The 143492-nt window shown below is 39.4% G+C and overlaps 9 protein-coding genes and 7 long non-coding RNA genes across 16 annotated transcripts in view; all 16 read right to left on the bottom strand.

Moving 5' to 3' along the window:
- Positions 1-31508: 31508 nt before the first annotated feature.
- Positions 31509-32511, bottom strand: LOC146745864 (uncharacterized). Its single transcript, XR_014929537.1, has 2 exons — positions 32373-32511; positions 31509-31891 (listed from the first exon to the last, which is right to left on the bottom strand). It is a non-coding gene; the product is annotated as an uncharacterized LOC146745864 (long non-coding RNA).
- Positions 32512-33338: 827 nt separating this feature from the next.
- On the bottom strand, positions 33339-38079 carry LOC146745863 (uncharacterized). Its single transcript, XR_014929536.1, has 2 exons — positions 38016-38079; positions 33339-33738 (listed from the first exon to the last, which is right to left on the bottom strand). It is a non-coding gene; the product is annotated as an uncharacterized LOC146745863 (long non-coding RNA).
- A 2578-nt stretch (positions 38080-40657) lies between these two features.
- Positions 40658-43193, bottom strand: LOC100377790 (uncharacterized). Its single transcript, XM_085499600.1, has 4 exons — positions 43054-43193; positions 42319-42480; positions 41859-41996; positions 40658-41377 (listed from the first exon to the last, which is right to left on the bottom strand). Exons 1-4 carry the CDS (start codon positions 43112-43114, stop codon positions 41193-41195), a joined length of 546 nt encoding a protein of 181 aa, XP_085355726.1. The 5' UTR covers positions 43115-43193; the 3' UTR covers positions 40658-41192.
- A 10302-nt stretch (positions 43194-53495) lies between these two features.
- Positions 53496-61419, bottom strand: LOC100372857 (uncharacterized). The gene is made up of 6 exons (XM_085499599.1): positions 61390-61419; positions 58671-58735; positions 55560-55730; positions 54825-54986; positions 54365-54502; positions 53496-53877 (listed from the first exon to the last, which is right to left on the bottom strand). Exons 2-6 carry the CDS (start codon positions 58714-58716, stop codon positions 53693-53695), a joined length of 702 nt encoding a protein of 233 aa, XP_085355725.1. The 5' UTR covers positions 58717-58735; positions 61390-61419; the 3' UTR covers positions 53496-53692.
- A 2372-nt stretch (positions 61420-63791) lies between these two features.
- On the bottom strand, positions 63792-72804 carry LOC100373096 (uncharacterized). The gene is made up of 6 exons (XM_085499598.1): positions 72715-72804; positions 70006-70070; positions 65857-66027; positions 65122-65283; positions 64662-64799; positions 63792-64173 (listed from the first exon to the last, which is right to left on the bottom strand). Exons 2-6 carry the CDS (start codon positions 70049-70051, stop codon positions 63989-63991), a joined length of 702 nt encoding a protein of 233 aa, XP_085355724.1. The 5' UTR covers positions 70052-70070; positions 72715-72804; the 3' UTR covers positions 63792-63988.
- A 419-nt stretch (positions 72805-73223) lies between these two features.
- LOC146745862 (uncharacterized) lies at positions 73224-74538 on the bottom strand. Its single transcript, XR_014929535.1, has 2 exons — positions 74425-74538; positions 73224-73943 (listed from the first exon to the last, which is right to left on the bottom strand). It is a non-coding gene; the product is annotated as an uncharacterized LOC146745862 (long non-coding RNA).
- A 1080-nt stretch (positions 74539-75618) lies between these two features.
- On the bottom strand, positions 75619-81451 carry LOC146745861 (uncharacterized). The gene is made up of 3 exons (XR_014929534.1): positions 81397-81451; positions 78712-78776; positions 75619-75789 (listed from the first exon to the last, which is right to left on the bottom strand). It is a non-coding gene; the product is annotated as an uncharacterized LOC146745861 (long non-coding RNA).
- Positions 81452-82090: 639 nt separating this feature from the next.
- Positions 82091-90256, bottom strand: LOC100370683 (uncharacterized). The gene is made up of 6 exons (XM_085499597.1): positions 90184-90256; positions 87401-87465; positions 84303-84473; positions 83568-83729; positions 83108-83245; positions 82091-82624 (listed from the first exon to the last, which is right to left on the bottom strand). The coding sequence occupies exons 2-6, from the start codon at positions 87444-87446 to the stop codon at positions 82440-82442; spliced, it is 702 nt and encodes a 233-aa protein (XP_085355723.1). The 5' UTR covers positions 87447-87465; positions 90184-90256; the 3' UTR covers positions 82091-82439.
- Positions 90257-91228: 972 nt separating this feature from the next.
- On the bottom strand, positions 91229-99500 carry LOC146745860 (uncharacterized). Its single transcript, XM_085498784.1, has 6 exons — positions 99428-99500; positions 96996-97060; positions 93087-93257; positions 92352-92513; positions 91892-92029; positions 91229-91413 (listed from the first exon to the last, which is right to left on the bottom strand). Exons 2-6 carry the CDS (start codon positions 97039-97041, stop codon positions 91229-91231), a joined length of 702 nt encoding a protein of 233 aa, XP_085354910.1. The 5' UTR covers positions 97042-97060; positions 99428-99500.
- Positions 99501-100274: 774 nt separating this feature from the next.
- Positions 100275-101275, bottom strand: LOC146745859 (uncharacterized). The gene is made up of 2 exons (XR_014929533.1): positions 101138-101275; positions 100275-100656 (listed from the first exon to the last, which is right to left on the bottom strand). It is a non-coding gene; the product is annotated as an uncharacterized LOC146745859 (long non-coding RNA).
- A 308-nt stretch (positions 101276-101583) lies between these two features.
- LOC146745858 (uncharacterized) lies at positions 101584-108233 on the bottom strand. Its single transcript, XM_085498783.1, has 4 exons — positions 108161-108233; positions 105480-105544; positions 102333-102503; positions 101584-101759 (listed from the first exon to the last, which is right to left on the bottom strand). The coding sequence occupies exons 2-4, from the start codon at positions 105523-105525 to the stop codon at positions 101584-101586; spliced, it is 393 nt and encodes a 130-aa protein (XP_085354909.1). The 5' UTR covers positions 105526-105544; positions 108161-108233.
- Positions 108234-109007: 774 nt separating this feature from the next.
- Positions 109008-110521, bottom strand: LOC100372457 (uncharacterized). Its single transcript, XR_014929532.1, has 3 exons — positions 110331-110521; positions 109871-110008; positions 109008-109389 (listed from the first exon to the last, which is right to left on the bottom strand). It is a non-coding gene; the product is annotated as an uncharacterized LOC100372457 (long non-coding RNA).
- Positions 110522-111065: 544 nt separating this feature from the next.
- LOC146745857 (uncharacterized) lies at positions 111066-116788 on the bottom strand. Its single transcript, XR_014929531.1, has 3 exons — positions 116716-116788; positions 114649-114713; positions 111066-111236 (listed from the first exon to the last, which is right to left on the bottom strand). It is a non-coding gene; the product is annotated as an uncharacterized LOC146745857 (long non-coding RNA).
- Positions 116789-120634: 3846 nt separating this feature from the next.
- On the bottom strand, positions 120635-128525 carry LOC100375097 (uncharacterized). The gene is made up of 6 exons (XM_085499596.1): positions 128453-128525; positions 125740-125804; positions 122847-123017; positions 122112-122273; positions 121652-121789; positions 120635-121168 (listed from the first exon to the last, which is right to left on the bottom strand). Exons 2-6 carry the CDS (start codon positions 125783-125785, stop codon positions 120984-120986), a joined length of 702 nt encoding a protein of 233 aa, XP_085355722.1. The 5' UTR covers positions 125786-125804; positions 128453-128525; the 3' UTR covers positions 120635-120983.
- Positions 128526-129417: 892 nt separating this feature from the next.
- LOC146745856 (uncharacterized) lies at positions 129418-137493 on the bottom strand. Its single transcript, XM_085499595.1, has 6 exons — positions 137407-137493; positions 134684-134748; positions 131359-131529; positions 130624-130785; positions 130164-130301; positions 129418-129680 (listed from the first exon to the last, which is right to left on the bottom strand). Exons 2-6 carry the CDS (start codon positions 134727-134729, stop codon positions 129496-129498), a joined length of 702 nt encoding a protein of 233 aa, XP_085355721.1. The 5' UTR covers positions 134730-134748; positions 137407-137493; the 3' UTR covers positions 129418-129495.
- Positions 137494-138253: 760 nt separating this feature from the next.
- The window catches only part of LOC100377086 (uncharacterized), a 6308-nt gene continuing 1069 nt past the window's right edge, over positions 138254-143492 (bottom strand). The window contains exons 2-5 of the mRNA XM_085499594.1: positions 140312-140482; positions 139577-139738; positions 139117-139254; positions 138254-138635 (exon numbers count right to left, since the gene is read on the bottom strand). Of these exons, the coding sequence (XP_085355720.1) occupies positions 138451-138635; positions 139117-139254; positions 139577-139738; positions 140312-140482 (656 nt within the window). The 3' untranslated portion in view covers positions 138254-138450. The remainder of the gene's footprint in view (positions 138636-139116; positions 139255-139576; positions 139739-140311; positions 140483-143492) is intronic.

Genomic DNA, 143492 nt, shown 5'->3' with positions numbered 1-143492 from the left:
TTCAGACCCTGTGTATTTTTCGGTGGGTACCGTTTAATTTCATTACCCTGGCTACGTGTTAAAATGGTTATGAATTCATTTTGGATAAGTACGTACATAACCGACCAATCTTGGACTTTATTTCAATATGTTGGTCAGGGTTCTGACCCTGTGTATTTTTCGGTGGGTACCGTTTAATTTCATTACCCTGGCTACGTGTTAAAATGGGTATGAATTCATTTTGGATAAGTACGTACATAACCGACCAATCTTGGACTTTATATTTCAATGTGTTGGTCAGGGTTCTGACCCTGTGTATTTTTCGGTGGGTACCGTTTAATTTCATTACCCTGGCTACGTGTTAAAATGGTTATGAATTCATTTTGGATAAGTACGTACATAACCGACCAATCTTGGACTTTATTTTGCATGCAGGTAAGGTACACCTACAGACATAACTGTGGACATTCAGTTCTTTTTATTTAGATCATGGCAATTTTTTGGTCAGAGCGCCCTCTAGTTTTGTGGAGAATCATGTTCATTTGGAATGCTCTGATTGGATGGAAGTTCAAGCCTAGCAAGGTGTGATAGAATTGGCCTGTTATGTTCAGATTCAAATAAGCATGAACCACTAATTTGACAGGGAAGTGATACTTATAATGCAGCAAGCTGTTCTAATTGCTGTTGTGGTAGAGTTTTTCTATTTTCCTGTCAAATGCATTTATTGGTCCACTGAAAAATGAAAATAATGTTCCCTGTAACTTAGACTCTTATTGATCAAGGCATTTTAAAAATCATGGGTGTTAACTCCCCTCAAGTTATGACCCGTTGTCCCCTACAGAATAATGGTTGCATCTAATATTAAAATAAAGATGGCGGAGTATAGCGTTGATTCATCTCGTTCTACTCTGGATTACTTGGAGTCAATAAAGATCCTAGAAAGTTAGTATTTATATGCCTGTGTGTTTTTTGTTTGTTTGTTTTTTCACTGTCTTTGACTTTCCCAGTATGTTTGTTGCTGTTGACAACAATTCAGTCCTCTGCCAGGCTTCAGTCAATGTTTTTCTTCACTACCTACCCAACTCCTCGTCGGGCACTATGTAGCTGGTGTGGTATATTTATCACAGACAGTAGGGCAATTGTCACATTTAGTGCTCCAAGAAAATATTCTCTGTCCATGTGTATTTATATAAATAGATGCAGTTTCTTTGGCTTGAATAACGATCACTGGCTTCGTACATACAGGTATACTGGTTTACCTGTTTCTAGTTGAAATATAGCCAATCTTATTAACCAAGACAGTTGGACATTTGCCACATGTCACAACACTCATTTCCAAGTGCCATAGCTTGAAACAAGTAGTCAAATCTGATATTGGCTGGAGCTTTAGTTTATATGGACATGGTAAATGGCAAACTAGATGGTCAGAAAGTAATAAAAATAATCACAGCTTTACTCCACCCACCCCACTATGAAGTAAAAGGCTGTTTATAAGGCCATGTATGATGGTTTCATTTTTCTTATGGAAAACAATTTTAATTAAAAACTTCTATGCTCCTGTACCCAACCGTGGGGGTTCATCACACTAAACAACAGGTGTCACTATTACTAAGATAAATGTACTTTTTTTTCATTAAAATTACTGAATGCTTATACATATGTACTAAAACGTTAGTTAACATTTAATATCAGGCAATGCATTGGTTCATTACCCTGGCTACGTGTTAAAATGGTTATGAATTCATTTTGGATAAGTACGTACATAACCGACCAATCTTGGACTTTATTTCAATATGTTGGTCAGGGTTCTGACCCTGTGTATTTTTCGGTGGGTACCGTTTAATTTCATTACCCTGGCTACGTGTTAAAATGGTTATGAATTCATTTTGGATAAGTACGTACATAACCGACCAATCTTGGACTTTATTTCAATATGTTGGTCAGGGTTCTGACCCTGTGTATTTTTCGGTGGGTACCGTTTAATTTCACCACCCTGGCTACGTGTTAAAATGGTTATGAATTCATTTTGGATAAGTACGTACATAACCGACCAATCTTGGACTTTATTTCAATATGTTGGTCAGGGTTCAGACCCTGTGTATTTTTCGGTGGGTACCGTTTAATTTCATTACCCTGGCTACGTGTTAAAATGGTTATGAATTCATTTTGGATAAGTACGTACATAACCGACCAATCTTGGACTTTATTTCAATATGTTGGTCAGGGTTCTGACCCTGTGTATTTTTCGGTGGGTACCGTTTAATTTCATTACCCTGGCTACGTGTTAAAATGGGTATGAATTCATTTTGGATAAGTACGTACATAACCGACCAATCTTGGACTTTATATTTCAATGTGTTGGTCAGGGTTCTGACCCTGTGTATTTTTCGGTGGGTACCGTTTAATTTCATTACCCTGGCTACGTGTTAAAATGGTTATGAATTCACTCTGGATAAGTACGTACATAACCGACCAATCTTGGACTTTATTTCAATATGTTGGTCAGGGTTCTGACCCTGTGTATTTTTCGGTGGGTACCGTTTAATTTCATTACCCTGGCTACGTGTTAAAATGGTTATGAATTCATTTTGGATAAGTACGTACATAACCGACCAATCTTGGACTTTATTTTGCATGCAGGTAAGGTACACCTACAGACATAACTGTGGACATTCAGTTCTTTTTATTTAGATCATGGCAATTTTTTGGTCAGAGCGCCCTCTAGTTTTGTGGAGAATCATGTTCATTTGGAATGCTCTGATTGGATGGAAGTTCAAGCCTAGCAAGGTGTGATAGAATTGGCCTGTTATGTTCAGATTCAAATAAGCATGAACCACTAATTTGACAGGGAAGTGATACTTATAATGCAGCAAGCTGTTCTAATTGCTGTTGTGGTAGAGTTTTTCTATTTTCCTGTCAAATGCATTTATTGGTCCACTGAAAAATGAAAATAATGTTCCCTGTAACTTAGACTCTTATTGATCAAGGCATTTTAAAAATCATGGGTGTTAACTCCCCTCAAGTTATGACCCGTTGTCCCCTACAGAATAATGGTTGCATCTAATATTAAAATAAAGATGGCGGAGTATAGCGTTGATTCATCTCGTTCTACTCTGGATTACTTGGAGTCAATAAAGATCCTAGAAAATTAGTATTTATATGCCTGTGTGTTTTTTGTTTGTTTGTTTTTTCACTGTCTTTGACTTTCCCAGTATGTTTGTTGCTGTTGACAACAATTCAGTCCTCTGCCAGGCTTCAGTCAATGTTTTTCTTCACTACCTACCCAACTCCTCGTCGGGCACTATGTAGCTGGTGTGGTATATTTATCACAGACAGTAGGGCAATTGTCACATTTAGTGCTCCAAGAAAATATTCTCTGTCCATGTGTATTTATATAAATAGATGCAGTTTCTTTGGCTTGAATAACGATCACTGGCTTCGTACATACAGGTATACTGGTTTACCTGTTTCTAGTTGAAATATAGCCAATCTTATTAACCAAGACAGTTGGACATTTGCCACATGTCACAACACTCATTTCCAAGTGCCATAGCTTGAAACAAGTAGTCAAATCTGATATTGGCTGGAGCTTTAGTTTATATGGACATGGTAAATGGCAAACTAGATGGTCAGAAAGTAATAAAAATAATCACAGCTTTACTCCACCCACCCCACTATGAAGTAAAAGGCTGTTTATAAGGCCATGTATGATGGTTTCATTTTTCTTATGGAAAACAATTTTAATTAAAAACTTCTATGCTCCTGTACCCAACCGTGGGGGTTCATCACACTAAACAACAGGTGTCACTATTACTAAGATAAATGTACTTTTTTTTCATTAAAATTACTGATATATATATATATATATATATATATATATATATATATATATATATATATATATATATATATATATATATAGGTCCATTATCCATTCATTAATAAATTAATAATACCACACATTTGCATCAATCAATGTGCCTTTACATTATAATCAGATTAGCATTAACTTATAAACATGTTAGTATTCAAATTAATACAACAATTTCTTCTATACAGAAAATATATAAATAAGTGCATGTACACATGTCAATTTAAAGATGTTTTCTCAACATGGAAGAGGTCTGTATATCCATGGCCCCTGGTAACCTTTATTAGTCCCCAAAAAATTATTTATAATCCCAAGGTTACAAGTTGTAATTGAACTGTATTTTTATCATAATGATGGTAATTAATAAAGATTGGAATCCTATGTGAAAATTTTCATTGTGTTATGATTTGTTTTTTACTTATACTAATATAATACAATGTTTGAGGCCACTTAAAGCTTATTCGTTGTAAAGTGCTCCAAATGTTTACAACTTTATTACTGAAAAAGTAAGATTTCTGACATCCAGACGTGACCAAATTTTCTTAATTTAAAGTCATGACCTCTAGTTATAGATGTTTTACCATAAATGCTCACTGACTGGACATGCATCAGTATTATAAAGCTACACAGGTGACTTTGTACAGTAACCGTATCTCTAATTTGTATAAAAGTGACATTGCAAGTATTACCAACCTATGGTTTGAAAAAAATGGTAAAACATGAGATATTGATAGTTATGAATATTGTACTTGTATCAGAATCACTAACATTTGAGAGTCCAGTTTTCAATCTTGACACGAGTAATGCCACTCTAGTTAGTAGGTCACATTTGTTGAATTTCTGAAATGGCGATGAATTAATTCCTTTCAATCCATTACATGATTGTCCAAGGGTTTTCATAAATATCCTCAACTTTTGTAGTATTTGTGTACCTCGAAGTAAAACTTCTTCCGGAACTACATACGTGTGTCTACTGGATTTACAGTGGATGAAGAGTGCTTCATTAAAATTGACACAGAACGACATACTGCATGTTTCACGACCCATGGCTTGTGTAAATGTATTTGGGCCTAGCCGGTGGATTAGCGTCTTGACATTACACACTCCATACTTCTGCCTCAAATCATGTAAAAATACGAACAACAAAGAAATTTAGTTTTTGACAATGCAACAAAAGTAATTATTAATTAAATTAAAAGTTTCACTGTTTTTACGAAAACCAACAAATTATCCGCAATCATGAGTTCAGAAATAACATTTCCTAATATTGCTCCACCGATTGCATAACAAAATACTATTAAAAACAAAATAAGGAAATCTTATCTAAGTACGATTCTAAGATGGTCGTTATGTTATCAGCTTCGGCTTTACGGCTTCCGAGCTTGATATAAAATGATAATCCAGCAGAAAACTAAAACAGTGAATGACGGTCGTGCCTCCGCTTGTTTGCATTTCTGTGTTTATGTAAATGTAGTTCAGGGTTCAGTGCGCGGAGGAAGATGCGCAGTGACTGTGCGCACAAGTTGTGGTTACAGAGGTCCGTGGGGCCGATGGTAGAGAATGATACTTTCGGTGATCTAACCGCAAGGAACTCTGGGAAGGAGAATGGCTGCCCAGGTCACCACCCCGGCCTCGGGAGGCAGAGGGTGTTACCTTCAAGCACATCAACAGAGAGGTGCAGCATGAACCCCTTAAACACTATGATTTGGGTTTTATAGGTCAGTTAATTCTGTTGTGCTTTGACCGGTTTTTTATACCTGTCCTTGCATCCTCGGGAGGCCGGGCGGGTCATAAGCTTTTCTCGGGCGGACATCCGGGCATTTTCACCGCATTGCAACCATCACGGTGAAAACAAAGGCCGAAAACTTCCAGAAAACGGTACTTTAGGATGGTTGTTGAGACTCCCCTGAACAGTGTAACAAGATTACCCCTGCGTGTGTAACGCATATAAATTTGATTGTTCAGGATTACTTCAAAGTTGAGTTCCTGTTTTTTTCTCGAATTTTCACCGGCTCTTCGCTCGGCGTTCCGCGTCCCTAAGTAGCGCGCGCAGAGCCCGTAGAAATACGGTACAGGTACAGTGGTGCGCGTCTCAGCAACGTGGAACGTCTTGTGACGTAGTCTAGCCACAGAGGATTGGGCCCGGGGTCATAGCAGACAGACAGTCTATTGACCCAAACCGTTCGAGGGCCCAGCAGTGACCCACTTCGCAAAGATTGTTTTGGATTGGTTCCAGCGTGTTTGAGTGGAAATTCCAAATCAATACCTGGTAAATAGATTGCAATGGTATATATAAGAGATTAGCCCGGTGTTGATCTATGGTCGTTGTGAACACAAAGCTATATTGATTCGTTTTTACGACTACTACAACAAAAACAATTCAAACACACACAATAGGGTGTGTCTCGTGTTATACTCGCCAGCAAATACAAATATCCCAGACCGTCGTGTTTTACATGTCAAAAACATGTATCTGTGAGGTTAACGTATCACTTGAATTATGATCCTACAATGCGATCCAAGGAATATACAGCGGTTTCTTTAACCGGGTTTCCAGTCCCCGGTGATTGCACATATAAAACCATCAGGAACCGTGAGGCAATCGAGGAACTTTCGCGTAATGGGTTGCCGAATAAATGCGTTATTAGTATTTTTGTTAATATTTAATTCGAGTTCCATAATCAAACAATATCTACTCTGTACTGTAAATAAATAAATAAAAACACCAGACTAAAACAAAATTGCTGATTATAGTAAGTGTCTAATGGCTGACAAATACGTGTCAAATTTCACAGACCGTAGACTCAAGTATACATATTTCAATAGAATTGTCCAGTATGACGTATGTACATTGTTCATATTTAGCTTTTCGTCGTTGTTTTGATCCTGCCCTACCCTACCCTACCCTTTCACGTAAACGCATCGTCTTCCGTTGTTTCAATTAATAATGGCTCTACCATTGAACGCATAAAACTATCCGTCTATTGTGGCCTGTGTCGAAGATTGATCAATAAAGTTTTTAGAAAGTCTTTGGAAACTGCTGATACTTTGTGAATAGTTTGCTTTTTGATATAAAATACAGACCAAATTGAAACCTATTTTCATTCAATAACAATAAAATAAAATAAAAAATAAAACGTTTTCCATTTTATGTATTTCGATATTTCAAGGCTAGTAAATCTTACGTTGGTGGTATATACGTAGGAAGGGTGTCCTATATCCAACAGTGACACAAAAAAACGCGGTCTCTTGTTTGGTAGATGTGATACGGCTATCGAATGTATATATATGAACAATGCATATACGTCAAGATGGACCTCCACACTGTCAGATTAAAACAACTGAGCGAGAAGAAAAAAAAAATTATTGTGAATATGTATACTTTAGTCAACGGTCTGTGAAATTCGACACGTAACCGTCAGCCATTTTCCACCGATACGAATGTAAATGGTAAAATATACCAATACAGACAGTAGCGTGATTTACTAGTATATATCAAACTAAAAAAAAACACTATTTTTTTTCTGTATTGCTTAGTTATTGAATGGAAAGGAAAAAAGAATGAACGCGATGTGCCACGGATTAAATAGTCGAAGTAAATATGATATTATTTATATATGATATATATGTATTATATTATTACGGAGTTATTACTTGAACTCCGCAGAGAAAAATAAAACATGCCCCGGTAAATTCGAACGTTTTTTCCCGTTTTAATTTTTAACTCGACACAACGAAAGAATGTGTCAAGCACTATATGTTTACACACTTTTTTGGTGTTTTTTTTGTTTTTTTTTTGGAAAAAAAAGTGTACGAATCTATTTGTGAGCCTGAGGACGCAGCAGTTTGAGTTGTTAGCCTTATGTTAACACATAGACGATAGAACGTGTTTTCACGTGAAATCTCCTGCACGTCACGCCCACTTCGATTCGGTGAAACTGTACTATTGATCCACTTTAACTGAACAACTGACATTCGAACAAACTCATACCAATAACGTCTTCTTTTATCACTTTTATAGTCCCTGGCTATACTATGTAGATTCAACTCCGTCCTCAATTGTTGTTAAGGCAAATGTAAAGCGAAGGAGGTATACAATCATTTAGTGTTGGAAACACCACGGGACAGAGGGGTGTTATGAGAGCGTAGTCCAAAACAACTCCCCAGTGTCCCCTGGTGTTAGCCACTTATCAATGTGCTTTTCTTATCAACAGATAAATCTCTAATTTTCACCACCTTTTGACACCGACCACTAAACAGCCATGACCACACCCGCTTTACGATACTGGAGTACACCAACTTAACAGTTTGCAGTGGGGAATTATAATTTTCAAAATCCAGTGTCACTGTCAAACATATCAGAAACACTTTTAAAAAGCTCTGAAATGTGTTTTGTGCCACTAGTACACGACCCTAACCCTCCGATGCATAGTGGCCTATATTTATTCTTATGTGTTCTTACAGTCACGGTATTGTTATTGTGTCACTACTTGACATGCGTTCAATCTCCGGAGAGTCAAACAAACATTCTCTTCAGTATGAACTACGCAGTCACTACAAACGCTTTCTGTGTCTTACTTTCCCTTGGTACAAGTGCGCCGAGTGCGCGAAGCAGTTATTCTAAAACCAACATTTATTGAATCCGAACCCTGGATTAACGAATCCGCCGTCAATTATTTCCAATATCATGGCATTACCAGAGTCAAACATTAACCAAAACCTTGGACCAGTAACCGTGAAGATTACCTATTCCCAGAGGCGGAGCAATGTGACGGAACGTTCTATGCTGCTAAGAAGCGTACTGTCATGATTTATATTTCAGTCAGTTTGACAGTGGTTGCCATGACATATACTGATAAAGGTTAATGACAAGACCAGATGGCGAGCTGGTCGAAATCAACCAAAAACATCTTATGACTCTGCAATTTTTAAGATACAATACAGTAGCTGTAATCCTAAACCAATTTTGTTTGCGATTCTAACTAAGGCGGTATCTTTGTGGAATGTTAGTGCAAGACTATTACCCCATAAATATTAGTTAGTGTTGACAATATATAGTAGTGTTTTTCTAGAAAGCTTGACGAGTAATTAATTGATTATGATGTGTAAAACTTTCATGTGATTGGTTGTTTGTTTGAAGGCAAGGCCTTGGAGTCTCTTATACTGATTGTAATTGGTTAAGGAGTGACAAGAAATAAAGAGTGATTTAATGCTGTCTCGGGTGAAAACCAGGGACTTGGCAGAGAATCGTTTGGGAACATGAACGAAGCTTGTGTGTGTCTTTTGTCAGCCTAGCGTGGAAACGACCGAATCCCGGTTACCTAAGTGAAAGGTTTTTAACCATCAAAAATACCTATCACAGTACCATGAATTTCATGAATTCCATGAATGGGCTTCTCGCGAGCTGCTGTGGAACGCTGGTCGAAGAGCCGGTGGGAATAGCTAAAGTCGAGAAAACAAATTTACTACAAATCATGGGTCAATTCAAACATTACATTTCTAAGCGATGTCATTGGTGACCATGGTAATATAAATACTATAAACGTACTGCGAAATTTTAAATGTAAAGCAAACTGGGTGAATGAAATGAATGTTAATCAATGCGTTATCGAAACAGTGGCTTAATATACGACTGGGAAACCGAATTTCAGATATTTCGAGACATACATCGGTTTCTGTAATGTTAAACAGTCACAACAATCTGAAAGATGTTCACCTCGTAACAACACGGGACTATTATTGGTCCCTTGTGAGCGTGGAATTTGTCACACCTTGGATAATAAATGAATGGGACAGGAATTTTGGTATCACAGAAAGTAATTGGTCAAAAATATGAACTATTAAAATTACTTCAGAAACTTACTAAGACAATTGTACAGCTTTATGTCTAAGTTTCTCCATGACACCCTACCTCATGGATTAAATTTATACAAGTGGAAAATAGCTAATTAAAAAGTATGTTCGTTATGTAATGTAAACAACGATAGTGAACATCTTTTCATCAATTGTGAAAAAAGTAACGAGTTTCTGGAAGCAAATAGAAACGTGTTTAGCTCAAATATACAATTGTACAGTGACTATAACTATGCCGACACTTATATCTGTGCTAAATGGTTACGGTCAGCGTGAACATCTGTTGATTGTAATAATTGCAATGTTCACGGTCATGGCTGCTCCACAAGAGTAGTGAAAATTTCAATACAGTCAAATGTTTTTCCCTGAGCTCAAATTGAGATCGTAACAAAAAACGAAAACTGTGAAATGCATTTTTTTTTACCTTATGTTTTTTTCTCAGTAATGTCAACACGTATGTGACAAAAAAAATATATAGAGGAAAAAAAATACTCTGTTGGAAGCAGAGTCTAAGGGAAGCCGGGTGTGCGTCAGTATATTTCGGAAATCCACGTATGACAAAATATATTTATGAATGCATACTGCTGCCACGTCTGTTATAGTGGTAATAAACGTTGTTGCTAGAAAAAATACACCACAAACTCAAGCTCCAAGTAGTCCTAAGCAACCAAATTCATATATGTGGCACGTAAATGGGTAATCTCGAGCTCATTACACAGTTCAGCAGAATCTCAACAACTATCCCAAAGTACAGTTTTCTAGGAATTTTCGGCCTTTGTTTTCACCGTGACAGTGGTTGCCAGGCGGTGAAAATGCCCGGATGTCCGCCCCGAGAATGGTCTTCTTTCTCTCAATCGCCAGAAAGAATGTCATACTTGGTTCACAACTTTCGTTAATAATACATTCCAAACTGATGCGCTTGAGTAACCATCATTATTGCTGCCTAATTGCCTATGTTTATGCGTCATAGTTTTATTGCGTTTGTATTACGGTTGCGATCGAAAATGTGATAATTCCCTTGCAAAAAGCTTTTGAAAACATGTTTGTTTAATTTGTTATTTGAGACATCTGACATCGCCATCATTATCGACCCAAAGAAAATTGAGAAACAGAAAACACCCAGGGCACGGCTTTTTACACTGACGTCAGCGACAGAAACGCGTTAACTGGAACATTATTGGGTGTCATTACATAAATAATGATTTAAATTAATTACATTTTTTCAAATATTATTTACTCCCGATTTGTCAACTATATTACTCTATTGTTCCGTCATTGATTTCCCACGCATTTATAACAATGTTCAACTCTCGACATTCATTTTTATTCGCTAACTAAACAATTAAGGGCAATACAACTAAACGAGAGATTTTTTTTCCATTGCAAAAATGTGGAGAAAAATATAATATGATATTTCCCACACTTATCATTGAAATAGTCATTACCTTTCTAATAAATGTATCATCAATGTGGAAGATAAATATATGCGAGAAGTATGATATGCGATGAGAATCTCGCACGAAATGAAGGATTCACGCGACATGCGAGATTATCACAAAATGTACTAGTATTTCGATGTTAGGAATTATTTTGTTTAGTTGTGCGCTTGATTATGTGAAAGTCTATCTCGTATGCTATTGTAACCATATATTTCACTGTTTGCCACATGACGAGCACTGTATCGTTCACATTTTTTTTCATAAGGCGGTAATATGATGTATTATCTCTTGACATTGTTACATTGTCTGTATTTAGTTTCCAAAACATAACAAACTAATGCAAACTAAATGCATTATATTATACACATTTCAACGACCTGGCATGGGATGGCATCATTATGATGCAAAAACTGGTTATTTTTTTCTATTTTTTATGTACTAAACTAAGCAAACTATGTTTTTAAAATATGTATTGTCATGCTTGCACACACTTCTGTGAAAAAGCAAAACTCCACGAATAACTGTTTATTTGCAGTAGTTTACAGTGAACATGGTTGTTTGGTGTGATGGAAAACTATGTTTTGATTATGATAAAATACCAAATGATTATATTATACTAAATCTGCCATGCTCTGTGCAGTGTTCATAAAATACAATAACAAAGCATTATTCCAATGATAAAAAATCCTGTCATTATAGTTTTACCTGTGCAACATTGTCAAAAAAATAACATGGTGAACACTATATATACCTTTGTTATATACGTTGTTATGCTTATATTATGCTAATACATTACATAACATAAAACAATATGAACTGAATTAATTTACTGAACATAACTGACTTCATGTTTGTAGTTCTAACAAAAGATGGCGTCTGAATTGGTATTGTAATTTCTGTTAGGCATATATTTTGTATTTCAAACTACCTTTTTTCCTAATCCCATCCATATTTTGCGGGTCGTCAACATTATATTCTACAGAAAACTATTCTGTTTTTGTTGAATTTATCCCAGAATATAGTGTTGCGCGCCGCACTACCTTTCATTTTTCATAGTTCGAGAGCCATGGTTGAATGAATGTTTTTTAAAACGACTTTCATTCTTTCCAAAATGTAGAGAGCGAATATAAATACTCTGAAGGCTGTACTGGAAACCTTGAATTATTGTAAAATATCCTTCTAAAAACAAGAACGTGGGAATTAGATCAATGTGTTCTTTCTTTTTCTTAACTTTAATTATTATATTATATATGTTTTGGCCATTTTACATGCACCTAAACAGACGACCTATATCAGCTGACATGATGCTTTTGTAAGTCTATGACCATTATAGAACAAGAATAACGTGTCTGGGAACTTAATGACTAAATTAATGTTCTGAACGAGACAACAGACAGAGAATGTTTTATTCGAAAACGTCACATCACAAAACCCTTCTCGCTACCTTAAGGAGGTTGCCCGTAGTTCGATTAACTGTAAAATACTTGGAATGTATTTTCGCTGACGCGGTGATTCAGTGAATTATTTTCAACATGAAATGCAGTGAATGTACCTTTTTTCCTATATTTTACATTGGACTCATCAAAAATCAGCGAAAATTAACTACATTAATTCTAGCTAAAACAAAAATGTTTCACACAAATTAATAGATAAGTTGGAGTTACTAAATGTGGACGTTCAACAATGAATACAAATCTTCGTTACCCGTGACTTGAAATTCGGTTAACTATTAATTGAACACCGAGCCATAATTTGTACGTGGTTTTACGAAAGTGGTCGTAGTTTCTAAAATATGAGTGTGGTCATATTTTTGTAAGTCGGTGTTTTGGTGAATCAGAATTCCCAACTCAAACACTTCATGCCTGAACGTTTGTATAATATACATTTTCAGAATCAACACTCGCTAATAAAAATTGGGCTTGTTCATTTCCACTCTGGGTCACCCCTTCGCCTCTTTAATGGGTGTTTTAAAATGAGACATTAAAGGTCGTCGCGCTGCGCATGTGCGACATTTATGTTGATAAACATTGATTTTCCCACAATACAATGCGCTCTTCTAATAGAAATCACAAATGCGAGTACTAGTTTTGACCTGGACGACTTTCTCTAATTACCGCCAGTGACTCCCTCGATACCTTCCATTCACGTCAAAAAATACCTAATTAAAGCTTGGTAACGTTGATCTGCGCAACAGTCAAAGTCTCCATCTTTGTTTATATGAGACTCATATACCTCGCGCATGCGTGGCGCGACGACTATCGCCCTTTAAAGTGAAATAACCACACGAATATAGTTCTTTATAATCAGATTAGCATTAACTTATAAACATGTTAGTATTCAAATTAATACAACAATTTCTTCTATACAGAATATATATAAATAAGTGCATGTACACATGTCAATTTAAAGATGTTTTCTCAACATGGAAGAGGTCTGTATATCCATGGCCCCTGGTAACCTTTATTAGTCCCCAAAAAATTATTTATAATCCCAAGTTTACAAGTTGTAATTGAACTGTATTTTTATCATAATGATGGTAATTAATAAAGATTGGAATCCTATGTGAAAATTTTCATTGTGTTATGATTTGTTTTTTACTTATACTAATATAATACAATGTTTGAGGCCACTTAAAGCTTATTCGTTGTAAAGTGCTCCAAATGTTTACAACTTTATTACTGAAAAAGTAAGATTTCTGACATCCAGACGTGACCAAATTTTCTTAATTTAAAGTCATGACCTCTAGTTATAGATGTTTTACCATAAATGCTCACTGACTAAACATGCATCAGGATTATAAAGCTACACAGGTGACTTTGTACAGTAACCGTATCTCTAAAAAAAACAATTTAGCACCCTAGCTTTAAATTTCATTATCATGCAGAGAAAGAAATAATTTGTATAAAAGTGACATTGCAAGTATTACCAACCTATGGTTTGAAAAAAATGGTAAAACATGAGATATTGATAGTTATGAATATTGTACTTGTATCAGAATCACTAACATTTGAGAGTCCAGTTTTCAATCTTGACACGAGTAATGCCACTCTAGTTAGTAGGTCACATTTGTTGAATTTCTGAAATGGCGATGAATTAATTCCTTTCAATCCATTACATGATTGTCCAAGGGTTTTCATAAATATCCTCCACTTTTGTAGTATTTGTGTACCTCGAAGTAAAACTTCTTCCGGAACTACATACGTGTGTCTACTGGATTTACAGTGGATGAAGAGTGCTTCATTAAAATTGACACAGAACGACATACTGCATGTTTCACGACCCATGGCTTGTGTAAATGTATTTGGGCCTAGCCGGTGGATTAGCGTCTTGACATTACACACTCCATACTTCTGCCTCAAATCATGTAAAAATACGAACAACAAAGAAATTTAGTTTTTGACAATGCAACAAAAGTAATTATTAATTAAATTAAAAGTTTCACTGTTTTTACGAAAACCAACAAATTATCCGCAATCATGAGTTCAGAAATAACATTTCCTAATATTGCTCCACCGATTGCATAACAAAATACTATTAAAAACAAAATAAGGAAATCTTATCTAAGTACGATTCTAAGATGGTCGTTATGTTATCAGCTTCGGCTTTACGGCTTCCGAGCTTGATATAAAATGATAATCCAGCAGAAAACTAAAACAGTGAATGACGGTCGTGCCTCCGCTTGTTTGCATTTCTGTGTTTATGTAAATGTAGTTCAGGGTTCAGTGCGCGGAGGAAGATGCGCAGTGACTGTGCGCACAAGTTGTGGTTACAGAGGTCCGTGGGGCCGATGGTAGAGAATGATACTTTCGGTGATCTAACCGCAAGGAACTCTGGGAAGGAGAATGGCTGCCCAGGTCACCACCCCGGCCTCGGGAGGCAGAGGGTGTTACCTTCAAGCACATCAACAGAGAGGTGCAGCATGAACCCCTTAAACACTATGATTTGGGTTTTATAGGTCAGTTAATTCTGTTGTGCTTTGACCGGTTTTTTATACCTGTCCTTGCATCCTCGGGAGGCCGGGCGGGTCATAAGCTTTTCTCGGGCGGACATCCGGGCATTTTCACCGCATTGCAACCATCACGGTGAAAACAAAGGCCGAAAACTTCCAGAAAACGGTACTTTGGGATGGTTGTTGAGACTCCCCTGAACAGTGTAACAAGATTACCCATGCGTGTGTAACGCATATAAATTTGATTGTTCAGGATTACTTCAAAGTTGAGTTCCTGTTGTTTTCTCGAATTTTCACCGGCTCTTCGCTCGGCGTTCCGCGTCCCTAAGTAGCGCGCGCAGAGCCCGTAGAAATACGGTACAGGTACAGTGGTGCGCGTCTCAGCAACGTGGAACGTCTTGTGACGTAGTCTAGCCACAGAGGATTGGGCCCGGGGTCATAGCAGACAGACAGTCTATTGACCCAAACCGTTCGAGGGCCCAGCAGTGACCCACTTCGCAAAGATTGTTTTGGATTGGTTCCAGCGTGTTTGAGTGGAAATTCCAAATCAATACCTGGTAAATAGATTGCAATGGTATATATAAGAGATCAGCCCGGTGTTGATCTATGGTCGTTGTGAACACAAAGCTATATTGATTCGTTTTTACGACTACTACAACAAAAACAATTCAAACACACACAATAGGGTGTGTCTCGTGTTATACTCGCCAGCAAATACAAATATCCCAGACCGTCGTGTTTTACATGTCAAAAACATGTATCTGTGAGGTTAACGTATCACTTGAATTATGATCCTACAATGCGATCCAAGGAATATACAGCGGTTTCTTTAACCGGGTTTCCAGTCCCCGGTGATTGCACATATAAAACCATCAGGAACCGTGAGGCAATCGAGGAACTTTCGCGTAATGGGTTGCCGAATAAATGCGTTATTAGTATTTTTGTTAATATTTAATTCGAGTTCCATAATCAAACAATATCTACTCTGTACTGTAAATAAATAAATAAAAACACCAGACTAAAACAAAATTGCTGATTATAGTAAGTGTCTAATGGCTGACGAATACGTGTCAAATTTCACAGACCGCAGACTCAAGTATACATATTTCAATAGAATTGTCTGTTTTCTCTCTTATCTGTGAAGGTCCAGTATGACGTATGTACATTGTTCATATTTAGCTTTTCGTCGTTGTTTTGATCCTGCCCTACCCTACCCTACCCTTTCACGTAAACGCATCGTCTTCCGTTGTTTCAATTAATAATGGCTCTACCATTGAACGCATAAAACTATCCGTCTATTGTGGCCTGTGTCGAAGATTGATCAATAAAGTTTTTAGAAAGTCTTTGGAAACTGCTGATACTTTGTGAATAGTTTGCTTTTTGATATAAAATACAGACCAAATTGAAACCTATTTTCATTCAATAACAATAAAATAAAATAAAAAATAAAACGTTTTCCATTTTATGTATTTCGATATTTCAAGGCTAGTAAATCTTACGTTGGTGGTATATACGTAGGAAGGGTGTCCTATATCCAACAGTGACACAAAAAAACGCGGTCTCTCGTTTGGTAGATGTGATACGGCTATCGAATGTATATATATGAACAATGCATATACGTCAAGATGGACCTCCACACTGTCAGATTAAAACAACTGAGCGAGAAGAAAAAAAAAATTATTGTGAATATGTATACTTTAGTCAACGGTCTGTGAAATTCGACACGTAACCGTCAGCCATTTTCCACCGATACGAATGTAAATGGTAAAATATACCAATACAGACAGTAGCGTGATTTACTAGTATATATCAAACTAAAAAAAACGCTATTTTTTTTCTGTATTGCTTAGTTATTGAATGGAAAGGAAAAAAGAATGAACGCGATGTGCCACGGATTAAATCGTCGAAGTAAATATGATATTATTTATATATGATATATATGTATTATATTATTACGGAGTTATTACTTGAACTCCGCAGAGAAAAATAAAACATGCCCCGGTAAATTCGAGCGTTTTTTCCCGTTTTAATTTTTAACTCGACACAACGAAAAAATGTGTCAAGCACTATATGTTTACACACTTTTTTGGTGTTTTTTTTGTGTTTTTTTTTTGGAAAAAAAAAGTGTACGAATCTATTTGTGAGCCTGAGGACGCAGCAGTTTGAGTTGTTAGCCTTATGTTAACACATAGACGATAGAACGTGTTTTCACGTGAAATCTCCTGCACGTCACGCCCACTTCGATTCGGTGAAACTGTACTATTGATCCACTTTAACTGAACAACTGACATTCGAACAAACTCATACCAATAACGTCTTCTTTTATCACTTTTATAGTCCCTGGCTATACTATGTAGATTCAACTCCGTCCTCAATTGTTGTTAAGGCAAATGTAAAGCGAAGGAGGTATACAATCATTTAGTGTTGGAAACACCACGGGACAGAGGGGTGTTATGAGAGCGTAGTCCAAAACAACTCCCCAGTGTCCCCTGGTGTTAGCCACTTATCAATGTGCTTTTCTTATCAACAGATAAATCTCTAATTTTCACCACCTTTTGACACCGACCACTAAACAGCCATGACCACACCCGCTTTACGATACTGGAGTACACCAACTTAACAGTTTGCAGTGGGGAATTATAATTTTCAAAATCCAGTGTCACTGTCAAACATATCAGAAACACTTTTAAAAAGCTCTGAAATGTGTTTTGTGCCACTAGTACACGACCCTAACCCTCCGATGCATAGTGGCCTATATTTATTCTTATGTGTTCTTACAGTCACGGTATTGTTATTGTGTCACTACTTGACATGCGTTCAATCTCCGGAGAGTCAAACAAACATTCTCTTCAGTATGAACTACGCAGTCACTACAAACGCTTTCTGTGTCTTACTTTCCCTTGGTACAAGTGCGCCGAGTGCGCGAAGCAGTTATTCTAAAACCAACATTTATTGAATCCGAACCCTGGATTAACGAATCCGCCGTCAATTATTTCCAATATCATGGCATTACCAGAGTCAAACATTAACCAAAACCTTGGACCAGTAACCGTGAAGATTACCTATTCCCAGAGGCGGAGCAATGTGACGGAACGTTCTATGCTGCTAAGAAGCGTACTGTCATGATTTATATTTCAGTCAGTTTGACAGTGGTTGCCATGACATATACTGATAAAGGTTAATGACAAGACCAGATGGCGAGCTGGTCGAAATCAACCAAAAACATCTTATGACTCTGCAATTTTTAAGATACAATACAGTAGCTGTAATCCTAAACCAATTTTGTTTGCGATTCTAACTAAGGCGGTATCTTTGTGGAATGTTAGTGCAAGACTATTACCCCATAAATATTAGTTAGTGTTGACAATATATAGTAGTGTTTTTCTAGAAAGCTTGACGAGTAATTAATTGATTATGATGTGTAAAACTTTCATGTGATTGGTTGTTTGTTTGAAGGCAAGGCCTTGGAGTCTCTTATACTGATTGTAATTGGTTAAGGAGTGACAAGAAATAAAGAGTGATTTAATGCTGTCTCGGGTGAAAACCAGGGACTTGGCAGAGAATCGTTTGGGAACATGAACGAAGCTTGTGTGTGTCTTTTGTCAGCCTAGCGTGGAAACGACCGAATCCCGGTTACCTAAGTGAAAGGTTTTTAACCATCAAAAATACCTATCACAGTACCATGAATTTCATGAATTCCATGAATGGGCTTCTCGCGAGCTGCTGTGGAACGCTGGTCGAAGAGCCGGTGAGAATAGCTAAAGTCAAGAAAACACATTTACTACAAATCATGGGTCAATTCAAACATTACATTTCTAAGCGATGTCATTGGTGACCATTGTAATATAAATACTATAAACGTACTGCGAAATTTTAAATGTAAAGCAAACTGGGTGAATGAAATGAATGTTAATCAATGCGTTATCGAAACAGTGGCTTAATATACGACTGGGAAACCGAATTTCAGATATTTCGAGACATACATCGGTTTCTGTAATGTTAAACAGTCACAACAATCTGAAAGATGTTCACCTCGTAACAACACGGGACTATTATTGGTCCCTTGTGAGCGTGGAATTTGTCACACCTTGGATAATAAATGAATGGGACAGGAATTTTGGTATCACAGAAAGTAATTGGTCAAAAATATGAACTATTAAAATTACTTCAGAAACTTACTAAGACAATTGTACAGCTTTATGTCTAAGTTTCTCCATGACACCCTACCTCATGGATTAAATTTATACAAGTGGAAAATAGCTAATTAAAAAGTATGTTCGTTATGTAATGTAAACAACGATAGTGAACATCTTTTCATCAATTGTGAAAAAAGTAACGAGTTTCTGGAAGCAAATAGAAACGTGTTTAGCTCAAATATACAATTGTACAGTGACTATAACTATGCCGACACTTATATCTGTGCTAAATGGTTACGGTCAGTGTGAACATCTGTTGATTGTAATAATTGCAATGTTCACGGTCATGGCTGCTCCACAAGAGTAGTGAAATGTCAATACAGTCAAATGTTTTTCCCTGAGCTCAAATTGAGATCGTAACAAGAAACGAAAACTGTGAAATGCATTTTTTTTACCTTATGTTTTTTTCTCAGTAATGTCAACACGTATGTGACAAAAAAAATATATAGAGGAAAAAAAATACTCTGTTGGAAGCAGAGTCTAAGGGAAGCCGGGTGTGCGTCAGTATATTTCGGAAATCCACGTATGACAAAATATATTTATAAATGCATTCTGCTGCCACGTCTGTTATAGTGGTAATAAACGTTGTTGCTAGAAAAAATACACCACAAACTCAAGCTCTAAGTAGTCCTAAGCAACCAAATTCATATATGTGGCACGTAAATGGGTAATCTCGAGCTCATTACACAGTTCAGCAGAATCTCAACAACTATCCCAAAGTACCGTTTTCTGAGAGTTTTCGGCCTTTGTTTTCACCGTGATGGTTGCCAGGCGGTGAAAATGCCCGGATGTCCGCCCCGAGAATGGTCTCCTTTCTCTCAATCGCCAGAAAGAATGTCATACTTGGTTCACATGAACATTTCCCCCCAACTTCGTTAATAATACATTCCAAACTGATGCGCTTGAGTAACCATCATTATTACTGCCTAATTGCCTATGTTTATGCGTCATAGTTTTATTGCGTTTGTATTACGGTTGCGATCGAAAATGTGATAATTCCCTTGCAAAAAGCTTTTGAAAACATGTTTGTTTAATTTGTTATTTGAGACATCTGACATCGCCATCATTATCGACCCAAAGAAAATTGAGAAACAGAAAACACCCAGGGCACGGCTTTTTACACTGACGTCAGCGACAGAAACGCGTTAACTGGAACATTATTGGGTGTCATTACATAAATAATGATTTAAATTAATTACATTTTTTCAAATATTATTTACTCCCGATTTGTCAACTATATTACTCTATTGTTCCGTCATTGATTTCCCACGCATTTATAACAATGTTCAACTCTCGACATTCATTTTTATTCGCTAACTAAACAATTAAGGGCAATACAACTAAACGAGAGATTTTTTTTCCATTGCAAAAATGTGGAGAAAAATATAATATGATATTTCCCACACTTATCATTGAAATAGTCATTACCTTTCTAATAAATGTATCATCAATGTGGAAGATAAATATATGCGAGAAGTATGATATGCGATGAACATCTCGCGCGAAATGAAGAATTCACGCGACTTGCGAGATTATCACAAAATGTACTCGTATTTCGATGTTAGGAATTATTTTGTTTAGTTGTGCGCTTGATTATGTGAAAGTCTATCTCGTATGCTATTGTAACCATATATTTCACTGTTTACCACATCACGAGCACTGTATCGTTCACATTTTTTTTTTCATAAGGAGTTAATATGATGTATTATCTCTTGACATTGTTATATTGTCTGTATTTAGTTTCCAAAACATAACAAACTAATGCAAACTAAATGTATTATATTATACACATTTCAACGACCTGGCGTGAGATGACATCATTATGATGCACAAACTGGTTATTTTTTTCTATTTTTTATGTACTAAGCATAAACTAAGCAAACTATGTTTTTAAAATATGTATTGTCATGCTTGCACACACGTCTGTGAAAAAGCAAAACTTCACGAATAACTGTTTGTTGGTAGTAGTTTACAGTGAACATGTTTGTTTTGTGTGATGGAAAATTGCGTTTTGAATATGATAAAATATCCAATTATTATATTATACTAAAACTGCCATGCTCTGTGCAGCGTTCATAAAATACAATAACAAAGCATTATTCCAATGATAAAAATTGCTGTCATTATAGTTTTACTTGTGCAACATTGTCAAAAAATAGCATGGTGATCACTACCTTTGTTTACGTTTTTATGTTTATATTATGCTAATACATTACATAACATAAAACAATATGAACTGAATTAATTTGCTGAACATAACTGACTTCATGTAGTTCTAACAAAAGATGGCGTCTGAATCATTGGTATTGTAATTTCTGTTAGGCAGATATTTTGTATTTCAAACTACCTTTTTTCCTAATCCCATCCATATTTTGCGGGTCCTCAACATTATATTCTACAGAAAACTATTCTGTTTTTGTTGAATTTATCCCAGAATATAGTGTTGTGCGCCGCACTGCCTTTCATTTTTCATAGTTCGAGAGCCATGGTTGATTGAATGTTTTTAAAAATGACTTTCATTCCTTCCAAAATGTAGAGAGCGAATATATATACTCTGAAGGCTGTACTGGAAACCTTGAATGATTGTAAAATATCCTTCTAAAAACAAGAACGTGGGAATTAGATCAATGTGTTCTTTCTTTTTCTTAACTTTAATTATTATATTATATATTTTTTGGCCATTTGACATGCACCTCAAACAGACGACCTATATCAGCTGACATGATGCTTTTGTAAGTCTATGACCATTATAGAACAAGAATAACGTGTCTGGGAACTTAATCACTAAATTAATGTTCTGAACGAGACAACAGACAGAGAATGTTTTATTCGAAAACGTCACAAAACCCTTCTCGCTACCTTAAGGAGGTTGCCCGTAGTTCGATTAACTGTAAAATACTTGGAATGTATTTTCGCTGACGCGGTGATTCAGTGAATTATTTTCAACATGAAATGCAGTGAATATACCTTTTTTCCTATATTGTACATTGGACTCATCAAAAATCAGCGAAAATTAACTACATTAATTCTAGCTAAAACAAAAATGTTTCACACAAATTAATAGATAAGTTGGAGTTACTAAATGTGGACGTTCAACAATGAATACAAATCTTCGTTGCCCGTGACTTGAAATTCGGCTAACTATTAATTGAACACCGAGCCACAATTTGTACATGGTTTTACAAAAGTGGTCGTAGTTTCTAAAATATGAGTGTGGTCATATTTTTGTAAGTCGGTGTTTTGGTAAATCAGAATTCCCAACTCAAACACTTCATGCCTGAACGTTTGTATAATATACATTTTCAGAATCAACACTCGCTAATAAAAATTGGGCTTGTTCATTTCCACTCTGGGTCACCCCTTCGCCTCTTTAATGGGTGTTTTAAAATGAGGCATTAAAGGTCGTCGCGCTGCGCATGTGCGACATTTATGTTGATAAACATTGATTTTCCCACAATACAATGCGCTCTTCTAATAGAAATCACAAATGCGAGTTTTGACCTGGACGACTTGCACTAATTACCGCCAGTGACTCCCTCGATACCTTCCATTCACGTCAAAAAATACCTAATTAAAGCTTGGTAACGTTGATCTGCGCAACAGTCAAAGTCTCCATCTTTGTTTATATGAGACTCATATATCTCGCGCATGCGTGGCGCGACGACTATCGCCCTTTAAAGTGAAATAGCCACACGAATATAGTTCTTTAATATTTAGCATAGTTATGATTTCCATCTAAATAAATTTATACAAATTTTCGGCGACGGCTTTATTTTTTTTTTATTTTTTTGACTTATTCTTTGTAATTTGGGTTGACTAAATTTGTTCATTTCAATAATTTCACTTATTTATTTTTAACGCTTATATGGGTTATTGTTTGGTAAAGAATAACATTGTAGACTCCCTCTTAAAAACTACCAGCCTTATTGCATTTATAAATTATGAATCTCTTTAATGTTAATGAATACTGTAAACCCTAAATGTTTCTGTTATTTTCGAAATCTGCTTGTTGGGAAAATGTATCTTCCAATTTAGTTTAAAATTATATTTTTAGCATTTCTACAGTATGTTTCTTATGTGTGTACAGAGAGTCGTCACCTGCGCATGCGTCAGATGGCCATAGCGTGTCATTGTTTATAAACAAGTGTCTACCCATGAGCCTTTGCGTTTCTAGCGTTTGTTGTTATCGTCGCTTAGGAGTCAATTCCCGCGCGTGCGCAGGTGACGACCCTCCCACTTCAATATTCAAATGAATTCTGTACATAAATTAGAAACATACTGTGGAAATGCTAAAAATATAATTTTAAACTAAATTGGAAGATACATCGGTCTGTCTGATTTGAGATTTTTCAAACCATTATTCAGAGGTCTCACCATTAGTCGTTGGAGGCATACATTGTATCGTTTCATTTTTTTTTATTTCATGATTTGGGTTTTGCCCTTGATAAAATAAATGAGAAATCGTATGATTTTCAATATTAGTCTCATTTGTAAAGAATACCAACAAGTGGCGAATTAACCAAAGTTTAACAATGTTCTATTCTGATTGTTTGTTTGTTATCGTTATATTGAACCAGAGTCATGATATTTGTTGACTCAAATGACAGCCGTAGTACCACGTTTTTACAAGCGCAACAACCTGGAAGAGCAATCAGGGAGCAACCCATGTGATTTGCAAGTTAAAAAAGTCCAGAAGGTAACATAAACTCTTTCCTACTTTCACACAAATCCTTCTTTACCAAATGAATCATGGGACAATTCTCTGTTACATTTGTTTGGGAACTATATGCCTTTAATGAAGTAAAATAAATCCTCAAATACCAACGTCCTGATTATACAAGCTACTGAGCTAAGGAATATGAACCATAGCGCGTTGTTTTGGTGTCGTCGTAGTACCATGAAAGAGGTCTCAATTGGGTAGGTTATTCAACTCGATGTGCTCTGTGGTTCTACCATTATAACATAATGTACATGTATATTTGAATAAGGCAAAGTTGCCAGACGTTTAGTACATAGGTCCCTTTGAACTGGTTTTCAATTATTTAAAACTGTTTTCTTATTCCCACCTCGCAGTCTCTTAGGAACGTGTCATTGTCGTTAAACTGACGCTTCTCTGCGACGTGACGAGAATAAATACGTGGACATTCTTCAGAATAATGTGTTAATTGTTGTTTCCTCCTGATTTGTAAGAGCAAATACAAGTGTATACACATGTACACATTATGCCAGTTTCATAGCAACTTTGTTTGGATTGAGTTGCATCATGGGATCAACCTTGCGGTATTTCCGACGGATTTCAGTGTCCACCACACCCAGCTGAACTCAACAGAAACACGATGGCCGCAATTAGGCTTCCCCTCAAAATCTCAATCCATGAGGGAAAATATGAGTTTATTCCTTGCCTCTATCAATGTATTACGGACACACACTCACTCATGATGTGTGTTGGCGGGTTAGTGTCAGGTGTGAATTCTGGAACTATCTGACAACGTGTTGTATGTTAAAGCGGAAGGGTCATCACCTGCGCACGCGCACAGCTTGTTTATTGCCATGTTTTTTCGGCGTATCAAATTCTGCCTTGTATATATGCTTGGACACAAATGTAAACCTGTACCGCATGTCGGACATGTTTGAACATTTATGGTATTTAAATTGAAAGGCCCCGGATGTACTAATAGACCATTTTTCGTTTACTGCGAGATCCTTCTTTATGCGTGAAATCGAAGGTAAAAATAACAAACGCAAAACTTTTTATATGGTATTTTCACGCTAAATAATATGAGGTCATTACGAAGATACCCCAAAGTATGCACGAAGACGGCGTACTGTCTGAGTGCATACTTTGAGATATCCTCTTAATAACCTTATCTTTTCCTTCCAATGATACATCATGGGAATGCCGAAATCCAAAAATTGTAGAACATAATCTTGTGTAGAGTCCAGTCGTACCCTGATAGCAGCCTGATGGCGTACGCGCGTAATCATTCCATATTTGGAATTCGCATTTCCTAATATGGTAGGATGAAAATACCCCGTAAATACCGCAAAATTACGGCACGTGTAACTTATGGCGTTACGGAGACATGCGTATAATATTAATATGCTATAAACATTTTGTGATGGTCAATTTTAATGAAGTAATGGTATCTAATTTTCTAAATTCCGCTTTGAAAGATTGGCATTTCCGCATTGATCTATAAAAAAAGTGACATTCATGTTCGAAATCAAATCATGCGTTTTTGTTTTGTTTTTGCGTCAGACGTTCGAGCCTCGTCTTTAACGCATTATGTGAGATCTCGCAGTAAACAGAAATCGCCTACTAGTTGGTAGACTACGTACAGCAGACGTCCGATGTTAATACTGAAACTTAGTTTCCGGGGGCAACCAAAAGTCTCCGCCGTGGCGTCAATGGATTTAAAATGAAATCCATGGACCTTAAGGGACAACATCAAAAGTTCAATGTAGGATAGAAAACTTAATTCCTTTAGTTTTTTCCCAAACCCCCCTACCCCCCACTGAAACTTAATTGATAAATATTGGTCATGGCGTCAGACTACATTCACCATTAAATATAAATTGATAATCGGACGGTAGTATGGCATAGCAGTTGGTTGTCGATTGGGTGTAAAATAACTTTACAAATGCACCTCATTTGACGGACATGTTTACACTCGGACCAAACCATTTTCTCGTCTTGGATGGTTTTTTTTTCATTTTCTGTTATTTCTGTCCATGATTGGATAGAAAAAAATGAACTACAAATACTCCAAGATTTTTTTGACTTCATTAAAAAATAAAATCGTTTTTGTAGGATGGAAACTTTTTGAGGTCAAAACATCCGACATCGATCTTTTGACGTCGTCCCTAAACCAATGCATAATAGAGTTATTTATGATTGTGTGAATATTTAGTATAAAAGTTGGAATCCCAGTTATTCGTTTACTATACCTACAGGATGAATAAAATGAAATAATCGTACAAATTTTGTTAGAAAGGAAGTGAAAATATCATATTTGGCTAGTTTTAGTGCATTTTACGTTAAACAGTACTTTCTAGCAACATGAAATTATTATGACCATGAATAATACCTTTTGGGGATACATTTTTTCTCAGACAACTAGTACTGATTGTATTAGTCGTCTGAGATTTTTCATAGCAAACGTTCCCATAGTGTCATGTGTCCACAAGAATAACTTACATGGTGTTTCGTTGTGATGTTACAAAAAATTGCGTTCTATGGACAGTATTGTAAATTTCCAATTACAGTCGTATTACGTATTATCTGATATTCTTTCTTAAAAACGACAGTAAAAGCAATATGTACACAAAACTGTCGATGATTGCTGCCGTGGTTAGCGCTGTGCAGTTCATGTGTGAGAAAACTTACACCTCTTTTAATAGCGTCGCCATCGCGATTAGCCTGACGAGTTCGCGTGAGTTGCGGTGCTCCAAACCGGTGCTCGGCCGGCGAGGGCGCCACTCACGTCTACGTGTCAGGTTACATCGCTATTAGAATATAGAAAGAATATCCAGGAGACGACGCTTCCTGGCGCTACTTCTATCTACGGCGTCTGAAATTTCACAACATTTACCACTCTGCGTGTTCCCAGCCCTACTGTTTGGAGGACTGATCATAGACCATGTGGCGGGTCACTGTCACGTGATGCTCATGTCCGTGTACGTAATCGGATCCGCCATTTTGATTATCCTCGTTTGTAGATGTGACGTAGTTATGTGGCCTGATGTGACAGCTAAATGTTTGATCCGACGTATTCAAAAATCTTTAATCTTGGTGGCCCAGCATAAATGAATTAATTTACATGATTGCGTCATTCACAGATCTTGTAAATGACAACAAATTTTGACAGGACGTGATAAGCATGATGTACTGGTAAGCAATTCTCATCTTGTAGCATAAACAGGTACTTTGAGCAGGTTATGAATACGTAATGAGGAATGAGAAAAGATTAATTAAAAGTACGTACGTTTTAGGGTCATTCAAAGTTTGTCTACGGCGCGTTCAGGTGATCCCAAAAAGTTTATAATCAGCCAGGAATAAATAATTAAAAAAAAAAAAAGAATTATTTCATCTATGTGCGTGTCTTGAAAATTGGATGAAAAGCGCATGCGCTATATTGTGAATACACGTAAAAATACTGTGTATCAATCAAGCAAGGAGCTTTGCCGATGTATCTGTGTGTTGAAACTTGTGAGATGTACCAGGGCTATCAAGAACACTCGTTCATTTTTAGGCGTATCAAGCACATGTGCGATATTTCTGTCAACCGTACAAATCAAGTGTTTAATGTTGACCCATATCTTTGAATGACGTTCTACACGTATACCGTATGTCTATAGATTTTGAGGAAAGTAGATGCGTTCATACTGCCCTCTAGCGTTCTTGATTATATTTCGCTTATTTTGTTTTCACGTTAGGGGTCGCTAATGTCTGCTTCCAATGTTCTGCCCGGTTGTAATGAGGTATGTTTACACGATTCCGAGTTGTATTATTTTAGTTGAAGTCTCCAGTTTGTTTTCTAACTTGACTGCATCTGCATTCTTCGGATATTCACATGCATCTGATAGTCAATTGTGAGAACATTTCTCTTTTATAAATCACACCTTCTTCAATCAGTTAAAATTGTATGTCTTTATTAAATTGATGGAGAAATAAATAAAATAAAAATTAAATAACACAAAAACTGAACACACCACTCGCGCATGTATGTAAAGATTCGGTGGACATTACTTTCAACCAATCATATAGGCCGTAGCAGTGTGACGTCAATTGTTTATATTTTTAGAGATCGAATACCAATATTACCAGACGGGAACTGTGCATTGCCAGCAGTAACAGCGAACAGCACTCTTATTTTATCTTCGAGTGCTAAAGACCAATTCTTACCAAAAGGTCACTATGCACGGGCACAGAATGTTAAAAAATAAATAACACCTAAACCTTTGTGTCTACATTTTGACACTGTATTCGGCCCGTATGGAATTGTTCAGTATCGTATCGTAAACTGACTGTATGCTATGGACTTTCAAGTTACTCAAACATCCGAACTACAACTATGAACTCCATACCTACTACATTTAACAACGTACATTGACGATGTATGAACAATATTTTGCAAATTCGGGTATAATAATATAAACATGGACGAATAATAGTATAAAACTTATATATATTATCATCACATTACTACATTATCACACATTTCGTGCATAAATGAAATAAACATGGCCAAAATAATTCCATTGTGAAAAAATGATTCCATCTTGAAAAAATAACGTGTTTTAATCAAAAGATATGACGTGTTCAGTACTTAGTGTGATTGGCTGTATGATTGAAAGTTACGCCCTAGAGTCTTTTTACTGCTTTGTAATTGGTTAGAGTTTTGAAAATGAATAAAGTTGTTTTTAGTTGGTCTTGGCGAGTACACGAAGAGAGGCAGTCTAGTCCTGGAGAGTCTAAGGCAGTCTAAGCACAGTCTTGGGCCAGCCTTGCGATAGTCTTGGGGACTTTTCCCCAGGGCCCTGTGTCTTATAGAGTGCTCGACTGACTGACTAAGACGAGAGTTGAAACTTATTTCCTTGTGTGTGTCTTATTTGACAATAAAGCTTAAGTGACTTTCCCGATCCCGTACCTCAAGGGGACGCGATAGAGAGACGAGACGATATTCCCCCCTGACAGTGTGGAGAACCCCCGAGAGAGAGAAGATTTACCCCCGTGATACGTGAGTGGAGATCCCGGGCAGGTGTTTAACACACATTGACATCCTGTGAAGAAAAGTGAAATGGCGAAGGTGTGTCTTTCTTGTGAACCGAACTAACAGCTCGATGGCAGAGACGACTCGGAAACCGCGCTTGACGACTAACGACTTTACCCGTATGGCATCGATGAACAACGCTGAAGACATGAAGATTTCAGAACCCCTTTGGAAGGACGAGTATCGAATAGGACTGAATAATCAAGAATTGAGCGACATTAAAGACAAGATGATGATAAAGAACGACCCGGACTAACGCGACGACAAGTGAAGAGACGCTATAGAGACTTTGAATTAGAACTTTAGCTAACTGTGTATTGCTTAGAGAACCGCAACTGCAACTGACACTGTGTAACTCAAGACGTTGAACTCTTTTCCAGAATCCCAACACCATTGTTCAGTATGTAATGTATTGCTTGCTTTTACTATCGTTTTTTTGAACGTTTTTTTTGTGATGTTGAATTGTATGTTATGTAAGCGCCCAGATCTTAGTTTTGAAATGATATTTAGTGACGTGCGAGGTCCTTTATAACGATTTAAGCGCGTTTCAGTGGACAAGTATTTGCAACACAGTGTTTTGAGTTTTGTGAAGTTTTATGAAGTTTTAATGAGTTTATGAGTACGGAATATGATGGGAGGAATGATGCCCCCACTAGTTTTTTAAAGAGTTTTGAGATTTGTCGATGTACAGAGATTTTAAGAGTTGTTTTTGTTTATGTGATTTTTTCGGAATACTTCTGACGCTATTTGAGTTGAGAGCCCTTTGTAACGTTTTTTGATGTCTTTTTGGAATGAGAGGTGCTGCGCTTATATACGTATTGTTTGATAACGCAAACTTTTGTTCATGATTTACAGGATTATATGTGACTTAGTAGTGTCTATCGTTTTAGCCTTTTCCCGTCTTAATTGCCAGAGGAGTAATGTGTTTATATAGCGGCTTTGTCTTTGCATTCTGTTTCCACGCCGCCGTTAGAACTTGTGTTTTGATTAACGACTTGTGAGTTCAGTTTGTGAAAATTATAAGCGTATATGACAGGAGTTTGATTAATAGCTTGTTTATTCATTGTTTATTATTTACGGCTTTGCAATGCTTTAACCGAAAGACGCATCCCTGGTAATCACGTGATCATGCTGTCGACTGCAGCGATTGGCTGATCGCATGGTTACACCGCCACGCCTTAGTTTTTTAAACTTTTGAAATAGAGTTTGTAACCTTAGTAACGAGAGACAGTGCAGCGAAGGATTACCTCAACGAACTGTTTGAGAAAAGTGAGTCGATTGGTAGCCTTTCCCCTGTTTTTGATTTATAACCATTGTATTTAGACTTATAATCAGTTTATTAATCAGTGTGTTTTACTCTTTTTTGATTTATACCTTTTTTTATTAGTATTGTATTTAACCCCTATGATAGAGTAGATGACGGTATCTTTGATTTATGAACGTGTTATGCCAGGAGGCATGGCTCAGTTTGAGTGAAGGGATGTATGATGAAATTGTTTTCGCGTATCTGTTGATCGACTTAATTAGTTGATTACGAGTGAACGGCTGTGTTATGTCTGGCATCATTTAGGCCTATGCGAGGTTCCGGACGGAACGAGATAACGAGATAACCGTCGCTATTCGGACTACTATTTCTGACAATTAGTATTCGTAGTTATTAATGTAGTGAACGATTAATCAAAAGATATGACGTGTTCAGTACTGAAAGTTACGCTCTAGAGTCCTTTTATTCCCCCCTGACAGTGTGGAGAACCCCAGAGGAGAAGAATTCCCCCCTGATATTACTACCACGTCCGAGCGAACATCGAACATTATTGCACCTCTATGGAACGCTATAACTGTCTTAAGTCATGCATCAGATAGACGTCTACTATACCTTCCATTATGCCATGGCGTTCCATACACCTCCCTAGAGTAGTTGTATTCAGCGCGCAGCCAAAGGACACTTCGAGAAACGCAATGCATGATGGGATTTATTGCAATGAAAACAATAACTAGGTCGATAAAACGCACAGTATGTCAGCTTTCGGTCCATATAACTAGCGAACACCCTAACTTTCAGATTCAGGGTTTTTTTTGGTCAAATTACTCGAAATTAAAAGCGCTTTCAGTCACGGTGTGCATACAATACAGCTTTATTGGAACAGTTACAGACATTATCTTCATTACAACATTCGTTTTGGTTTGAGCATGAAGTTCAGCACGAAAAACCTGACTATGAATAAAAAAAAGAATGTATCAAGTCTCAGGGAGAAATCCATTGCCAAATCCACAAAAGTGCGAAAGTATACAATAATGATTTGTATGTTAATGAGAGTATATAAATGTCGAACGCCGGGTTACTGCGAAATATACATTCATGATGTTTATGGTTATTTTGTTTATTTCTCGGTAAGCAGGCTTTCGCGGCGGTAACCCGGCTTTCGCCGTTTACACGCTCCCATAATATTTTATTTAAATGAAAAAAAATCACTAAGAATTAAAAAAGAGACTGTATACAAGTCGAACTAATTAACAAGTACAAAATAATCGGGGGGAAATAACCAGGCGACTTTTCTATGCTACTGTGTGTTGAGAGCGACTAAGGTTACTCGCTTATCGCTCAGGTTAGCAGTGGTTTCACCAGGGTACAAGGGATGCTATAATCGTGGTAAATATCAATGTGGTTGGGATAGTGGATCTACTGGCGATGTTTTCAATGTCATTGCATGCATTTCCGGAACAGTAGTAGAGACAGGTCTCAAATCCCGAATTATCGGTCGTGCAATCACCATCGGCGTCGGTAGTTTCTTCGTCAGTACAGTATCTTTCGGCATCATCGGTGAACAGCCCTATTACGAAAAAAGTTAAGACAAGAGTTGTTTTATGACGAAATTTGTTGAGGTTACTGATGTGGATTTTATCACAATGACACTATTTCCACTCCGTTTCTGTTGCGTGCTATATGAAAATGGTGTACCTGTATCGACTTTTATTTGCGACGTCATTTGGCGTCACACGTTTGTGTTACTCAAGTCTATGGGAGGAGCCATAGCTCCACTGTGTCAATTAAAATCATAAGGTCTGAAAATAGCAAATTTAATGATACCAAATGTATCAGAAATGATTGTAATACCATCACAAAGACTAAAAATCGACACAAGAAAAGCTATGGACCCACAGTACAGTAAATTGTTGACGTGAAATTCGAACACGAGCTGCGACATTGAACCCCTACATTGAACAAAGTGTTGGAAAGAGAGAGAACAACAAATCTAAATGCGACAGGTGGTTGGCGTGGGGAATTAGTAACAAAAAGTTGATGATACTCACATGTGTTGTAGGCTACAGTTCTAGTACCACATCCAGAATGTCCAGTGAGGCACGCTATTGGCTCGTGGTTATTTACTAAGTCGTTTTTACATGTGTAGTCGTTGACTTTCGTTTCACAGTAGTAGCACTGGTGATAATCTAGAATACAGGAGGAACGATTGAAATGACATACTATTTGCCAGATTCGTCACGAGATTTGAAAATAATAACGCGAGATCTCGAGATCTCGTGGTAATAAGTTTTGTAGAACGCGCGCGTAGGATGAAAACATTACATACTGACGTCACTGTGTCAAAGGGTTTTTTTTCTTTACTCAACAACTCTCGGTGCATTACCGTAGGGCGCCACTGTGCCCGAATATATGAGCCACATACCTTGAAGATTGTTTTTAAATGAATGGTAAATCTGTGAGCACTTTGTTTGATATTCATTTGCCATACCCAATTTTATTTCCACTTACCGGAGTCATCGGCATTACAGCTGTCCTCGTAATCACATGTACATACATAGGCGCTCTCCGAGGAATCTACGTCATCGTACTCGTCACATTGGTTAGCAGACCACGTGCTGTTCTGTTCCAAAGACGCACAGCCTCGTTCCACCTTCAAATCATACTGACCAACTAACGTATATAAAAAACAAACAATGAAAATAAAGTTGGACGAAAACAGAAGGACTTGCCAACTATAACACTGGCAGGGTTAAGGAATTTACGTTGGCGTGATAATAATACTAATTGAACAGCATATTTTGGGGAAAAAACACTCTTTATTGGAAACATATTAACGCGGAAGGGTCGTCACCTGCACATGCGCGGGAATTGAGCCCAAGCGACGATAACAACGCATGCTAAAAACGCACAAAGGCTCATGGGTAGAGGCTTGATCGTAAACAATGACACTCTATAACCATCTGACGCACGCGCAGGTGACGATTCCCCCGCTTTAAACTCAATAATTTAATATTTTTTCTGTCACCAGCTTGGTGTCAAATTTTGCACGTTTTCTGTATGTGGAGAGAGGTAATGTTGTAGCCAATAGATGGAATTGTTCGATACCTATAATTCTTGATCCAAATATTGCAATTGATGGCTTTGACGGTCAAGGAATTCAAAGTTAAATTTGAAAGTAACTGTGAGTGCAGTGCGCCACCTACGGCGGAACGAGGAGAAAACCACGCTGATTATCCTACTTACAGAGGTCTTCACTGTAGTATGCCCACGTATAGCACGTTGTAGAACAAGTGGCCGTCTCCATGGACCCCGGGTTAGTGACACAGTCGTAGTCTGAAAAAATACTAGCCCAAGACTCGTCGTATTCACATTTTATACATTCAAAATCGCCACTAGTACCATGAATCAGACATCCTGTAAAAGAGGAATAGCCAAGTTAATTGCAGGTTTATCCGATTGTCAACGCAATGACATCCCCACCGGTACATTGTCTTTGGGTGGGAGTGCTCCTCGGCCAGTTGAAAACTGGACTCAAGTAGATCGACGTTGAGGCCGCTTCGGTCAAAAAAAATTGACCCCCCCCCCACACACACACACAAACATACAAGTAGCACACTCACGCAACCTCGTGTATCCCGGGGGGAAGTTGCATGACACAATTGGTTGAAATAATCGTCTCATTTGCATAAATTAATATTCATGTGCAATGAAAAACTCGTCTTTTTAGTAAAATTGTGCCAAAATGCTTTCCGATAGCACATACATGTTAATTCTAAATTGACTGATTCGTTACGAGCCGAAAAAATAATCGGGAAAATGATGTAAAAGTATTTTTTTGAGACACGTTTTCGATCAGACTCCAGCTAACTGTTGAAAGTAAGTACAGGTTTTCTCTTTACCATGATCATAGCAAGTTATGAAATTCATGGCGAATGCAGAAGCACATTTATATTTCACTCTAGCGGCAAAGTACGGCAAAGTAGTGGCAAAGTACTGAAAAATAGTGGCAAAGTACGGCAAAGTAGTGGCAAAGTACTGCAAAGTAGTGGCAAAGTACTGCCAAGTAGTGGCAAAGAACTGAAAAGTACGGCAAAGTAGAGGCAAAGTACGGCAAAGTAGTGGCAAAGTACGGCAAAGTAGTGGCAAAGTACTGAAGAGTAGTGACAAAGTACGGCAAGGTAGTGGCAAAGTACGGCAAAGTAGTGGCAAAGTACGGCAAAGTAGTGGCAGTGTACTGCAAAGTAGTGGCAAAGTACTGTAAATCAGTGGCAAAGTTCTGAAATATAGTGTCAAAGTACGGCAAAGTAGTGGCAAAGTACTGAAAAGTAGTGGCAAAGTACGGCAAAGTAGTTGCAAAGTGTGGCAAAGTACTGCAAAGTAGTGGCAAAGTACGGCAAAGTAGTGGCAAAGTACGGCAAAGTAGTGGCAAAGTACTGAAAAGTAGTGGCAAAGTACTTCAACGTACGGCAAAGTAGTGGCAAAGTACTGCAAAGTAGTGGCAAAGTACGGCAAAGTAGTGGCAAAGTACTTCAAAGTAGTGGCAAAGTAGCGGCAAAGTACAGCAAAGTAGTGGCAAAGAACTTAAAAGTACGGCAAAATAGTGGCAAAGTACGGCAAAGTACTGAAAAGTAGTGGCAAAGTACGCCAAAGTACGGCAAAGTAGTGGCAAAGTAGGGCAAAGTAGGGCAAAGTAGTGGCAAAGTACGGCAAAGTAGAGGCAAAGTACTGCAAAGTAGTGGCAAAGAACTGAAAAGTACGGCAAAGTAGAGGCAAAGTACGGCAAAGTAGTGGCAAAGTACGGCAAAGTTGTGGCAATGTACTGCAAAGTAGTGGCAAAGTACTGTAAATTAGTGGCAAATTACTGAAAAGTAGTGGCAAAGTACGGCAAAGTAGTGGCAAAGTACGGCAAAGTAGTGGCAAAGTACTGCAAAGTAGTGGCAAAGTACTGCCAAGTAGTGGCAAAGAACTGAAAAGTACGGCAAAGTAGAGGCAAAGTACGGCAAAGTAGTGGCAAAGTACGGCAAAGTAGTGGCAAAGTACTGAAGAGTAGTGACAAAGTACGGCAAGGTAGTGGCAAAGTACGGCAAAGTAGTGGCAAAGTACGGCAAAGTAGTGGCAGTGTACTGCAAAGTAGTGGCAAAGTACTGTAAATCAGTGGCAAAGTTCTGAAATATAGTGTCAAAGTACGGCAAAGTAGTGGCAAAGTACTGAAAAGTAGTGGCAAAGTACGGCAAAGTAGTTGCAAAGTGTGGCAAAGTACTGCAAAGTTGTGGCAAAGTACGGCAAAGTAGTGGCAAAGTACGGCAAAGTAGTGGCAAAGTACTGAAAAGTAGTGGCAAAGTACTTCAACGTACGGCAAAGTAGTGGCAAAGTACTGCAAAGTAGTGGCAAAGTACGGCAAAGTAGTGGCAAAGTACTTCAAAGTAGTGGCAAAGTAGTGGCAAAGTAGCGGCAAAGTACGGCAAAGTAGTGGCAAAGAACTTAAAAGTACGGCAAAATAGTGGCAAAGTACGGCAAAGTATTGGCAAAGTACTGAAAAGTAGTGGCAAAGTACGCCAAAGTACGGCAAAGTAGTGGCAAAGTAGGGCAAAGTAGTGGCAAAGTAGGGCAAAGTAGTGGCAAAGTACGGCAAAGTAGTGGCAAAGTACTGCAAAGTAGTGGCAAAGAACTGAAAAGTACGGCAAAGTAGAGGCAAAGTACGGCAAAGTAGTGGCAAAGTACGGCAAAGTTGTGGCAATGTACTGCAAAGTAGTGGCAAAGTACTGTAAATTAGTGGCAAATTACTGAAAAGTAGTGGCAAAGTACGGCAAAGTAGTGGCAAAGTACGGCAAAGTAGTGGAAAAGTACGGCAAAGTAGTGGCAAAGTACTGAAAAGTAGTGGCAAAGTACTTCAACGTACGGCAAAGTAGTGGCAAAGTACTTCAAAGTAGTGGCAAAGTAGTGGCAAAGTAGCGGCAAAGTACGGCAAAGTAGTGGCAAAGAACTTAAAAGTACGGCAAAATAGTGGCAAAGTACGGCAAAGTATTGGCAAAGTACTGAAAAGTAGTGGCAAAGTACGGCAAAGTACGGCAAAGTACTGCCAAGTAGTGGCAAAGAACTGAAAAGTACGGCAAAGTACGGCAAAGTAGTGGCAAAGTACGGCAAAGTAGTGGCAAAGTACGGCAAAGTAGTGGCAAAGTACTGAAGAGTAGTGGCAAAGTACGGCAAAGTAGTGGCAAAGTACGGCAAAGTTGTGGCAATGTACTGCAAAGTAGTGGCAAAGTACTGTAAATTAGTGGCAAAGTACTGAAAAGTAGTGGCAAAGTACGGCAAAGTAGTGGCAAAGTACAGCAAAGTATTGCAAAATAGTATCAAAGTACGGCAACATAGTAGCAAAGTACAGCAAAGTAGTTGCAAAGTGTGGCAAAGTACTTCAAAGTAGTGGCAAAGTACTGCAAAGTAATGGCAAAGTACGGCAAAGTAGTGGCAAAGTACGGCAAAGAAGTGGCAAAGTACTGAAAAGTAGTGGCAAAGTACTGAAAAGTAGTGGCAAAGTACTGAAAAGTAGTGGCAAAGTACGGCAAAGTAGTGGCAAAGTACTGCAATGTAGTGGCAAAGTACGGCAAAGTAGAAACAAAGTACTGAAAAGTATTGGCAAAGTACGGCAAAGTAGTGGCAAAGTACGGCAAAGTAGTGGCAAAGTAGTGGCAAAGTACTGAAAAGTACGGCAAAGTAGAGGCAAAGTACTAAAAAGTTGCTCAAAATGTTTTCGGTGACTTTTATCAGTGACAAGTTGCCTATGTATGCATTTCGATAAACCACATTGTGTGCATGCGCAGTCTGAAATGGAACAGTTTTGAACGCAATAAAATCACCACGCGTAGAATTCGGGCTCAAGCTAGAAATTGTGGCGTCAAACTGGTTGTCGGTTGAATTGTTTTGCAATAGACATAATTTTGGAGCCTGTCTATTTTGTCTATGAAATGTTTCTAAGTTTTGTTGAGGATTATTCTGTCAAGAAATTACTGAAATTATTTCATCTTTTCGTAAACGGGACGTTGTTGCTTAGACGATGGGCTACGGCGACTGACGTCGATACATTCCATTCAGATCGGATGGCGCCCTCTCGTGCCGCCACCCCCCCCCCCGCCCGCCCGCCGGTGAATCCTTTATAAAGGACGAATTGCAAAAGAGGGCGTACTTTAATATGCACTCACTGAGCAGATTCTGTCATGGCTCAGATGACGCACTCATACATAGGCTGCTCTCTGCTACTGTAAAACCATTTATTTTCACTGACATTTAATATTTTGATTTCCGAGTCTTTTCACGTGGCTTTACGAATTTTGCTGAGAAACAATGAGTTCTGTTGTTGTTGTTTTTTATGCTCACGTGAATTTAATCAAGCGAATTTTACTTATCAGCGAAATTAAAACACAGTGAATAATTAATACATTTACAGTATTATTATTAGTATAATCTTTTTTTCAAGTAAAAGCCGACTTCAAATTTTACCACAGGTACTTGAATGAACATTTATTTCTGTAAATTGTTTTTGCACTTATACCTGACAAAAGCTCTATATACATAATAATACACACTACTGAGCATGTTAGTGCGCACATGTGCAATGCATTCTGGGAGACAATCTCCCATGGAGACAGTGAAACACAACAAATTAAATAATTATATGACTTTTTAGAACAACTCACCTAATGAGAACAATGTGACCATAGATATTACGTCGAAGAATGCCATTGTGTTACTCTGAATCGACCTAATCAAAAATAAACATTGTTGTAAATTAACTACTACTAAATTAAGCACATATCCTCGGGGCGGACATCCGGGCATTTTCACCGCCTGGCAACCATCGCGGTGAAAACAAAGGCCAACAATTCGCAGAAAACAGTACTTTGGGATGGTTGTTGAGACTCCCCTGAACAGTGTAACAAGATTAGCCCTACTTGTGTAACATATATGAATTCTGATGTTCAGGATAAATTCAAAGTTGAGTTTCTGTTGTTTTCTCGAATTTTCACCGGCTCGACAGGCGTTCCACGCAGCGCGCACAGAGCCCAAAGAAATGCATGGCACAGTCTTTGCGTTTTTAGCAGGTGCTGTTATTGTCGCTTGGGACTCAATTTCCGCGCGTCGCAGGTGACCACCCTCCCGCTTTAATAATTTTATTGAAACCTTATTATATTAGGGAATAATTAAGACTGATTGGTCACGTATAGCACTCAAAGTTTGATGAAACTTAATCAGTATTGGCACCCATCTTTGGTGTTTTGGTTATATCTGATTTGTTGGATAGTTGAATATTCATGACGAAAGTATATTTACTCAAAATGTGACGAAACTTAGAAAAATCATAGGTGTATATATCCCATTTATTCGATAGATTCAGCCTCATGCATATTCATGTGGCATGCGATTAGTCAAGGTCAACAAAATTTGAACAAACTTGACGCCAGTAAGTTTCTTTTTTACCCCTGAAAAAATCATTGAATATATTCAATTTATTCTATAGTTTCGGTATCAAGAATATTCATGAGGTAAGTAGATTAGACAAAATTTGACGAAACTTGATCAAACTTTACGGCTGTAATTCTGTAATAATTCTATTAAAACTATTATTACATTTTGACCTAGAGAAATTTTATGAGGTATGTATAATATTCAAAAATTGACGAAATTTGATAAATAATACATGTCATATGAATATTCATGATGCCAAAAAAACGAGGGTGTCGACCTCGCCCCCCCCCCCCCCCCAACAAAAAAAACATCGCCTTTTCTTGTTTGTATTTGGTCCTGACAACGTTTTGTGTCTTGACGTCTCTCTGTATTTGGGACAGCGCGCGACTTCGCTTAGATACGGACCACCTATGAGAGAACGTGTTTCGCCTTTTCTTGTTTGTAATCGGTTCTCACAAAGTTTTGTGTCTTGACGTCTCTCTGTATTTGGGACAGCGCGCGACTACGCTTAGATACGGAACACCTTTGAGGGAACGTGGTTCAGAAATACTCTAAGACAGTCTGACAATGAAGACCCAGTATGTCCTGGCAGACATGAGTTTAATACGTGGCAGTCTTATATTGGACCATGGATGTATCAGTACATCCATGATTGGACGGATGTGCTCTATGATCAGCTCTCCGTATAGAATACTTTTAGTTTAGTGAAGCGCCATTACGACACGTAATGTAACAGCGAAATAATCAATAGTTCATAATGCCTGATAACATTCCCAAGACAAACAGGAATGAATAACTGATATTTTACAATTTGAACAATTACAGATGTTCGGAGATAACAAGACAGTGATGGTAACCACTCGGACAAACACAGAAGTGCCATGAATGACAGTTTGGTGCTAATTTCAAGTTTCAAAACACGATACTTGTATGCTGGAGAATAAGTTTTTATAATCCCCTTGCCCATCATGATAGATTTACCGTTATGCTAAAATTCTCGGGAAAACCTATTTTTGACATCTCACACATTTTCGTAATTTGATTCACGAAATCAAAATATACACAACACACCTTAGACAATTGTTTGAATGTTTGTGTGTTAATGAGCCACTTGTTTTGGAAGGTTGTCACGGCGACACAAACAATGAAGATGTGCTCAATGACTACAAACAATTCACAGGTTCAATGTAATAAAAATTACAATGCCAAAACGAAACGACCATCCTAAACTCAGACAAGTATAACCTATTACGAGTCTGAGTCCTAAGTTGGGTGTCTCCGAGGGAGTTCAACATGCGCCGTATTCGAAGACCGCGCTTCCTGACCTCGAGTCTGCATTACGGTCAAAAACCTCTACTGTAAAATACTTTATTTTAGCTGGAATTAATTTTCGCTGAAAAGATTTTTTGGGTATTTTGTATGGAATTTATTTTCATTGATTGTTGACGAGTTGAATGTAAAATATAGGAAAAAGGGTATATTCGCTGGATTTTATTTTCACTGAATCATTTGCAAGCGAAAATAAAGTATTTTACAGTACTCAAATACAGATTATTGGTATTTCACGTATCACGTATCACGTATCACAAATTGTCTACCACCGAGAAGTCTGTTATTAATTTCAGTTATTAATTCATTTATGGTTTACACCCCTTGGTATGAATAGAATAGTCCACAACAAATTCCACCAATGGGTATAAGGCGTACCTCACGTGACTATGATAGGCTACGTGATTGGTTAGTAACCGTAATTATGGGAGCCTCAATATTTTAGACTGTTTCGACGATACACTGGTAACAGGACTATACATTTCGAAGTTAATTCGACCCGTCAACTTTAAAGGGCGGTGGTCGCTGCGCAGCCCTGTTAGAATTTCACGTAAGCATACAATACAACTTTATTGGAACAGTTACAGACATTATCTTCATTGCAACATTCGTTTTGGTTTGAGCATGAAGTTCAGCACGAAAAACCTGACTATGAATAAAAAAAAGAATGTATCAAGTCTCAGGGAGAAATCCATTGCCAAATCCACAAAAGTGCGAAAGTATACAATAATGATTTGTATGTTAATGAGAGTATATAAATGTCGAACGCCGGGTTACTGCGAAATATACATTCATGATGTTTATGGTTATTTTGTTTATTTCTCGGTAAGCAGGCTTTCGCGGCGGTAACCCGGCTTTCGCCGTTTACACGCTCCCATAATATTTTATTTAAATGAAAAAAAATCACCAAGAATTAAAAAAGAGACTGTATACAAGTCGAACTAATTAACAAGTACAAAATAATCGGGGGAAATAACCAGGCGACTTTTCTATGCTACTGTGTGTTGAGAGCGACTAAGGTTACTCGCTTATCGCTCAGGTTAGCAGTGATTTCACCAGGGTACAAGGGATGCTATAATCTAGGTAAATATCAATGTGGTTGGGATAGTAGATCTACTGGCGATGTTTTCAATGTCATTGCATGCATTTCCGGAACAGTAGTAGAGACAGGTCTCAAATCCCGAATTATCGGTCGTGCAATCACCATCGGCGTCGGTAGTTTCTTCGTCAGTACAGTATCTTTCGGCATCATCGGTGAACAGCCCTATTACGAAAAAAGTTAAGACAAGAGTTGTTTTATGATGAAATTTGTTGAGGTTACTGATGTGGATTTTATCATAATGACACTATTTCCACTCCGTTTCTGTTGCGTGCTATATGAAAATGGTGTACCTGTATCGACTTTTATTTGCGACGTCATTTGGCGTCACACGTTTGTGTTACTCAAGTCTATGGGAGGAGCCATAGCTCCACTGTGTCAATTAAAATCATAAGATCTGAAAATAGCAAATTTAATGATACCAAATGTATCAGAAATGATTGTAATACCATCACAAAGACTAAAAATCGACACAAGAAAAGCTATGGACCCACAGTACAGTAAATTGTTGACGTGAAATTCGAACACGAGCTGCGACATTGAACCCCTACATTGAACAAAGTGTTGGAGAGAGAGAGAAGAACAAATCTAAATGCGACAGGTGGTTGGCGTGGGGAATTAGTAACAAAATGTTGATGATACTCACATGTGTTGTAGGCTACAGTTCTAGTACCACATCCAGAATGTCCAGTGAGGCACGCTATTGGCTCGTGGTTATTTACTAAGTCGTTTTTACATGTGTAGTCGTTGACTTTCGTTTCACAGTAGTAGCACTGGTGATAATCTAGAATACAGGAGGAACGATTGAAATGACATACTATTTGCCAGATTCGTCACGAGATTTCAAAATAATAACGCGAGATCTCGAGATCTCGTGGTAACAAGTTTTGTAGAACGCGCGCGTAGGATGAAAACATTACATACTGACGTCACTATGTCAAAGGGTTTTTTTTCTTTACTCAACAACTCTCGGTGCATTACCGTAGGGCGCCACTGTGCCCGAATATATGAGCCACATACCTTGAAGGTTGTTTTTAAATGAATGGTAAATCTGTGAGCACTTTGTTTGATATTCATTTGCCATACCCAATTTTATTTCCACTTACCCGAGTCATCGGCATTACAGCTGTCCTCGTAATCACATGTACATACATAGGCGCTCTCCGAGGAATCTACGTCATCGTACTCGTCACATTGGTTAGCAGACCACGTGCTGTTCTGTTCCAAAGACGCACAGCCTCGTTCCACCTTCAAATCATACTGACCAACTAACGTATATAAAAAACAAACAATGAAAATAAAGTTGGACGAAAACAGAAGGACTTGCCAACCATAACACTGGCAGGGTTAAGGAATTTACGTTGGCGTGATAATAATACTAATTGAACAGCATATTTGGGGAAAAAAACACTCTTTATTGGAAACATATTAACGCGGAAGGGTCGTCACCTGCACATGCGCGGGAATTGAGCCCAAGCGACGATAACAACGCATGCTAAAAACGCACAAAGGCTCATGGGTAGAGGCTTGATCGTAAACAATGACACTCTATAACCATCTGACGCACGCGCAGGTGACGATTCCCCCGCTTTAAACTCAATAATTTAATAATTTTTCTGTCACCAGCTTGGTGTCAAATTTTGCACGTTTTCTGTATGTGGAGAGAGGTAATGTTGTAGCCAATAGATGGAATTGTTCGATACCTATAATTCTTGATCCAAATATTGCAATTGATGGCTTTGACGGTCAAGGAATTCAAAGTTAAATTTGAAAGTAACTGTGAGTGCAGTGCGCCACCTACGGCGGAACGAGGAGAAAACCACGCTGATTATCCTACTTACACAGGTCTTCACTGTAGTATGCCCACGTATAGCACGTTGTAGAACAAGTGGCCGTCTCCATGGACCCCGGGTTAGTGACACAGTCGTAGTCTGAAAAAATACTAGCCCAAGACTCGTCGTATTCACATTTTATACATTCAAAATCGTACCCCAGACCATTCGTCCCGGTGTTATCGCTATCGCCACACGAGACTCCAGCTTGTCTCCTATACAATTTTCCTTCCGCCCACTTAATTTTAATATTCATATGACCTTTGCACTGACATCGATAGCCAATCGCATTCGACCGCGGACGTCACTCTAAATAAACAACTGAATAAATTAATATACCATATTTGGAAGATAGCGGGTAAATTCAACGTTGTTGGTGTGTTCCTTCGGGTTCCGAAGTCGCACGAAACGAGTTCATGTTCCGTTATCTTTCGCAAGTAAAACAGGTCGATATGTATTAAACATGGCATTTGTTTTCTTGTTTTAACCCCCTTATTACGCAAGCTTCCGTCGAAGTGGTGTTTTTTTCGACGATTTGTGGCATGTTGCAAAACGAACGAAATATTGCGGCATTCTTAGCGGTGGATAAGGGATCGACTATGTCGTCACATTTATGTCTCGTTTGAAAGAGAATAAACAACCGCTCAGAATAATATGTTGCTAATATTTAAGTGCGGTGCCTTGAAATCGCCTGCCCGACATCCAAATTTCAAAAGGATGTTCGATTTGCAATGACGACCGTTCATATGTACTAGGCGACGTTACTAATTACTACTAGGGTCGGTGTTTGTATTAAGAATTATAGAACAAAAGATCAGCAAAGCGGTGCTTTTGTCGGCGATTTTGTCAAAGGGAATATTGATAAAATGTTGCAAAACAGAATCGCGAGTTGGGTGAAAAATTGCGCCGGCGGCATTCTCAGCGATGGCGACACCCGAGAAACACCGTGTCACGGTGCATTCGTGCATCAGTACACCGAAGAAATACATACATATTGTTGAGGACGACTATTGTAAACTGTGTTCGTGTAGTCTTCGAGTTTGTGGACAGTTAAAGTCGTGTGTGAATTTATTCAAGCCAGGAAAAGCAGGAGGGATAACTTATGGAAATCGTCTTTCCAATTTGATCCAGTGCGACGTTGTGAAAGGAGCGACTCTGTCGTCTCATCTATGTCTAGTTTGTAAGAGAAAGATTGATAGCGCAGAAAAATCCGCCAATAATGTAAAACAGTGGCGTGAAATTGTCATTCATTCTAATTTCTCCCAACCTGTGAACGAAAGGGTTAAGCGTGCTGCCTTGAAATCGCCTGCCAAAACTAAAATGGCGCGTGTCACGTGATTTTGTTTACTAAAGATAGCGTGGGCGTTTGATTGACACTCAACCCATTAGTATTCCACCAATCACAGCTACATCTACTTTCTGGATGTGCGCAGTCAAATTGTATAGGAGACAAGCTGGAGTCTCGTGTGGCGATAGCGATAACACCGGGACGAATGGTCTGGGGTATCAAAATCTCCACTAGTACCATGAATCAGACATCCTGTAAAAGAGGAATAGCCAAGTTAATTGCAGGTTTATCAGATTGTCAACGCACTGACATCCCCACCGGTACATTGTCTTTGGGTGGGAGTGCTCCTCGGCCAGTTGAAAACTGGACTCAAGTAGATCGACGTTGAGGCCGCTTCGGTCAAAAAAAAATTGACCCCCCCACACACACACAAACATACAAGTAGCACACACACGCAACCTCGTGTATCCCGGGGGGAAGTTGCATGACACGATTGGTTGAAATAATCGTCTCATTTGCATAAATTAATATTCATGTGCAATGAAAAACTCGTCTTTTCAGTAAAATTGTGCCAAAATGCTTTCCGATAGCACATACATGTTAATTCTAAATTGACTGATTCGTTACGAGCCGAAAAAATAATCGGGAAAATGATGTAAAAGTATTTTTTGAGACACGTTTTCGATTAGACTCCAGCTAACTGTTGAAAGTAAGCACAGGTTTTCTCTTTACCATGATCATAGCAAGTTATGAAATTCATGGCGAATGCAGAAGCACATTTATATTTCACTCTAGCGGCAAAGTACGGCAAAGTAGTGGCAAAGTACTGTCAAGTAGTGGCAAAGAACTGAAAAGTACGGCAAAGTAGAGGCAAAGTACGGCAAAGTAGTGGCAAAGTACGGCAAAGTAGTGGCAAAGTACTGAAGAGTAGTGGCAAAGTACGGCAAGGTAGTGGCAAAGTACGGCAAAGTAGTGGCAAAGTACGGCAAAGCAGTGGCAATGTACTGCAAAGTAGTGGCAAAGTACTGTAAATTAGTGGCAAAGTTCTGAAATATAGTGTCAAAGTACGGCAAAGTAGTGGCAAAGTACTGAAAAGTAGTGACAAAGTACGGCAAAGTAGTTGCAAAGTGTGGCAAAGTACTGCAAAGTAGTGGCAAAGTACGGCAAAGTAGTGGCAAAGTACGGCAAAGTAGTGGCAAAGTACTGCAAAGTAGTGGCAAAGTACGGCAAAGTAGTGGCAAAGTACTTCAAAGTAGTGGCAAAGTAGTGGCAAAGTAGCGGCAAAGTACGGCAAAGTAGTGGCAAAGAACTTAAAAGTACGGCAAAATAGTGGCAAAGTACGGCAAAGTATTGGCAAAGTACTGAAAAGTAGTGGCAAAGTACGGCAAAGTACGGCAAAGTACGGCAAAGTAGTGGTAAAGTAGGGCAAAGTAGGGCAAAGTAGTGGCAAAGTACGGCAAAGTAGTGGCAACGTACTGCAAAGTAGTGGCAAAGTACAGCCAAGTAGTGGCAAAGTACTGCCAAGTAGTGGCAAGGAACTGAAAAGTACGGCAAAGTAGAGGCAAAGTACGGCAAAGTAGTGGCAAAGTACGGCAAAGTAGTGGCAAAGTACTGAAGAGTAGTGGCAAAGTACGGCAAAGTAGTGGCAAAGTACGGCAAAGTAGTGGCAAAGTACGGCAAAGTTGTGGCAATGTACTGCAAAGTAGTGGCAAAGTACTGTAAATTAGTGGCAAAGTACTGAAAAGTAGTGGCAAAGTACGGCAAAGTAGTGGCAAAGTACAGCAAAGTATTGCAAAATAGTATCAAAGTACGGCAACATAGTAGCAAAGTACAGCAAAGTAGTTACAAAGTGTGGCAAAGTACTTCAAAGTAGTGACAAAGTACTGCAAACTAATGGCAAAGTAGTGGCAAAGTACGGCAAAGAAGTGGCAAAGTACTGAAAAGTAGTGGCAAAGTACTGAAAAGTAGTGGCAAAGTACTGAAAAGTAGTGGCAAAGTACGGCAAAGTAGTGGCAAAGTACTGCAAAGTAGTGGCAAAGTACGGCAAAGTAGTAACAAAGTACTGAAAAGTAGTGGCAAAGTACGGCAAAGTAGTGGCAAAGTACGGCAAAGTAGTGGCAAAGTACTGCAAAGTAGTGGCAAAGTACGGCAAAGTAGTGGCAAAGTACTTCAAAGTAGTGGCAAAGTAGTGGCAAAGTAGCGGCAAAGTACGGCAAAGTAGTGGCAAAGAACTTAAAAGTACGGCAAAATAGTGGCAAAGTACGGCAAAGTATTGGCAAAGTACTGAAAAGTAGTGGCAAAGTACGGCAAAGTACGGCAAAGTACGGCAAAGTAGTGGTAAAGTAGGGCAAAGTAGGGCAAAAAGTGGCAAAGTACGGCAAAGTAGTGGCAAAGTACTGCAAAGTAGTGGCAAAGTACAGCCAAGTAGTGGCAAAGTACTGCCAAGTAGTGGCAAAGAACTGAAAAGTACGGCAAAGTAGAGGCAAAGTACGGCAAAGTAGTGGCAAAGTACGGCAAAGTAGTGGCAAAGTACTGAAGAGTAGTGGCAAAGTACGGCAAAGTAGTGGCAAAGTACGGCAAAGTAGTGGCAAAGTACGGCAAAGTTGTGGCAATGTACTGCAAAGTAGTGGCAAAGTACTGTAAATTAGTGGCAAAGTACTGAAAAGTAGTGGCAAAGTACGGCAAAGTAGTGGCAAAGTACAGCAAAGTATTGCAAAATAGTATCAAAGTACGGCAACATAGTAGCAAAGTACAGCAAAGTAGTTACAAAGTGTGGCAAAGTACTTCAAAGTAGTGACAAAGTACTGCAAACTAATGGCAAAGTAGTGGCAAAGTACGGCAAAGAAGTGGCAAAGTACTGAAAAGTAGTGGCAAAGTACTGAAAAGTAGTGGCAAAGTACTGAAAAGTAGTGGCAAAGTACGGCAAAGTAGTGGCAAAGTACTGCAAAGTAGTGGCAAAGTACGGCAAAGTAGTAACAAAGTACTGAAAAGTAGTGGCAAAGTACGGCAAAGTAGTGGCAAAGTAGTGGCAAAGTACTGAAAAGTACGGCAAAGTAGAGGCAAAGTACTGAAAAGTTGTTCAAAATGTTTTCGGTGACTTTTATCAGTGACAAGTTGCCTATGTATGCATTTCGAGAAACCACATTGTGTGCATGCGCAGTCTGAAATGGAACAGTTTTGAACGCAATAAAATCACGCGTAGAATTCGGGCTCAAGCTAGAAATTGTGGCGTCAAACTGGTTGTCGGTTGAATTGTTTTGCAATAGACATAATTTTGGAGCCTGTCTATTTTGTCTATGAAATGTTTCTAAGTTTTGTTGAGGATTATTCTGTCAAGAAATTACTGAAATTATTCCATCTTTTCGTAAACGGGACGTTGTTGCTTAGACGATGGGCTACGGCGACTGACGTCGATACATTCCATTCAGATCGGATGGCGCCCTCTCGTGCCGCCACCCCCCCCCCCCCCCGCCGGTGAATCCTTTATAAAGGACGAATTGCAAAAGAGGGCGTACTTTAATATGCACTCACTGAGCAGATTCTGTCATGGCTCAGATGACGCACTCATACATAGGCAAGGTAGTGGCAAAGTACGGCAAAGTAGTGGCAATGTACTGCAAAGTAGTGGCAAAGTACTGTAAATTAGTGGCAAAGTTCTGAAATATAGTGTCAATGTACGGCAAAGTAGTGGCAAAGTACTGAAAAGTAGTGACAAAGTACGGCAAAGTAGTTGCAAAGTGTGGCAAAGTACTGCAAAGTAGTGGCAAAGTACGGCAAAGTAGTGGCAAAGTACGGCAAAGTAGTGGCAAAGTACTGCAAAGTAGTGGCAAAGTACGGCAAAGTAGTGGCAAAGTACTTCAAAGTAGTGGCAAAGTAGTGGCAAAGTAGCGGCAAAGTACGGCAAAGTAGTGGCAAAGAACTTAAAAGTACGGCAAAATAGTGGCAAAGTACGGCAAAGTATTGGCAAAGTACTGAAAAGTAGTGGCAAAGTACGGCAAAGTACGGCAAAGTAGTGGTAAAGTAGGGCAAAGTAGGGCAAAGTAGTGGCAAAGTACTGCAAAGTAGTGGCAAAGTACTGCAAAGTAGTGGCAAAGTACAGCCAAGTAGTGGCAAAGTACTGCCAAGTAGTGGCAAAGAACTGAAAAGTACGGCAAAGTAGAGGCAAAGTACGGCAAAGTACGGCAAAGTAGTGGCAAAGTACTGAAGAGTAGTGGCAAAGTACGGCAAAGTAGTGGCAAAGTACGGCAAAGTTGTGGCAATGTACTGCAAAGTAGTGGCAAAGTACTGTAAATTAGTGGCAAAGTACTGAAAAGTAATGGCAAAGTACGGCAAAGTAGTGGCAAAGTACAGCAAAGTATTGCAAAATAGTATCAAAGTACGGCAACATAGTAGCAAAGTACAGCAAAGTAGTTACAAAGTGTGGCAAAGTACTTCAAAGTAGTGACAAAGTACTGCAAACTATGGCAAAGTAGTGGCAAAGTACGGCAAAGAAGTGGCAAAGTACTGAAAAGTAGTGGCAAAGTACTGAAAAGTAGTGGCAAAGTACTGAAAAGTAGTGGCAAAGTACGGCAAAGTAGTGGCAAAGTACTGCAAAGTAGTGGCAAAGTACGGCAAAGTAGTAACAAAGTACTGAAAAGTAGTGGCAAAGTACGGCAAAGTAGTGGCAAAGTACGGCAAAGTAGTGGCAAAGTAGTGGCAAAGTACTGAAAAGTACGGCAAAGTAGAGGCAAAGTACTGAAAAGTTGCTCAAAATGTTTTCGGTGACTTTTATCAGTGACAAGTTGCCTATGTATGCATTTCGAGAAACCACATTGTGTGCATGCGCAGTCTGAAATGGAACAGTTTTGAACGCAATAAAATCACGCGTAGAATTCGGGCTCAAGCTAGAAATTGTGGCGTCAAACTGGTTGTCGGTTGAATTGTTTTGCAATAGACATAATTTTGGAGCCTGTCTATTTTGTCTATGAAATGTTTCTAAGTTTTGTTGAGGATTATTCTGTCAAGAAATTACTGAAATTATTCCATCTTTTCGTAAACGGGACGTTGTTGCTTAGACGATGGGCTACGGCGACTGACGTCGATACATTCCATTCAGATCGGATGGCGCCCTCTCGTGCCGCCACCCCCCCCCCCCGCCGGTGAATCCTTTATAAAGGACGAATTGCAAAAGAGGGCGTACTTTAATATGCACTCACTGAGCAGATTCTGTCATGGCTCAGATGACGCACTCATACATAGGCTGCTCTCTGCTACTGTAAAACCATTTATTTTCACTGACATTTAATATTTTGATTTCCGAGTCTTTTCACGTGGCTTTACGAATTTTGCTGAGAAACAATGAGTTCTGTTGTTGTTGTTTTTTATGCTCACGTGAATTTAATCAAGCGAATTTTACTTATCAGCGAAATTAAAACACAGTGAATAATTAATACATTTACAGTATTATTATTAGTATAATCTTTTTTTCAAGTAAAAGCCGACTTCAAATTGTTTTTGCACTTATACCTGACAAAAGCTCTATATACATAATAATACACACTACTGAGCATGTTAGTGCGCACATGTGCAATGCATTCTGGGAGACAATCTCCCATGGAGACAGTGAAACACAACAAATTAAATAATTATATGACTTTTTAGAACAACTCACCTAATGAGAACAATGTGACCATAGATATTACGTCGAAGAATGCCATTGTGTTACTCTGAATCGACCTAATCAAAAATAAACATTGTTGTAAATTAACTACTACTAAATTAAACACATATCCTCGGGGCGGACATCCGGGCATTTTCACCGCCTGGCAACCATCGCGGTGAAAACAAAGGCCAACAATTCGCAGAAAACGGTACTTTGGGATGGTTGTTGAGACTCCCCTGAACAGTGTAACAAGATTAGCCCTACTTGTGTAACATATATGAATTCTGATGTTCAGGATAAATTCAAAGTTGAGTTTCTGTTGTTTTCTCGAATTTTCACCGGCTCGACAGGCGTTTCACGCAGCGCGCACAGAGCCCAAAGAAATGCATGGCACAGTCTTTGCGTTTTTAGCAGGTGCTGTTATTGTCGCTTGGGACTCAATTTCCGCGCGTCGCAGGTGACGACCCTCCCGCTTTAATCATTTTATTGAAACCTTATTATATTAGGGAATAATTAAGACTGATTGGTCACGTATAGCACTCAAAGTTTGATGAAACTTAATCAGTATTGGCACCCATCTTTGGTGTTTTGGTTATATCTGATTTGTTGGATAGTTGAATATTCATGACGAAAGTATATTTACTCAAAATGTGACGAAACTTAGAAAAATCATAGGTGTATATATCCGATTTATTCGATAGATTCAGCCTCATGCATATTCATGTGGCATGCGATTAGTCAAGGTCAACAAAATTTGAACAAACTTGACGCCAGTAAGTTTCTTTTTTACCCCTGAAAAAATCATTGAATATATTCAATTTATTCTATAGTTTCGGTATCAAGAATATTCATGAGGTAAGTAGATTAGACAAAATTTGACGAAACTTGATCAAACTTTACGGCTGTAATTCTGTAATAATTCTATTAAAACTATTATTACAAGTTGACCTAGAGAATTTTTATGAGGTATGTATAATATTCAAAAATTGACGAAATTTGATAAATAATACATGTCATATGAATATTCATGATGCCAAAAAAACATCGCCTTTTCTTGTTTGTATTTGGTCCTGACAACGTTTTGTGTCTTGACGTCTCTCTGTATTTGGGACAGCGCGCGACTTCGCTTAGATACGGACCACCTATGAGAGAACGTGGTTCGCCTTTTCTTGTTTGTAATCGGTTCTCACAAAGTTTTGTGTCTTGACGTCTCTCTGTATTTGGGACAGCGCGCGACTACGCTTATATACGGAACACCTTTGAGGAAACGTGGTTCAGAAATACTCTAAGACAGTCTGACAATGAAGACCCAGTATGTCCTGGCAGACGTGAGTTTAATACGTGGCAGTCTTATATAGGACCATGAATGTATCAGTACATCCATGATTGGACGGATGTGCTCTATGATCAGCTCTCCGTATAGAATACTTTTAGTTTAGTGAAGCGCCATTACGATAAGTAATGTAACAGCGAAATAATCGATAGTTCATAATGCCTGATAACATTCCCAAGACAAACAGGAATGAATAACTGATATTTTACAATTTGAACAATTACAGATGTTCGGAGATAACAAGACAGTGATGGTAACCACTCGGACAAACACAGAAGTGCCATGAATGACAGTTTGGTGCTAATTTCAAGTTTCAAAACACGATACTAGTATGCTGGAGAATAAGTTTTTATAATCCCCTTGCCCATCATGATAGATTTACCGTTATGCTAAATTTCTCGGGAAAACCTATTTTTGACATCTCACACATTTTCGTAATTTGATTCACGAAATCAAAATATACACAATACACCTTAGACAATTGTTTGAATGTTTGTGTGTTAATGAGCCACTTGTTTTGGAAGGTTGTCACGGCGACACAAACAATGAAGATGTGCTCAATGACTACAAACAATTCACAGGTTCAATGTAATAAAAATTACAATGCCAAAACGAAACGACCATCCTAAACTCAGATAAGTATAACCTATTACGAGTCTGAGTCCTAAGTTGGGTGTCTCCGAGGGAGTTCAACATGCGCCGTATTCGAAGACCGCGCTTCCTGACCACGAGTCTGCATTACGGTCAAAAACCTCTACTGTAAAATACTTTATTTTAGCTGGAATTAATTTTCGCTGAAAAGATTTTTTGGGTATTTTGTATGGAATTTATTTTCATTGATTGTTGACGAGTTGAATGTAAAATATAGGAAAAAAAGGTATATTCACTGGATTTTATTTTCACTGAATCATTTGCAAGCGAAAATAAAGTATTTTACAGTACTCAAATACAGCTTATTGGTATTTCACGTAACACCACAAGGCCCCAACACGTGTTGCTACACGTACAGATCATTATACTCAGGAGGTTCGGCGTCAAACTTCCTCCACAATGGTATGAGCGTAGTCTCTCCATAGAGAGAAGGGTGTGATCTCTCTGAACAAAATTCGAGGTGAATACATGTATAAGTAGTGCAATATCAGTAACATAGTATTTGACTGATCGTTCATTTGTAAATTTCCATACAAGACCCAAGTCATAGTTAACACATGATCGTCATCTTACGATGATATTACTTGTTTTTCACCACACCCGAACATTATCTTTCAGTCGACAAATTACCAACCTTGACAACGGTCGTTGCTTTACTACTGCAATAGTATTACAGGCTTATACAGTTACTACATGATCTTACCTTTTGTTGGAAATCTAGGGGAGATGTATCTTTCACAGGCGAATGTGTGAGGTATGAGCACCCAGCACGGACTGAGAACGGCCAAGGCATATCGTACTTGTATGAGCTTTTTTTTAGTTTTGATGGGGGCATGGATATGTAGATACTTTTGAGACCTTGCAATTTATTAGATATACTAACAGAACTAACTAAATCAATGATGTGCGGTTGAAATAAGCATAGCAAATTGTCTACCACCGAGAAGTCTGTTATTTATTTCAGTTATTAATTCATTTATGGTTTACACCCCTTGGTATGAATAGAATAGTCCACAACAAATTCCACCAATGGGTATAAGGCGTACCTCACGTGACTATGATAGGCTACGTGATTGGTTAGTAACCGTAATTATGGGAGCCTCAATATTTTAGACTGTTTCGACGATACACTGGTAACAGGACTATACATTTCGAAGTTAATTCGACCCGTCAACTTTAAAGGGCGGTGGTCGCTGCGCAGCCCTGTTAGAATTTCACGTAAGCATACAATACAACTTTATTGGAACAGTTACAGACATTATCTTCATTGCAACATTCGTTTTGGTTTGAGCATGAAAAACCTGACTATGAATAAAAAAAAGAATGTATCAAGTCTCAGGGAGAAATCCATTGCCAAATCCACAAAAGTGCGAAAGTATACAATAATGATTTGTATGTTAATGAGAGTATATAAATGTCGAACGCCGGGTTACTGCGAAATATACATTCATGATGTTTATGGTTATTTTGTTTATTTCTCGGTAAGCAGGCTTTCGCGGCGGTAACCCGGCTTTCGCCGTTTACACGCTCCCATAATATTTTATTTAAATGAAAAAAAATCACCAAGAATTAAAAAAGAGACTGTATACAAGTCGAACTAATTAACAAGTACAAAATAATCGGGGGAAATAACCAGGCGACTTTTCTATGCTACTGTGTGTTGAGAGCGACTAAGGTTACTCGCTTATCGCTCAGGTTAGCAGTGATTTCACCAGGGTACAAGGGATGCTATAATCTAGGTAAATATCAATGTGGTTGGGATAGTGGATCTACTGGCAATGTTTTCAATGTCATTGCATGCATTTCCGGAACAGTAGTAGAGACAGGTCTCAAATCCCGAATTATCGGTCGTGCAATCACCATCGGCGTCGGTAGTTTCTTCGTCAGTACAGTATCTTTCGGCATCATCGGTGAACAGCCCTATTATGAAAAAAGTTAAGACAAGAGTTGTTTTATGACGAAATTTGTTGAGGTTACTGATGTGGATTTTATCACAATGACACTATTTCCACTCCGTTTCTGTTGCGTGCTATATGAAAATGGTGTACCTGTATCGACTTTTATTTGCGACGTCATTTGGCGTCACACGTTTGTGTTACTCAAGTCTATGGGAGGAGCCATAGCTCCACTGTGTCAATTAAAATCATAAGGTCTGAAAATAGCAAATTTAATGATACCAAATGTATCAGAAATGATTGTAATACCATCACAAAGACTAAAAATCGACACAAGAAAAGCTATGGACCCACAGTACAGTAAATTGTTGACGTGAAATTCGAACACGAGCTGCGACATTGAACCCCTACATTGAACAAAGTGTTGGAGAGAGAGAGAGAGAGAAGAACAAATCTAAATGCGACAGGTGGTTGGCGTGGGGAATTAGTAACAAAAAGTTGTTGATACTCACATGTGTTGTAGGCTACAGTTCTAGTACCACATCCAGAATGTCCAGTGAGGCACGCTATTGGCTCGTGGTTATTTACTAAGTCGTTTTTACATGTGTAGTCGTTGACTTTCGTTTCACAGTAGTAGCACTGGTGATAATCTAGAATACAGGAGGAACGATTGAAATGACATACTATTTGCCAGATTCGTCACGAGATTTCAAAATAATAACGCGAGATCTCGAGATCTCGTGGTAACAAGTTTTGTAGAACGCGCGCGTAGGATGAAAACATTACATACTGACGTCACTGTGTCAAAGGGTTTTTTTTCTTTACTCAACAACTCTCGGTGCATTACCGTAGGGCGCCACTGTGCCCGAATATATGAGCCACATACCTTGAAGGTTGTTTTTAAATGAATGGTAAATCTGTGAGCACTTTGTTTGATATTCATTTGCCATACCCAATTTTATTTCCACTTACCCGAGTCATCGGCATTACAGCTGTCCTCGTAATCACATGTACATACATAGGCGCTCTCCGAGGAATCTACGTCATCGTACTCGTCACATTGGTTAGCAGACCACGTGCTGTTCTGTTCCAAAGACGCACAGCCTCGTTCCACCTTCAAATCATACTGACCAACTAACGTATATAAAAAACAAACAATGAAAATAAAGTTGGACGAAAACAGAAGGACTTGCCAACCATAACACTGGCAGGGTTAAGGAATTTACGTTGGCGTGATAATAATACTAATTGAACAGCATATTTTGGGGAATAAACACTCTTTATTGGAAACATATTAACGCGGAAGGGTCGTCACCTGCACATGCGCGGGAATTGAGCCCAAGCGACGATAACAACGCATGCTAAAAACGCACAAAGGCTCATGGGTAGAGGCTTGATCGTAAACAATGACACTCTATAACCATCTGACGCACGCGCAGGTGACGATTCCCCCGCTTTAAACTCAATAATTTAATAATTTTTCTGTCACCAGCTTGGTGTCAAATTTTGCACGTTTTCTGTATGTGGAGAGAGGTAATGTTGTAGCCAATAGATGGAATTGTTCGATACCTATAATTCTTGATCCAAATATTGCAATTGATGGCTTTGACGGTCAAGGAATTCAAAGTTAAATTTGAAAGTAACTGTGAGTGCAGTGCGCCACCTACGGCGGAACGAGGAGAAAACCACGCTGATTATCCTACTTACACAGGTCTTCACTGTAGTATGCCCACGTATAGCACGTTGTAGAACAAGTGGCCGTCTCCATGGACCCCGGGTTAGTGACACAGTCGTAGTCTGAAAAAATACTAGCCCAAGACTCGTCGTATTCACATTTTATACATTCAAAATCGCCACTAGTACCATGAATCAGACATCCTGTAAAAGAGGAATAGCCAAGTTAATTGCAGGTTTATCCGATTGTCAACGCACTGACATCCCCACCGGTACATTGTCTTTGGGTGGGAGTGCTCCTCGGCCAGTTGAAAACTGGACTCAAGTAGATCGACGTTGAGGCCGCTTCGGTCAAAAAAAAATTGCCCCCCCCACACACACAAACATACAAGTAGCACACACACGCAACCTCGTGTATCCCGGGGGGAAGTTGCATGACACGATTGGTTGAAATAATCGTCTCATTTGCATTAATTAATATTCATGTGCAATGAAAAACTCGTCTTTTCAGTAAAATTGTGCCAAAATGCTTTCCGATAGCACATACATGTTAATTCTAAATTGACTGATTCGTTACGAGCCGAAAAAATAATCGGGAAAATGATGTAAAAGTATTTTTTGAGACACGTTTTCGATCAGACTCCAGCTAACTGTTGAAAGTAAGCACAGGTTTTCTCTTTACCATGATCATAGCAAGTTATGAAATTCATGGCGAATGCAGAAGCACATTTATATTTCACTCTAGCGGCAAAGTACGGCAAAGTAGTGGCAAAGTACTGCCAAGTAGTGGCAAAGAACTGAAAAGTACGGCAAAGTAGAGGCAAAGTACGGCAAAGTAGTGGCAAAGTACGGCAAAGTAGTGGCAAAGTACTGAAGAGTAGTGGCAAAGTACGGCAAGGTAGTGGCAAAGTACGGCAAAGTAGTGGCAAAGTACGGCAAAGTAGTGGCAATGTACTGCAAAGTAGTGGCAATGTATTGTAAATTAGTGGCAAAGTTTTGAAATATAGTGTCAAAGTACGGCAAAGTAGTGGCAAAGTACTGAAAAGTAGTGACAAAGTACGGCAAAGTAGTTGCAAAGTGTGGCAAAGTACGGCAAAGTAGTGGCAAAGTACGGCAAAGTAGTGGCAAAGTACGGCAAAGTAGTGGCAAAGTACTGAAAAGTAGTGGCAAAGTACTTCAACGTACGGCAAAGTAGTGGCAAAGTTCTGCAAACTAGTGGCAAAGTACGGCAAAGTAGTGGCAAAGTACTTCAAAGTAGTGGCAAAGTAGTGGCAAAGTAGCGGCAAAGTACGGCAAAGTAGTGGCAAAGAACTTAAAAGTACGGCAAAATAGTGGCAAAGTACGGCAAAGTATTGGCAAAGTAATGAAAAGTAGTGGCAAAGTACGGCAAAGTACGGCAAAGTACGGCAAAGTAGTGGCAAAGTAGGGCAAAGTAGTGGCAAAGTAGGGCAAAGTAGTGGCAAAGTACGGCAAAGTAGTGGCAAAGTACTGCAAAGTAGTGGCAAAGTACTGCCAAGTAGTGGCAAAGAACTGAAAAGTACGGCAAAGTAGAGGCAAAGTACGGCAAAGTAGTGGCAAAGTACGGCAAAGTAGTGGCAAAGTACTGAAGAGTAGTGGCAAAGTACGGCAAAGTAGTGGCAAAGTACGGCAAAGTAGTGGCAAAGTACGGCAAAGTTGTGGCAATGTACTGCAAAGTAGTGGCAAAGTACTGTAAATTAGTGGCAAAGTACTGAAAAGTAGTGGCAAAGTACGGCAAAGTAGTGGCAAAGTACAGCAAAGTATTGCAAAATAGTATCAAAGTACGGCAACATAGTAGCAAAGTACAGCAAAGTAGTTACAAAGTGTGGCAAAGTACTTCAAAGTAGTGACAAAGTACTGCAAAGTAATGGCAAAGTACGGCAAAGTAGTGGCAAAGTACGGCAAAGAAGTGGCAAAGTACTGAAAAGTAGTGGCAAAGTACTGAAAAGTAGTGGCAAAGTACTGAAAAGTAGTGGCAAAGTACTGACAAGTAGTGGCAAAGTACGGCAAAGTAGTGGCAAAGTACTGCAAAGTAGTGGCAAAGTACGGCAAAGTAGTAACAAAGTACTGAAAAGTAGTGGCAAAGTACGGCAAAGTAGTGGCAAAGTACGACAAAGTAGTGGCAAAGTAGTGGCAAAGTACTGAAAAGTACGGCAAAGTAGGGGCAAAGTACTGAAAAGTTGCTCAAAATGTTTTCGGTGACGTTTATCAGTGACAAGTTGCCTATGTATGCATTTCGAGAAACCACATTGTGTGCATGCGCAGTCTGAAATGGAACAGTTTTGAACGCAATAAAATCACGCGTAGAATTCGGGCTCAAGCTAGAAATTGTGGCGTCAAACTGGTTGTCGGTTGAATTGTTTTGCAATAGACATAATTTTGGAGCCTGTCTATTTTGTCTATGAAATGTTTCTAAGTTTTGTTGAGGATTATTCTGTCAAGAAATTACTGAAATTATTCCATCTTTTCGTAAACGGGACGTTGTTGCTTAGACGATGGGCTACGGCGACTGACATCGATACATTCCATTCAGATCGGATGGCGCCCTCTCGTGCCGCCACCCCCCCCCCACCGGTGAATCCTTTATAAAGGACGAATTGCAAAAGAGGGCGTACTTTAATATGCACTCACTGAGCAGATTCTGTCATGGCTCAGATGACGCACTCATACATAGGCTGCTCTCTGCTACTGTAAAACCATTTATTTTCACTGACATTTAATATTTTGATTTCCGAGTCTTTTCACGTGGCTTTACGAATTTTGCTGAGAAACAATGAGTTCTGTTGTTGTTGTTTTTTATGCTCACGTGAATTTAATCAAGCGAATTTTACTTATCAGCGAAATTAAAACACAGTGAATAATTAATACATTTACAGTATTATTATTAGTATAATCTTTTTTTCAAGTAAAAGCCGACTTCAAATTTTACCACAGATACTTGAATGAACATTTATTTCTGTAAATTGTTTTTGCACTTATACCTGATAAAAGCTCTATATACATAATAATACACACTACTGAGCATGTTAGTGCGCATATGTGCAATGCATTCTGGGAGACAATCTCCCATGGAGACAGTGAAACACAACAAATTAAATAATTATATGACTTTTTAGAACAACTCACCTAATGAGAACAATGTGACCATAGATATTACGTCGAAGAATGCCATTGTGTTACTCTGAATCGACCTAATCAAAAATAAACATTGTTGTAAATTAACTACTACTAAATTAAGCACATATCCTCGGGGCGGACATCCGGGCATTTTCACCGCCTGGCAACCATCGCGGTGAAAACAAAGGCCAACAATTCGCAGAAAACGGTACTTTGGGATGGTTGTTGAGACTCCCCTGAACAGTGTAACAAGATTAGCCCTACTTGTGTAACATATATGAATTCTGATGTTCAGGATAAATTCAAAGTTGAGTTTGTGTTGTTTTCTCGAATTTTCACCGGCTCGACAGGCGTTCCACGCAGCGCGCACAGAGCCCAAAGAAATGCATGGCACAGTCTTTGCGTTTTTAGCAGGTGCTGTTATTGTCGCTTGGGACTCAATTTCCGCGCGTCGCAGGTGACCACCCTCCCGCTTTAATCATTTTATTGAAACCTTATTATATTAGGGAATAATTAAGACTGATTGGTCACGTATTGCACTCAAAGTTTGATGAAACTTAATCAGTATTTGCACCCATCTTTGGTGTTTTGGTTATATCTGATTTGTTGGATAGTTGAATATTCATGACGAAAGTATATTTACTCAAAATGTGACGAAACTTAGAAAAATCATAGGTGTATATATCCCATGTATTCGATAGATTCAGCCTCATGCATATTCATGTGGCATGCGATTAGTCAAGGCCAACAAAATTTGAACAAACTTGACGCCAGTAAGTTTCTTTTTTACCCCTGAACAAATCATTGAATATATTCAATTTATTCTATAGTTTCGGTATCAAGAATATTCATGAGGTAAGTAGATTAGACAAAATTTGACGAAACTTGATCAAACTTTACGGCTGTAATTCTGTAATAATTCTATTAAAACTATTATTACATTTTGACCTAGAGAATTTTATGAGGTATGTATAATATTCAAAAATTGACGAAATTTGATAAATAATACATGTCATATGAATATTCATGATGCCAAAAAAACGAGGGTGTCGACCTCGCCCCCCCCCCCCCCCCCAACAAAAAAAACATCGCCTTTTCTTGTTTGTATTTGGTCCTGACAACGTTTTGTGTCTTGACGTCTCTCTGTATTTGGGACAGCGCGCGACTTCGCTTAGATACGGACCACCTATGAGAGAACGTGGTTCGCCTTTTCTTGTTTGTAATCGGTTCTCACAAAGTTTTGTGTCTTGACGTCTCTCTGTATTTGGGACAGCGCGCGACTACGCTTACATACGGAACACCTTTGAGGGAACGTGGTTCAGAAATACTCTAAGACAGTCTGACAATGAAGACCCAGTATGTCCTGGCAGACATGAGTTTAATACGTGGCAGTCTTATATTGGACCATGGATGTATCAGTACATCCATGATTGGACGGATGTGCTCTATGATCAGCTCTCCGTATAGAATACTTTTAGTTTAATGAAGCGCCATTACGACAAGTAATGTAACAGCGAAATAATTGATAGTTCATAATGCCTGATAACATTCCCAAGACAAACAGGAATGAATAACTGATATTTTACAATTTGAACAATTACAGATGTTCGGAGATAACAAGACAGTGATGGTAACCACTCGGACAAACACAGAAGTGCCATGAATGACAGTTTGGTGCTAATTTCAAGTTTCAAAACACGATACTAGTATGCTGGAGAATAAGTTTTTATAATCCCCTTGCCCATCATGATAGATTTACCGTTATGCTAAATTTCTCGGGAAAACCTATTTTTGACATCTCACACATTTTCGTAATTTGATTCACGAAATCAAAATATACACAATACACCTTAGACAATTGTTTGAATGTTTGTGTGTTAATGAGCCACTTGTTTTGGAAGGTTGTCACGGCGACACAAACAATGAAGATGTGCTCAATGACTACAAACAATTCACAGGTTCAATGTAATAAAAATTACAATGCCAAAACGAAACGACCATCCTAAACTCAGACAAGTATAACCTATTACGAGTCTGAGTCCTAAGTTGGGTGTCTCCGAGGGATTTCAACATGCGCCGTATTCGAAGACCGCGCTTCCTGACCTCGAGTCTGCATTACGGTCAAAAACCTCTACTGTAAAATACTTTATTTTAGCTGGAATTAATTTTCGCTGAAAAGATTTTTTGGGTATTTTGTATGGAATTTATTTTCATTGATTGTTGACGAGTTGAATGTAAAATATAGGAAAAAAAGGTATATTCGCTGGATTTTATTTTCACTGAATCATTTGCAAGCGAAAATAAAGTATTTTACAGTACTCAAATACAGATTATTGGTATTTCACGTAACACCACAAGGCCCCAACACATGTTGCTACACGTACAGATTATACTCAGGAGGTTCGGCGTCAAACTTCCTCCACAATGGTATGAGCGTAGTCTCTCAATAGAGAGAAGGGTGTGATCTCTCTGAACAAAATTCGAGGTGAATACATGTATAAGTAGTGCAATATCAGTAACATAGTATTTGACTGATCGTTCATTTGTAAATTTCCATACAAGACCCAAGTCATAGTTAACACATGATCGTCATGTTACGATGATATTACTTGTTTTTCACCACACCCGAACATTATCTTTCAGTCGACAAATTACCAACCTTGACAACGGTCGTTGCTTTACTACTGCAATAGTATTACAGGCTTATACAGTTACTACATGATCTTACCTTTTGTTGGAAATCTAGGGGAGATGTATCTTTCACAGGCCACCCAGCACGGACTGAGAACGGCCAAGGCATATCGTACTTGTATGAGCTTTTTTTTAGTTTTGATGGGGGCATGGATATGTAGATACTTTTGAGACCTTGCAATTTATTAGATATACTAACAGAACTAACTAAATCAATGATGTGCGGTTGAAATAAGCATAGCAAATTGTCTACCACCGAGAAGTCTGTTATTAATTCATTTATGGTTTACACCCCTTGGTATGAATAGAATAGTCCACAACAAATTCCACCAATGGGTATAAGGCGTACCTTGCGTGACTATGATAGGCTACGTGATTGGTTAGTAACCGTAATTATGGGAGCCTCAATATTTTAGACTGTTTCGACGATACACTGGTAACAGGACTATACATTTCGAAGTTAATTCGACCCGTCAACTTTAAAGGGCGGTGGTCGCTGCGCAGCCCTGTTAGAATTTCACGTAAGCATACAATACAACTTTATTGGAACAGTTACAGACATTATCTTCATTGCAACATTCGTTTTGGTTTGAGCATGAAAAACCTGACTATGAATAAAAAAAAAGAATGTATCAAGTCTCAGGGAGAAATCCATTGCCAAATCCACAAAAGTGCGAAAGTATAAAATAATGATTTGTATGTTAATGAGAGTATATAAATGTCGAACGCCGGGTTACTGCGAAATATACATTCATGATGTTTATGGTTATTTTGTTTATTTCTCGGTAAGCAGGCTTTCGCGGCGACACAAACAATGAAGATGTGCTCAATGACTACAAACAATTCACAGGTTCAATGTAATAAAAATTACAATGCCAAAACGAAACGACCATCCTAAACTCAGACAAGTATAACCTATTACGAGTCTGAGTCCTAAGTTGGGTGTCTCCGAGGGAGTTCAACATGCGCCGTATTCGAAGACCGCGCTTCCTGACCACGAGTCTGCATTACGGTCAAAATCCTCTACTGTAAAATACTTTATTTTAGCTGGAATTAATTTTCGCTGAAAAGATTTTTTTGGGTATTTTGTATGGAATTTATTTTCATTGATTGTTGACGAGTTGAATGTAAAATATAGGAAAAAAAGGTATATTCGCTGGATTTTATTTTCACTGAATCATTTGCAAGCGAAAATAAAGTATTTTACAGTACTCAAATACAGATTATTGGTATTTCACGTAACACCACAAGGCCCCAACACATGTTGCTACACGTACAGATTATACTCAGGAGGTTCGGCGTCAAACTTCCTCCACAATGGTATGAGCGTAGTCTCTCAATAGAGAGAAGGGTGTGATCTCTCTGAACAAAATTCGAGGTGAATACATGTATAAGTAGTGCAATATCAGTAACATAGTATTTGACTGATCGTTCATTTGTAAATTTCCATACAAGACCCAAGTCATAGTTAACACATGATCGTCATGTTACGATGATATTACTTGTTTTTCACCACACCCGAACATTATCTTTCAGTCGACAAATTACCAACCTTGACAACGGTCGTTACTTTACTACTGCAATAGTATTACAGGCTTATACAGTTACTACATGATCTTACCTTATGTTGGAAATCTAGGGGAGATGTATCTTTCACAGGCCACCCAGCACGGACTGAGAACGGCCAAGGCATATCGTACTTGTATGAGCTTTTTTTTAGTTTTGATGGGGGCATGGATATGTAGATACTTTTGAGACCTTGCAATTTATTAGATATACTAACAGAACTAACTAAATCAATGATGTGCGGTTGAAATAAGCATAGCAAATTGTCTACCACCGAGAAGTCTGTTATTAATTTCAGTTATTAATTCATTTATGGTTTACACCCCTTGGTATGAATAGAATAGTCCACAACAAATTCCACCAATGGGTATAAGGCGTACCTCACGTGACTATGATAGGCTACGTGATTGGTTAGTAACCGTAATTATGGGAGCCTCAATATTTTAGACTGTTTCGACGATACACTGGTAACAGGACTATACATTTCGAAGTTAATTCGACCCGTCAACTTTAAAGGGCGGTGGTCGCTGCGCAGCCCTGTTAGAATTTCACGTAAGCATACAATACAACTTTATTGGAACAGTTACAGACATTATCTTCATTGCAACATTCGTTTTGGTTTGAGCATGAAAAACCTGACTATGAATAAAAAAAAAGAATGTATCAAGTCTCAGGGAGAAATCCATTGCCAAATCCACAAAAGTGCGAAAGTATAAAATAATGATTTGTATGTTAATGAGAGTATATAAATGTCGAACGCCGGGTTACTGCGAAATATACATTCATGATGTTTATGGTTATTTTGTTTATTTCTCGGTAAGCAGGCTTTCGCGGCGGTAACCCGGCTTTCGCCGTTTATACGCTCCCATAATATTTTATTTAAATGAAAAAAAATCACCAAGAATTAAAAAAGAGACTGTATACAAGTCGAACTAATTAACAAGTACAAAATAATCGGGGGAAATAACCAGGCGACTTTTCTATGCTACTGTGTGTTGAGAGCGACTAAGGTTACTCGCTTATCGCTCAGGTTAGCAGTGGTTTCACCAGGGTACAAGGGATGCTATAATCTAGGTAAATATCAATGTGGTTGGGATAGTGGATCTACTGGCGATGTTTTCAATGTCATTGCATGCATTTCCGGAACAGTAGTAGAGACAGGTCTCAAATCCCGAATTATCGGTCGTGCAATCACCATCGGCGTCGGTAGTTTCTTCGTCAGTACAGTATCTTTCGGCATCATCGGTGAACAGCCCTATTATGAAAAAAAGTTAAGACAAGAGTTGTTTTATGACGAAATTTGTTGAGGTTACTGATGTGGATTTTATCACAATGACACTATTTCCACTCCGTTTCTGTTGCGTGCTATATGAAAATGGTGTACCTGTATCGACTTTTATTTGCGACGTCATTTGGCGTCACACGTTTGTGTTACTCAAGTCTATGGGAGGAGCCATAGCTCCACTGTGTCAATTAAAATCATAAGGTCTGAAAATAGCAAATTTAATGATACCAAATGTATCAGAAATGATTGTAATACCATCACAAAGACTAAAAATCGACACAAGAAAAGCTATGGACCCACAGTACAGTAAATTGTTGACGTGAAATTCGAACACGAGCTGCGACATTGAACCCCTACATTGAACAAAGTGTTGGAGAGAGAGAGAGAGAGAAGAACAAATCTAAATGCGACAGGTGGTTGGCGTGGGGAATTAGTAACAAAAAGTTGATGATACTCACATGTGTTGTAGGCTACAGTTCTAGTACCACATCCAGAATGTCCAGTGAGGCACGCTATTGGCTCGTGGTTATTTACTAAGTCGTTTTTACATGTGTAGTCGTTGACTTTCGTTTCACAGTAGTAGCACTGGTGATAATCTAGAATACAGGAGGAACGATTGAAATGACATACTATTTGCCAGATTCGTCACGAGATTTCAAAATAATAACGCGAGATCTCGAGATCTCGTGGTAACAAGTTTTGTAGAACGCGCGCGTAGGATGAAAACATTACATACTGACGTCACTGTGTCAAAGGGTTTTTTTTCTTTACTCAACAACTCTCGGTGCATTACCGTAGGGCGCCACTGTGCCCGAATATATGAGCCACATACCTTGAAGGTTGTTTTTAAATGAATGGTAAATCTGTGAGCACTTTGTTTGATATTCATTTGCCATACCCAATTTTATTTCCACTTACCCGAGTCATCGGCATTACAGCTGTCCTCGTAATCACATGTACATACATAGGCGCTCTCCGAGGAATCTACGTCATCGTACTCGTCACATTGGTTAGCAGACCACGTGCTGTTCTGTTCCAAAGACGCACAGCCTCGTTCCACCTTCAAATCATACTGACCAACTAACGTATATAAAAAACAAACAATGAAAATAAAGTTGGACGAAAACAGAAGGACTTGCCAACCATAACACTGGCAGGGTTAAGGAATTTACGTTGGCGTGATAATAATACTAATTGAACAGCATATTTTGGGGAATAAACACTCTTTATTGGAAACATATTAACGCGGAAGGGTCGTCACCTGCACATGCGCGGGAATTGAGCCCAAGCGACGATAACAACGCATGCTAAAAACGCACAAAGGCTCATGGGTAGAGGCTTGATCGTAAACAATGACACTCTATAACCATCTGACGCACGCGCAGGTGACGATTCCCCCGCTTTAAACTCAATAATTTAATAATTTTTCTGTCACCAGCTTGGTGTCAAATTTTGCACGTTTTCTGTATGTGGAGAGAGGTAATGTTCTAGCCAATAGATGGAATTGTTCGATACCTATAATTCTTGATCCAAATATTGCAATTGATGGCTTTGACGGTCAAGGAATTCAAAGTTAAATTTGAAAGTAACTGTGAGTGCAGTGCGCCACCTACGGCGGAACGAGGAGAAAACCACGCTGATTATCCTACTTACACAGGTCTTCACTGTAGTATGCCCACGTATAGCACGTTGTAGAACAAGTGGCCGTCTCCATGGACCCCGGGTTAGTGACACAGTCGTAGTCTGAAAAAATACTAGCCCAAGACTCGTCGTATTCACATTTTATACATTCAAAATCGCCACTAGTACCATGAATCAGACATCCTGTAAAAGAGGAATAGCCAAGTTAATTGCAGGTTTATCCGATTGTCAACGCACTGACATCCCCACCGGTACATTGTCTTTGGGTGGGAGTGCTCCTCGGCCAGTTGAAAACTGGACTCAAGTAGATCGACGTTGAGGCCGCTTCGGTCAAAAAAAAATTGACCCCCCCCCCCACACACACACACACAAACATACAAGTAGCACACACACGCAACCTCGTGTATCCCGGGGGAAGTTGCATGACACGATTGGTTGAAATAATCGTCTCATTTGCATAAATTAATATTCATGTGCAATGAAAAACTCGTCTTTTTAGTAAAATTGTGCCAAAATGCTTTCCGATAGCACATACATGTTAATTCTAAATTGACTGATTCGTTACGAGCCGAAAAAATAATCGGGAAAATGATGTAAAAGTATTTTTTGAGACACGTTTTCGATCAGACTCCAGCTAACTGTTGAAAGTAAGTACAGGTTTTCTCTTTACCATGATCATAGCAAGTTATGAAATTCATGGCGAATGCAGAAGCACATTTATATTTCACTCTAGCGGCAAAGTACGGCAAAGTAGTGGCAAAGTACTGCCAAGTAGTGGCAAAGAACTGAAAAGTACGGCAAAGTAGAGGCAAAGTATGGCAAAGTAGTGGCAAAGTAGGGCAAAGTAGTGGCAAAGTAGGGCAAAGTAGTGGCAAAGTACTGAAAAGTAGTGGCAAAGTACGGCAAAGTAGTGGCAAAGTACTGCAAAGTAGTGGCAATGTACTGCCAAGTAGTGGCAAAGAACTGAAAAGTACGGCAAAGTAGAGGCAAAGTACGGCAAAGTAGTGGCAAAGTACGGCAAAGTAGTGGCAAAGTACTGAAGAGTAGTGGCAAAGTACGGCAAGGTAGTGGCAAAGTACGGCAAAGTAGTGGCAATGTACTGCAAAGTAGTGGCAAAGTACTGCAAATTAGTGGCAAAGTTCTGAAATATAGTGTCAAAGTACGGCAAAGTAGTGGCAAAGTACTGAAAAGTAGTGACAAAGTACGGCAAAGTAGTTGCAAAGTGTGGCAAAGTACTGCAAAGTAGTGGCAAAGTAAGGCAAAGTAGTGGCAAAGTACGGCAAAGTAGTGGCAAAGTACTGAAAAGTAGTGGCAAGTACTTCAACGTACGGCAAAGTAGTGGCAAAGTACTGCAAAGTAGTGGCAAAGTACGGCAAAGTAGTGGCAAAGTACTTCAAAGTAGTGGCAAAGTAGCGGCAAAGTACGGCAAAATAGTGGCAAAGTACGGCAAAGTAGGGCAAAGTACTGCAAAGTAGTGGCAAAGTTCTGAAATATAGTGTCAAAGTACGGCAAAGTAGTGGCAAAGTACTGAAAAGTAGTGACAAAGTACGGCAAAGTAGTTGCAAAGTGTGGCAAAGTACTGCAAAGTAGTGGCAAAGTAAGGCAAAGTAGTGGCAAAGTACGGCAAAGTAGTGGCAAAGTACTGAAAAGTAGTGGCAAGTACTTCAACGTACGGCAAAGTAGTGGCAAAGTACTGCAAAGTAGTGGCAAAGTACGGCAAAGTAGTGGCAAAGTACTTCAAAGTAGTGGCAAAGTAGCGGCAAAGTACGGCAAAATAGTGGCAAAGTACGGCAAAGTATTAGCAAAGTACTGAAAAGTAGTGGCAAAGTACGGCAAAGTACGGCAAAGTAGGGCAAAGTAGTGGCAAAGTAGGGCAAAGTAGTGGCAAAGTACGGCAAAGTAGTGGCAAAGTACTGCAAAGAAGTGGCAAAGTACTGCCAAGTAGTGGCAAAGAACTGAAAAGTACGGCAAAGTAGAGGCAAAGTACGGCAAAGTAGTGGCAAAGTACGGCAAAGTAGTGGCAAAGTACGGCAAAGTAGTGGCAAAGTACTTCAAAGTAGTGGCAAAGTACTGGCAAAGTAGCGGCAAAGTACGGCAAAATAGTGGCAAAGTACCGGCAAAGTATTGGCAAAGTACTGAAAAGTAGTGGCAAAGTACGGCAAAGTACGGCAAAGTAGTGGCAAAGTACGGCAAAGTAGTGGCAAAGTACTGCAAAGTAGTAGCAAAGTACTGCCAAGTAGTGGCAAAGTACTGAAAAGTAGTGGCAAAGTACTTCAACGTACGGCAAAGTAGTGGCAAAGTACTGCAAAGTAGTGGCAAAGTACGGCAAAGTAGTGGCAAAGTACTTCAAAGTAGTGGCAAAGTAGCGGCAAAGTAGCGGCAAAGTACGGCAAAACAGTGGCAAAGTACGGCAAAGTATTGGCAAAGTACTGAAAAGTAGTGGCAAAGTACGGCAAAGTACGGCAAAGTATTGGCAAAGTAGGGCAAAGTAGGGCAATGTAGTGGCAAAGTAGGGCAAAGTAGTAGCAAAGTACGGCAAAGTAGTGGCAAAGTACTGCAAAGTAGAGGCAAAGTACGGCAAAGTAGTGGCAAAGTACGGCAAAGTAGTGGCAAAGTACTGAAGAGTAGTGGCAAAGTACGGCAAAGTTGTGGCAAAGTACGGCAAAGTAGTGGCAAAGTACGGCAAAGTTGTGGCAATGTACTGCAAAGTAGTGGCAAAGTACTGTAAATTAGTGGCAAAGTACAGAAAAGTAGTGGAAAAGTACGGCAAAGTAGTGGCAAAGTACTGCAAAGTAGAGGCAAAGTACGGCAAAGTAGTGGCAAAGTACGGCAAAGTAGTGGCAAAGTACTGAAGAGTAGTGGCAAAGTACGGCAAAGTTGTGGCAAAGTACGGCAAAGTAGTGGCAAAGTACGGCAAAGTAGTGGCAAAGTACGGCAAAGTAGTGGCAAAGTACGGCAAAGTATTGCAAAATAGTATCAAAGTACGGCAACATAGTAGCAAAGTACAGCAAAGTAGTTGCAAAGTGTGGCAAAGTACTTCAAAGTAGTGGCAAAGTACTGCAAAGTAATGGCAAAGTGTGGCAAAGTACTTCAAAGTAGTGGCAAAGTACGGCAAAGTAGCGGCAAAGTACGGCAAAGAAGTGGCAAAGTACTGAAAAGTAGTGGCAAAGTACTGAAAAGTAGTGGCAAAGTACTGAAAAGTAGTGGCAAAGTACGGCAAAGTAGTGGCAAAGTACTGCAAAGTAGTGGCAAAGTACGGCAAAGTAGTAACAAAGTACTGAAAAGTAGTGGCAAAGTACGGCAAAGTAGTGGCAAAGTACGGCAAAGTAGTGGCAAAGTAGTGGCAAAGTACTGAAAAGTACGGCAAAGTAGAGGCAAAGTACTGAAAAGTTGCTCAAAATGTTTTCGGTGACTTTTATCAGTGACAAGTTGCCTATGTATGCATTTCGAGAAACCACATTGTGTGCATGCGCAGTCTGAAATGGAACAGTTTTGAACGCAATAAAATCACGCGTAGAATTCGGGCTCAAGCTAGAAATTGTGGCGTCAAACTGGTTGTCGGTTGAATTGTTTTGCAATAGACATAATTTTGGAGCCTGTCTATTTTGTCTATGAAATGTTTCTAAGTTTTGTTGAGGATTATTCTGTCAAGAAATTACTGAAATTATTCCATCTTTTCGTAAACGGAACGTTGTTGCTTAGACGATGGGCTGCTCTCTGCTACTGTAAAACCATTTATTTTCACTGACATTTAACATTTTGATTTCCGAGTCTTTTCACGTGGCTTTACGAATTTTGCTGAGAAACAATGAGTTCTGTTGTTGTTGTTTTTTATGCTCACGTGAATTTAATCAAGCGAATTTTACTTATCAGCGAAATTAAAACACAGTGAATAATTAATACATTTACAGTATTATTATTAGTATAATCTTTTTTTCAAGTAAAAGCCGACTTCAAATTTTACCACAGGTACTTGAATGAACATTTATTTCTGTAAATTGTTTTTGCACTTATACCTGACAAAAGCTCTATATACATAATAATACACACTACTGAGCATGTTAGTGCGCATATGTGCAATGCATTCTGGGAGACAATCTCTCATGGAGACAGTGAAACACAACAAATTAAATAATTATATGACTTTTTAGAACAACTCACCTAATGAGAACAATGTGACCATAGATATTACGTCGAAGAATGCCATTGTGTTACTCTGAATCGACCTAATCAAAAATAAACATTGTTATAAATTAACTACTACTAAATTAAGCACATATCCTCGGGGCGGACATCCGGGCATTTTCACCGCCTGGCAACCATCGCGGTGAAAACAAAGGCCAACAATTCGCAGAAAACGGTACTTTGGGATGGTTGTTGAGACTCCCCTGAACAGTGTAACAAGATTAGCCCTACTTGTGTAACATATATGAATTCTGATGTTCAGGATAAATTCAAAGTTGAGTTTCTGTTGTTTTCTTGAATTTTCACCGGCTCGACAGGCGTTCCACGCAGCGCGCACAGAGCCCAAAGAAATGCATGGCACAGTCTTTGCGTTTTTAGCAGGTGCTGTTATTGTCGCTTGGGACTCAATTTCCGCGCGTCGCAGGTGACCACCCTCCCGCTTTAATCATTTTATTGAAACCTTATTATATTAGGGAATAATTAAGACTGATTGGTCACGTATAGCACTCAAAGTTTGATGAAACTTAATCAGTATTGGCACCCATCTTTGGTGTTTTGGTTATATCTGATTTGTTGGATAGTTGAATATTCATGACGAAAGTATATTTACTCAAAATGTGACGAAACTTAGAAATAATCATAGGTGTATATATCCCATTTATTCGATAGATTCAGCCTCATGCATATTCATGTGGCACGCGATTAGTCAAGGTCAACAAAATTTGAACAAACTTGACGCCAGTAAGTTTCTTTTTTACCCCTGAAAAAATCATTGAATATATTCAATTTATTCTATAGTTTCGGTATCAAGAATATTCATGAGGTAAGTAGAGTAGACAAAATTTGACGAAACTTGATCAAACTTTACGGCTGTAATTCTGTAATAATTCTATTAAAACTATTATTACATTTTGACCTAGAGAATTTTTATGAGGTATGTATAATATTCAAAAATTGACGAAATTTGATAAATAATACATGTCATATGAATATTCATGATGCCAAAAAAACGAGGGTGTCGACCTCGCCCCCCCCCCCCAACAAAAAAAACATCGCCTTTTCTTGTTTGTATTTGGTCCTGACAACGTTTTGTGTCTTGACGTCTCTCTGTATTTGGGACAGCGCGCGACTTCGCTTAGATACGGACCACCTATGAGAGAACGCGGTTCGCCTTTTCTTGTTTGTAATCGGTTCTCACAAAGTTTTGTGTCTTGACGTCTCTCTGTATTTGGGACAGCGCGCGACTACGCTTAGATACGGAACACCTTTGAGGGAACGTGGTTCAGAAATACTCTAAGACAGTCTGACAATGAAGACCCAGTATGTCCTGGCAGACATGAGTTTAATACGTGGCAGTCTTATATTGGACCATGGATGTATCAGTACATCCATGATTGGACGGATGTGCTCTATGATCAGCTCTCCGTATAGAATACTTTTAGTTTAGTGAAGCGCCATTACGACAAGTAATGTAACAGCGAAATAATCGATAGTTCATAATGCCTGATAACATTCCCAAGACAAACAGGAATGAATAACTGATATTTTACAATTTGAACAATTACAGATGTTCGGAGATAACAAGACAGTGATGGTAACCACTCGGACAAACACAGAAGTGCCATGAATGACAGTTTGGTGCTAATTTCAAGTTTCAAAACACGATACTAGTATGCTGGAGAATAAGTTTTTATAATCCCCTTGCCCATCATGATAGATTTACCGTTATGCTAAATTTCTCGGGAAAACCTATTTTTGACATCTCACACATTTTCGTAATTTGATTCACGAAATCAAAATATACACAATACACCTTAGACAATTGTTTGAATGTTTGTGTGTTAATGAGCCACTTGTTTTGGAAGGTTGTCACGGCGACACAAACAATGAAGATGTGCTCAATGACTACAAACAATTCACAGGTTCAATGTAATAAAAATTACAATGCCAAAACGAAACGACCATCCTAAACTCAGACAAGTATAACCTATTACGAGTCTGAGTCCTAAGTTGGGTGTCTCCGAGGGAGTTCAACATGCGCCGTATTCGAAGACCGCGCTTCCTGACCTCGAGTCTGCATTACGGTCAAAAACCTCTACAGTAAAATACTTTATTTTAGCTGGAATTAATTTTCGCTGAAAAGATTTTTTGGGTATTTTGTATGGAATTTATTTTCATTGATTGTTGACGAGTTGAATGTAAAATATAGGAAAAAAAGGTATATTCGCTGGATTTTATTTTCACTGAATCATATTGCAAGCGAAAATAAAGTATTTTACAGTACTCAAATACAGATTATTGGTATTTTACGTAACATCACAAGGCCCCAACACGTGTTGCTACACGTACAGATCATTATACTCAGGAGGTTCGGCGTCAAACTTCCTCCACAATGGTATGAGCGTAGTCTCTCCATAGAGAGAAGGGTGTGATCTCTCTGAACAAAATTCGAGGTGAATACATGTATAAGTAGTGCAATATCAGTAACATAGTATTTGACTGATCGTTCATTTGTAAATTTCCATACAAGACCCAAGTCATAGTTAACACATGATCGTCATGTTACGATGATATTACTTGTTTTTCACCACACCCGAACATTATCTTTCAGTCGACAAATTACCAACCTTGACAACGGTCGTTGCAATAGTATTACAGGCTTATACAGTTACTACATGATCTTACCTTTTGTTGGAAATCTAGGGGAGATGTATCTTTCACAGGCGAATGTGTGAGGTATGAGCACCCAGCACGGACTGAGAACGGCCAAGGCATATCGTACTTGTATGAGCTTTTTTTTAGTTTTGATGGGGGCATGGATATGTAGATACTTTTGAGACCTTGCAATTTATTAGATATACTAACAGAACTAACTAAATCAATGATGTGCGGTTGAAATAAGCATAGCAAATTGTCTACCACCGAGAAGTCTGTTATTAATTTCAGTTATTAATTCATTTATGGTTTACACCCCTTGGTATGAATAGAATAGTCCACAACAAATTCCACCAATGGGTATAAGGCGTACCTCACGTGACTATGATAGGCTACGTGATTGGTTAGTAACCGTAATTATGGGAGCCTCAATATTTTAGACTGTTTCGACGATACACTGGTAACAGGACTATACATTTCGAAGTTAATTCGACCCGTCAACTTTAAAGGGCGGTGGTCGCTGCGCAGCCCTGTTAGAATTTCACGTAAGCATACAATACAACTTTATTGGAACAGTTACAGACATTATCTTCATTGCAACATTCGTTTTGGTTTGAGCATGAAGTTCAGCACGAAAAACCTGACTATGAATAAAAAAAAGAATGTATCAAGTCTCAGGGAGAAATCCATTGCCAAATCCACAAAAGTGCGAAAGTATACAATAATGATTTGTATGTTAATAAGAGTATATAAATGTCGAACGCCGGGTTACTGCGAAATATACATTCATGATGTTTATGGTTATTTTGTTTATTTCTCGGTAAGCAGGCTTTCGCGGCGGTAACCCGGCTTTCGCCGTTTACACGCTCCCATAATATTTTATTTAAATGAAAAAAAATCACCAAGAATTAAAAAAGAGACTGTATACAAGTCGAACTAATTAACAAGTACAAAATAATCGGGGGAAATAACCAGGCGACTTTTCTATGCTACTGTGTGTTGAGAGCGACTAAGGTTACTCGCTTATCGCTCAGGTTAGCAGTGATTTCACCAGGGTACAAGGGATGCTATAATCTAGGTAAATATCAATGTGGTTGGGATAGTGGATCTACTGGCGATGTTTTCAATGTCATTGCATGCATTTCCGGAACAGTAGTAGAGACAGGTCTCAAATCCCGAATTATCGGTCGTGCAATCACCATCGGCGTCGGTAGTTTCTTCGTCAGTACAGTATCTTTCGGCATCATCGGTGAACAGCCCTATTACGAAAAAAGTTAAGACAAGAGTTGTTTTATGACGAAATTTGTTGAGGTTACTGATGTGGATTTTATCACAACGACACTATTTCCACTCCGTTTCTGTTGCGTGCTATATGAAAATGGTGTACCTGTATCGACTTTTATTTGCGACGTCATTTGGCGTCACACGTTTGTGTTACTCAAGTCTATGGGAGGAGCCATAGCTCCACTGTGTCAATTAAAATCATAAGGTCTGAAAATAGCAAATTTAATGATACCAAATGTATCAGAAATGATTGTAATACCATCACAAAGACTAAAAATCGACACAAGAAAAGCTATGGACCCACAGTACAGTAAATTGTTGACGTGAAATTCGAACACGAGCTGCGACATTGAATCCCTACATTGAACAAAGTGTTGGAGAGAGAGAGAAGAACAAATCTAAATGCGACAGGTGGTTGGCGTGGGGAATTAGTAACAAAAAGTTGATGATACTCACATGTGTTGTAGGCTACAGTTCTAGTACCACATCCAGAATGTCCAGTGAGGCACGCTATTGGCTCGTGGTTATTTACTAAGTCGTTTTTACATGTGTAGTCGTTGACTTTCGTTTCACATAGTAGCACTGGTGATAATCTAGAATACAGGAGGAACGATTGAAATGACATACTATTTGCCAGATTCGTCACGAGATTTCAAAATAATAACGCGAGATCTCGAGATCTCGTGGTAACAAGTTTTGTAGAACGCGCGCGTAGGATGAAAACATTACATACTGATGTCACTGTGTCAAAGGGTTTTTTTTCTTTACTCAACAACTCTCGGTGCATTACCGTAGGGCACCACTGTGCCCGAATATATGAGCCACATACCTTGAAGGTTGTTTTTAAATGAATGGTAAATCTGTGAGCACTTTGTTTGATATTCATTTGCCATACCCAATTTTATTTCCACTTACCCGAGTCATCGGCATTACAGCTGTCCTCGTAATCACATGTACATACATAGGCGCTCTCCGAGGAATCTACGTCATCGTACTCGTCACATTGGTTAGCAGACCACGTGCTGTTCTGTTCCAAAGACGCACAGCCTCGTTCCACCTTCAAATCATATTGACCAACTAACGTATATAAAAAACAAACAATGAAAATAAAGTTGGACGAAAACAGAAGGACTTGCCAACCATAACACTGGCAGGGTTAAGGAATTTACGTTGGCGTGATAATAATACTAATTGAACAGCATATTTGGGGGAAAAAACACTCTTTATTGGAAACATATTAACGCGGAAGGGTCGTCACCTGCACATGCGCGGGAATTGAGCCCAAGCGACGATAACAACGCATGCTAAAAACGCACAAAGGCTCATGGGTAGAGGCTTGATCGTAAACAATGACACTCTATAACCATCTGACGCACGCGCAGGTGACGATTCCCCCGCTTTAAACTCAATAATTTAATAATTTTTCTGTCACCAGCTTGGTGTCAAATTTTGCACGTTTTCTGTATGTGGAGAGAGGTAATGTTGTAGCCAATAGATGGAATTGTTCGATACCTATAATTCTTGATCCAAATATTGCAATTGATGGCTTTGACGGTCAAGGAATTCAAAGTTAAATTTGAAAGTAACTGTGAGTGCAGTGCGCCACCTACGGCGGAACGAGGAGAAAACCACGCTGATTATCCTACTTACACAGGTCTTCACTGTAGTATGCCCACGTATAGCACGTTGTAGAACAAGTGGCCGTCTCCATGGACCCCGGGTTAGTGACACAGTCGTAGTCTGAAAAAATACTAGCCCAAGACTCGTCGTATTCACATTTTATACATTCAAAATCGCCACTAGTACCATGAATCAGACATCCTGTAAAAGAGGAATAGCCAAGTTAATTGCAGGTTTATCCGATTGTCAACGCACTGACATCCCCACCGGTACATTGTCTTTGGGTGGGAGTGCTCCTCGGCCAGTTGAAAACTGGACTCAAGTAGATCGACGTTGAGGCCGCTTCGGTCAAAAAAAAATTGACCCCCCCCCCCACACACACACACAAACATACAAGTAGCACACACACGCAACCTCGTGTATCCCGGGGGACGTTGCATGACACGATTGGTTGAAATAATCGTCTCATTTGCATAAATTAATATTCATGTGCAATGAAAAACTCGTCTTTTCAGTAAAATTGTGCCAAAATGCTTTCCGATAGCACATACATGTTAATTCTAAATTGACTGATTCGTTACGAGGCGAAAAAATAATCGGGAAAATGATGTAAAAGTATTTTTTGAGACACGTTTTCGATCAGACTCCAGCTAACTGTTGAAAGTAAGCACAGGTTTTCTCTTTACCATGATCATAGCAAGTTATGAAATTCATGGCGAATGCAGAAGCACATTTATATTTCACTCTAGCGGCAAAGTACGGCAAAGTAGTGGCAAAGTGCTGCCAAGTAGTGGCAAAGACTGAAAAGTACGGCAAAGTAGAGGCAAAGTATGGCAAAGTAGTGGCAAAGTAGGGCAAAGTAGTGGCAAAGTACTGAAAAGTAGTGGCAAAGTACGGCAAGGTAGTGGCAAAGTACGGCAAAGTAGTGGCAAAGTACTGCAAAGTAGTGGCAAAGTACTGCCAAGTAGTGGCAAAGAACTGAAAAGTATGGCAAAGTAGTGGCAAAGTACGGCAAAGTAGTGGCAAAGTACTGAAGAGTAGTGGCAAAGTACGGCAAGGTAGTGGCAAAGAACTGCAAAGTAGTGGCAAAGTACGGCAAAGTAGTGGCAATGTACTGCAAAGTAGTGGCAAAGTACTGTCAATTAGTGGCAAAGTTCTGAAATATAGTGTCAAAGTACGGCAAAGTAGTGGCAAAGTACTGAAAAGTAGTGGCAAAGTACGGCAAAGTAGTTGCAAAGTGTGGCAAAGTACTGCAAAGTAGTGGCAAAGTACGGCAAAGTAGTGGCAAAGTACGGCAAAGTAGTGGCAAAGTACTAAAAAGTAGTGGCAAAGTACTTCAACGTACGGCAAAGTAGTGGCAAAGTACTGCAAAGTAGTGGCAAAGTACGGCAAAGTAGTGGCAAAGTACTTCAAAGTAGTGGCAAAGTAGCGGCAAAGTACGGCAAAGTAGTGGCAAAGAACTTAAAAGTACGGCAAAGTAGTGGCAAAGTAGGGCAAAGTAGTGGCAAAGTACGGCAAAGTAGTGGCAAAGTACTGCCAAGTAGTGGCAAAGAACTGAAAAGTACGGCAAAGTAGAGGCAAAGTACGGCAAAGTAGTGGCAAAGTACGGCAAAGTAGTGGCAAAGTACTGAAGAGTAGTGGCAAAGTACGGCAAAGTAGTGGCAAAGTACGGCAAAGTAGTGGCAAAGTACGGCAAAGTTGTGGCAATGTACTGCAAAGTAGTGGCAAAGTACTGTAAATTAGTGGCAAAGTACTGAAAAGTAGTGGCAAAGTACGGCAAAGTAGTGGCAAAGTACAGCAAAGTATTGCAAAATAGTATCAAAGTACGGCAACATAGTAGCAAAGTACAGCAAATTAGTTGCAAAGTGTGGCAAAGTACTTCAAAGTAGTGGCAAAGTAATGGCAAAGTAGTGGCAAAGTACGGCAAAGAAGTGGCAAAGTACTGAAAAGTAGTGGCAAAGTACTGAAAAGTAGTGGCAAAGTACTGAAAAGTAGTGGCTAAGTACGGCAAAGTAGTGGCAAAGTACTGCAAAGTAGTGGCAAAGTACGGCAAAGTAGTAACAAAGTACTGAAAAGTAGTGGCAAAGTAGGGCAAAGTAGTGGCAAAGTACGGCAAAGTAGTGGCAAAGTAGTGGCAAAGTACTGAAAAGTACGGCAAAGTAGTGGCAAAGTACTGAAAAGTTGCTCAAAATGTTTTCGGTAACTTTTATCAGTGACAAGTTGCCTATGTATGCATTTCGAGAAACCACATTGTGTGCATGCGCAGTCTGAAATGGAACAGTTTTGAACGCAATAAAATCACGCGTAGAATTCGGGCTCAAGCTAGAAATTGTGGCGTCAAACTGGTTGTCGGTTGAATTGTTTTGCAATAGACATAATTTTGGAGCCTGTCTATTTTGTCTATGAAATGTTTCTAAGTTTTGTTGAGGATTATTCTGTCAAGAAATTACTGAAATTATTTCATCTTTTCGTAAACGGGACGTTGTTGCTTAGACGATGGGCTACGGCGACTGACGTCGATACATTCCATTCAGATCGGATGGCGCCCTCTCGTGCCGCCCCCCCCCACCGGTGAATCCTTTATAAAGGACGAATTGCAAAAGAGGGCGTACTTTAATATGCACTCACTGAGCAGATTCTGTCATGGCTCAGATGACGCACTCATACATAGGCTGCTTTCTGCTACTGTAAAACCATTTATTTTCACTGACATTTAATATTTTGATTTCCGAGTCTTTTCACGTGGCTTTACGAATTTTGCTGAGAAACAATGAGTTCTGTTGTTGTTGTTTTTTATGCTCATGTGAATTTAATCAAGCGAATTTTACTTATCAGCGAAATTAAAACACAGTGAATAATTAATACATTTACAGTATTATTATTAGTATAATCTTTTTTTCAAGTAAAAGCCGACTTCAAATTTTACCACAGGTACTTGAATGAACATTTATTTCTGTAAATTGTTTTTGCACTTATACCTGACAAAAGCTCTATATACATAATAATACACACTACTGAGCATGTTAGTGCGCACATGTGCAATGCATTCTGGGAGACAATCTCCCATGGAGACAGTGAAACACAACAAATTAAATAATTATATGACTTTTTAGAACAACTCACCTAATGAGAACAATGTGACCATAGATATTACGTCGAAGAATGCCATTGTGTTACTCTGAATCGACCTAATCAAAAATAAACATTGTTGTAAATTAACTACTACTAAATTAAGCACATATCCTCGGGGCGGACATCCGGGCATTTTCACCGCCTGGCAACCATCGCGGTGAAAACAAAGGCCAACAATTCGCAGAAAACGGTACTTTGGGATGGTTGTTGAGACTCCCCTGAACAGTGTAACAAGATTAGCCCTACTTGTGTAACATATATGAATTCTGATGTTCAGGATAAATTCAAAGTTGAGTTTCTGTTGTTTTCTCGAATTTTCACCGGCTCGACAGGCGTTCCACGCAGCGCGCACAGAGCCCAAAGAAATGCATGGCACAGTCTTTGCGTTTTTAGCAGGTGCTGTTATTGTCGCTTGGGACTCAATTTCCGCGCGTCGCAGGTGACCACCCTCCCGCTTTAATCATTTTATTGAAACCTTATTATATTAGGGAATAATTAAGACTGATTGGTCACGTATAGCACTCAAAGTTTGATGAAACTTAATCAGTTTTGGCACCCATCTTTGGTGTTTTGGTTATATCTGATTTGTTGGATAGTTGAATATTCATGACGAAAGTATATTTACTCAAAATGTGACGAAACTTAGAAAAATCATAGGTGTATATATCCGATTTATTCGATAGATTCAGCCTCATGCATATTCATGTGGCATGCGATTAGTCAAGGTCAACAAAATTTGAACAAACTTGACGCCAGTAAGTTTCTTTTTTACCCCTGAAAAAATCATTGAATATATTCAATTTATTCTATAGTTTCGGTATCAAGAATATTCATGAGGTAAGTAGATTAGACAAAATTTGACGAAACTTGATCAAACTTTACGGCTGTAATTCTGTAATAATTCTATTAAAACTATTATTACAAGTTGACCTAGAGAATTTTTATGAGGTATGTATAATATTCAAAAATTGACGAAATTTGATAAATAATACATGTCATATGAATATTCATGATGCCAAAAAAACATCGCCTTTTCTTGTTTGTATTTGGTCCTGACAACGTTTTGTGTCTTGACGTCTCTCTGTATTTGGGACAGCGCGCGACTTCGCTTAGATACGGACCACCTATGAGAGAACGTGGTTCGCCTTTTCTTGTTTGTAATCGGTTCTCACAAAGTTTTGTGTCTTGACGTCTCTCTGTATTTGGGACAGCGCGCGACTACGCTTATATACGGAACACCTTTGAGGAAACGTGGTTCAGAAATACTCTAAGACAGTCTGACAATGAAGACCCAGTATGTCCTGGCAGACGTGAGTTTAATACGTGGCAGTCTTATATAGGACCATGAATGTATCAGTACATCCATGATTGGACGGATGTGCTCTATGATCAGCTCTCCGTATAGAATACTTTTAGTTTAGTGAAGCGCCATTACGATAAGTAATGTAACAGCGAAATAATCGATAGTTCATAATGCCTGATAACATTCCCAAGACAAACAGGAATGAATAACTGATATTTTACAATTTGAACAATTACAGATGTTCGGAGATAACAAGACAGTGATGGTAACCACTCGGACAAACACAGAAGTGCCATGAATGACAGTTTGGTGCTAATTTCAAGTTTCAAAACACGATACTAGTATGCTGGAGAATAAGTTTTTATAATCCCCTTGCCCATCATGATAGATTTACCGTTATGCTAAATTTCTCGGGAAAACCTATTTTTGACATCTCACACATTTTCGTAATTTGATTCACGAAATCAAAATATACACAATACACCTTAGACAATTGTTTGAATGTTTGTGTGTTAATGAGCCACTTGTTTTGGAAGGTTGTCACGGCGACACAAACAATGAAGATGTGCTCAATGACTACAAACAATTCACAGGTTCAATGTAATAAAAATTACAATGCCAAAACGAAACGACCATCCTAAACTCAGACAAGTACATGTATAACCTATTACGAGTCTGAGTCCTAAGTTGGGTGTCTCCGAGGGAGTTCAACATGCGCCGTATTCGAAGACCGCGCTTCCTGACCACGAGTCTGCATTACAGTCAAAAACCTCTACTGTAAAATACTTTATTTTAGCTGGAATTAATTTTCGCTGAAAAGATTTTTTGGGTATTTTGTATGGAATTTATTTTCATTGATTGTTGACGAGTTGAATGTAAAATATAGGAAAAAAGGTATATTCGCTGGATTTTATTTTCACTGGATCATGTTGCAAGCGAAAATAAAGTATTTGACAGTACTCAAATACAGCTTATTGGTATTTCACGTAACACCACAAGGCCCCAACACGTGTTGCTACACGTACAGATCATTATACTCAGGAGGTTCGGCGTCAAACTTCCTCCACAATGGTATGAGCGTAGTCTCTCCATAGAGAGAAGGGTGTGATCTCTCTGAACAAAATTCGAGGTGAATACATGTATAAGTAGTGCAATATCAATAACATGGTATTTGACTGATCGTTTATTTGTAAATTTCCATACAAGACCCAAGTCATAGTTAACACATGATCGTCACATGTTACGATGATATTACTTGTTTACACCACACCCGAACATTATCTTTCAGTCGGCAAATTACCAACCTTGACAACGGTCGTTGTTTTACTACTGCAATAGTATTACAGGCTTATACAGTTACTACATGATCTTACCTTATGTTGGAAATCTAGGGGAGATGTATCTTTCACAGGCGAATGTGTGAGGTATGAGCACCCAGCACCGACTGAAAACGGCCAAGGCATATCGTACTTGTATGAGCTTTTTTTTAGTTTTGATGGGGGCATGGATATGTAGATACTTTTGAGACCTTGCAATTTATTAGATATACTAACAGAACTAACTAAATCAATGATGTGCGGTTGAAATAAGTATAGCAAATTGTCTACCACCGAGAAGTCTGTTATTAATTTCAGTTATTAATTCATTTATGGTTTACACCCCTTGGTATGAATAGAATAGTCCACAACAAATTCCACCAATGGGTATAAGGCGTACCTCACGTGACTATGATAGGCTACGTGATTGGTTAGTAACCGTAATTATGGGAGCCTCAATATTTTAGACTGTTTCGACGATACACTGGTAACAGGACTATACATTTCGAAGTTAATTCGACCCGTCAACTTTAAAGGGCGGTGGTCGCTGCGCAGCCCTGTTAGAATTTCACGTAAGCATACAATACAACTTTATTGGAACACTTACAGACATTATCTTCATTGCAACATTCGTTTTGGTTTGAGCATGAAGTTCAGCACCGAAAACCTGACTATGAATAAAAAAAGAATGTATCAAGTCTGAGGGAGAAATCCATTGCCAAATCCACAAAAGTGCGAAAGTATACAATAATGATTTGTATGTTAATGAGAGTATATAAATGTCGAACGCCGGGTTACTGCGAAATATACATTCATGATGTTTATGGTTATTTTGTTTATTTCTCGGTAAGCAGGCTTTCGCGGCGGTAACCCGGCTTTCGCCGTTTACACGCTCCCATAATATTTTATTTAAATGAAAAAAAATCACCAAGAATTAAAAAAGAGACTATATACAAGTCGAACTAATTAACAAGTACAAAATAATCGGGGGAAATAACCAGGCGACTTTTCTATGTTACTGTGTGTTGAGAGCGACTAAGGTTACTCGCTTATCGCTCAGGTTAGCAGTGATTTCACCAGGGTACAAGGGATGCTATAATCTAGGTAAATATCAATGTGGTTGGGATAGTGGATCTACTGGCGATGTTTTCAATGTCATTGCATGCATTTCCGGAACAGTAGTAGAGACAGGTCTCAAATCCCGAATTATCGGTCGTGCAATCACCATCGGCGTCGGTAGTTTCTTCGTCAGTACAGTATCTTTCGGCAGCATCGGTGAACAGCCCTATTACGAAAAAAGTTAAGACAAGAGTTGTTTTATGACGAAATTTGTTGAGGTTACTGATGTGGATTTTATCACAATGACACTATTTCCACTCCGTATCTGTTGCGTGCTATATGAAAATGGTGTACCTGTATCGACTTTTATTTGCGACGTCATTTGGCGTCACACGTTTGTGTTACTCAAGTCTATGGGAGGAGCCATAGCTCCACTGTGTCAATTAAAATCATAAGGTCTGAAAATAGCACATTTAATGATACCAAATGTATCAGAAATGATTGTAATACCATCACAAAGACTAAAAATCGACACAAGAAAAGCTATGGACCCACAGTACAGTAAATTGTTGACGTGAAATTCGAACACGAGCTGCGACATTGAACCCCTACATTGAACAAAGTGTTGGAGAGAGAGAGAGAAGAACAAATCTAAATGCGACAGGTGGTTGGCGTGGGGAATTAGTAACAAAAAGTTGATGATACTCACATGTGTTGTAGGCTACAGTTCTAGTACCACATCCAGAATGTCCAGTGAGGCACGCTATTGGCTCGTGGTTATTTACTAAGTCGTTTTTACATGTGTAGTCGTTGACTTTCGTTTCACAGTAGTAGCACTGGTGATAATCTAGAATACAGGAGGAACGATTGAAATGACATACTATTTGCCAGATTCGTCACGAGATTTCAAAATAATAACGCGAGATCTCGAGATCTCGTGGTAACAAGTTTTGTAGAACGCGCGCGTAGGATGAAAACATTACATACTGACGTCACTATGTCAAAGGGTTTTTTTTCTTTACTCAACAACTCTCGGTGCATTACCGTAGGGCGCCACTGTGCCCGAATATATGAGCCACATACCTTGAAGGTTGTTTTTAAATGAATGGTAAATCTGTGAGCACTTTGTTTGATATTCATTTGCCATACCCAATTTTATTTTCACTTACCCGAGTCATCGGCATTACAGCTGTCCTCGTAATCACATGTACATACATAGGCGCTCTCCGAGGAATCTACGTCATCGTACTCGTCACATTGGTTAGCAGACCACGTGCTGTTCTGTTCCAAAGACGCACAGCCTCGTTCCACCTTCAAATCATACTGACCAACTAACGTATATAAAAAACAAACAATGAAAATAAAGTTGGACGAAAACAGAAGGACTTGCCAACCATAACACTGGCAGGGTTAAGGAATTTACGTTGGCGTGATAATAATACTAATTGAACAGCATATTTGGGGGGAAAAACACTCTTTATTGGAAACATATTAACGCGGAAGGGTCGTCACCTGCACATGCGCGGGAATTGAGCCCAAGCGACGATAACAACGCATGCTAAAATCGCACAAAGGCTCATGGGTAGAAGCTTGATCGTAAACAATGACACTCTATAACCATCTGACGCACGCGCAGGTGACGATTCCCCCGCTTTAAACTCAATAATTTAATATTTTTTCTGTCACCAGCTTGGTGTCAAATTTTGCACGTTTTCTGTATGTGGAGAGAGGTAATGATGTAGCCAATAGATGGAATTGTTCGATACCTATAATTCTTGATCCAAATATTGCAATTGATGGCTTTGACGGTCAAGGAATTCAAAGTTAAATTTGAAAGTAACTGTGAGTGCAGTGCGCCACCTACGGCGGAACGAGGAGAAAACCACGCTGATTATCCTACTTACACAGGTCTTCACTGTAGTATGCCCACGTATAGCACGTTGTAGTACAAGTGGCCGTCTCCATGGACCCCGGGTTAGTGACACAGTCGTAGTCTGAAAAAATACTAGCCCAAGACTCGTCGTATTCACATTTTATACATTCAAAATCGCCACTAGTACCATGAATCAGACATCCTGTAAAAGAGGAATAGCCAAGTTAATTGCAGGTTTATCCGATTGTCAACGCACTGACATCCCCACCGGTACATTGTCTTTGGGTGGGAGTGCTCCTCGGCCAGTTGAAAACTGGACTCAAGTAGATCGACGTTGAGGCCGCTTCGGTCAAAAAAAATTGACCCCTCCCCCCACACACACACACAAACATACAAGTAGCACACACACGCAACCTCGTGTATCCCGGGGGGAAGTTGCATGACACGATTGGTTGAAATAATCGTCTCATTTGCATAAATTAATATTCACGTGCAATGAAAAACTCGTCTTTTCAGTAAAATTGTGCCAAAATGCTTTCCGATAGCACATACATGTTAATTCTAAATTGACTGATTCGTTACGAGCCGAAAAAATAATCGGGAAAATGATGTAAAAGTATTTTTTGAGACACGTTTTCGATCAGACTCCAGCTAACTGTTGAAAGTAAGCACAGGTTTTCTCTTTACCATGATCATAGCAAGTTATGAAATTCATGGCGAATGCAGAAGCACATTTATATTTCACTCTAGCGGCAAAGTACGGCAAAGTAGTGGCAAAGTACTGCCAAGTAGTGGCAAAGAACTGAAAAGTACGGCAAAGTAGAGGCAAAGTACGGCAAAGTAGTGGCAAAGTACGGCAAAGTAGTGGCAAAGTACTGCCAAGTAGTGGCAAAGAACTGAAAAGTACGGCAAAGTAGAGGCAAAGTACGGCAAAGAAGTGGCAAAGTACGGCAAAGTAGTGGCAAAGTACGGCAAAGTACGGCAAAGTAGAGGCAAAGTAGTGGCAAAGTACTGAAGAGTAGTGGCAAAGTACGGCAAGGTAGTGGCAAAGTACGGCAAAGTAGTGGCAAAGTACGGCAAAGTAGTGGCAATGTACTGCAAAGTAGTGGCAAAGTACTGTAAATTAGTGGCAAAGTTCTGAATTATAATGTCAAAGTACGGCAAAGTAGTGGCAAAGTACTGAAAAGTAGTGGCAACGTACGGCAAAGTAGTTGCAAAGTGTGGCAAAGTACTGCAAAGTAGTGGCAAAGTACGGCAAAGTAGTGGCAAAGTACGGCAAAGTAGTGGCAAAGTACTGAAAAGTAGTGGCAAAGTACTTCAACGTACGGCAAAGTAGTGGCAAAGTACGGCAAAGTAGTGGCAAAGTACTTCAAAGTAGTGGCAAAGTAGTAGCAAAGTAGCGGCAAAGTACGGCAAAGTAGTGGCAAAGAACTTAAAAGTACGGCAAAATAGTGGCAAAGTACGGCAAAGTATTGGCAAAGTACTGAAAAGTAGCGGCAAAGTACGGCAAAGTACGGCAAAGTAGTGGCAAAGTAGGGCAAAGTAGTGGCAAAGTAGGGCAAAGTAGTGGCAAAGTACGGCAAAGTAGTGGCAAAGAACTGAAAAGTACGGCAAAGTAGAGGCAAAGTACGGCAAAGTAGTGGCCAAGTACGGCAAAGTAGTGGCAAAGTACTGAAGAGTAGTGGCAAAGTACGGCAAAGTAGTGGCAAAGTACGGCAAAGTAGTGGCAAAGTACGGCAAAGTTGTGGCAATGTACTGCAAAGTAGTGGCAAAGTACTGTAAATTAGTGGCAAAGTACTGAAAAGTAGTGGCAAAGTACGGCAAAGTAGTGGCAAAGTACAGCAAAGTATTGCAAAATAGTATCAAAGTACGGCAACATAGTAGCAAAGTACAGCAAAGTAGTTGCAAAGTGTGGCAAAGTACTTCAAAGTAGTGACAAAGTACTGCAAAGTAATGGCAAAGTACGGCAAAGTAGTGGCAAAGTACGGCAAAGAAGTGGCAAAGTACTGAAAAGTAGTGGCAAAGTACGGCAAAGTAGTGGCAAAGTACTGCAAAGTAGTGGCAAAGTACGACAAAGTAGTAACAAAGTACTGAAAAGTAGTGGCAAAGTACGGCAAAGTAGTGGCAAAGTAGTGGCAAAGTACTGAAAAGTACGGCAAAGTAGAGGCAAAGTACTGAAAAGTTGCTCAAAATGTTTTCGGTAACTTTTATCAGTGACAAGTTGCCTATGTATGCATTTCGAGAAACCACATTGTGTGCATGCGCAGTCTGAAATGGAACAGTTTTGAACGCAATAAAATCACGCGTAGAATTCGGGCTCAAGCTAGAAATTGTGGCGTCAAACTGGTTGTCGGTTGAATTGTTTTGCAATAGACATAATTTTGGAGCCTGTCTATTTTGTCTATGAAATGTTTCTAAGTTTTGTTGAGGATTATTCTGTCAAGAAATTACTGAAATTATTTCATCTTTTCGTAAACGGGACGTTGTTGCTTAGACGATGGGCTACGGCGACTGACGTCGATACATTCCATTCAGATCGGATGGCGCCCTCTCGTGCCGCCCCCCCCCCCCCCACCGGTGAATCCTTTATAAAGGACGAATTGCAAAAGAGGGCGTACTTTAATATGCACTCACTGAGCAGATTCTGTCATGGCTCAGATGACGCACTCATACATAGGCTGCTTTCTGCTACTGTAAAACCATTTATTTTCACTGACATTTAATATTTTGATTTCCGAGTCTTTTCACGTGGCTTTACGAATTTTGCTGAGAAACAATGAGTTCTGTTGTTGTTGTTTTTTATGCTCATGTGAATTTAATCAAGCGAATTTTACTTATCAGCGAAATTAAAACACAGTGAATAATTAATACATTTACAGTATTATTATTAGTATAATCTTTTTTTCAAGTAAAAGCCGACTTCAAATTTTACCACAGGTACTTGAATGAACATTTATTTCTGTAAATTGTTTTTGCACTTATACCTGACAAAAGCTCTATATACATAATAATACACACTACTGAGCATGTTAGTGCGCACATGTGCAATGCATTCTGGGAGACAATCTCCCATGGAGACAGTGAAACACAACAAATTAAATAATTATATGACTTTTTAGAACAACTCACCTAATGAGAACAATGTGACCATAGATATTACGTCGAAGAATGCCATTGTGTTACTCTGAATCGACCTAATCAAAAATAAACATTGTTGTAAATTAACTACTACTAAATTAAGCACATATCCTCGGGGCGGACATCCGGGCATTTTCACCGCCTGGCAACCATCGCGGTGAAAACAAAGGCCAACAATTCGCAGAAAACGGTACTTTGGGATGGTTGTTGAGACTCCCCTGAACAGTGTAACAAGATTAGCCCTACTTGTGTAACATATATGAATTCTGATGTTCAGGATAAATTCAAAGTTGAGTTTCTGTTGTTTTCTCGAATTTTCACCGGCTCGACAGGCGTTCCACGCAGCGCGCACAGAGCCCAAAGAAATGCATGGCACAGTCTTTGCGTTTTTAGCAGGTGCTGTTATTGTCGCTTGGGACTCAATTTCCGCGCGTCGCAGGTGACCACCCTCCCGCTTTAATCATTTTATTGAAACCTTATTATATTAGGGAATAATTAAGACTGATTGGTCACGTATAGCACTCAAAGTTTGATGAAACTTAATCAGTATTTGCACCCATCTTTGGTGTTTTGGTTATATCTGATTTGTTGGATAGTTGAATATTCATGACGAAAGTATATTTACTCAATTAGAAAAATCATAGGTGTATATATCCCATTTATTCGATAGATTCAGCCTCATGCATATTTATGTGGCATGCGATTAATCAAGGTCAACAAAATTTGAACAAACTTGACGCCAGTAAGTTTCTTTTTTACCCCTGAAAAAATCATTGAATATATTCAATTTATTCTATAGTTTCGGTATCAAGAATATTCATGAGGTAAGTAGATTAGACAAAATTTGACGAAACTTGATCAAACTTTACGGCTGTAATTCGGTAATAATTCTATTAAAACTATTATTACATTTTGACCTAGAGAATTTTTATGAGGTATGTATAATATTCAAAAATTGACGAAATTTGATAAATAATACATGTCATATGAATATTCATGATGCCAAAAAAACATCGCCTTTTCTTGTTTGTATTTGGTCCTGACAACGTTTTGTGTCTTGACGTCTCTCTGTATTTGGAACAGCGCGCGACTTCGCTTCGATACGGACCACCTATGAGAGAACGTGGTTCGCCTTTTCTTGTTTGTAATTGGTTCTCACAAAGTTTTGTGTCTTGACGTCTCTCTGTATTTGGGACAGCGCGCGACTACGCTTAGATACGGACCACCTATGAGAGAACGTGGTTCGCCTTTTCTTGTTTGTAATCGGTTCTCACAAAGTTTTGTGTCTTGACGTCTCTCTGTAATTGGGACAGCGCGCGACTACGCTTATATACGGAACACCTTTGAGGAAACGTGGTTCAGAAATACTCTAAGACAGTCTGACAATGAAGACCCAGTATGTCCTGGCAGACATGAGTTTAATACGTGGCAGTCTTATAATGGACCATGGATGTATCAGTACATCCATGATTGGACGGATGTGCTCTATGATCATCTCTCCGTATAGAATACTTTTAGTTTAGTGAAGCGCCATTACGATAAGTAATGTAACAGTGAAATAATCGATAGTTCATAATGCCTGATAACATTCCCCAGACAAACAGGAATGAATAACTGATATTTTACAATTTGAACAATTACAGATGTTCGGAGATAACAAGACAGTGATGGTAACCACTCGGACAAACACAGAAGTGCCATGAATGACAGTTTGGTGCTAATTTCAAGTTTCAAAACACGATACTAGTATGCTGGAGAATAAGTTTTTATAATCCCCTTGCCCATCATGATAGATTTACCGTTATGCTAAATTTCTCGGGAAAACCTATTTTTAACATCTCACACATTTTCGTAATTTGATTCACGAAATCAAAATATACACAACACACCTTAGACAATTGTTTGAATGTTTGTGTGTTAATGAGCCACTTGTTTTGGAAGGTTGTCACGGCGACACAAACAATGAAGATGTGCTCAATGACTACAAACAATTCACAGGGTTCAATGTAATAAAAATTACAATGCCAAAACGAAACGACCATCCTAAACTCAGACAAGTATAACCTATTACGAGTCTGAGTCCTAAGTTGGGTGTCTCCGAGGGAGTTCAACATGCGCCGTATTCGAAGACCGCGCTTCCTGACCACGAGTCTGCATTACAGTCAAAAACCTCTACTGTAAAATACTTTATTTTAGCTGGAATTAATTTTCGCTGAAAAGATTTTTTGGGTATTTTGTATGGAATTTATTTTCATTGATTGTTGACGAGTTGAATGTAAAATATAGGAAAAAAAGGTATATTCGCTGGATTTTATTTTAACTGAATCATGTTGCAAGCGAAAATAAAGTATTTGACAGTACTCAAATACAGCTTATTGGTATTTCACGTAACACCACAAGGCCCCAACACGTGTTGCTACACGTACAGATCATTATACTCAGGAGGTTCGGCGTCAAACTTCCTCCACAATGGTATGAGCGTAGTCTCTCCATAGAGAGAAGGGTGTGATCTCTCTGAACAAAATTCGAGGTGAATACATGTATAAGTAGTGCAATATCAATAACATGGTATTTGACTGATCGTTCATTTGTAAATTTCCATACAAGACCCAAGTCATAGTTAACACATGATCGTCACATGTTACGATGATATTACTTGTTTACAACACACCCGAACATTATCTTTCAGTCGGCAAATTACCAACCTTGACAACGGTCGTTGTTTTACTACTGCAATAGTATTACAGGCTTATACAGTTACTACACGATCTTACCTTATGTTGGAAATCTAGGGGAGATGTATCTTTCACAGGCGAATGTGTGAGGTATGAGCAACCAGCACGGACTGAGAACGGCCAAGGCATATCGTACTTGTATGAGCTTTTTTTTAGTTTTGATGGGGGCATGGATATGTAGATACTTTTGAGACCTTGCAATTTATTAGATATACTAACAGAACTAACTAAATCAATGATGTGCGGTTGAAATAAGCATAGCAAATTGTCTACCACCGAGAAGTCTGTTATTAATTTCAGTTATTAATTCATTTATGGTTTACACCCCTTGGTATGAATAGAATAGTCCACAACAAATTCCACCAATGGGTATAAGGCGTACCTCACGTGACTATGATAGGATACGTGATTGGTTAGTAACCGTAATTATGGGAGCCTCAATATTTTAGACTGTTTCGACGATACACTGGTAACAGGACTATACATTTCGAAGTTAATTCGACCCGTCAACTTTAAAGGGCGGTGGTCGCTGCGCAGCCCTGTTAGAATTTCACGTAAGCATACAATACAACTTTATTGGAACAGTTACAGACATTATCTTCATTGCAACATTCGTTTTGGTTTGAGCATGAAGTTCAGCACCGAAAAACCTGACTATGAATAAAAAAAAGAATGTATCAAGTCTCAGGGAGAAATCCATTGCCAAATCCACAAAAGTGCGAAAGTATACAATAATGATTTGTATGTTAATGAGAGTATATAAATGTCGAACGCCGGGTTACTGCGAAATATACATTCATGATGTTTATGGTTATTTTGTTTATTTCTCGGTAAGCAGGCTTTCGCGGCGGTAACTCGGCTTTCGCCGTTTACACGCTCCCATAATATTTTATTTAAATGAAAAAAAATCACCAAGAATTAAAAAAGAGACTGTATACAAGTCGAACTAATTAACAAGTACAAAATAATCGGGGGAAATAACCAGGCGACTTTTCTATGCTACTGTGTGTTGAGAGCGACTAAGGTTACTCGCTTATCGCTCAGGTTAGCAGTGGTTTCACCAGGGTACAAGGGATGCTATAATCTAGGTAAATATCAATGTGGTTGGGATAGTGGATCTACTGGCGATGTTTTCAATGTCATTGCATGCATTTCCGGAACAGTAGTAGAGACAGGTCTCAAATCCCGAATTATCGGTCGTGCAATCACCATCGGCGTCGGTAGTTTCTTCGTCAGTACAGTATCTTTCGGCGTCATCGGTGAACAGCCCTATTACGAAAAAAGTTAAGACAAGAGTTGTTTTATGACGAAATTTGTTGAGGTTACTGATATGGATTTTATCACAATGACACTATTTCCACTCCGTTTCTGTTGCGTGCTATATGAAAATGGTGTACCTGTATCGACTTTTATTTTCGACGTCATTTGGCGTCACACGTTTGTGTTACTCGAGTCTATGGGAGGAGCCATAGCTCCACTGTGTCAATTAAAATCATAAGGTCTGAAAATAGCAAATTTAATGATACCAAATGTATCAGAAATGATTGTAATACCATCACAAAGACTAAAAATCGACACAAGAAAAGCTATGGACCCACAGTAAATTGTTGACGTGAAATTCGAACACGAGCTGCGACATTGAACCCCTACATTGAACAAAGTGTTGGAGAGAGAGAGAGAAGAACAAATCTAAATGCGACAGGTGGTTGGCGTGGGGAATTAGTAACAAAAAGTTGATGATACTCACATGTGTTGTAGGCTACAGTTCTAGTACCACATCCAGAATGTCCAGTGAGGCACGCTATTGGCTCGTGGTTATTTACTAAGTCGTTTTTACATGTGTAGTCGTTGACTTTCGTTTCACAGTAGTAGCACTGGTGATAATCTAGAATACAGGAGGAACGATTGAAATGACATACTATTTGCCAGATTCGTCACGAGATTTCAAAATAATAACGCGAGATCTCGAGATCTCGTGGTAACAAGTTTTGTAGAACGCGCGCGTAGGATGAAAACATTACATACTGATGTCACTGTGTCAAAGGGTTTTTTTTCTTTACTCAACAACTCTCGGTGCATTACCGTAGGGCGCCACTGTGCCCGAATATATGAGCCACATACCTTGAAGGTTGTTTTTAAATGAATGGTAAATCTGTGAGCACTTTGTTTGATATTCATTTGCCATACCCAATTTTATTTCCACTTACCCGAGTCATCGGCATTACAGCTGTCCTCGTAATCACATGTACATACATAGGCGCTCTCCGAGGAATCTACGTCATCGTACTCGTCACATTGGTTAGCAGACCACGTGCTGTTCTGTTCCAAAGACGCACAGCCTCGTTCCACCTTCAAATCATACTGACCAACTAACGTATATAAAAAACAAACAATGAAAATAAAGTTGGACGAAAACAGAAGGACTTGCCAACTATAACACTGGCAGGGTTAAGGAATTTACGTTGGCGTGATAATAATACTAATTGAACAGCATATTTTGGGGAAAAAACACTCTTTATTGGAAACATATTAACGCGGAAGGGTCGTCACCTGCACATGCGCGGGAATTGAGCCCAAGCGACAATAACAACGCATGCTAAAAACGCACAAAGGCTCATGGGTAGAGGCTTGATCGTAAACAATGACACTCTATAACCAACTGACGCACGCGCAGGTGACGATTCCCCCGCTTTAAACTCAATAATTTAATATTTTTTCTGTCACCAGCTTGGTGTCAAATTTTGCACGTTTTCTGTATGTGGAGAGAGGTAATGTTGTAGCCAATAGATGGAATTGTTCGATACCTATAATTCTTGATCCAAATATTGCAATTGATGGCTTTGACGGTCAAGGAATTCAAAGTTAAATTTGAAAGTAACTGTGAGTGCAGTGCGCCACCTACGGCGGAACGAGGAGAAAACCACGCTGATTATCCTACTTACACAGGTCTTCACTGTAGTATGCCCACGTATAGCACGTTGTAGAACAAGTGGCCGTCTCCATGGACCCCGGGTTAGTGACACAGTCGTAGTCTGAAAAAATACTAGCCCAAGACTCGTCGTATTCACATTTTATACATTCAAAATCGCCACTAGTACCATGAATCAGACATCCTGTAAAAGAGGAATAGCCAAGTTAATTGCAGGTTTATCCGATTGTCAACGCACTGACATCCCCACCGGTACATTGTCTTTGGGTGGGAGTGCTCCTCGGCCAGTTGAAAACTGGACTCAAGTAGATCGACGTTGAGGCCGCTTCGGTCAAAAAAAAATTGACCCCCCCCCCCCACACACACACACAAACATACAAGTAGCACACACACGCAACCTCGTGTATCCCGGGGGAAGTTGCATGACACGATTGGTTGAAATAATCGTCTCATTTGCATAAATTAATATTCATGTGCAATGAAAAACTCGTCTTTTCAGTAAAATTGTGCCAAAATGCTTTCCGATAGCACATACATGTTAATTCTAAATTGACTGATTCGTTACGAGCCGAAAAAATAATCGGGAAAATGATGTAAAAGTATTTTTTGAGACACGTTTTCGATCAGACTCCAGCTAACTGTTGAAAGTAAGCACAGGTTTTCTCTTTACCATGATCATAGCAAGTTATGAAATTCATGGCGAATGCAGAAGCACATTTATATTTCACTCTAGCGGCAAAGTACGGCAAAGTAGTGGCAAAGAACTGCCAAGTAGTGGCAAAGAACTGAAAAGTACGGCAAAGTAGAGGCAAAGTACGGCAAAGTAGTGGCAAAGTACGGCAAAGTAGTGGCAAAGTACTGAAGAGTAGTGGCAAAGTACGGCAAGGTAGTGGCAAAGTACAGCAAAGTAGTGGCAATGTACTGCAAAGTAGTGGCAAAGTACTGTAAATTAGTGGCAAAGTTCTGAAATAAAGTGTCAAAGTACGGCAAAGTAGTGGCAAAGTACTGAAAAGTAGTGGCAAAGTAGTTGCAAAGTGTGGCAAAGTACTGCAAAGTAGTGGCAAAGTACGGCAAAGTAGTGGCAAAGTACGGCAAAGTAGTGGCAAAGTACTGAAAAGTAGTGGCAAAGTACTTCAACGTACGGCAAAGTAGTGGCAAAGTAGTGGCAAAGTACGGCAAAGTAGTGGCAAAGTACTTCAAAGTAGTGGCAAAGTAGTGGCAAAGTAGCGGCAAAGTACGGCAAAGTAGTGGCAAAGAACTTAAAAGTACGGCAAAATAGTGGCAAAGTACGGCAAAGTATTGGCAAAGTACTTAAAAGTAGTGGCAAAGTACGGCAAAGTAGTGGCAAAGTAGGGCAAAGTAGTGGCAAATAGGGCAAAGTAGTGGCAAAGTACGGCAAAGTAGTGGCAAAGTACGGCAAAGTAGTGGCAAAGTACGGCAAAGTAGAGGCAAAGTACGGCAAAGTAGTGGCAAAGTACGGCAAAGTAGTGGCAAAGTACTGAAGAGTAGTGGCAAAGTACGGCAAAGTAGTGGCAAAGTACGGCAAAGTAGTGGCAAAGTACGGCAAAGTTGTGGCAATGTACTGCAAAGTAGTGGCAAAGTACTGTAAATTAGTGGCAAAGTACTGAAAAGTAGTGGCAAAGTACGGCAAAGTAGTGGCAAAGTACAGCAAAGTATTGCAAAATAGTATCAAAGTACGGCAACATAGTAGCAAAGTACAGCAAAGTAGTTGCAAAGTGTGGCAAAGTACTTCAAAGTAGTGACAAAGTACTGCAAAGTAATGGAAAAGTACGGCAAAGTAGTGGCAAAGCACGGCAAAGAAGTGGCAAAGTACTGAAAAGTAGTGGCAAAGTACGGCAAAGAAGTGGCAAAGTACTGAAAAGTAGTGGCAAAGTACGGCAAAGTAGTGGCAAAGTACTGCAAAGTAGTGGCAAAGTACGACAAAGTAGTAACAAAGTACTGAAAAGTAGTGGCAAAATACGGCAAAGTAGTGGCAAAGTACGGCAAAGTTGTGGCAAAGTACTGAAAAGTACGGCAAAGTAGAGGCAAAGTACTGAAAAGTTGCTCAAAATGTTTTCGGTAACTTTTATCAGTGACAAGTTGCCTATGTATGCATTTCGAGAAACCACATTGTGTGCATGCGCAGTCTGAAATGGAACAGTTTTGAACGCAATAAAATCACGCGTAGAATTCGGGCTCATAGTGGCAAAGTACGGCAAAGTAGTGGCAAAATAGGGCAAAGTAGTGGCAAAGTAGGGCAAAGTAGTGGCAAAGTACGGCAAAGTAGTGGCAAAGTACTGCAAAGTAGTGGCAAAGTACTGCCAAGTAGTGGCAAAGAACTGAAAAGTACGGCAAAGTAGAGGCAAAGTACGGCAAAGTAGTGGCAAAGTACGGCAAAGTAGTGGCAAAGTACTGAAGAGTAGTGGCAAAGTACGGCAAAGTAGTGGCAAAGTACGGCAAAGTAGTGGCAAAGTACGGCAAAGTTGTGGCAATGTACTGCAAAGTAGTGGCAAAGTACTGTAAATTAGTGGCAAAGTACTGAAAAGTAGTGGCAAAGTACGGCAAAGTAGTGGCAAAGTACAGCAAAGTATTGCAAAATAGTATCAAAGTACGGCAACATAGTAGCAAAGTACAGCAAAGTAGTTGCAAAGTGTGGCAAAGTACTTCAAAGTAGTGACAAAGTACTGCAAAGTAATGGAAAAGTACGGCAAAGTAGTGGCAAAGTACGGCAAAAAAGTGGCAAAGTACTGAAAAGTAGTGGCAAAGTACGGCAAAGAAGTGGCAAAGTACTGAAAAGTAGTGGCAAAGTACGGCAAAGTAGTGGCAAAGTACTGCAAAGTAGTGGCAAAGTACGACAAAGTAGTAACAAGTACTGAAAAGTAGTGGCAAAATACGGCAAAGTAGTGGCAAAGTACGGCAAAGTAGTGGCAAAGTAGTGGCAAAGTACGGCAAAGTAGAGGCAAAGTACTGAAAAGTTGCTCAAAATGTTTTCGGTAACTTTTATCAGTGACAAGTTGCCTATGTATGCATTTCGAGAAACCACATTGTGTGCATGCGCAGTCTGAAATGGAACAGTTTTGAACGCAATAAAATCACGCGTAGAATTCGGGCTCAAGCTAGAAATTGTGGCGTCAAACTGGTTGTCGGTTGAATTGTTTTGCAATAGACATAATTTTGGAGCCTGTCTATTTTGTCTATGAAATGTTTCTAAGTTTTGTTGAGGATTATTCTGTCAAGAGATTACTGAAATTATTTCATCTTTTCGTAAACGGGACGTTGTTGCTTAGACGATGGGCTACGGCGACTGACGTCGATACATTCCATTCAGATCGGATGGCGCCCTCTCGTGCCGCCAACCCCCCCCCCACCGGTGAATCCTTTATAAAGGACAAATTGCAAAAGAGGGCGTACTTTAATATGCACTCACTGAGCAGATTCTGTCATGGCTCAGATGACGCACTCATACATAGGCTGCTTTCTGCTACTGTAAAACCATTTATTTTCACTGACATTTAATATTTTGATTTCCGAGTCTTTTCACGTGGCTTTACGAATTTTGCTGAGAAACAATGAGATCTGTTGTTGTTGTTTTTAATGCTCACGTGAATTTAATCAAGCGAATTTTACTTATCAGCGAAATTAAAACACAGTGAATAATTAATACATTTACAGTATTATTATTAGTATAATCTTTTTTTCAAGTAAAAGCCGACTTCAAATTTTACCACAGGTACTTGAATGAACATTTATTTCTGTAAATTGTTTTTGCACTTATACCTGACAAAAGCTCTATATACATAATAATACACACTACTGAGCATGTTAGTGCGCACATGTGCAATGCATTCTGGGAGACAATCTCCCATGGAGACAGTGAAACACAACAAATTAAATAATTATATGACTTTTTAGAATAACTCACCTAATGAGAACAATGTGACCATAGATATTACGTCGAAGAATGCCATTGTGTTACTCTGAATCGACCTAATCAAAAATAAACATTGTTGTAAATTAACTACTACGAAATTAAGCACATATCCTCGGGGCGGACATCCGGGCATTTTCACCGCCTGGCAACCATCGCGGTGAAAACAAAGGCCAACAATTCGCAGAACACGCTACTTTGGGATGGTTGTTGAGACTCCCCTGAACAGTGTAACAAGATTAGCCCTACTTGTGTAACATATATGAATTCTGATGTTCAGGATAAATTCAAAGTTGAGTTTCTGTTGTTTTCTCGAATTTTCACCGGCTCGACAGGCGTTCCACGCAGCGCGCACAGAGCCCAAAGAAATGCATGGCACAGTCTTTGCGTTTTTAGCAGGTGCTGTTATTGTCGCTTGGGACTCAATTTCCGCGCGTCGCAGGTGACCACCCTCCCGCTTTAATCATTTTATTGAAACCTTATTATATTAGGGAATAATTAAGACTGATTGGTCACGTATAGCACTCAAAGTTTGATGAAACTTAATCAGTATTGGCACCCATCTTTGGTGTTTTGGTTATATCTGATTTGTTGGATAGTTGAATATTCATGACGAAAGTATATTTCCTCAAAGTGTGACGAAACTTAGAAAAATCATAGGTGTATATATCCGATTTATTCGATAGATTCAGCCTCATGCATATTCATGTGGCATGCGATTAGAATATTCATGATGCCAAAAAAACGAGGGTGTCGACCTCGCCGCCCCCCAACAAAAAAAACATCGCCTTTTCTTGTTTGTATTTGGTCCTGACAACGTTTTGTGTCTTGACGTCTCTTTGTATTTGGGACAGCGCGCGACTTCGCTTAGATACGGACCACCTATGAGAGAACGTGGTTCGCCTTTTCTTGTTTGTAATTGGTTCTCACAAAGTTTTGTGTCTTGACGTCTCTCTGTATTTGGGACAGCGCGCGACTACGCTTAGATACGGAACACCTTTGAGGGAACGTGGTTCAGAAATACTCTAAGACAGTCTGACAATGAAGACCCAGTATGTCCTGGCAGACATGAGTTTAATACGTGGCAGTCTTATATTGGACCATGGATGTATCAGTACATCCATGATTGGACGGATGTGCTCTATGATCAGCTCTCCGTATAGAATACTTTTAGTTTAGTGAAGCGCCATTACGATAAGTAATGTAACAGCGAAATAATCGATAGTTCATAATGCCTGATAACATTCCCAAGACAAACAGGAATGAATAACTGATATTTTACAATTTGAACAATTACAGATGTTCGGAGATAACAAGACAGTGATGGTAACCACTCGGACAAACACAGAAGTGCCATGAATGACAGTTTGGTGCTAACTTCAAGTTTCAAAACACGATACTAGTATGCTGGAGAATAAGTTTTTATAATCCCCTTGCCCATCATGATAGATTTACCGTTATGCTAAAATTCTCGGGAAAACCTATTTTTGACATCTCACACATTTTCGTAATTTGATTCACGAAATCAAAATATACACAACACACCTTAGACAATTGTTTGAATGTTTGTGTGTTAATGAGCCACTTGTTTTGGAAGGTTGTCACGGCGACACAAACAATGAAGATGTGCTCAATGACTACAAACAATTCACAGGTTCAATGTAATAAAAATTACAATGCCAAAACGAAACGACCATCCTAAACTCAGACAAGTATAACCTATTACGAGTCTGAGTCCTAAGTTGGGTGTCTCCGAGGGAGTTCAACACGCGCCGTATTCGAAGACCGCGCTTCCTGACCACGAGTCTGCATTACGGTCAAAAACCTCTACTGTAAAATACTTTATTTTAGCTGGAATTAATTTTCGCTGAAAAGATTTTTTTGGGTATTTTGTATGGAATTTATTTTCATTGATTGTTGACGAGTTGAATGTAAAATATAGGAAAAAAGGTATATTCGCTGGATTTTATTTTCACTGAATCATTTGCAAGCGAAAATAAAGTATTTTACAGTACTCAAATACAGATTATTGGTATTTCACGTAACACCACAAGGCCCCAACACGTGTTGCTACACGTACATATCATTATACTCAGAAGGTTCGGCGTCAAACTTCCTCCACAATGGTATGAGCGCAATCTCTCCATAGAGAGAAGGGTGTGATCTCTCTGAACAAAATTCGAGGTGAATACATGTATAAGTAGTGCAATATCAGTAACATAGTATTTGACTGATCGTTCATTTGTAAATTTCCATACAAGACCCAAGTCATAGTTAACACATGATCGTCATGTTACGATGATGTTACTTGTTTACACCACACCCGAACATTATCTTTCAGTCGACAAATTACCAACCTTGACAACGGTCGTTGCTTTACTACTGCAATAGTATTACAGGCTTATACAGTTACTACATGATCTTACCTTTTGTTGGAAATCTAGGGGAGATGTATCTTTCACAGGCGAATGTGTGAGGTATGAGCACCCAGCACGGACTGAGAACGGCCAAGGCATATCGTACTTGTATGAGCTTTTTTTTAGTTTTGATGGGGGCATGGATATGTAGATACTTTTGAGACCTTGCAATTTATTAGATATACTAACAGAACTAACTAAATCAATGATGTGCGGTTGAAATAAGCATAGCAAATTGTCTACCACCGAGAAGTCTGTTATTAATTTCAGTTATTAATTCATTTATGGTTTACACCCCTTGGTATGAATAGAATAGTCCACAACAAATTCCACCAATGGGTATAAGGCGTACCTCACGTGACTATGATAGGCTACGTGATTGGTTAGTAACCGTAATTATGGGAGCCTCAATATTTTAGACTGTTTCGACGATACACTGGTAACAGGACTATACATTTCGAAGTTAATTCGACCCGTCAACTTTAAAGGGCGGTGGTCGCTGCGCAGCCCTGTTAGAATTTCACGTAAGCATACAATACAACTTTATTGGAACAGTTACAGACATTATCTTCATTGCAACATTCGTTTTGGTTTGAGCATGAAGTTCAGCACGAAAAACCTGACTATGAATAAAAAAAAGAATGTATCAAGTCTCAGGGAGAAATCCATTGCCAAATCCACAAAAGTGCGAAAGTATACAATAATGATTTGTATGTTAATGAGAGTATATAAATGTCGAACGCCGGGTTACTGCGAAATATACATTCATGATGTTTATGGTTATTTTGTTTATTTCTCGGTAAGCAGGCTTTCGCGGCGGTAACCCGGCTTTCGCCGTTTACACGCTCCCATAATATTTTATTTAAATGAAAAAAAATCACCAAGAATTAAAAAAGAGACTGTATACAAGTCGAACTAATTAACAAGTACAAAATAATCGGGGGAAATAACCAGGCGACTTTTCTATACTACCGTGTGTTGAGAGCGACTAAGGTTACTCGCTTATCGCTCAGGTTAGCAGTGATTTCACCAGGGTACAAGGGATGCTATAATCTAGGTAAATATCAATGTGGTTGGGATAGTGGATCTACTGGCGATGTTTTCAATGTCATTGCATGCATTTCCGGAACAGTAGTAGAGACAGGTCTCAAATCCCGAATTATCGGTCGTGCAATCACCATCGGCGTCGGTAGTTTCTTCGTCAGTACAGTATCTTTCGGCAGCATCGGTGAACAGCCCTATTACGAAAAAAGTTAAGACAAGAGTTGTTTTATGACGAAATTTGTTGAGGTTACTGATGTGGATTTTATCACAATGACACTATTTCCACTCCGTTTCTGTTGCGTGCTATATGAAAATGGTGTACCTGTATCGACTTTTATTTGCGACGTCATTTGGCGTCACACGTTTGTGTTACTCAAGTCTATGGGAGGAGCCATAGCTCCACTGTGTCAATTAAAATCATAAGGTCTGAAAATAGCAAATTTAATGATACCAAATGTATCAGAAATGATTGTAATACCATCACAAAGACTAAAAATCGACACAAGAAAAGCTATGGACCCACAGTACAGTAAATTGTTGACGTGAAATTCGAACACGAGCTGCGACATTGAATCCCTACATTGAACAAAGTGTTGGAGAGAGAGAGAACAACAAATCTAAATGCGACAGGTGGTTGGCGTGGGGAATTAGTAACAAAAAGTTGATGATACTCACATGTGTTGTAGGCTACAGTTCTAGTACCACATCCAGAATGTCCAGTGAGGCACGCTATTGGCTCGTGGTTATTTACTAAGTCGTTTTTACATGTGTAGTCATTGACTTTGGTTTCACAGTAGTAGCACTGGTGATAATCTAGAATACAGGAGGAACGATTGAAATGACATACTATTTGCCAGATTCGTCACGAGATTTCAAAATAATAACGCGAGATCTCGAGATCTCGTGGTAACAAGTTTTGTAGAACGCGCGCGTAGGATGAAAACATTACATACTGACGTCACTATGTCAAAGGGTTTTTTTTCTTTACTCAACAACTCTCGGTGCATTACCGTAGGGCGCCACTGTGCCCGAATATATGAGCCACATACCTTGAAGGTTGTTTTTAAATGAATGGTAAATCTGTGAGCACTTTGTTTGATATTCATTTGCCATACCCAATTTTATTTCCACTTACCCGAGTCATCGGCATTACAGCTGTCCTCGTAATCACATGTACATACATAGGCGGTCTCCGAGGAATCTACGTCATCGTACTCGTCACATTGGTTAGCAGACCACGTGCTGTTCTGTTCCAAAGACGCACAGCCTCGTTCCACCTTCAAATCATACTGACCAACTAACGTATATAAAAAACAAACAATGAAAATAAAGTTGGACGAAAACAGAAGGACTTGCCAACCATAACACTGGCAGGGTTAAGGAATTTACGTTGGCGTGATAATAATACTAATTGAACAGCATATTTGGGGAAAAAAACACTCTTTATTGGAAACATATTAACGCGGAAGGGTCGTCACCTGCACATGCGCGGGAATTGAGCCCAAGCGACGATAACAACGCATGCTAAAAACGCACAAAGGCTCATGGGTAGAGGCTTGATCGTAAACAATGACACTCTATAACCATCTGACGCACGCGCAGGTGACGATTCCCCCGCTTTAAACTCAATAATTTAATAATTTTTCTGTCACCAGCTTGGTGTCAAATTTTGCACGTTTTCTGTATGTGGAGAGAGGTAATGTTGTAGCCAATAGATGGAATTGTTCGATACCTATAATTCTTGATCCAAATATTGCAATTGATGGCTTTGACGGTCAAGGAATTCAAAGTTAAATTTGAAAGTAACTGTGAGTGCAGTGCGCCACCTACGGCGGAACGAGGAGAAAACCACGCTGATTATCCTACTTACACAGGTCTTCACTGTAGTATGCCCACGTATAGCACGTTGTAGAACAAGTGGCCGTCTCCATGGACCCCGGGTTAGTGACACAGTCGTAGTCTGAAAAAATACTAGCCCAAGACTCGTCGTATTCACATTTTATACATTCAAAATCGCCACTAGTACCATGAATCAGACATCCTGTAAAAGAGGAATAGCCAAGTTAATTGCAGGTTTATCCGATTGTCAACGCACTGACATCCCCACCGGTACATTGTCTTTGGGTGGGAGTGCTCCTCGGCCAGTTGAAAACTGGACTCAAGTAGATCGACGTTGAGGCCGCTTCGGTCAAAAAAAAATTGACCCCCCCCCCCCCACACACACACACACACAAACATACAAGTAGCACACACACGCAACCTCGTGTATCCCGGGGGGAAGTTGCATGACACGATTGGTTGAAATAATCGTCTCATTTGCATAAATTAATATTCATGTGCAATGAAAAACTCGTCTTTTCAGTAAAATTGTGCCAAAATGCTTTCCGATAGCACATACATGTTAATTCTAAATTGACTGATTCGTTACGAGCCGAAAAAATAATCGGGAAAATGATGTAAAAGTATTTTTGAGACACGTTTTCGATCAGACTCCAGCTAACTGTTGAAAGTAAGCACAGGTTTTCTCTTTACCATGATCATAGCAAGTTATGAAATTCATGGCGAATGCAGAAGCACATTTATATTTCACTCTAGCGGCAAAGTACGGCAAAGTAGTGGCAAAGTGCTGCCAAGTAGTGGCAAAGACTGAAAAGTACGGCAAAGTAGAGGCAAAGTATGGCAAAGTAGTGGCAAAGTAGGGCAAAGTAGTGGCAAAGTACTGAAAAGTAGTGGCAAAGTACGGCAAAGTAGTGGCAAAGTACTGCAAAGTAGTGGCAAAGTACTGCCAAGTAGTGGCAAAGAACTGAAAAGTACGGCAAAGTACGGCAAAGTAGTGGCAAAGTACGGCAAAGTAGTGGCAAAGTACTGAAGAGTAGTGGCAAAGTACGGCAAGGTAGTGGCAAAGTACGGCAAAGTAGTGGCAAAGTACGGCAAAGTAGTGGCAATGTACTGCAAAGTAGTGGCAAAGTACTGTGAATTAGTGGCAAAGTTCTGAAATATAGTGTCAAAGTACGGCAAAGTAGTGGCAAAGTACTGAAAAGTAGTGGCAAAGTACGGCAAAGTAGTTGCAAAGTGTGGCAAAGTACTGCAAAGTAGTGGCAATGTACGGCAAAGTAGTGGCAAAGTACGGCAAAGTAGTGGCAAAGTACTGAAAAGTAGTGGCAAAGTACTTCAACGTACGGCAAAGTAGTGGCAAAGTACTGCAAAGTAGTGGCAAAGTACGGCAAAGTAGTGGCAAAGTACTTCAAAGTAGTGGCAAAGTAGCGGCAAAGTACGGCAAAGTAGTGGCAAAGAACTTAAAAGTACGGCAAAATAGTGGCAAAGTACGGCAAAGTATTGGCAAAGTACTGAAAAGTAGTGGCAAAGTACGGCAAAGTACGGCAAAGTAGTGGCAAAGTAGGGCAAAGTAGTGGCAAAGTAGGGCAAAGTAGTGGCAAAGTACGGCAAAGTAGTGGCAAAGTACTGCAAAGTAGTGGCAAAGTACTGCCAAGTAGTGGCAAAGAACTGAAAAGTACGGCAAAGTAGAGGCAAAGTACGGCAAAGTAGTGGCAAAGTACGGCAAAGTAGTGGCAAAGTACTGAAGAGTAGTGGCAAAGTACGGCAAAGTAGTGGCAAAGTACGGCAAAGTAGTGGCAAAGTACGGCAAAGTTGTGGCAATGTACTGCAAAGTAGTGGCAAAGTACTGTAAATTAGTGGCAAAGTACTGAAAAGTAGTGGCAAAGTACGGCAAAGTAGTGGCAAAGTACAGCAAAGTATTGCAAAATAGTATCAAAGTACGGCAACATAGTAGCAAAGTACAGCAAATTAGTTGCAAAGTGTGGCAAAGTACTTCAAAGTAGTGGCAAAGTAATGGCAAAGTAGTGGCAAAGTACGGCAAAGAAGTGGCAAAGTACTGAAAAGTAGTGGCAAAGTACTGAAAAGTAGTGGCTAAGTACGGCAAAGTAGTGGCAAAGTACTGCAAAGTAGTGGCAAAGTACGGCAAAGTAGTAACAAAGTACTGAAAAGTAGTGGCAAAGTACGGCAAAGTAGTGGCAAAGTACGGCAAAGTAGTGGCAAAGTAGTGGCAAAGTACTGAAAAGTACGGCAAAGTAGAGGCAAAGTACTGAAAAGTTGCTCAAAATGTTTTCGGTAACTTTTATCAGTGACAAGTTGCCTATGTATGCATTTCGAGAAACCACATTGTGTGCATGCGCAGTCTGAAATGGAACAGTTTTGAACGCAATAAAATCACGCGTAGAATTCGGGCTCAAGCTAGAAATTGTGGCGTCAAACTGGTTGTCGGTTGAATTGTTTTGCAATAGACATAATTTTGGAGCCTGTCTATTTTGTCTATGAAATGTTTCTAAGTGTTGTTGAGGATTATTCTGTCAAGAAATTACTGAAATTATTTCATCTTTTCGTAAACGGGACGTTGTTGCTTAGACGATGGGCTACGGCGACTGACGTCGATACATTCCATTCAGATCGGATGGCGCCCTCTCGTGCCGCCACCCCCCCCCCCGCCGGTGAATCCTTTATAAAGGACGAATTGCAAAAGAGGGCGTACTTTAATATGCACTCACTGAGCAGATTCTGTCATGGCTCAGATGACGCACTCATACATAGGCTGCTCTCTGCTACTGTAAAACCATTTATTTTCACTGACATTTAATATTTTGATTTCCGAGTCTTTTCACGTGGCTTTACGAATTTTGCTGAGAAACAATGAGTTCTGTTGTTGTTGTTTTTTATGCTCACGTGAATTTAATCAAGCGAATTTTACTTATCAGCGAAATTAAAACACAGTGAATAATTAATACATTTACAGTATTATTATTAGTATAATCTTTTTTTCAAGTAAAAGCCGACTTCAAATTGCTTTTGCACTTATACCTGACAAAAGCTCTATATACATAATAATACACACTACTGAGCATGTTAGTGCGCATATGTGCAATGCATTCTGGGAGACAATCTCCCATGGAGACAGTGAAACACAACAAATTAAATAATTATATGACTTTTTAGAACAACTCACCTAATGAGAACAATGTGACCATAGATATTACGTCGAAGAATGCCATTGTGTTACTCTGAATCGACCTAATCAAAAATAAACATTGTTGTAAATTAACTACTACTAAATTAAGCACATATCCTCGGGGCGGACATCCGGGCATTTTCACCGCCTGGCAACCATCGCGGTGAAAACAAAGGCCAAAAACTCGCAGAAAACAGTACTTTGGGATGGTTGTTGAGACTCCACTGAACAGTGTAACAAGATTAGCCCTACTTGTGTAACATATATGAATTCTGATGTTCAGGATAAATTCAAAGTTGAGTTTCTTTTGTTTTCTCGAATTTTCACCGGCTCGACAGGCGTTCCACGCAGCGCGCACAGAGCCCAAAGAAATGCATGGCACAGTCTTTGCGTTTTTAGCAGGTGCTGTTATTGTCGCTTGGGACTCAATTTCCGCGCGTCGCAGGTGACCACCCTCCCGCTTTAATCATTTTATTGAAACCTTATTATATTAGGGAATAATTAAGACTGATTGGTCACGTATAGCACTCAAAGTTTGATGAAACTTAATCAGTATTGACACCCATCTTTGGTGTTTTGGTTATATCTGATTTGTTGGATAGTTGAATATTCATGACGAAAGTATATTTACTCAAAATGTGACGAAACTTAGAAAAATCATAGGTGTATATATCCCATTTATTCGATAGATTCAGCCTCATGCATATTCATGTGGCATGCGATTAGTCAAGGTCAACAAAATTTGAACAAACTTGACGCCAGTAAGTTTCTTTTTTACCCCTGAAAAAATCATTGAATATATTCAATTTATTCTATAGTTTCGGTATCAAGAATATTCATGAGGTAAGTAGATTAGACAAAATTTGACGAAACTTGATCAAACTTTACGGCTGTAATTCTGTAATAATTCTATTAAAACTATTATTACATTTTGACCTAGAGAATTTTTATGAGGTATGTATAATATTCAAAAATTGACGAAATTTGATAAATAATACATGTCATATGAATATTCATGATGCCAAAAAAACATCGCCTTTTTTTGTTTGTATTTGGTCCTGACAACGTTTTGTGTCTTGACGTCTCTCTGTATTTGGGACAGCGCGCGACTTCGCTTAGATACGGACCACCTATGAGAGAACGTGGTTCGCATTTTCTTGTTTGTAATTGGTTCTCACAAAGTTTTGTGTCTTGACGTCTCTCTGTATTTGGGACAGCGCGCGACTACGCTTATATACGGAACACCTTTGAGGAAACGTGGTTCAGAAATACTCTAAAGACAGTCTGACAATGAAGACCCAGTATGTCCTGGCAGACATGAGTTTAATACGTGGCAGTCTTATATAGGACCATGGATGTATCAGTACATCCATGATTGGACGGATGTGCTCTATGATCAGCTCTCCGTATAGAATACTTTTAGTTTAGTGAAGCGCCATTACGATAAGTAATGTAACAGCGAAATAATCGATAGTTCATAATGCCTGATAACATTCCCAAGACAAACAGGAATGAATAACTGATATTTTACAATTTGAACAATTACAGATGTTCGGAGATAACAAGACAGTGATGGTAACCACTCGGACAAACACAGAAGTGCCATGAATGACAGTTTGGTGCTAATTTCAAGTTTCAAAACACGATACTAGTATGCTGGAGAATAAGTTTTTATAATCTCCTTGCCCATCATGATAGATTTACCGTTATGCTAAATTTCTCGGGAAAACCTATTTTTGACATCTCACACATTTTCGTAATTTGATTCACGAAATCAAAATATACACAACACACCTTAGGCAATTGTTTGAATGTTTGTGTGTTAATGAACCACTTGTTTTGGAAGGTTGTCACGGCGACACAAACAATGAAGATGTGCTCAATGACTACAAACAATTCACAGGTTCAATGTAATAAAAATTACAATGCCAAAACGAAACGACCATCCTAAACTCAGACAAGTATAACCTATTACGAGTCTGAGTCCTAAGTTGGGTGTCTCCGAGGGAGTTCAACATGCGCCGTATTCGAAGACCGCGCTTCCTGACCACGAGTCTGCATTACAGTCAAAAACCTCTACTGTAAAATACTTTATTTTAGCTGGAATTAATTTTCGCTGAAAAAATTTTTTTGGGTATTTTGTATGGAATTTATTTTCATTGATTGTTGACGAGTTGAATGTAAAATATAGGAAAAAAGGTATATTCGCTGGATTTTATTTTAACTGAATCATGTTGCAAGCGAAAATAAAGTATTTGACAGTACTCAAATACAGCTTATTGGTATTTCACGTAACACCACAAGGCCCCAACACGTGTTGCTACACGTACAGATCATTATACTCAGGAGGTTCGGCGTCAAACTTCCTCCACAATGGTATGAGCGTAGTCTCTCCATAGAGAGAAGGGTGTGATCTCTCTGAACAAAATTCGAGGTGAATACATGTATAAGTAGTGCAATATCAATAACATGGTATTTGACTGATCGTTCATTTGTAAATTTCCATACAAGACCCAAGTCATAGTTAACACATGATCGTCACATGTTACGATGATATTACTTGTTTACACCACACCCGAACATTATCTTTCAGTCGGCAAATTACCAACCTTGACAACGGTCGTTGTTTTACTACTGCAATAGTATTACAGGCTTATACAGTTACTACACGATCTTACCTTATGTTGGAAATCTAGGGGAGATGTATCTTTCACAGGCGAATGTGTGAGGTATGAGCACCCAGCACGGACTGAGAACGGCCAAGGCATATCGTACTTGTATGAGCTTTTTTTTAGTTTTGATGGGGGCATGGATATGTAGATACTTTTGAGACCTTGCAATTTATTAGATATACTAACAGAACTAACTAAATCAATGATGTGCGGTTGAAATAAGCATAGCAAATTGTCTACCACCGAGAAGTCTGTTATTAATTTCAGTTATTAATTCATTTATGCTTTACACCCCTTGGTATGAATAGAATAGTCCACAACAAATTCCACCAATGGGTATAAGGCGTACCTCACGTGACTATGATAGGCTACGTGATTGGTTAGTAACCGTAATTATGGGAGCCTCAATATTTTAGACTGTTTCGACGATACACTGGTAACAGGACTATACATTTCGAAGTTAATTCGACCCGTCAACTTTAAAGGGCGGTGGTCGCTGCGCAGCCCTATTAGAATTTCACGTAAGCATACAATACAACTTTATTGGAACAGTTACAGACATTATCTTCATTGCAACATTCGTTTTGGTTTGAGCATGAAGTTCAGCACGAAAAACCTGACTATGAATAAAAAAAAGAATGTATCAAGTCTAAGGGAGAAATCCATTGCCAAATCCACAAAAGTGCGAAAGTATACAATAATGATTTGTATGTTAATGAGAGTATATAAATGTCGAACGCCGGGTTACTGCGAAATATACATTCATGATGTTTATGGTTATTTTGTTTATTTCTCGGTAAGCAGGCTTTCGCGGCGGTAACCCGGCTTTCGCCGTTTACACGCTCACATAATATTTTATTTAAATGAAAAAAAATCACCAAGAATTAAAAAAGAGACTGTATACAAGTCGAACTAATTAACAAGTACAAAATAATCGGGGGAAATAACCAGGCGACTTTTCTATGCTACTGTGTGTTGACAGCGACTAAGGTTACTCGCTTATCGCTCAGGTTAGCAGTGGTTTCACCAGGGTACAAGGGATGCTATAATCTAGGTAAATATCAATGTGGTTGGGATAGTGGATCTACTGGCGATGTTTTCAATGTCATTGCATGCATTTCCGGAACAGTAGTAGAGACAGGTCTCAAATCCCGAATTATCGGTCGTGCAATCACCATCGGCGTCGGTAGTTTCTTCGTCAGTACAGTATCTTTCGGCATCATCGGTGAACAGCCCTATTACGAAAAAAGTTAAGACAAGAGTTGTTTTATGACGAAATTTGTTGAGGTTACTGATGTGGATTTTATCACAATGACACTATTTCCACTCCGTTTCTGTTGCGTGCTATATGAAAATGGTGTACCTGTATCGACTTTTATTTGCGACGTCATTTGGCGTCACACGTTTGTGTTACTCAAGTCTATGGGAGGAGCCATAGCTCCACTGTGTCAATTTAAATCATAAGGTCTGAAAATAGCAAATTTAATGATACCAAATGTATCAGAAATGATTGTAATACCATCACAAAGACTAAAAATCGACACAAGAAAAGCTATGGACCCACAGTACAGTAAATTGTTGACGTGAAATTCGAACACGAGCTGCGACATTGAATCCCTACATTGAACAAAGTGTTGGAGAGAGAGAGAACAACAAATCTAAATGCGACAGGTGGTTGGCGTGGGGAATTAGTAACAAAAAGTTGATGATACTCACATGTGTTGTAGGCTACAGTTCTAGTACCACATCCAGAATGTCCAGTGAGGCACGCTATTGGCTCGTGGTTATTTACTAAGTCGTTTTTACATGTGTAGTCATTGACTTTCGTTTCACAGTAGTAGCACTGGTGATAATCTAGAATACAGGAGGAACGATTGAAATGACATACTATTTGCCAGATTCGTCACGAGATTTCAAAATAATAACGCGAGATCTCGAGATCTCGTGGTAACAAGTTTTGTAGAACGCGCGCGTAGGATGAAAACATTACATACTGACGTCACTATGTCAAAGGGTTTTTTTTCTTTACTCAACAACTCTCGGTGCATTACCGTAGGGCGCCACTGTGCCCGAATATATGAGCCACATACCTTGAAGGTTGTTTTTAAATGAATGGTAAATCTGTGAGCACTTTGTTTGATATTCATTTGCCATACCCAATTTTATTTCCACTTACCCGAGTCATCGGCATTACAGCTGTCCTCGTAATCACATGTACATACATAGGCGCTCTCCGAGGAATCTACGTCATCGTACTCGTCACATTGGTTAGCAGACCACGTGCTGTTCTGTTCCAAAGACGCACAGCCTCGTTCCACCTTCAAATCATACTGACCAACTAACGTATATAAAAAACAAACAATGAAAATAAAGTTGGACGAAAACAGAAGGACTTGCCAACCATAACACTGGCAGGGTTAAGGAATTTACGTTGGCGTGATAATAATACTAATTGAACAGCATATTTGGGGAAAAAAACACTCTTTATTGGAAACATATTAACGCGGAAGGGTCGTCACCTGCACATGCGCGGGAATTGAGCCCAAGCGACGATAACAACGCATGCTAAAAACGCACAAAGGCTCATGGGTAGAGACTTGATCGTAAACAATGACACTCTATAACCATCTGACGCACGCGCAGGTGACGATTCCCCCGCTTTAAACTCAATAATTTAATAATTTTTCTGTCACCAGCTTGGTGTCAAATTTTGCACGTTTTCTGTATGTGGAGAGAGGTAATGTTGTAGCCAATAGATGGAATTGTTCGATACCTATAATTCTTGATCCAAATATTGCAATTGATGGCTTTGACGGTCAAGGAATTCAAAGTTAAATTTGAAAGTAACTGTGAGTGCAGTGCGCCACCTACGGCGGAACGAGGAGAAAACCACGCTGATTATCCTACTTATACAGGTCTTCACTGTAGTATGCCCACGTATAGCACGTTGTAGAACAAGTGGCCGTCTCCATGGACCCCGGGTTAGTGACACAGTCGTAGTCTGAAAAAATACTAGCCCAAGACTCGTCGTATTCACATTTTATACATTCAAAATCGCCACTAGTACCATGAATCAGACATCCTGTAAAAGAGGAATAGCCAAGTTAATTGCAGGTTTATTCGATTGTCAACGCACTGACATCCCCACCGGTACATTGTCTTTGGGTGGGAGTGCTCCTCGGCCAGTTGAAAACTGGACTCAAGTAGATCGACGTTGAGGCCGCTTCGGTCAAAAAAAAATTGCCCCCCCCCCCACACACACACACAAACATACAAGTAGCACACACACGCAACCTCGTGTATCCCGGGGGGAAGTTGCATGACACGATTGGTTGAAATAATTGTCTCATTTGCATAAATTAATATTCATGTGCAATGAAAAACTCGTCTTTTCAGTAAAATTGTGCCAAAATGCTTTCCGATAGCACATACATGTCAATTCTAAATTGACTGATTCGTTACGAGCCGAAAAAATAATCGGGAAAATGATGTAAAAGTATTTTTTGAGACACGTTTTCGATCAGACTCCAGCTAACTGTTGAAAGTAAGCACAGGTTTTCTCTTTACCATGATCATAGCAAGTTATGAAATTCATGGCGAATGCAGAAGCACATTTATATTTCACTCTAGCGGCAAAGTACGGCAAAGTAGTGGCAAAGTACTGCCAAGTAGTGGCAAAGAACTGAAAAGTACGGCAAAGTAGAGGCAAAGTACGGCAAAGTAGTGGCAAAGTACGGCAAAGTAGTGGCAAAGTACTGAAGAGTAGTGGCAAAGTACGGCAAGGTAGTGGCAAAGTACGGCAAAGTAGTGGCAAAGTACGGCAAAGTAGTGGCAGTGTACTGCAAAGTAGTGGCAAAGTACTGTAAATTAGTGGAAAAGTTCTGAAATATAGTATCAAAGTACGGCAAAGTAGTGGCAAAGTACTGAAAAGTAGTGGCAAAGTACGACAAAGTAGTTGCAAAGTGTGGCAAAGTACTGCAAAGTAGTGGCAAAGTACGGCAAAGTAGTGGCAAAGTACGGCAAAGTAGTGGCAAAGTACTGAAAAGTAGTGGCAAAGTACTTCAACGTACGGCAAAGTAGTGGCAAAGTACTGCAAAGTAGTGGCAAAGTACGGCAAAGTAGTGGCAAAGTACTTCAAAGTAGTGGCAAAGTAGTGGCAAAGTAGCGGCAAAGTACGGCAAAGTAGTGGCAAAGAACTTAAAAGTACGGCAAAATAGTGGCAAAGTACGGCAAAGTATTGGCAAAGTACTGAAAAGTAGTGGCAAAGTACGCCAAAGTACGGCAAAGTAGTGGCAAAGTAGGGCAAAGTAGTGGCAAAGTAGGGCAAAGTACGGCAAAGTAGTGGCAAAGTACTGCAAAGTAGTGGCAAAGAACTGAAAAGTACGGCAAAGTAGAGGCAAAGTACGGCAAAGTAGTGGCAAAGTACGGCAAAGTAGTGGCAAAGTACTGAAGAGTAGTGGCAAAGTACGGCAAAGTAGTGGCAAAGTACGGCAAAGTAGTGGCAAAGTACGGCAAAGTTGTGGCAATGTACTGCAAAGTAGTGGCAAAGTACTGTAAATTAGTGGCAAAGTACTGAAAAGTAGTGGCAAAGTACTGAAAAGTAGTGGCAAAGTACTTCAACGTACGGCAAAGTAGTGGCAAAGTACTGCAAAGTAGTGGCAAAGTACGTCAAAGTAGTGGCAAAGTACTTCAAAGTAGTGGCAAAGTAGCGGCAAAGTACGGCAAAGTAGTGGCAAAGTACTTAAAAGTACGGCAAAATAGTGGCAAAGTACGGCAAAGTATTGGCAAAGTACTGAAAAGTAGTGGCAAAGTACGGCAAAGTAGTGGCAAAGTAGGGCAAAGTAGTGGCAAAGTAGGGCAAAGTAGGGTAAAGTACGGCAAAGTAGTGGTGGCAAAGTACTGCAAAGTAGTGGCAAAGTACTGCCAAGTAGTGGCAAAGAACTGAAAAGTACGGCAAAGTAGAGGCAAAGTACGGCAAAGTAGTGGCAAAGTACGGCAAAGTAGTGGCAAAGTACTGAAGAGTAGTGGCAAAGTACGGCAAAGTAGTGGCAAAGTACGGCAAAGTAGTGGCAAAGTACGGCAAAGTTGTGGCAATGTACTGCAAAGTAGTGGCAAAGTACTGTAAATTAGTGGCAAAGTACTGAAAAGTAGTGGCAAAGTACGGCAAAGTAGTGGCAAAGTACAGCAAAGTATTGCAAAATAGTATCAAAGTACGGCAACATAGTAGCAAAGTACAGCAAAGTTGTTGCAAAGTGTGGCAAAGTACTTCAAAGTAGTGGCAAAGTACTGCAAAGTAATGGCAAAGTACGGCAAAGTAGTGGCAAAGTACGGCAAAGAAGTGGCAAAGTACTGAAAAGTAGTGGCAAAGTACTGAAAAGTAGTGGCAAAGTACGGCAAAGTAGTGGCAAAGTACTGCAAAGTAGTGGCAAAGTACGGCAAAGTAGTAACAAAGTACTGAAAAGTAGTGGCAAAGTACGGCAAAGTAGTGGCAAAGTACGGCAAAGTAGTGGCAAAGTAGTGGCAAAGTACTGAAAAGTACGGCAAAGTAGAGGCAAAGTACTGAAAAGTTGCTCAAAATGTTTTCGGTGACTTTTATTGTATGCATTTCGAGAAACCACATTGTGTGCATGCGCAGTCTGAAATGGAACAGTTTTGAACGCAATAAAATCACGCGTAGAATTCGGGCTCAAGCTAGAAATTGTGGCGTCAAACTGGTTGTCGGTTGAATTGTTTTGCAATAGACATAATTTTGGAGCCTGTCTATTTTGTCTATGAAATGTTTCTAAGTTTTGTTGAGGATTATTCTGTCAAGAAATTACTGAAATTATTTCATCTTTTCGTAAACGGGACGTTGTTGCTTAGACGATGGGCTACGGCGACTGACGTCGATACATTCCACTCAGATTGGATGGCGCCCTCTCGTGCCGCCACCCCCCCCCCCCGCCGGTGAATCCTTTATAAAGGACGAATTGCAAAAGAGGGCGTACTTTAATATGCACTCACTGAGCAGATTCTGTCATGGCTCAGATGACGCACTCATACATAGGCTGCTCTCTGCTACTGTAAAACCATTTATTTTCACTGACATTTAATATTTTGATTTCCGAGTCTTTTCACGTGGCTTTACGAATTTTGCTGAGAAACAATGAGTTCTGTTGTTGTTGTTTTTTATGCTCACGTGAATTTAATCAAGCGAATTTTACTTATCAGCGAAATTAAAACACAGTGAATAATTAATACATTTACAGTATTATTATTAGTATAATCTTTTTTTCAAGTAAAAGCCGACTTCAAATTTTACCACAGGTACTTGAATGAACATTTATTTCTGTAAATTGTTTTTGCACTTATACCTGACAAAAGCTCTACATAATAATACACACTACTGAGCATGTTAGTGCGCATATGTGCAATGCATTCTGGGAGACAATCTCCCATGGAGACAGTGAAATACAACAAATTAAATAATTATATGACTTTTTAGAACAACTCACCTAATGAGAACAATGTGACCATAGATATTACGTCGAAGAATGCCATTGTGTTACTCTGAATCGACCTAATCAAAAATAAACATTGTTGTAAATTAACTACTACTAAATTAAGCACATATCCTCGGGGCGGACATCCGGGCATTTTCACCGCCTGGCAACCATCGCGGGGAAAATAAAGGCCAACAATTCGCAGAAAACGGTACTTTGGGATGGTTGTTGAGACTCCCCTGAACAGTGTAACAAGATTAGCCCTACTTGTGTAACATATATGAATTCTGATGTTCAGGATAAATTCAAAGTTGAGTTTCTGTTGTTTTCTCGAATTTTCACCGGCTCGACAGGCGTTCCACGCAGCGCGCACAGAGCCCAAAGAAATGCATGGCACAGTCTTTGCGTTTTTAGCAGGTGCTGTTATTGTCGCTTGGGACTCAATTTCCGCGCGTCGCAGGTGACCACCCTCCCGCTTTAATCATTTTATTGAAACCTTATTATATTAGGGAATAATTAAAACTGATTGGTCACGTATAGCACTCAAAGTTTGATGAAACTTAATCAGTATTGGCACCCATCTTTGGTGTTTTGGTTATATCTGATTTGTTGGATAGTTGAATATTCATGACGAAAGTATATTTACTCAAAATGTGACGACACTTAGAAAAATCATAGGTGTATATATCCGATTTATTCGATAGATTCAGCCTCATGCATATTCATGTGGCATGCGATTAGTCAAGGTCAACAAAATTTGAACAAACTTGACGCCGGTAAGTTTCTTTTTTACCCCTGAAAAAATCATTGAATATATTCAATTTATTCTATAGTTTCGGTATCAAGAATATTCATGAGGTAAGTAGATTAGACAAAATTTGAAGAAACTTGATCAAACTTTACGGCTGTAATTCTGTAATAATTCTATTTTACAATTTAAACAATTACAAGTGTTCGGAGATAACAAGACAGTGATGGTAACCACTCGGACAAACACAGAAGTGCCATGAATGACAGTTTGGTGCTAATTTCAAGTTTCAAAACACGATACTAGTATGCTGGAGAATAAGTTTTTATAATCCCCTTGCCCATCATGATAGATTTACCGTTATGCTAAATTTCTCGGGAAAACCTATTTTTGACATCTCACACATTTTCGTAATTTGATTCACGAAATCAAAATATACACAATACACCTTAGACAATTGTTTGAATGTTTGTGTGTTAATGAGCCACTTGTTTTGGAAGGTTGTCACGGCGACACAAACAATGAAGATGTGCTCAATGACTACAAACAATTCACAGGTTCAATGTAATAAAAATTACAATGCCAAAACGAAACGACCATCCTAAACTCAGACAAGTATAACCTATTACGAGTCTGAGTCCTAAGTTGGGTGTCTCCGAGGGAGTTCAACATGCGCCGTATTCGAAGACCGCGCTTCCTGACCACGAGTCTGCATTACGGTCAAAAACCTCTACTGTAAAATACTTTATTTTAGCTGGAATTAATTTTCGCTGAAAAGATTTTTTGGGTATTTTGTATGGAATTTATTTTCATTGATTGTTGACGAGTTGAATGTAAAATATAGGAAAAAAAGGTATATTCGCTGGATTTTATTTTCACTGAATCATATTGCAAGCGAAAATAAAGTATTTTACAGTACTCAAATACAGATTATTGGTATTTTACGTAACATCACAAGGCCCCAACACGTGTTGCTACACGTACAGATCATTATACTCAGGAGGTTCGGCGTCAAACTTCCTCCACAATGGTATGAGCGTAGTCTCTCCATAGAGAGAAGGGTGTGATCTCTCTGAACAAAATTCGAGGTGAATACATGTATAAGTAGTGCAATATCAGTAACATAGTATTTGACTGATCGTTCATTTGTAAATTTCCATACAAGACCCAAGTCATAGTTAACACATGATCGTCATGTTACGATGATATTACTTGTTTTTCACCACACCCGAACATTATCTTTCAGTCGACAAATTACCAACCTTGACAACGGTCGTTGCTTTACTACTGCAATAGTATTACAGGCTTATACAGTTACTACATGATCTTACCTTTTGTTGGAAATCTAGGGGAGATGTATCTTTCACAGGCGAATGTGTGAGGTATGAGCACCCAGCACGGACTGAGAACGGCCAAGGCATATCGTACTTGTATGAGCTTTTTTTTAGTTTTGATGGGGGCATGGATATGTAGATACTTTTGAGACCTTGCAATTTATTAGATATACTAACAGAACTAACTAAATCAATGATGTGCGGTTGAAATAAGCATAGCAAATTGTCTACCACCGAGAAGTCTGTTATTAATTACCAAACGCTTCAGCGTGGTATTAAGAGTTTGTTTTCAGGGGTGGGTGATACCAAGGTGGGAAATGGATGCACATATGGGGTTAATTCCTTGAATTGCAATATAGAGGGTTCAGGCTGAAATACAATATATAGTGTTTTCATGTTTCGTCTGATATTTCTGTGGTATTCTGCTGCTGTAAGTAATGCACGATTTGTTCCGAAATTCAGTATATTGTGTGTATTCCAGGGTTATTCGTTTTTTGCTGAAAACACCCCTATTTTTTAGTGGCAGAGTTTGAATAGTCTCACTCCCACTGGGAAATCTGCATTGTTGCTTGAATGTGAGTTAATTAAACACATTTTCCAGACCGGCGAAAGAGTATGCAACAGCCAATTTTAACAGCCTGTCACGTGATTTTAGTCTGAATGTCAACATGAAGAGGCTAGTCCATTTTACGCAGGAGTAATTGGGAGTAGAATATGTGAGGGATAGTATCAACAGAGATGTGTATAGTGAAAAGTAATATCTATCCTTCATTTACATCTCTGAGCATTTCTGTTTTAGTATATTGGTTTGAAAATGTTGAACTTGCATGATTTGCAATGTGTTTTTTTAATGGGACTCCCCTATTGATCGAATCCCGGGTTTGAACGAGAACGGCACACCACGTGATTCGTTTGAATACATGCCGTGTTACTGCGGTACTCCACTGACGGGATGACTTACTGCATGCTACAACTTCGCTTGTGATGTTGCTTGTTAGCCATGGATTACATGAATCTTGATTACCAGTCAAATGTTGCTCATTTGACGTTGGTAATCTTTATTTGGAACTGAGTAACTTCCTGGTACTTCGTACTATGATAAAACTCAGTCAACATACATCAAGTTCTCTCAATCGTAGTATTCCATGTGATGTACACCTAATATGCCAAAAATGTTGCTGAACGATTTGAACTGAATAAAAATAGCAGACGAAAATTTGTTTACAAAATAAAAATACTTCGGTTGCCAATGAAAACCGGTAAAAAACAAGCAATATGATTTTGGCTGTTATCATAGAAGGGTCATGAACGTGAAGCTAACGTCTGTTTATAACTAAAACCGGGCACCTTATACGAGGTTTGCAAAATAACATGGCAGTCATTAGAAGTCACTTTATTTTATTGTTAGGACGTATTCAACCGTTAAATGTATAATTTCCAATCGTTTTGCGATAGTATTTTCTAGATTGGAAGCAGCATTTACATTTTATTCAAAGTTCAAAGCTGCGTTGGGATTCCGTTGACAGTGGTAACAATGTCCGCGCCGGTGATCTCTTACCAGTGCGCAACGTAGCCAAAATAAAAGGCATGATCATTTGGGCACTGCTATTACAAGACTTTGGCTGTTGCCATGGTAGCGGTGGGTCAGGATTGTTTTTCCAATTAGTGATGGTACGACCTTCCTGTCAAGTATGAACCGTGACAAAATCAGCCAAGCCAAAAAAAAATCACAGGAGAGTTAAAAAGCCATTCCTGCTGAACAGTTACTCTAACTTCGGGGTCAACTTTCTCATTAATGAAAAAAGATATCAAAAATTCAAATAGTAACTTTTTGCCCACACTCCAGCCGAGTACAATGAGCTATGTCTGAGGTGTTGTATCACAGGGAGTTGGACAAACTTATTGAATAATAAAATGTTATATAACTTTTCTTTTACCCCCCTCCCCTTCCTGGTATCTATTTCAAGTATTTTTGTCAGGTTCAAATCGTTCACCAGCATTTTTGGCATGTTAGATGTACATCACATAGAATACTAGGATTGGGAGAACTTAATGTTTGTTGACCACCTGGAATCTGAGTTTTATAAATCTTGAAGGGCTCTCGGAAGATCCACCCGCTGCCTGGACCCGCAGTAAAATCTCCGATTAATATGGAGCCGCAACCATCAACATCGATATACCATGAGGTTTCTGCTGGCGACGTTGCGGCGTTACTCAGTTCCAAATAAAGATTACCAATGCCAAATTAGCAAAATTTAATCGGTAACCAAGACTCAGTCTATCCACAACAAGCAAGCAACATCACAAACGAGGTTGTAGTGTGCAGCTCACGAGTCAGCGACGACCGATTTCAACGAAAGTCATTCCGTCAGTGGAGTACCGCAGTTGCACGGCATGTTTGCCAATGTACAGATCTGTGGAGGAACTTTTAACTTCAACATCAACCGTGTATCGTAGTCGCCCAGTTTAAGTTCTGGTTCTGTCGTGGTCCCAACTAAAGGGCGACAGTCGTCGTGTCGCGTCCTGTTCGATATGGGACTCACAGCGACGTATACAACGCGTGTAAAATACATTGTTTATTTACATGAAATTCGAACACGCGCTGTGCTACGACCACCGCGCTTAAACATCCACGAGTTATTTATTCGGACAATGACTTAAATTAGACGTCTGATTATTTTATTTTCACACGTACAGCGACACGCGTTCTACACTGACAAGCGTTGCTAGGTCGCAGCACTGTCTTGGAGCATATTAATGGGCAATTGGGTTCCCCGATCTAAATTTCTATCCCGGTTTGTTGCACGTTCTTTTTTTAATATGAAATAATCAAATATGGGACATGTGTATAATAACAGAACCCCACACCCTCCCCGTGGCTTCGCTCGTGAAAGTACGACAGCAGGATACACCGCATCACTCGTGAAAATACCTTCCATACGCAATGAAAGCCACGGGGAGGGTATCTGTCATAATACTTCATTATCACTGAAAACATTTTTCCCCTGAAATAAATTCCAGTGAATATGCCATTTCCCTCATACTATATTGAGACACAGCGCAGTGAAAATTAGATTCACATGTAATGCTTGAAAACATGTCAGCAAAAATAAATTAAGTGAAATTCTACGTGACTTCATAATAGTTGGAAATGAACACATTACACCCGACCCTACCACTCCATATACAATGTAAACTACACCCCAAAACATCCTTTCACCCACAGTTACTACCGTGTTTCAGTTGACCACTGATTAAATAAACTACCTCGTCTTTATGTCAACTTGCAGTTATTCGTTGCCTACATCAGTGACTTCTGGTGTAAGCATCATATGAACTATGAACAATGCATGTGAAGCCAGCTGTGGTGTATATTCAATCCTGTAGATTTCTCATTGTTTGGTAACTATTTGCTGCAAATGCAACAAAAATCAATATAAAAAATATTACCCACACAGTATTCTACAGGTTACTTGTTTCAGTTATTAATTCATTTATGGTTTACACCCCTTGGTATGAATAGAATAGTCCACAACAAATTCCACCAATGGGTATAAGGCGTACCTCACGTGACTATGATAGGCTACGTGATTGGTTAGTAACCGTAATTATGGGAGCCTCAATATTTTAGACTGTTTCGACGATACACTGGTAACAGGACTATACATTTCGAAGTTAATTCGACCCGTCAACTTTAAAGGGCGGTGGTCGCTGCGCAGCCCTATTAGAATTTCACGTAAGCATACAATACAACTTTATTGGAACAGTTACAGACATTATCTTCATTGCAACATTCGTTTTGGTTTGAGCATGAAGTTCAGCACGAAAAACCTGACTATGAATAAAAAAAAGAATGTATCAAGTCTCAGGGAGAAATCCATTGCCAAATCCACAAAAGTGCGAAAGTATACAATAATGATTTGTATGTTAATGAGAGTATATAAATGTCGAACGCCGGGTTACTGCGAAATATACATTCATGATGTTTATGGTTATTTTGTTTATTTCTCGGTAAGCAGGCTTTCGCGGCGGTAACCCGGCTTTCGCCGTTTACACGCTCCCATAATATTTTATTTAAATGAAAATAAATCACCAAGAATTAAAAAAGAGACTGTATACAAGTCGAACTAATTAACAAGTACAAAATAATCGGGGGAAATAACCAGGCGACTTTTCTATGCTACTGTGTGTTGACAGCGACTAAGGTTACTCGCTTATCGCTCAGGTTAGCAGTGGTTTCACCAGGGTACAAGGGATGCTATAATCTAGGTAAATATCAATGTGGTTGGGATAGTGGATCTACTGGCGATGTTTTCAATGTCATTGCATGCATTTCCGGAACAGTAGTAGAGACAGGTCTCAAATCCCGAATTATCGGTCGTGCAATCACCATCGGCGTCGGTAGTTTCTTCGTCAGTACAGTATCTTTCGGCATCATCGGTGAACAGCCCTATTATGAAAAAAAGTTAAGACAAGAGTTGTTTTATGACGAAATTTGTTGAGGTTACTGATGTGGATTTTATCACAATGACACTATTTCCACTCCGTTTCTGTTGCGTGCTATATGAAAATGGTGTACCTGTATCGACTTTTATTTGCGACGTCATTTGGCGTCACACGTTTGTGTTACTCAAGTCTATGGGAGGAGCCATAGCTCCACTGTGTCAATTAAAATCATAAGGTCTGAAAATAGCAAATTTAATGATACCAAATATATCAGAAATGATTGTAATACCATCACAAAGACTAAAAATCGACACAAGAAAAGCTATGGACCCACAGTAAATTGTTGACGTGAAATTCGAACACGAGCTGCGACATTGAACCCCTACATTGAACAAAGTGTTGGAGAGAGAGAGAGAGAGAAGAACAAATCTAAATGCGACAGGTGGTTGGCGTGGGGAATTAGTAACAAAAAGTTGATGATACTCACATGTGTTGTAGGCTACAGTTCTAGTACCACATCCAGAATGTCCAGTGAGGCACGCTATTGGCTCGTGGTTATTTACTAAGTCGTTTTTACATGTGTAGTCGTTGACTTTCGTTTCACAGTAGTAGCACTGGTGATAATCTAGAATACAGGAGGAACGATTGAAATGACATACTATTTGCCAGATTCGTCACGAGATTTCAAAATAATAACGCGAGATCTCGAGATCTCGTGGTAACAAGTTTTGTAGAACGCGCGCGTAGGATGAAAACATTACATACTGACGTCACTGTGTCAAAGGGTTTTTTTTCTTTACTCAACAACTCTCGGTGCATTACCGTAGGGCGCCACTGTGCCCGAATATATGAGCCACATACCTTGAAGGTTGTTTTTAAATGAATGGTAAATCTGTGAGCACTTTGTTTGATATTCATTTGCCATACCCAATTTTATTTCCACTTACCCGAGTCATCGGCATTACAGCTGTCCTCGTAATCACATGTACATACATAGGCGCTCTCCGAGGAATCTACGTCATCGTACTCGTCACATTGGTTAGCGGACCACGTGCTGTTCTGTTCCAAAGACGCACAGCCTCGTTCCACCTTCAAATCATACTGACCAACTAACGTATATAAAAAACAAACAATGAAAATAAAGTTGGACGAAAACAGAAGGACTTGCCAACCATAACACTGGCAGGGTTAATGAATTTACGTTGGCGTGATAATAATACTAATTGAACAGCATATTTGGGGGAAAAAACACTCTTCATTGGAAACATATTAACGCGGAAGGGTTGTCACATGCACATGCGCGGGAATTGAGCCCAAGCGACGATAACAACACATGCTAAAAACGCACAAAGGCTCATGGGTAGAGGCTTGATCGTAAACAATGACACTCTATAACCATCTGACGCACGCGCAGGTGACGATTCCCCCGCTTTAAACTCAATAATTTAATAATTTTTCTGTCACCAGCTTGGTGTCAAATTTTGCACGTTTTCTGTATGTGGAGAGAGGTAATGTTGTAGCCAATAGATGGAATTGTTCGATACCTATAATTCTTGATCCAAATATTGCAATTGATGGCTTTGACGGTCAAGGAATTCAAAGTTAAATTTGAAAGTAACTGTGAGTGCAGTGCGCCACCTACGGCGGAACGAGGAGAAAACCACGCTGATTATCCTACTTACACAGGTCTTCACTGTAGTATGCCCACGTATAGCACGTTGTAGAACAAGTGGCCGTCTCCATGGACCCCGGGTTAGTGACACAGTCGTAGTCTGAAAAAATACTAGCCCAAGACTCGTCGTATTCACATTTTATACATTCAAAATCGCCACTAGTACCATGAATCAGACATCCTGTAAAAGAGGAATAGCCAAGTTAATTGCAGGTTTATCCGATTGTCAACGCACTGACATCCCCACCGGTACATTGTCTTTAGGTGGGAGTGCTCCTTGACCAGTTGAAAACTGGACTCAAGTAGATCGACGTTGAGGCCGCTTCGGTCAAAAAAAAAATGACCCCCCCCCCACACACACACACAAACATACAAGTAGCACACACACGCAACCTCGTGTATCCCGGGGGGAAGTTGCATGACACGATTGGTTGAAATAATCGTCTCATTTGCATAAATTAATATTCATGTGCAATGAAAAACTCGTCTTTTCAGTAAAATTGTGCCAAAATGCTTTCCGATAGCACATACATGTTAATTCTAAATAGACTTATTCGTTACGAGCCGAAAAAATAATCGGGAAAATGATGTAAAAGTATTTTTTGAGACACGTTTTCGATCAGACTCCAGCTAACTGTTGAAAGTAAGCACAGGTTTACTCTTTACCATGATCATAGCAAGTTATGAAATTCATGGCGAATGCAGAAGCACATTTATATTTCACTCTAGCGGCAAAGTACGGCAAAGTAGTGGCAAAGTACTGCCAAGTAGTGGCAAAGAACTGAAAAGTACGGCAAAGTAGAGACAAAGTACGGCAAAGTAGGGCAAAGCAGTGGCAAAGTACTGAAAAGTAGTGGCAAAGTACGGCAAAGTAGTGGCAAAGTAGTGGCAAAGTACTGCCAAGAAGTGGCAAAGAACTGAAAAGTACGGCAAAGTAGAGACAAAGTACGGCAAAGTAGTGGCAAAGTACGGCAAAGTAGTGGCAAAGTACTGAAGAGTAGTGGCAAAGTACGGCAAGGTAGTGGCAAAGTACGGCAAAGTAGTGGCAAAGTACGGCAAAGTAGTGGCAATGTACTGCAAAGTAGTGGCAAAGTACTGTAAATTAGTGGCAAAGTTCTGAAATATAGTGTCAAAGTACGGCAAAGTAGTGGCAAAGTACTGAAAAGTAGTGGCAAAGTACGGCAAAGTAGTTGCAAAGTGTGGCAAAGTACAGCAAAGTAGTGGCAAAGTACGGCAAAGTAGTGGCAAAGTACGGCAAAGTAGTGGCAAAGTACTGAAAAGTAGTGGCAAAGTACTTCAACGTACGGCAAAGTAGTGGCAAAGTACTGCAAAGTAGTGGCAAAGTACGGCAAAGTAGTGGCAAAGTACTTCAAAGTAGTGGCAAAGTAGTGGCAAAGTAGCGGCAAAGTACGGCAAAGTAGTGGCAAAAAACTTAAAAGTACGGCAAAATAGTGGCAAAGTATTGGCAAAGTACTGAAAAGTAGTGGCAAAGTACGGCAAAGTAGTGGCAAAGTACGGCAAAGTACGGCAAAGTAGTGGCAAAAAACTTAAAAGTACGGCAAAATAGTGGCAAAGTATTGGCAAAGTACTGAAAAGTAGTGGCAAAGTAGTGGCAAAGTAGCGGCAAAGTACGGCAAAGTAGTGGCAAAGTACTTCAAAGTAGTGGCAAAGTACGGCAAAGTAGCGGCAAAGTACGGCAAAGAAGTGGCAAAGTACTGAAAAGTAGTGGCAAAGTACTGAAAAGTAGTGGCAAAGTACTGAAAAGTAGTGGCAAAGTACGGCAAAGTAGTGGCAAAGTACTGCAAAGTAGTGGCAAAGTACGGCAAAGTAGTAACAAAGTACTGAAAAGTAGTGGCAAAGTACGGCAAAGTAGTGGCAAAGTACGGCAAAGTAGTGGCAAAGTAGTGGCAAAGTACTGAAAAGTACGGCAAAGTAGAGGCAAAGTACTGAAAAGTTGCTCAAAATGTTTTCGGTGACTTTTATCAGTGACAAGTTGCCTATGTATGCATTTCGAGAAACCACATTGTGTGCATGCGCAGTCTGAAATGGAACAGTTTTGAACGCAATAAAATCACGCGTAGAATTCGGGCTCAAGCTAGAAATTGTGGCGTCAAACTGGTTGTCGGTTGAATTGTTTTGCAATAGACATAATTTTGGAGCCTGTCTATTTTGTCTATGAAATGTTTCTAAGTTTTGTTGAGGATTATTCTGTCAAGAAATTACTGAAATTATTCCATCTTTTCGTAAACGGGACGTTGTTGCTTAGACGATGGGCTACGGCGACTGACGTCGATACATTCCATTCAGATCGGATGGCGCCCTCTCGTGCCGCCACCCCCCCCCCCCCGCCGGTGAATCCTTTATAAAGGACGAATTGCAAAAGAGGGCGTACTTTAATATGCACTCACTGAGCAGATTCTGTCATGGCTCAGATGACGCACTCATACATAGGCTGTTCTCTGCTACTGTAAAACCATTTATTTTCACTGACATTTAATATTTTGATTTCCGAGTCTTTTCACGTGGCTTTACGAATTTTGCTGAGAAACAATGAGTTCTGTTGTTGTTGTTTTTTATGCTCACGTGAATTTAATCAAGCGAATTTTACTTATCAACGAAATTAAAACACAGTGAATAAATAATACATTTACAGTATTATTATTAGTATAATCTTTTTTTCAAGTAAAAGCCAACTTCAAATTTTACCACAGGTACTTGAATGAACATTTATTTCTGTAAATTGTTTTTGCACTTATACCTGACAAAAGCTCTATATACATAATAATACACACTACTGAGCATGTTAGTGCGCATATGTGCAATGCATTCTGGGAGACAATCTCTCATGGAGACAGTGAAACACAACAAATTAAATAATTATATGACTTTTTAGAACAACTCACCTAATGAGAACAATGTGACCATAGATATTACGTCGAAGAATGCCATTGTGTTACTCTGAATCGACCTAATCAAAAATAAACATTGTTGTAAATTAACTACTACTAAATTAAGCACATATCCTCGGGGCGGACATCCGGGCATTTTCACCGCCTGGCAACCATCGCGGTGAAAACAAAGGCCAACAATTCGCAGAAAACGGTACTTTGGGATGGTTGTTGAGACTCCCCTGAACAGTGTAACAAGATTAGCCCTACTTGTGTAACATATATGAATTCTGATGTTCAGGATAAATTCAAAGTTGAGTTTCTGTTGTTTTCTCGAATTTTCACCGGCTCGACAGGCGTTCCACGCAGCGCGCACAGAGCCCAAAGAAATGCATGGCACAGTCTTTGCGTTTTTAGCAGGTGCTGTTATTGTCGCTTGGGACTCAATTTCCGCGCGTCGCAGGTGACCACCCTCCCGCTTTAATCATTTTATTGAAACCTTATTATATTAGGGAATAATTAAGACTGATTGGTCACGTATAGCACTCAAAGTTTGATGAAACTTAATCAGTATTGGCACCCATCTTTGGTGTTTTGGTTATATCTGATTTGTTGGATAGTTGAATATTCATGACGAAAGTATATTTCCACAAAGTGTGACGAAACTTAGAAAAATCATAGGTGTATATATCCCATTTATTCGATAGATTCAGCCTCATGCATATTCATGTGGCATGCGATTAGTCAAGGTCAACAAAATTTGAACAAACTTGACGCCAGTAAGTTTCTTTTTTACCCCTGAAAAAATCATTGAATATATTCAATTTATTTTATAGTTTCGGTATCAAGAATATTCATGAGGTAAGTAGATTAGACAAAATTTGACGAAACTTGATCAAACTTTACGGCTGTAATTCTGTAATAATTCTATTAAAACTATTATTACATTTTGACCTAGAGAATTTTTATGAGGTATGTATAATATTCAAAAATTGACGAAATTTGATAAATAATACATGTCATATGAATATTCATGATGCCAAAAAAACGAGGGTGTCGACCTCGCCCCCCCCCCCCCAACAAAAAAACATCGCCTTTTCTTGTTTGTATTTGGTCCTGACAACGTTTTGTGTCTTGACGTCTCTCTGTATTTGGGACAGCGCGCGACTTCGCTTAGATACGGACCACCTATGAGAGAACGTGGTTCGCCTTTTCTTGTTTGTAATTGGTTCTCACAAAGTTTTGTGTCTTGACGTCTCTCTGTATTTGGGACAGCGCGCGACTACGCTTATATACGGAACACCTTTGAGGAAACGTGGTTCAGAAATACTCTAAGACAGTCTGACAATGAAGACCCAGTATGTCCTGGCAGACATGAGTTTAATACGTGGCAGTCTTATATAGGACCATGGATGTATCAGTACATCCATGATTGGACGGATGTGCTCTATGATCAGCTCTCCGTATAGAATACTTTTAGTTTAGTGAAGCGCCATTACGATAAGTAATGTAACAGCGAAATAATCGATAGTTCATAATGCCTGATAACATTCCCAAGACAAACAGGAATGAATAACTGATATTTTACAATTTGAACAATTACAGATGTTCGGAGATAACAAGACAGTGATGGTAACCACTCGGACAAACACAGAAGTGCCATGAATGACAGTTTGGTGCTAATTTCAAGTTTCAAAACACGATACTAGTATGCTGGAGAATAAGTTTTTATAATCCCCTTGCCCATCATGATAGATTTACCGTTATGCTAAATTTCTCGGGAAAACCTATTTTTGACATCTCACACATTTTCGTAATTTGATTCACGAAATCAAAATATACACAATACACCTTAGACAATTGTTTGAATGTTTGTGTGTTAATGAGCCACTTGTTTTGGAAGGTTGTCACGGCGACACAAACAATGAAGATGTGCTCAATGAATACAAACAAATCACAGGTTCAATGTAATAATAATTACAATGCCAAAACGAAACGACCATCCTAAACTCAGACAAGTATAACCTATTACGAGTCTGAGTCCTAAATTGGGTGTCTCCGAGGGAGTTCAACATGCGCCGTATTCGAAGACCCCGCTTCCTGACCACGAGTCTGCATTACGGTCAAAAACCTCTACTGTAAAATACTTTATTTTAGCTGGAATTAATTTTTGCTGAAAAGATTTTTTGGGTATTTTGTATGGAATTTATTTTCATTGATTGTTGACGAGTTGAATGTAAAATATAGGAAAAAAGGTATATTCGCTGGATTTTATTTTCACTGAATCATGTTGCAAGCGAAAATAAAGTATTTGACAGTACTCAAATACAGCGTATTGGTATTTCACGTAACACCACAAGGCCCCAACACGTGTTGCTACACGTACAGATTATACTCAGGAGGTTCGGCGTCAAACTTCCTCCACAGTGGTATGAGTGTAGTCTCTCCATAGAGAAAAGGGTGTGATCTCTCTGAACAAATTCGAGGTGAATACATGTATAAGTAGTGCAATATCAATAACATAGTATTTGACTGATCGTTCATTTGTAAATTTCCATACAAGACCCAAGTCATAGTTAACACATGATCGTCATGTTACGATGATATTACTTGTTTTTCACCACACCCGAACATTATCTTTCAGTCGACAAATTACCAACCTTGACAACGTAGTTGCTTTACTACTGCAATAGTATTACAGGCTTATACAGTTACTACATGATCTTACCTTTTGTTGGAAATCTAGGGGAGATGTATCTTTCACAGGCGAATGTGTGAGGTATGAGCACCCAGCACGGACTGAGAACGGCCAAGGCATATCGTACTTGTATGAGCTTTTTTTTAGTTTTGATGGGGGCATGGATATGTAGATACTTTTGAGACCTTGCAATTTATTAGATATACTAACAGAACTAACTAAATCAATGATGTGCGGTTGAAATAAGCATAGCAAATTGTCTACCACCGAGAAGTCTGTTATTAATTTCAGTTATTAATTCATTTATGGTTTACACCCCTTGGTATGAATAGAATAGTCCACAACAAATTCCACCAATGGGTATAAGGCGTACCTCACGTGACTATGATAGGCTACGTGATTGGTTAGTAACCGTAATTATGGGAGCCTCAATATTTTAGACTGTTTCGACGATACACTGGTAACAGGACTATACATTTCGAAGTTAATTCGACCCGTCAACTTTAAAGGGCGGTGGTCGCTGCGCAGCCCTGTTAGAATTTCACGTAAGCATACAATACAACTTTATTGGAACAGTTACAGACATTATCTTCATTGCAACATTCGTTTTGGTTTGAGCATGAAGTTCAGCACGAAAAACCTGACTATGAATAAAAAAAGAATGTATCATGTCTCAGGGAGAAATCCATTGCCAAATCCACAAAAGTGCGAAAGTATACAATAATGATTTGTATGTTAATGAGAGTATATAAATGTCGAACGCCGGGTTACTGCGAAATATACATTCATGATGTTTATGGTTATTTTGTTTATTTCTCGGTAAGCAGGCTTTCGCGGCGGTAACCCGGCTTTCGCCGTTTACACGCTCCCATAATATTTTATTTAAATGAAAAAAAATCACCAAGAATTAAAAAAGAGACTGTATACAAGTCGAACTAATTAACAAGTACAAAATAATCGGGGGGAATAACCAGGCGACTTTTCTATGCTACTGTGTGTTGAGAGCGACTAAGGTTACTCGCTTATCGCTCAGGTTAGCAGTGGTTTCACCGGGGTACAAGGGATGCTATAATCTAGGTAAATATCAATGTGGTTGGGATAGTGGATCTACTGGCGATGTTTTCAATGTCATTGCATGCATTTCCGGAACAGTAGTAGAGACAGGTCTCAAATCCCGAATTATCGGTCGTGCAATCACCATCGGCGTCGGTAGTTTCTTCGTCAGTACAGTATCTTTCGGCATCATCGGTGAACAGCCCTATTATGAAAAAAGTTAAGACAAGAGTTGTTTTATGACGAAATTTGTTGAGGTTACTGATGTGGATTTTATCACAATGACACTATTTCCACTCCGTTTCTGTTGCGTGCTATATGAAAATGGTGTACCTGTATCGACTTTTATTTGCGACGTCATTTGGCGTCACACGTTTGTGTTACTCAAGTCTATGGGAGGAGCCATAGCTCCACTGTGTCAATTAAAATCATAAGGTCTGAAAATAGCAAATTTAATGATACCAAATGTATCAGAAATGATTGTAATACCATCACAAAGACTAAAAATCGACACAAGAAAAGCTATGGACCCACAGTACAGTAAATTGTTGACGTGAAATTCGAACACGAGCTGCGACATTGAACCCCTACATTGAACAAAGTGTTGGAGAGAGAGAGAGAAGAACAAATCTAAATGCGACAGGTGGTTGGCGTGGGGAATTAGTAACAAAAAGTTGATGATACTCACATGTGTTGTAGGCTACAGTTCTAGTACCACATCCAGAATGTCCAGTGAGGCACGCTATTGGCTCGTGGTTATTTACTAAGTCGTTTTTACATGTGTAGTCGTTGACTTTCGTTTCACAGTAGTAGCACTGGTGATAATCTAGAATACAGGAGGAACGATTGAAATGACATACTATTTGCCAGATTCGTCACGAGATTTCAAAATAATAACGCGAGATCTCGAGATCTCGTGGTAACAAGTTTTGTAGAACGCGCGCGTAGGATGAAAACATTACATACTGATGTCACTGTGTCAAAGGTTTTTTTTTCTTTACTCAACAACTCTCGGTGCATTACCGTAGGGCGCCACTGTGCCCGAATATATGAGCCACATACCTTGAAGGTTGTTTTTAAATGAATGGTAAATCTGTGAGCACTTTGTTTGATATTCATTTGCCATACCCAATTTTATTTCCACTTACCCGAGTCATCGGCATTACAGCTGTCCTCGTAATCACATGTACATACATAGGCGCTCTCCGAGGAATCTACGTCATCGTACTCGTCACATTGGTTAGCAGACCACGTGCTGTTCTGTTCCAAAGACGCACAGCCTCGTTCCACCTTCAAATCATACTGACCAACTAACGTATATAAAAAACAAACAATGAAAATAAAGTTGGACGAAAACAGAAGGACTTGCCAACCATAACACTGGCAGGGTTAAGGAATTTACGTTGGCGTGATAATAATACTAATTGAACAGCATATTTGGGGGGAAAAACACTCTTTATTGGAAACATATTAACGCGGAAGGGTCGTCACCTGCACATGCGCGGGAATTGAGCCCAAGCGACGATAACAACGCATGCTAAAAACGCACAAAGGCTCATGGGTAGAGGCTTGATCGTAAACAATGACACTCTATAACCATCTGACGCACGCGCAGGTGACGATTCCCCCGCTTTAAACTCAATAATTTAATATTTTTTCTGTCACCAGCTTGGTGTCAAATTTTGCACGTTTTCTGTATGTGGAGAGAGGTAATGTTGTAGCCAATAGATGGAATTGTTCGATACCTATAATTCTTGATCCAAATATTGCAATTGATGGCTTTGACGGTCAAGGAATTCAAAGTTAAATTTGAAAGTAACTGTGAGTGCAGTGCGCCACCTACGGCGGAACGAGGAGAAAACCACGCTGATTATCCTACTTACACAGGTCTTCACTGTAGTATGCCCACGTATAGCACGTTGTAGAACAAGTGGCCGTCTCCATGGACCCCGGGTTAGTGACACAGTCGTAGTCTGAAAAAATACTAGCCCAAGACTCGTCGTATTCACATTTTATACATTCAAAATCGCCACTAGTACCATGAATCAGACATCCTGTAAAAGAGGAATAGCCAAGTTAATTGCAGGTTTATCCGATTGTCAACGCACTGACATCCCCACCGGTACATTGTCTTTGGGTGGGAGTGCTCCTCGGCCAGTTGAAAACTGGACTCAAGTAGATCGACGTTGAGGCCGCTTCGGTCAAAAAAAAATTGACCCCCCCCCCCACAAACATACAAGTAGCACACACACGCAACCTCGTGTATCCCGGGGGGAAGTTGCATGACACGATTGGTTGAAATAATCGTCTCATTTGCATAAATTAATATTCATGTGCAATGAAAAACTCGTCTTTTCAGTAAAATTGTGCCAAAATGCTTTCCGATAGCACATACATGTTAATTCTAAATTGACTGATTCGTTACGAGGCGAAAAAATAATCGGGAAAATGATGTAAAAGTATTTTTTGAGACACGTTTTCGATCAGACTCCAGCTAACTGTTGAAAGTAAGCACAGGTTTTCTCTTTACCATGATCATAGCAAGTTATGAAATTCATGGCGAATGCAGAAGCACATTTATATTTCACTCTAGCGGCAAAGTACGGCAAAGTAGTGGCAAAGTGCTGCCAAGCAGTGGCAAAGACTGAAAAGTACGGCAAAGTAGAGGCAAAGTATGGCAAAGTAGTGGCAAAGTAGGGCAAAGTAGTGGCAAAGTACTGAAAAGTAGTGGCAAAGTACGGCAAAGTAGTGGCAAAGTACTGCAAAGTAGTGGCAAAGTACTGAAAAGTACGGCAAAGTACGGCAAAGTAGTGGCAAAGTACGGCAAAGTAGTGGCAAAGTACTGAAGAGTAGTGGCAAAGTACGGCAAGGTAGTGGCAAAGTACGGCAAAGTAGTGGCAAAGTACGGCAAAGTAATGGCAATGTACTGCAAAGTAGTGGCAAAGTACTGTCAATTAGTGGCAAAGTTCTGAAATATAGTGTCAAAGTACGGCAAAGTAGTGGCAAAGTACTGAAAAGTAGTGGCAAAGTACGGCAAAGTAGTTGCAAAGTGTGGCAAAGTACTGCAAAGTAGTGGCAAAGTACGGCAAAGTAGTGGCAAAGTACGGCAAAGTAGTGGCAAAGTACTGAAAAGTAGTGGCAAAGTACTTCAACGTACGGCAAAGTAGTGGCAAAGTACTGCAAAGTAGTGGCAAAGTACGGCAAAGTAGTGGCAAAGTACTTCAAAGTAGTGGCAAAGTAGCGGCAAAGTACGGCAAAGTAGTGGCAAAGAACTTAAAAGTACGGCAAAATAGTGGCAAAGTACGGCAAAGTATTGGCAAAGTACTGAAAAGTAGTGGCAAAGTACAGCAAAGTACGGCAAAGTAGTGGCAAAGTAGGGCAAAGTAGTGGCAAAGTAGGGCAAAGTAGTGGCAAAGTACGGCAAAGTAGTGGCAAAGTACTGCAAAGTAGTGGCAAAGTACTGCCAAGTAGTGGCAAAGAACTGAAAAGTACGGCAAAGTAGAGGCAAAGTACGGCAAAGTAGTGGCAAAGTACGGCAAAGTAGTGGCAAAGTACTGAAGAGTAGTGGCAAAGTACGGCAAAGTAGTGGCAAAGTACGGCAAAGTAGTGGCAAAGTACGGCAAAGTTGTGGCAATGTACTGCAAAGTAGTGGCAAAGTACTGTAAATTAGTGGCAAAGTACTGAAAAGTAGTGGCAAAGTACGGCAAAGTAGTGGCAAAGTACAGCAAAGTATTGCAAAATAGTATCAAAGTACGGCAACATAGTAGCAAAGTACAGCAAAGTAGTTGCAAAGTGTGGCAAAGTACTTCAAAGTAGTGGCAAAGTAATGGCAAAGTACGACAAAGTAGTGGCAAAGTACGGCAAAGAAGTGGCAAAGTACTGAAAAGTAGTGGCAAAGTACTGAAAAGTAGTGGCAAAGTACTGAAAAGTAGTGGCTAAGTACGGCAAAGTAGTGGCAAAGTACTGCAAAGTAGTGGCAAAGTACGGCAAAGTAGTAACAAAGTACTGAAAAGTAGTGGCAAAGTACGCCAAAGTACGGCAAAGTAGTGGCAAAGTAGGGCAAAGTAGTGGCAAAGTAGGGCAAAGTACGGCAAAGTAGTGGCAAAGTACTGCAAAGTAGTGGCAAAGAACTGAAAAGTACGGCAAAGTAGAGGCAAAGTACGGCAAAGTAGTGGCAAAGTACGGCAAAGTAGTAGCAAAGTAGTGGCAAAGTACTGAAAAGTACGGCAAAGTAGAGGCAAAGTACTGAAAAGTTGCTCAAAATGTTTTCGGTGACTTTTATCAGTGACAAGTTGCCTATGTATGCATTTCGAGAAACCACATTGTGTGCATGCGCAGTCTGAAATGGAACAGTTTTGAACGCAATAAAATCACGCGTAGAATTCGGGCTCAAGCTAGAAATTGTGGCGTCAAACTGGTTGTCGGTTGAATTGTTTTGCAATAGACATAATTTTGGAGCCTGTCTATTTTGTCTATGAAATGTTTCTAAGTTTTGTTGAGGATTATTCTGTCAAGAAATTACTGAAATTATTTCATCTTTTCGTAAACGGGACGTTGTTGCTTAGACGATGGGCTACGGCGACTGACGTCGATACATTCCATTCAGATCGGATGGCGCCCTCTCGTGCCGCCACCCCCCCCCCACCCCCGCCGCCGGTGAATCCTTTATAAAGGACGAATTGCAAAAGAGGGCGTACTTTAATATGCACTCACTGAGCAGATTCTGTCATGGCTCAGATGACGCACTCATACATAGGCTGCTCTCTGCTACTGTAAAACCATTTATTTTCACTGACATTTAATATTTTGATTTCCGAGTCTTTTCACGTGGCTTTACGAATTTTGCTGAGAAACAATGAGTTCTGTTGTTGTTGTTTTTTATGCTCACGTGAATTTAATCAAGCGAATTTTACTTATCAGCGAAATTAAAACACAGTGAATAATTAATACATTTACAGTATTATTATTAGTATAATCTTTTTTTCAAGTAGAAGCCGACTTCAAATTTTACCACAGGTACTTGAATGAACATTTATTTCTGTAAATTGTTTTTGCACTTATACCTGACAAAAGATCTATATACATAATAATACACACTACTGAGCATGTTAGTGCGCACATGTGCAATGCATTCTGGGAGACAATCTCCCATGGAGACAGTGAAACACAACAAATTAAATAATTATATGACTTTTTAGAACAACTCACCTAATGAGAACAATGTGACCATAGATATTACGTCGAAGAATGCCATTGTGTTACTCTGAATCGACCTAATCAAAAATAAACATTGTTGTAAATTAACTACTACTAAATTAAGCACATATCCTCGGGGCGGACATCCGGGCATTTTCACCACCTGGCAACCATCGCGGTGAAAACAAAGGCCAACAATTCGCAGAAAACGGTACTTTGGGATGGTTGTTGAGAGTCCCCTGAACAGTGTAACAAGATTAGCCCTACTTGTGTAACATATATGAATTCTGATGTTCAGGATAAATTCAAAGTTGAGTTTCTGTTGTTTTCTTGAATTTTCACCGGCTCGACAGGCGTTCCACGCAGCGCGCACAGAGCCCAAAGAAATGCATGGCACAGTCTTTGCGTTTTTAGCAGGTGCTGTTATTGTCGCTTGGGACTCAATTTCCGCACATGCGCAGGTGACGACCCTCCCGCTTTAATAATTTTATTGAAACCTTATTATATTAGGGAATAATTAAGACTGATTGGTCACGTATAGCACTCAAAGTTTGATGAAACTTAATCAGTATTTGCACCCATCTTTGGTGTTTTGGTTATATCTGATTTGTTGGATAGTTGAATATTCATGACGAAAGTATATTTACTCAAAATGTGACGAAACTTAGAAAAATCATAGGTGTATACTAGTATATCCCATTTATTCGATAGATTCAGCCTCATGCATATTCATGTGGCATGCGATTAGTCAAGGTCAACAAAATTTGAACAAACTTGACGCCAGTAAGTTTCTTTTTTACCCCTGAAAAAATCATTGAATATATTCAATTTATTCTATAGTTTCGGTATCAAGAATATTCATGAGGTAAGTAGATTAGACAAAATTTGACGAAACTTGATCAAACTTTACGGCTGTAATTCTGTAATAATTCTATTAAAACTATTATTACATTTTGACCTAGAGAATTTTTATGAGGTATGTATAATATTCAAAAATTGACGAAATTTGATAAATAATACATGTCATATGAATATTCATGATGCCAAAAAAACGAGAGTGTCGACCTCGCCCCCCCCAACAAAAAAAACATCGCCTTTTCTTGTTTGTATTTGTTCCTGACAACGTTTTGTGTCTTGACGTCTCTCTGTATTTGGGACAGCGCGCGACTTCGCTTAGATACGGACCACCTATGAGAGAACGTGGTTCGCCTTTTCTTGTTTGTAATCGGTTCTCACAAAGTTTTGTGTCTTGACGTCTCTCTGTATTTGGGACAGCGCGCGACTACGCTTAGATACGGAACACCTTTGAGGGAACGTGGTTCAGAAATACTCTAAGACAGTCTGACAATGAAGACCCAGTATGTCCTGGCAGACATGAGTTTAATACGTGGCAGTCTTATATTGGACCATGGATGTATCAGTACATCCATGATTGGACGGATGTGCTCTATGATCAGCTCTCCGTATAGAATACTTTTAGTTTAGTGAAGCGCCATTACGACAAGTAATGTAACAGCGAAATAATTGATAGTTCATAATGCCTGATAACATTCTCAAGACAAACAGGAATGAATAACTGATATTTTACAATTTGAACAATCACAGATGTTCGGAGATAACAAGACAGTGATGGTAACCACTCGGACAAACACAGAAGTGCCATGAATGACAGTTTGGTGCTAATTTCAAGTTTCAAAACACGATACTAGTATGCTGGAGAATAAGTTTTTATAATCCCCTTGCCCATCATGATAGATTTACCGTTATGCTAAATTTCTCGGGAAAACCTATTTTTGACATCTCACACATTTTCGTAATTTGATTCACGAAATCAAAATATACACAACACACCTTAGACAATTGTTTGAATGTTTGTGTGTTAATGAGCCACTTGTTTTGGAAGGTTGTCACGGCGACACAAACAATGAAGATGTGCTCAATGACTACAAACAATTCACAGGTTCAATGTAATAAAAATTACAATGCCAAAACGAAACGACCATCCTAAACTCAGACAAGTATAACCTATTACGAGTCTGAGTCCTAAGTTGAGTGTCTCCGAGGGAGTTCAACATGCGCCGTATTCGAAGACCGCGCTTCCTGACCACGAGTCTGCATTACAGTCAAAAATCTCTACTGTAAAATACTTTATTTTAGCTGGAATTAATTTTCGCTGAAAAGATTTTTTGGGTATTTTGTATGGAATTTATTTTCATTGATTGTTGACGAGTTGAATGTAAAATATAGGAAAAAAAGGTATATTCGCTGGATTTTATTTTAACTGAATCATGTTGCAAGCGAAAATAAAGTATTTGACAGTACTCAAATACAGCTTATTGGTATTTCACGTAACACCACAAGACCCCAACACGTGTTGCTACACGTACAGATCATTATACTCAGGAGGTTCGGCGTCAAACTTCCTCCACAATGGTATGAGCGTAGTCTCTCCATAGAGAGAAGGGTGTGATCTCTCTGAACAAAATTCGAGGTGAATACATGTATAAGTAGTGCAATGTCAATAACATGGTATTTGACTGATCGTTCATTTGTAAATTTCCATACAAGACCCAAGTCATAGTTAACACATGATCGTCACATGTTACGATGATATTACTTGTTTACACCACACCCGAACATTATCTTTCAGTCGGCAAATTACCAACCTTGACAACGGTCGTTGTTTTACTACTGCAATAGTATTACAGGCTTATACAGTTACTACACGATCTTACCTTATGTTGGAAATCTAGGGGAGATGTATCTTTCACAGGCGAATGTGTGAGGTATGAGCACCCAGCACGGACTGAGAACGGCCAAGGCATATCGTACTTGTATGAGCTTTTTTTTAGTTTTGATGGGGGCATGGATATGTAGATACTTTTGGGACCTTGCAATTTATTAGATATACTAACAGAACTAACTAAATCAATGATGTGCGGTTGAAATAAGCATAGCAAATTGTCTACCACCGAGAAGTCTGTTATTAATTTCAGTTATTAATTCATTTATGGTTTACACCCCTTGGTATGAATAGAATAGTCCACAACAAATTCCACCAATGGGTATAAGGCGTACCTCACGTGACTATGATAGGCTACGTGATTGGTTAGTAACCGTAATTATGGGAGCCTCAATATTTTAGACTGTTTCGACGATACACTGGTAACAGGACTATACATTTCGAAGTTAATTCGACCCGTCAACTTTAAAGGGCGGTGGTCGCTGCGCAGCCCTGTTAGAATTTCACGTAAGCATACAATACAACTTTATTGGAACAGTTACAGACATTATCTTCATTGCAACATTCGTTTTGGTTTGAGCATGAAGTTCAGCACGAAAAACCTGACTATGAATAAAAAAAAGAATGTATCAAGTCTCAGGGAGAAATCCATTGCCAAATCCACAAAAGTGCGAAAGTATACAATAATGATTTGTATGTTAATGAGAGTATATAAATGTCGAACGCCGGGTTACTGCGAAATATACATTCATGATGTTTATGGTTATTTTGTTTATTTCTCGGTAAGCAGGCTTTCGCGGCGGTAACGCGGCTTTCGCCGTTTACACGCTCCCATAATATTTTATTTAAATGAAAAAAAATCACCAAGAATTAAAAAAGAGACTGTATACAAGTCGAACTAATTAACAAGTACAAAATAATCGGGGGAAATAACCAGGCGACTTTTCTATGCTACTGTGTGTTGAGAGCGACTAAGGTTACTCGCTTATCGCTCAGGTTAGCAGTGGTTTCACCAGGGTACAAGGGATGCTATAATCTAGGTAAATATCAATGTGGTTGGGATAGTGGATCTACTGGCGATGTTTTCAATGTCATTGCATGCATTTCCGGAACAGTAGTAGAGACAGGTCTCAAATCCCGAATTATCGGTCGTGCAATCACCATCGGCGTCGGTAGTTTCTTCGTCAGTACAGTATCTTTCGGCATCATCGGTGAACAGCCCTATTACGAAAAAAGTTAAGACAAGAGTTGTTTTATGACGAAATTTGTTGAGGTTACTGATGTGGATTTTATCACAATGACACTATTTCCACTCCGTTTCTGTTGCGTGCTATATGAAAATGGTGTACCTGTATCGACTTTTATTTGCGACGTCATTTGGCGTCACACGTTTGTGTTACTCAAGTCTATGGGAGGAGCCATAGCTCCACTGTGTCAATTAAAATCATAAGGTCTGAAAATAGCAAATTTAATGATACCAAATGTATCAGAAATGATTGTAATACCATCACAAAGACTAAAAATCGACACAAGAAAAGCTATGGACCCACAGTACAGTAAATTGTTGACGTGAAATTCGAACACGAGCTGCGACATTGAATCCCTACATTGAACAAAGTGTTGGAGAGAGAGAGAACAACAAATCTAAATGCGACAGGTGGTTGGCGTGGGGAATTAGTAACAAAAAGTTGATGATACTCACATGTGTTGTAGGCTACAGTTCTAGTACCACATCCAGAATGTCCAGTGAGGCACGCTATTGGCTCGTGGTTATTTACTAAGTCGTTTTTACATGTGTAGTCGTTGACTTTCGTTTCACAGTAGTAGCACTGGTGATAATCTAGAATACAGGAGGAACGATTGAAATGACATACTATTTGCCAGATTCGTCACGAGATTTCAAAATAATAACGCGAGATCTCGAGATCTCGTGGTAACAAGTTTTGTAGAACGCGCGCGTAGGATGAAAACATTACATACTGACGTCACTGTGTCAAAGGGTTTTTTTTCTTTACTCAACAACTCTCGGTGCATTACCGTAGGGCGCCACTGTGCCCGAATATATGAGCCACATACCTTGAAGGTTGTTTTTAAATGAATGGTAAATCTGTGAGCACTTTGTTTGATATTCATTTGCCATACCCAATTTTATTTCCACTTACCCGAGTCATCGGCATTACAGCTGTCCTCGTAATCACATGTACATACATAGGCGCTCTCCGAGGAATCTACGTCATCGTACTCGTCACATTGGTTAGCAGACCACGTGCTGTTCTGTTCCAAAGACGCACAGCCTCGTTCCACCTTCAAATCATACTGACCAACTAACGTATATAAAAAACAAACAATGAAAATAAAGTTGGACGAAAACAGAAGGACTTGCCAACCATAACACTGGCAGGGTTAAGGAATTTACGTTGGCGTGATAATAATACTAATTGAACAGCATATTTTGGGGAATAAACACTCTTTATTGGAAACATATTAACGCGGAAGGGTCGTCACCTGCACATGCGCGGGAATTGAGCCCAAGCGACGATAACAACGCATGCTAAAAACGCACAAAGGCTCATGGGTAGAGGCTTGATCGTAAACAATGACACTCTATAACCATCTGACGCACGCGCAGGTGACGATTCCCCCGCTTTAAACTCAATAATTTAATAATTTTTCTGTCACCAGCTTGGTGTCAAATTTTGCACGTTTTCTGTATGTGGAGAGAGGTAATGTTGTAGCCAATAGATGGAATTGTTCGATACCTATAATTCTTGATCCAAATATTGCAATTGATGGCTTTGACGGTCAAGGAATTCAAAGTTAAATTTGAAAGTAACTGTGAGTGCAGTGCGCCACCTACGGCGGAACGAGGAGAAAACCACGCTGATTATCCTACTTACACAGGTCTTCACTGTAGTATGCCCACGTATAGCACGTTGTAGAACAAGTGGCCGTCTCCATGGACCCCGGGTTAGTGACACAGTCGTAGTCTGAAAAAATACTAGCCCAAGACTCGTCGTATTCACATTTTATACATTCAAAATCGCCACTAGTACCATGAATCAGACATCCTGTAAAAGAGGAATAGCCAAGTTAATTGCAGGTTTATCCGATTGTCAACGCACTGACATCCCCACCGGTACATTGTCTTTGGGTGGGAGTGCTCCTCGGCCAGTTGAAAACTGGACTCAAGTAGATCGACGTTGAGGCCGCTTCGGTCAAAAAAAAATTGACCCCCCCCCCACACACACACACAAACATACAAGTAGCACACACACGCAACCTCGTGTATCCCGGGGGAAGTTGCATGACACGATTGGTTGAAATAATCGTCTCATTTGCATAAATTAATATTCATGTGCAATGAAAAACTCGTCTTTTTAGTAAAATTGTGCCAAAATGCTTTCCGATAGCACATACATGTTAATTCTAAATTGACTGATTCGTTACGAGCCGAAAAAATAATCGGGAAAATGATGTAAAAGTATTTTTTGAGACACGTTTTCGATCAGACTCCAGCTAACTGTTGAAAGTAAGTACAGGTTTTCTCTTTACCATGATCATAGCAAGTTATGAAATTCATGGCGAATGCAGAAGCACATTTATATTTCACTCTAGCGGCAAAGTACGGCAAAGTAGTGGCAAAGTGCTGCCAAGTAGTGGCAAAGACTGAAAAGTACGGCAAAGTAGAGGCAAAGTATGGCAAAGTACGGCAAAGTAGTGGCAAAGTAGCGGCAAAGTACGGCAAAGTAGTGGCAAAGTAGGGCAAAGTATGGCAAAGTACGGCAAAGTAGAGGCAAAGTACGGCAAAGTACGGCAAAGTAGTGGCAAAGTACGGCAAAGTAGTGGCAAAGTACTGCCAAGTAGTGGCAAAGAACTGAAAAGTACGGCAAAGTAGAGGCAAAGTATGGCAAAGTACGGCAAAGTAGTGGCAAAGTAGCGGCAAAGTACGGCAAAGTAGTGGCAAAGTAGGGCAAAGTATGGCAAAGTACGGCAAAGTAGAGGCAAAGTACGGCAAAGTACGGCAAAGTAGTGGCAAAGTACGGCAAAGTAGTGGCAAAGTAGGGCAAAGTAGTGGCAAAGTACTGAAAAGTAGTGGCAAAGTACTGCAAAGTAGTGGCAATGTACTGCCAAGTAGTGGCAAAGAACTGAAAAGTACGGCAAAGTAGAGGCAAAGTACGGCAAAGTAGTGGCAAAGTACGGCAAAGTAGTGGCAAAGTACTGAAGAGTAGTGGCAAAGTACGGCAAGGTAGTGGCAAAGTACGGCAAAGTAGTGGCAAAGTACGGCAAAGTAGTGGCAATGTACTGCAAAGTAGTGGCAAAGTACTGCAAATTAGTGGCAAAGTTCTGAAATATAGTGTCAAAGTACGGCAAAGTAGTGGCAAAGTACTGAAAAGTAGTGACAAAGTACGGCAAAGTAGTTGCAAAGTGTGGCAAAGTACTGCAAAGTAGTGGCAAAGTAAGGCAAAGTAGTGGCAAAGTACGGCAAAGTAGTGGCAAAGTACTGAAAAGTAGTGGCAAGTACTTCAACGTACGGCAAAGTAGTGGCAAAGTACTGCAAAGTAGTGGCAAAGTACGGCAAAGTAGTGGCAAAGTACTTCAAAGTAGTGGCAAAGTAGCGGCAAAGTACGGCAAAATAGTGGCAAAGTACGGCAAAGTATTGGCAAAGTACTGAAAAGTAGTGGCAAAGTACGGCAAAGTACGGCAAAGTAGGGCAAAGTAGTGGCAAAGTAGGGCAAAGTAGTGGCAAAGTACGGCAAAGTAGTGGCAAAGTACTGCAAAGTAGTGGCAAAGTACTGCCAAGTAGTGGCAAAGAACTGAAAAGTACGGCAAAGTAGAGGCAAAGTACGGCAAAGTAGTGGCAAAGTACGGCAAAGTAGTGGCAAAGTACGGCAAAGTAGTGGCAAAGTACTTCAAAGTAGTGGCAAAGTACTGGCAAAGTAGCGGCAAAGTACGGCAAAATAGTGGCAAAGTACCGGCAAAGTATTGGCAAAGTACTGAAAAGTAGTGGCAAAGTACGGCAAAGTACGGCAAAGTAGTGGCAAAGTACGGCAAAGTAGTGGCAAAGTACTGCAAAGTAGTAGCAAAGTACTGCCAAGTAGTGGCAAAGTACTGAAAAGTAGTGGCAAAGTACTTCAACGTACGGCAAAGTAGTGGCAAAGTACTGCAAAGTAGTGGCAAAGTACGGCAAAGTAGTGGCAAAGTACTTCAAAGTAGTGGCAAAGTAGCGGCAAAGTAGCGGCAAAGTACGGCAAAACAGTGGCAAAGTACGGCAAAGTATTGGCAAAGTACTGAAAAGTAGTGGCAAAGTACGGCAAAGTACGGCAAAGTATTGGCAAAGTAGGGCAAAGTAGGGCAATGTAGTGGCAAAGTAGGGCAAAGTAGTGGCAAAGTACGGCAAAGTAGTGGCAAAGTACTGCAAAGTAGAGGCAAAGTACGGCAAAGTAGTGGCAAAGTACGGCAAAGTAGTGGCAAAGTACTGAAGAGTAGTGGCAAAGTACGGCAAAGTTGTGGCAAAGTACGGCAAAGTAGTGGCAAAGTACGGCAAAGTTGTGGCAATGTACTGCAAAGTAGTGGCAAAGTACTGTAAATTAGTGGCAAAGTACAGAAAAGTAGTGGAAAAGTACGGCAAAGTAGTGGCAAAGTACTGCAAAGTAGAGGCAAAGTACGGCAAAGTAGTGGCAAAGTACGGCAAAGTAGTGGCAAAGTACTGAAGAGTAGTGGCAAAGTACGGCAAAGTTGTGGCAAAGTACGGCAAAGTAGTGGCAAAGTACGGCAAAGTTGTGGCAATGTACTGCAAAGTAGTGGCAAAGTACTGTAAATTAGTGGCAAAGTACTGAAAAGTAGTGGCAAAGTACGGCAAAGTAGTGGCAAAGTACGGCAAAGTATTGCAAAATAGTATCAAAGTACGGCAACATAGTAGCAAAGTACAGCAAAGTAGTTGCAAAGTGTGGCAAAGTACTTCAAAGTAGTGGCAAAGTACTGCAAAGTAATGGCAAAGTGTGGCAAAGTACTTCAAAGTAGTGGCAAAGTACGGCAAAGTAGCGGCAAAGTACGGCAAAGAAGTGGCAAAGTACTGAA

The sequence above is a fragment of the Saccoglossus kowalevskii genome, chromosome 5, assembly GCF_978046115.1.
Source record: "Saccoglossus kowalevskii chromosome 5, keSacKowa6.1, whole genome shotgun sequence".
NCBI lineage: Eukaryota > Metazoa > Hemichordata > Enteropneusta > Harrimaniidae > Saccoglossus > Saccoglossus kowalevskii.
Note: the sequence above shows the minus strand (reverse complement) of the source record. Positions and strands in the feature narration are given on the sequence as shown.

Bases quoted from the DNA above. Each gene is read 5' to 3' on its own strand.
- LOC100377790 (XM_085499600.1), bottom strand. From the start codon at position 43,114: ATGGAGACGGCCACTTGTTCTACAACGTGCTATACGTGGGCATACTAC. The intron at 41,997-42,318 runs GTAAGTGGAAAT...CCTGTATTCTAG, and splicing joins CTGTAATGCCGATGACTCGG to ATTATCACCAGTGCTACTAC. The intron at 41,378-41,858 runs GTGAGTATCATC...TTTTCGTAATAG, and splicing joins AACTGTAGCCTACAACACAT to GGCTGTTCACCGATGATGCC.
- LOC100372857 (XM_085499599.1), bottom strand. From the start codon at position 58,716: ATGGCATTCTTCGACGTAATATCTATGGTCACATTGTTCTCATTAG. The intron at 55,731-58,670 runs GTGAGTTGTTCT...CCTCTTTTACAG, and splicing joins GGTCACATTGTTCTCATTAG to GATGTCTGATTCATGGTACT. The intron at 53,878-54,364 runs GTGAGTATCAAC...TTTTCATAATAG, and splicing joins AACTGTAGCCTACAACACAT to GGCTGTTCACCGATGATGCC.
- LOC100373096 (XM_085499598.1), bottom strand. From the start codon at position 70,051: ATGGCATTCTTCGACGTAATATCTATGGTCACATTGTTCTCATTAG. The intron at 65,284-65,856 runs GTAAGTAGGATA...TATATACGTTAG, and splicing joins ATACTACAGTGAAGACCTGT to TTGGTCAGTATGATTTGAAG. The intron at 64,174-64,661 runs GTGAGTATCATC...TTTTCATAATAG, and splicing joins AACTGTAGCCTACAACACAT to GGCTGTTCACCGATGATGCC.
- LOC100370683 (XM_085499597.1), bottom strand. From the start codon at position 87,446: ATGGCATTCTTCGACGTAATATCTATGGTCACATTGTTCTCATTAG. The intron at 83,246-83,567 runs GTAAGTGAAAAT...CCTGTATTCTAG, and splicing joins CTGTAATGCCGATGACTCGG to ATTATCACCAGTGCTACTAC. The intron at 82,625-83,107 runs GTGAGTATCATC...TTTTCGTAATAG, and splicing joins AACTGTAGCCTACAACACAT to GGCTGTTCACCGATGCTGCC.
- LOC146745860 (XM_085498784.1), bottom strand. From the start codon at position 97,041: ATGGCATTCTTCGACGTAATATCTATGGTCACATTGTTCTCATTAG. The intron at 92,030-92,351 runs GTAAGTGGAAAT...CCTGTATTCTAG, and splicing joins CTGTAATGCCGATGACTCGG to ATTATCACCAGTGCTACTAC. The intron at 91,414-91,891 runs GTGAGTATCATC...TTTTCGTAATAG, and splicing joins AACTGTAGCCTACAACACAT to GGCTGTTCACCGATGACGCC.
- LOC146745858 (XM_085498783.1), bottom strand. From the start codon at position 105,525: ATGGCATTCTTCGACGTAATATCTATGGTCACATTGTTCTCATTAG. The intron at 102,504-105,479 runs GTGAGTTGTTCT...CCTCTTTTACAG, and splicing joins GGTCACATTGTTCTCATTAG to GATGTCTGATTCATGGTACT. The intron at 101,760-102,332 runs GTAAGTAGGATA...TATATACGTTAG, and splicing joins ATACTACAGTGAAGACCTGT to TTGGTCAGTATGATTTGAAG.
- LOC100375097 (XM_085499596.1), bottom strand. From the start codon at position 125,785: ATGGCATTCTTCGACGTAATATCTATGGTCACATTGTTCTCATTAG. The intron at 122,274-122,846 runs GTAAGTAGGATA...TATATACGTTAG, and splicing joins ATACTACAGTGAAGACCTGT to TTGGTCAGTATGATTTGAAG. The intron at 121,169-121,651 runs GTGAGTATCATC...TTTTCATAATAG, and splicing joins AACTGTAGCCTACAACACAT to GGCTGTTCACCGATGATGCC.
- LOC146745856 (XM_085499595.1), bottom strand. From the start codon at position 134,729: ATGGCATTCTTCGACGTAATATCTATGGTCACATTGTTCTCATTAG. The intron at 130,302-130,623 runs GTAAGTGGAAAT...CCTGTATTCTAG, and splicing joins CTGTAATGCCGATGACTCGG to ATTATCACCAGTGCTACTAC. The intron at 129,681-130,163 runs GTGAGTATCATC...TTTTCATAATAG, and splicing joins AACTGTAGCCTACAACACAT to GGCTGTTCACCGATGATGCC.